Genomic DNA, 144179 nt, shown 5'->3' with positions numbered 1-144179 from the left:
CATTTGTTTTCACGTCCGTTGCTCGCAACGCATTGTTAATGCCGTGCGTGTTCGAAGAGTATTGTGAAATGGACGACCCAAGTGTGTCTACAGAAGAGAAGCCAGAAGAAGATACATCAGAGGTAGAGTTGAATGAACAACCGAGAGGCGAAATCACTAACGCCATCAAATACGCCAAAAAGTTGCCTCGCGATTTACATCTTCTAACAAATACACCGCCCAGCACGGTCTCTGCTAATTCAGATGCAATTGGCAATGAGATATGTGTCGCAATACGAGACCCGTTGGCCCAGAGACGAATCATTGACAGCGATGAACTGATAAACATCAACGAAGAAGACGAGGTCCACGAACATGAAGCGGTGAGCTTCACTTTTGCGTGGAAGTCTCCTTCTTGCGGATGAATTGACATAATACAAAGCTATCTACTTTGCAGTATACGGGAGTAGAGGGAGATGGCGATTTCGTCGCAGATTATGTGCCTCTATCTTACAAAAAACGAGCAGTCGCTCTTGCAGTAGCTCATCCAAAATGGAGCCTAAAGAGTTTGCAGTCCCACGGCGTCTCTCGATTAAAACATAAATCAATGCCATAGCGATGGAAAGAGGATGTGAAACGAGGTAGAACTCGTCGTGATAAAAAGAACACTATCGATCGTGAAGCGTATGAACGGTTCCTCGAAGCGAGACAGAATTTGGAACAGGTAAATCATATCTAAATATATGTCAAATACACTATAAGAAAGAGACTGGCTTGTGAAAATAACATAATTTCTTCCGCGAGCAGGTGACGAGCAGAACTTCACAGCAGTGGGCGATGGACGCTGCTGTTCCACTTTTATTGGATATCTTTAATTTCGTGGCCAGCTCGGCTTGGGTCGAACGATTTAAACAAAAGCATAAAATCAGGCAAAGGAAGAATACGAAGTTCATCAGTTCCAAAGAATGTGTAACGATGGAAGAAGCATTAGTAGCTGCGGAAGAATTACGCACACAAACGAAAATATTTATTAGTAATTTTAACCTCGACTACTTAATCAGCGCCGATCAAACGGGCTGTCAATATCAATCAACGTACAATAGGTCCCTATCGAAGAGAGGGGCGAGAACCGTTCCCGTGCAGAGAAATGATTTAAACAATATAAGACATTCGTACACAGCACAGTACACTCTAACTGCGTCAGGAAAGGTGATCTTGTACTTTTTTTATGTATGCAGGACCCGCAGGAAAATTCGGTCTAATGTTCAGAAAAAAATGGATGAAGTAACCCTCAGATTTAAAAACATAATTGCATCCTGCACGAAATCAGGGAAGTTCACAAAACTGGTGTACGAAGACTTTAAAATCTGAGATTCTTCCGTACATGGGACAAGAAAAATTTCTGTATATCATTGATACGTGGGGAGGGCAGACTGATCTGACCGTATACGATCACATCTTCGTTGATGAGAGGAAAGCGTGCACCTTCACCGTAAAGGATATCCCACCAAAGTGTCCTCCACTTTGCCAGCCTTTTGACGTATATTTTTACCGACAGGTTAAAATTTTCACGAAGAAAATTCAGAATGCTTGAAGACCAACAGAACAATAGCGTCCAGGGATGATTCCATAAAACTACACTCATTAATTTTGCCTCAATTCAGGGCACCTGCTGTTTCGAATATGATGAAATACGCATGGTTCGCATCAAAGTTAATGAATGAAAGACAAACCTTTTTGAATGTAAATGAACAAAGTTTTCTGGTATCGCTCTTAAAAACTCCGTGCACTTGCAAGACTGTAGCTTTTATGAAATGTGCTATATGCTGTAAAACATTGTGTTTCAGTTGCTTTTACGACAAATATCATCCGGATTTCTGCCGTGGCATAGCAAGCGATAGTGAGTAAGATTTTGTAATACTGACGTGAAAATTAAATTACTATAGCAAAATTGAATACTTCTTAATAATTTCACACAGTGTACACTGTTTGTTGATATTCTGTAAAATAAAATGAAAAATGTCAGGCTATTCTGATTTTAAAAAAAGCAAAAACACAAAAAGAACCTGAACACGGTACCTACAGCGTGGTAGATGTAGACCTTAACTACAGCGTGATGCTCAGTTGGTTGGAAGATGGCTGACGTTGCGCGTATTACAGCACGCAGTGAACTTCAAAATCAATTTTCTCGAAAACCAAGGTCAGTTGCTAAAAAAAAGCGAATAGCCTCATACTCAGGACACGTCCCTCTGCAGCATATCCGAGACCCATCAAATTCCGTTATTCAGACTTCTAATGATCCCCTTGTTAGACAAAATTTCCAGTTAGTGTGATGAATGGTAGCTAGCCCTAAATGTGGAAAAACGTACACTACTGGCCATTAAAATTGCTACACCACGAAAATGACATGCTACATACGCGAAATTTAACCGACATGAAGACGATGCTGTGATAAGCAAATGATTAGCTTTTCAGAGCATTCACACAAGGTTGGCGCCGGTGGCAACACCTACAATGCGCTGACATGAGGAACGTTTCCAACCGACTTCTCATACACAAACAGCAGTTGACCGGCGTTGCCTGGTGAAATGTTGTTGTGATGCCTCGTGTAAGGAGGAGAAATGCGTACCATCACGTTTCCGACTTTGATAAAGGTCGGATTGTAGCCTATCGCGATTGTGGTTTATCGTATTGCGACATTGCTGCTCACGTTGGTCGAGATCCAATGACTGTTAGCAGAATATGGAATCGGTGGGTTCAGGAGGGTAATACGGAACGCCGTGCTGGATCCCAACGGCCTCGTATCACTAGCAGTCAAGATGACAGACATCGCATCCGCATGGCTGTAACGGATCATGCTGAGTCAACAGATGGGGACGTTTGCAAGACAACAACCATCTGCACAAACAGCTCGACGACGTTTGCAGCAGCATGGACTATCTGCTCGGAGACCATGGCTGCATCACAGACAGGAGTGCCTGCGATGGTGTACTCAACGATGAACCTAGGCGCACAAATGGCAAAAGGTGAACGCACATTAGAAGCGTGTATTCATCATCGCCATACTGGCGTATCACCCGGCGTGATGGTATGGGGTGCCATTGGTTACACGTCTTGGTCACCTCTTGTTTTACGGCACTTTGAACAGTGGATGTTACATTTCAGATGTGTTACGAGCCGTGGCTCTACCCTTCATTCGATGCTTGCAAAACCCTACATTTCAGCAGGATAATGCACGATCGCATGTTGCAGGTCCTGTACAGGCCTTTCTTGATACAGAAAATGTTCGACTGTTGCCCTGGCCAGCACATTCTCCAGATCTCTCACCAATTGAAAACGTCTGGTCAATGGTGGCCGAGCAACTGGCTCATCACAATATGACAGTCAGTACTCTTTATGAACTGTGGTATCGTGTTGAAGCTGCACGGGCAGCTGTACCTGTACACGCCATCTGAACTCTGTTTGATTCAATGCCAAATGAATACCCATTTATCATCTGCATTTCATCTTGGTGTAGCAATTTTAATGGCCAGTAGTGTAAGTTAATGCGAATCAGGAGGAAGATCAAACCTGTAATGTTTGAATACAGTATTACTAGTGTCCTGCTTGACACAGTCAAGTCGTTGAAATATTTTGGCGTAAAATTGCCAAGCAATATGAGACGGAATGTGCATGTGAAAACTGTGGTAGGGAAGGCGAATTGTCGACTTCGGTTTATTTGGAGAATTTTAGGAAAGAGTGGTTCACCTGTAAAGGAGGCAGCATATAGGGCACTGGTACAACATGTTCTTGAGTATTGCTTGAGTGTTTGGCATCCAAACCAGGTCAGACTGAAGGGAGATATCAAAGCAATTCAGAGGTTGTCTGCTAGATTTGTTACCGGTAGGTTCGAACAACACGTAAGCATTACAGATGTAGCGACACCACAGTTTAAGATAAGGAAGTTAGATTTGGTGCAGTATTTCGGAGCACACAAGTTACAGCCATGTGCGGGCCGGATTGCAGTAAGTTACGCTGACCAGTGGTTGCGAAGTGTAATGGAGGCCACAGGGGCCATCGAACTGCTGAAAAGCGTAAACGGAGTGGTTTGCATGGCGTAAGCTATAGGCAGAAGGGGCCCGCTGGCACAACCAGGGTCTGGTGCGTATGTGATGCGAAGCGATATGTTAGCAAAACAGAGGTGCGCAGCCAAGTATAAATAGGTGCCATTTTCTAACGAGATCGATTGAAAGGTGGCAGCTCTCCTGGATGGCGGGGCGTGTCACTCCGCCGAGCTACACGCAACAACAGATGGGGCGACAGTGACCCAGTCCATGGCAGGTCATTGGTTCGATTCTCTGAGGCTGACGCGAGGTCTGCAGCCATTCAGGCAAGCCACTCTTCGGCTCGCTACCGCGGACAGTTTTCTCCACTCCCGACACACGCTGGAGGCTCCCGAGATGAGGGTGGCAAGTTCGGATGCAGGATCGCGGACAGTCGCTGCCGCTGCATTCTCAGCTACGCCAGTGAGAGAGGAAGCAGCAGCAGGGCTGGCCTACGGCTCCTGTCGGAGCAGTATGGAGTCAATGGGGATGGTGGCCGCTGAGTCGGCTGCTGGCGCAGCCATCCTGATGTAATTGGAATTCTACAGCTGGCAAACAAGGCCGACATGACACAGCATTGTGTTGCACAGGTGGCTGGGGGAGTGGCCTCAGCATTGCGGGGCCTGTGACACGGACGGAGGTCAACGAAGCCCTGTAGTGGAAACTAATAAATCATTTGAAAAGCTCGGCCGAGTTTTAATACGGCACCTCCTGGCACCCATCCACTACATTTGGTGTCAGAATAGCGGACTTCATCTGTCCAGTACGACGTTCGAGCCCACCACCTACATTACAGTCGCAAGATGTGATGAGTGCTGTCAAAATTGTTCTTTTGAGTATTGGACGTTTTCTTTCTTGTTGGCGTTTTGAGTATAGCTTGCCAGAAACCACCTTTTAGATATTTTGCGTATGCATATTATTTATTTTGTCAGAATTAATGTTAGTGTATTTGGGACAGTAAGATGCTGTTTTTCATAGCATTTGATTACTTTTTATTGGCTTATGATGTTACTGAGCATGATGATACGGATTTGTGGGAAGTCAGATTATTCTTGTACTTAGTCCTGAAACAAAACAACTAACTGAGAGCCAGCCGGTGTGGCCATGTGGTTCTAGGCGCTTCAGTTTGGAACTGGGTGACAGCTAGGGTCGCAGGTTCGAATCCTGCCTCGGGCATGGATGTGTGTGATGTCCTTAGGTTAGTTAGGTTTAAGTAGTTCTAAGTTATAGGGGACTGATGACCACAGATGTTAAGTCCCATAGTGCTCAGAGGCATTTGAACCATTTTGAAGTAACTGAGAATGAAAGCAACACAATGGCAAATTCAAGGACGCAAGGTGTGTCGGAACCAGAAGCAGTGCGGATTTTGATCGAAAAGGTAGCACAATTGACAGCAGACAATACTCAGGAGAGAAATGAATTAACATCTAGAAGTGAGTGGGAAACCGCATCTGATCAGTCGTTGTTGCCCAGGGAGCAGCAGATTGATCCAGCCGCCATGAGTTTGATTATTCAGTTTTCTGGTAAGGCATCTGAGGATGTGTGTTCGTTTGTGGAGGACTTGGAAATTTCAGCTGTGATGAATGGTTGGTCTGATAAGCAGTTGTTACATGTAGCCAAGATTAGACTGATGGGCGAAGCGAAAACATATGTGAGGTGTTCTGAGACCTTGAGGAAAGCAGAACAGTTTAAGCGGTTAAAGGAAGGGCTTTTACAAAGGTACAAGAAACAGAATAGCGCCCGGTACTTTAGAGAGAGGTTAAGTACAGTGAAAAAGAAACAGGGGGAGACGATGGAGAAATTTGCAGACAGGATAAGGCAAATTAATGAATACACTTACGAGTTGGATCAGAGCGATGAAGTGAATAGTGTTCTGTTGCAGGAGGCCGAGCAAAGGGCACTTGATGTATTTTTGAGAGGGTTACCGGCGCATATGTCACGGAAAGTGCGTGAAGGGATTTGTATTCGGCCATTCAGCTGGCAATTCAGTGTGGCAAAAGGAATATGCGAGAGGCTAACAGCATTTGCAGCGGGTAAAAAATGTTATAAGTGTGGTCGTACGGGACATGTGCAGAGGCAATGTACCCAGTCACTAAGGAATAGAGGAAGGGGTGGAAATCAGCAGCGCGGAGGATGGAGAAATGGAGACAGGAGAGATGGACAAGTGTTAAACGACAGAGGGGGTGCAAGATCCACCTAAAGGAGTTCCCATTTAATTTCAGTGCTACGAATACGTATGCAGAGGTGGAATGTTCAGTGGTTGGATCCGTAGGAACTAAAAAGTTTAAGATTTTGTTAGACACAGGGGCGCAAGTGTCAGTGGCTACTAAGAATATAATGGGATGAAGGAAGTTAGATCCACCACGTTATAGGTTGCGTGGAGTGGGGGATAAGGAGGTCACGCCTTTGGGTTCAGTGACAGTTGACTTTCACATAGAGAAAGTCCGATTTAATGCATGCATGGAGGTAGTACCATGGGTGAGCGAGGGCTACGACATGATCCTAGGAGTAGATTTCTTGCATCAACATCATGCCAAAATTGACCTTGGACAACGAACTGTGGAACTTGATGGAATGTTATTTCCGCTAGGGGAAACTGTTGTCAATGCAGAGCTGTCGCGAGGGGCTTTCAACGTAATGAACAAACCAATTGAACTGCGTACATTAGCATTAAGGATTAATTCGCATGAGTGTGTGTCTAGTGGCACCGGGAAGTCGCTTTGGATAAGTGTGGAGTCGAATCTACCTGTGCGTACAGTATGTGTTATTAAACCGTTGGAGGATAATGAAGTTTTAAGGCAATTGGGTTGTTTTGTGAAACCTAGTGTTGTACCGCACAGGAGGGGAATGACGGGCGAGTAGTTCCCGTGAACGTGGATAATTTTAGCGCTGTAGACGCGAATTTGAGGAAAGGAGTTTTAGTACCAAATTTGGATGTGCCAGATGACGAAGACTGGTGTTCGAGAGGCAGGCGAAGCGATCAGCCACTAACTGCCGATAGAACTGCATTGCGTGACAAAATTAAGCATTTGAAAGGAAAATAAAGGGAGCAGATGGAGGAATTATTTTGGGAGTTAAAGGATTTGTTTTTTCCGCAAGGGCCGTTACAAGCAACTCCATTAGTTCAACATAGGATACCAACAGGGAATGAAGCACCTGTTTACCGTAAACCATATAGAATACCGAGGTAGTTGCAGCCGATTTTGGAGGATTTCATTGATCAGCAGCTTGCGGACGGTATTATAAAGCATAGTAATAGTTGCTGGGGAGCGGGCATTGTCGTTGTGCCTAAAAAATCTGCGGATGTAACTAAGAAATCCAGGTTCTGTTGTGACTACCGATACCTCAATAATAAGACATTAACGGACGCATACCCCATTCCAAACATATCGGAGGCTTTGGATCACTTAGGACAGTGCCAGTACTTTTCTACAATGGGTTTGACAAGTGGTTATCATCAGTCAGCGGTGGCTCCAGAGGATCGTCCAAAAACTGCTTTCTCTACACCTGGAGGCCATTACCAGTACATTAGAATACCATTCGGTTTGAAAAACGCTCTGGCAACGTTTCAGAGGTTGCTAGACAGTGTATTGAGGGGTTTGAAACCACGTCAGTGTCTTGTCTATTTGGATGACATTATAGTGTTTTCAAGTAGTATGGAGCAACATAGACAGCGGTTAAGGGAAGTCTTTAAGAGGTTAAGAGCAGCTCGTTTGATGTTGAACCTGGAGAAATGTCATTTCGCGTTAGAAGAAGTAAAATATTTGGGTCATATTATCAGTAAAGACGGAGTGCGAACAGATCCGAGGTTGGTACAGGCTGTAAGGGATTTTCGGGAACCTGAAACAGTTAAGAAAGCGCAGTCATTCATCGGAATTTGCAATTTCTATAGAAAGTTCGTGAAGGGTTTTGCAGATTTAGCACAGCCATTCACACGATTGTTATGGAAGGGTGTGAAATTTGAGTGTACAGAAGAGTGTCAGAAAGCGTTTGACAAACTGAAAGAAGTGTTGAAGGAAGCACATGATCATGTGTTATCCAGTCATGGAGGGTGTAGAAAGGGAGAGTGGCGGAGAAGTATTGGTGGAGAGGTAGGAAAGAAGATGTGGATCAGTAAGTCAAGAATTGCATACCATGTGCGCAGAGAGCAGATTTGAGACGGAAACAGATACAGCTACAAGGATTACCAGAAGCAACATGTCCATTCTCTTTCCTGGGGATTGATGTCTTAGGACCTTTTAGGTGAACACCATCGGGGAACATATTCGTTCTGACAGTAAAAGACCATTTTTCAAGGTATGTGGAGATGGTGGCTATGCCAAATCAACAGGCAGCAATGGTCACGCAAGCATTAGTAAACAACTGTATTTTGAAGTTTGGTGTACCAGGGACAATAATTACTGACCAAGGGACCAACTTCATGTCGGATTTAATGAAGGAACTGTGTAGATTGTTGAACGTAAGGAAGTTGAGGATGAGTGCGTTGCATCCACAGGCCAACAGAAGGACAGAACGGGTACACATAACAGTTGGGAAGATGCTGAGTTTTTATGTGGATTCTCATCACCATAAGTGGGACGAGTATTTGAAGCATATTGTATGCACGTACAGTGCAAAAGTCCATACAAACACCGATTTGTCTCCATATGAGGTAGTGTATGGGCGAAAAATGCCATCACCATTTGATTTAGTGAAGCTACAGAAAGAAAGGACTGGTTAATCTATACGTCAATTCGCAAGGACAATTCGGGATGTTTGGAAACGAGTACGAAAGGCGAATACAAAGGCTTTGGAAAGGCAGGAAGACGCAGTAAAGCGGAAAGGACGCAGTATAGGGTGGGGCAATGGGTAATGCTATCCAGCCCCTATACGCAAAAAGGGAAAACGAAGAAGTTCCACACGAGGTATCAAGGGCCATACCAAGTTTTTGAAACCACATCTCCCGTTAATGTTAAGCTTCAGCTGCGAACTAGAACGACGATATTACACATTGAGCGGTTATGGCCATTGAAGGGTTGTGCGGATGTGATTCCAGGCATGTCACAGGAAGGAAAGAGGAAGAAAGAAAGAGTGAAGAGAGATGCTAAGCGCAGAGAAAACCAGGAAGATAAGGTAGAGCATGAAGTACCATATGCTTTGCGTTCTAGAAAGTAGTAGAGTATTTGTAGTTCATTTTTTGTTTTCGTGCCATGTATCATTGGGTTTGTGTATAATAATTAGGCATTGTATTTTGTATGTGTTGTCGAGTATTGTAAGGCTGCCAGGGGCAGCTGTCTTTTTGAAGAGGGAGGAAGGGTAGTGGTGATCCCTCTCCTCAGGTCACTGAAAAGAGAAGTGTAGCGTGTGACGTATGTGGAGTGTTGTTGGAGGAGAAATCAAACGCAGTTCTGGAGAAATAAATGCGCCAGAGAAAATTTTGCGGCAAAACCGTAATAAATATGTGTTGAACGAAGTCAAAGTCGTACGATTGCCTGTTTAAATTTTTAGTTATTGACAGTGCTGGGCCAGGAAAGTCGTGTTTATTGCACCAGTTCATATTATGTAAATTTAGGGATGAAAGTAGTCACACAATCAGTGCTGAGTTTGGATAAAAAATAGTGATTGTTGGAGGAAAATCTGTAAAGCTACAAATATGGGACACGTGCACCATGCAGTTATTTTTAGCCAGGGGGACAGGAATAGACTGTTCAAGGACATCGTGGAGCCAAAATTGATCTTGCAACAGGTCGGGATGCATTGGATCTTCTCCACCTCTGAGAATTTGATAGTAGTAGCAAGTTGTTTTGAGCGGGTAGCATCTACAGATGGGGCGACAGCGTCCCAGTCCACAGCAGGTCGTTTGGTTCGACTCTCTGAGGCTGACGCGGGATCTGCAGCCAGCCAGGGTGGGTCACTCTTCGGCTCGCTACCGCAGGCAGTCGTCTCGGCTCCCGACACGTGCTGGAGACTACCAAGATGAGGACCGCAAGTTCGGATGCAGGATTGCGGACAGTCACTGCTGCTGTGTTCTCAGCTACGCCAGCGAGCGAGGAAGCAGCAGAGGGGCTGGCCTACAGCTCCAGGTGGAGCAGCACTTAGTCAGTGGGGATGGGGGCCACTGAGTCGGCTGCTGGCGCAACCATCCTGATGTAACCGGAACTCTACAGCTGGCGAACAAGGCCGGCACGACACAGCGTCGCATCGCACAGGTCGCTGGGGCAGTGGCCTCAGCATTGCAGGGCCTGCGACGCAGACGGAGGTCAACGAAGCACAGTAGTGGATACGAATAAATCATTTGAAAAGTACGGCCGAGTTTTAATATGGCACCTCCTGGCACCCATCCACCACACAGAGATGCTTCAGGAACTCAAATGGGAATCCCTAAAGGGAACTTCGACGTTCTTTTCGAGAAACAGTATTGTGAAAAGTTAGAGAACCGGCGTTTGAAGCTAACTGCCGAACGATTTTGCTGCCATGTGGAATAATCGGGTCTACTGCCGGGTATTTGCGTCCCTCTGGCACAATATTTCGGCCATGTAACTCGTTGCTTTCTTCAGGTGCTACCGTATTGGAGGACAAACAACGGACCTCAGAGAGCTGCCATAGATGGAGACCAAGTCGGGCGCGGATGTCCGAGGGAGCACCAGGGAAGAGAAAAACAGCTTACAAGCAGCGCCAGGCGGGCGCGGACCACTAACTGAGCGCCCGACGCGAGACGGGCTTCAGACAGCTGCCGCAACTGCAGATGATGGACGAGACGGGCGCGGACGTCCGTGGGAGCACCAGGGAAGTGCCAACACCTCAGGAGCAGCACCAGGCGGGCGCGGACTGCGAACGGAACGCCCGACACAGGACGGGCCTGGCATTGACAAAGTTTCACCCTCCATTGCTGATGGTGGACTGCAGCTGAGCTCACAGCCACAGACTATACACTATGTGATCATAAGTGACCAGACACCTGGCTGAAAACGACTTACATGTTTGTGGTGTCTTCCATTGGTAATGCTGGAATTCAGTGTGGTGTTGGGTCACACTCAGCCTTGATGCTTGGAGCTGTGTGTGCATTCATACCAGTGCAGCAAGGTCGGCAGGCAAGCCCAATCTCCTCTGGGCAAGTTTGACATCCCTAAGGGGCATTTCTGACATGTCCATATCGCCATCGGTGGTCCCCTCCCTCCATCCGAGGACTACAGATATATCTTGTCGGTCATCGACCTTGTGACCCACTGGGTCAAGATGGTCCCCCTTACTGACATCACAGCCGAGACTGTTGCCCATTCCTTCATCTCAGCTTGGGTTGCTTGCTTCAGCTCTCTCATCCCTGACTAGGGATGCCAATTTGAGTCCACACTCTTTGCACCACTCTGCAAACTATGCAGCGTTGCCAGGTTTCATACAACAGCTTACCACCCGCAGGTGAACGGCCTCATCGAGTAGTAGCACTGCACACTCAAGGCTGCCATAATGTGCCATGGAGGCCTACGGTCAGAGGTCCTCCCATGAGTCTTGCTGGGTATTCACTTGGCTCATAAGGAAGATCTTAATGCTTCGCTCGCTGACAATCTGTATGGTGAGCCACTCCTTCTGCCCACCGAGTTCATCAAGGATTCACCTCCCGTCACATCCGAGGATCTCCCGGCCCTAGTTGAGCATGTCTGCACACATGTCATACACCTCCGCACCCCTGTGCTCCGTCCTCCGCCCCCCCATTATTATCCACAAGAACCTAGGTATGTGCGACTTTGTTATGCTGCGGGACGATACTGTGCAGGCAGCCCTTCAGCCACCCTGTTCGGGCCCTCACTGTGTGCTATGCCACGGTACCAAAATGTTTGTCACTCACCATGATGGACAGCCCCAGACAGTCTCAGTTAATATACTTAAAATGGCATGGTCCCTCAAAGACGACCTTGCTCACAACACAGCTACCCTGCCTTCAGCCGATTCATCTCTGCCCACCATCACCTCCCACGTGCAGCTGTTGGAACCACCAGGCTGCAGCACTGCCGACATCGCCACACCCACTTCCCACATCGGCCACTGCCTACACCCGCCACACTGGCACTGAGATTATGACTTCATCCCATGAGCCTTCCCTCTGGCGTGCTCTGCACTATTGGGGGGGGGGGGGGGGACTTCGTGGCATCTCTGGCTCAGAGCGCGCCCTATTTTGAGGAAACTTTTTCTTTTGACTAGCCAGTCTGGCGTCAACTTTCTGCTCGTGATGTGTGTAGCAGCCATAACTGTCGTATATTTCAAATGAAAGTGACTTATCTCTGGACTAATCTCCAGTGATAATCACAGATGCATTTGGTTTGCTGGTCACTTTTAAACTGGAACTATTAAGGCCAATTCACACTGTTCATCATCATGGAACTGTCACATTATGGCACAGTCACCTCAGGATGCACTCACACTGTTTGTCACGTCACAGTACACCAATACAATTCAAGCTGTGTGATATCAACTCACATGGCTGTCCTCAGCTGCTTTTTTACGCGGGAATCTCCATCTTCACAAGGTGATTTTCAACTGCTTTTACATGTGAAGTGCACATAGCCACTTTCGGAACGTCATAGCTTATATATGTCGATGCTGGAGCCCACAATTGTACGAAAATGACATTTATTGGACTTAAATGGTTTGCAGGGGTAGCTTACGTTTTAGAGAAAGAAGACAGAGGCGCGAAACAACGCAAAAAATATCAATATGTGGTACAGAAGGGGAATTTCACGCACTACACAAGAAGCTCAAGGAAGAGGAATCTGTATTTTATATGACTTTTGGAAAGTTGAGGCACCATTCTTTTAATTTGTTATGTCAAATAGCACCCAGAATTACTAAAAGGAACGCAGTGCTATGAGTCGCCATCACATCCACAAAAAAATGATTTTTTAAAGGTTAAGTTTAGTTGCTAGCGCAGTGTGAATTTATGTGCAGTAGTCATATCTCCCTCCATACCTTTCTCTTCAAGACTTATAGGTTTTTTTTTATACATCTTGTATTAGTCCTTGAATTGTTGAAGTGTCTTATTTGTTATGGGGTTAGCTAGTGAAACAACATAGATACTGAACACTGATGCTTACAAAACTGTTTCACATACAACCAAAAGAGCTACTTAATAAATAAGAGTGCCACAAATACATATCCACACAAACAACTCTATAAATTATTTGATGTATACTAAAAAAAAAAGTATTTTGCCACTGTTACAGTGTCTGAAGGTTTCAGTACCTTTCCTTATGAAACACTAAAAATGCCTGGCAGCACACAAATAAATTCCGCTTACTATTCAATCTGATTCTACACACAATACTTTATTCACTTCAAGTTGGAGCTGTATTGCAATCCATTTCGTTGTAAAATATTAAGTATGGTATTTTTATGTATAAAACTCCACTTTGTAAATATAGGAGTTGGCAAGTAATTTAGTTTGCTCATTTCATACAATTCAGGCTGCTGCGTCACTACTTCAGTTAATCTTTCGTCATTTATTATAAAATTTTTAATTTGAACAAAAGAAATAAAGAAATGAAACAATTTATAACGAAAATAAAGAACAACAAACAACTCGTATCATCCACGAAAAGCACGACCAAACGAAATATAGAGGTGGCCGGGTATCAGGAGGAAGTGAGCTTGGGGGTCACATGACGTTGTCAGCCATCAAAACTTTTTTCCTGAGGAACACTGTTGGCGCCTTGATGTGACGTGAGGGCCAGTGTGAATGTCGCCATTTTGAAATTAGTTGCAGAAAGTTATGAATGATAGCCAGTGTGAATTGGCCTTTATTGGTAGCTGTTCCTCCCTTTCTTTTGTGGCCATGTGTTTTCGGCTGTTTGGAATAATATGACCAACTTTTTGGCGACAGACATAGGGCTAATCGAGTTTCTATTGCAAACTTTTGTTTTCGCACTTGCTCATCCATTTTGATTTCGTGTAAAGAGTACCACACAGTTTTTCCATAAGAAGCTTTGTTGTCTGCTCATATTCGGGAACATGACGCCAAGTCGACCTCTAAAACTAATATTCAGGACTTAATGTGTTGAAAATATAATGATGAAGCTGCACAAAAGGGGAAGGTTGCGTTTGGATAACATTTACTCAGTTGATTGGATAAGTTATCAAAAATGTTTACAAGTAGGGACGCGTGTTTTGTTACATATAAGATGTCACATTTTGTTGTTTCAAAGAAACACTTGAATAGTGTATATAGCTGTTGGAAACTTACAAGGAAAATTATTCAAATTCTGATAGAAGGATGTCCCAATATTTTTCTATACGGTTTCTTTCTTATATGAATAGCATGTTCCTCTTTAAGAGCCTTTCTGATGATTGTCTCACTGCCAGTTTCTAAATGCATTGGACAGTTCTCCTTCCACTAATGATGGGCATTGACGTGTACCATCTACTATTGAATAAAGACAATGTTCCTTTAAAGAAAGTTTAATCTGCAATTTCCACGTTTTCCACTGATCTTCACTTGACAATTTTTGTACGATTAATATTTCCATAGTGCTGAAGTATCATGTCAGCCATATTCTTTTAATATTACATCTCAATCATTCTTAGTAAACGAAAAATAGTCCAGCGAATTAGTATTCTTAATTCCCACATCCTGAAGCGATCAAACCTGTTTTGGTTAACTGAGGATGTATTTTGTGCCAAAAATAGAATACGACACTTTTAAGAGAATAGTGTACTTTATATACTGCAACAAGCATACACATACGTAACACAGAGCCAAAGCATAAATGGAAAAAATATTATAAGACACTCCTACAGCAGAAGGGTTTCATAGACCTAGGTGCCACAGTAGGGACTACAAACACAACACAATTAGATTTATTTTCTTCAATAGTATTAACATTCAATCTCAATTTTATTTAGTTCAAGGAAACATATTGAATGGTGGCATTAAAGAATTAAAGAGACTATTATTACACAGAGTGAAACAATATGATTTAAAATATCAGTGCAATAAAAAAAAAAGCAGGGCATACACAGGCAATATTTAACTTGTACCCACGGCATTGTGCAGTTGCCAGAATGTTAACCTGCACAATTTCTACGCATTTAACAGTTTAATGAAGAGTATCTGAATACCAGTTAACAAACAACAGATCAGTATCAAAATTGTTTAATAGCTCACAATGAGTACACATTATCAGGTTTCTTGTGTTCAACTTAATTTGGGGTGGCTGACTTCCAAATAACATGTTCACTCTTAGACTAGAGATTGTATTGGATTGGACTTTTTCATTTGCAAATAACTGTGTTTAATTACCTAGGATGAACAAGCAAATCATTAAAGCCCTCATATAGCTGGTCAGGAATGCTTAACACAATAGTAAAATCGTTCCTGAACATGAGAATATTCATGACATGTAGGTAGCTAATTAGTACTGCTGTAATTAGGAGTGACAATAAACAAGAACAGAACAAAGCACACGGAATATATTGAGGGAGATGTTTGGATTAGTTACACCAAACAATGCCCATTTAGCAGTAGTTCATTTATCCACTCAAACACAAGCAAGGCTCACAAAGAACTGAACATGGCAGAACAGCCCAAAGACAATGCTCAGCATCCAAAGATGATGCTCAGAGTCCAAAGACGAACGCATATCAATGCTGGTGTTGACCTCAACGGCGAGACATAGCCTCCCGCCGCAATATGGAGTACTCTTGAGAGGCTGGGGGGGAGGGGGGGGGGAGTGACTAAGGCGTCGGCAGGGGTGGTCCGCGGGAGCTGGACCACGTTCAGCTTGACAGCGTCGTCGGAGAGCTGTGTGGGTAGATGTCGTGAAGGAAATTTCAGCCACTGAACCTGGAAGTCATTGAAGCGAGCCGGGTGTCATACTAGGCATGCTGATCGTGCGGCGACAGGTAGGCCGGCGGTTTGCGGGTGGAATGGAGCGACGACGATGTCTCTGGTGGGCGTGGCAAACACACGAAGCACGTCCAGGTCGACGTCGGGCGGGAGGCGAACACATTTCACCAGGTGGCAGGGAACGGCGGAGGTTGTGTCATGGGTACTGGATGAAGAGAAACAAATGACGAACAGTGTATAATTGTGCAGTATTATTGAGATGTTGTGGATTATGTCCAGGGGGACAGGCACAAACACCTTGAGCAAGAGCACATTCAAGATGGGGGGGGGGCGTGAGAAACTTCGACAGGGCGAGGCAGGCGACAGTGGAGAGGTCGAAGGACCCAGCGGCGAAAGTGTGATCGTAAGTAAGCTTGACGTGGTGAGCATGTGGTCACTTGACGGAGTGCGTGAGACTGGAGTAGAGGTCGAGGTCAGAGGAGAGCTTGACGATTGGAGATGGAAGTCACTCAATCAAGAGTGTAAGTCTGACATGGAGGGAGTGCTTGGAGCGTCGTGAGCCATGACAGTGAGTGGTGTGGTCGTGGCCTGAAGGGGGGTAGACACGAGCAGCTGAAGTCTGTTGAGAGAGACTCTGACAGCAGAATCTTTCATCTGGATGTCATAGGTGTTGGCTGAGCGCCGGAGAACTCGGTATGGACCAGTATATGGAGGTTGGAGGGGAGCACACAGTGTCATCTCGAAGCATGACGTATTCGCAATTGTCCGGAGATTTCGGGACGTGAACCTTGGGGTGGGAATGGCTGGCAGGCAGAAGGATATGGAGGTTGATGAAGTGGCATCTGTCACGGTCCACAAAGGAAGATAAGTTGGACTGAGGGAGAGAAGCGGGAGGGCTCACAAGTTCGCCAGGGAGAACAATGTTCTGGCCGTATACGAACTCGGCTATTGTGCCTTTGAGGTCTTCCTTATAGATCGCACAAATGCCGAGTAGCACAAGAGGAAGGGCCTCCGTCCATAGAGAGTCGTGGCATCGAAGAGCCGCCTTGAAAGTGCGGTGCCAGCGCAGTACTAGCCCGTTACTTTGCGGGTGATATGCTATGGTATGAATGCGCCTGATGCCGCAAATGTTGCAAATCTTGTTGAATAGGGCCAACTCAAATTGTCTGCCCTGTCAGTTGTGATGATAGCAGGACATCTGAAACACGATACCCATGACTCGATGAAAGCTCGAGCAACAGTTTCTGCCATAATATTGAGGAGGGGGACAGCCTCAACCCAGCGAGTTGTTCGGTCGATAGATGAGAGAACGTAACGAAAGCCGTTAGAAGGGGAGAGAGGGCTGACAATGTCAGTATGAATATACTGGAAATTCCCAGGAGGTGCCGAGGGGGGGGGGGTGAAGTGTGCTTGTGTACTTTGCAGCGTTGGCATGTGATTCAGGAGCGTGCCCATTGTGGCAGTTCTTGTTGACATTTCTCCACACAACGCATTCTGCTACGAGGCGGGCGGATTCACAAACACCAGGGTGGGCTAAATTATGCAATGCGTTGAAAACAGCTCGACGGAGTGTGGTTGGGATGATGGGACATAACGTGCCTGTACTGTCGTCGCACCATATCTCACCAAAAATGCCAGGGAAGGTGGTGCAGACAAAGTGTAGTGAAGAAGTAGAGTCTGAAATCAGGTTTTGTGATTCCTCATCGGTGGTTTGGAGGTTAGGCAGTTCAGAGAGGTCTAACAGTGAACGGATGGTGTCAACTCGTGAAAGGAAATCAGGAACTATATTGTCAGCACCCTTTATGTGTCTGACATCGGTGGTGAACTAAGATATGAAGTCCATGTATCTGAGGAGACGGATCAGCTGGTGGGTTTGTAATGGCCGCAATCAGGGGTTTGTGGTCTAATAAAACATAGAAAGGGCGTCCCTCAACATCAGTCTTAAAATGCTTGATCGCTTCGTAGACTATGAGCAACTCTCTGTCAAACACGGAATATTTCCATTGTGCATTGGTGAGCTTGCACGAGACGAACTGCAGAGGCGAAGTTTGGCCGTCGATTGTCTGGCTAAGGACGGCGCCGATGGCAGTATCACTCGCGTCTGTGGTGATAGAAAGCTGCGCATTGGGATGAGGATGCACGATGGTGCAGGCCTCGGCAAGAAGATTTTTGAGGGCAGTGAAAGAGTCAGTCATAGCAGGGGTCCATGGAACGGACCGAGATCCAGAAATGTAGGTGCCTGCCAAGGTGTCCGTCAGTGGAGCCTGAATCTCTGCAGCCCGAGGTAGATGTCGACAATAATAATTAACCGTCCCCAGAAAGAGCCAGAGCTCTTTGAATTACGAAGGTCTGGGTAAGTTTAGTATAGTTTCTACTTTCTCTGGGGGCGGTGAAATGCCGTCGGCAGAGACCTGAAAACCAAGAAAAGTGACAGCGGGTTGATGTAGCTGCAATTTGTCCTGATTGGTCTTGATGCCTGCTGCTGCAAGAGTGTTCATAATAGTTTGCACATGTTGAATGTTGTCCTCGACGGAGGAGCTGAACACGAGAATGTCATCAAGATATGCAAAGCAGAATTTTAGGTTGAATAGCACTTCAATGATGAAGCGTTACCAGGTCTGGGTTGCGTTTTTCAGATCGAAGGGCATGAATCGAAACTGAGATAACCCAATCGGAGTCGTGATTGCTGTTATCTCGATGTCTTCAAGTGTCATGGGGATCTGGTGGTAGGCCCGTTTGCAATCAATGACAGAGAACGTGGTCGGCACTTGCGAGGAAACTGGTAAAGTTGACAATGTTGGGTATGGGGTAGGTGTCCATAATTGTTCGTGCATTTAGTCGACGGTAGTCTCCGCACATGCGCCAGGACCCGTCTTTCTTGGGAGTCATATGTATTGACGTAGACCAGCTACTGGCAGAGGGTTCAATGTTTCCGGAGCTTAGTAGTTCATAAATCTGATTTTTAAGTTCGGAGAGGCACTCGGGACAAAGTCGACACGGTTTACTGGAGATCGGGGGACCTGGCGTCAGGTAAAGCTTGTGAACTGTGCCATTGGTGACAACAGAAATGTTGCCGGCGGCACGGGAGGCGGTTTGTTCACAATGTGTGGCAGGTGGGGCAGGGGAGGCGTGGTCGTGGTGTTCGGAGCCACTCAGCGGATCCAACGGGAGCCAAGGCTGCAACGTGTCCCAGAAGTCAATGCGACAAGATGGCCACCGGCCCAAAGCAGTGGCACCATGGTCGGATGAGCTCGGTAGAGTTTGTGAGCTGTTAGTGAGTCCATTGTCCGAGAGTGCGGCCTGTGGCAGTACGGTTGCGGGCGAAACGCTTGGCACAAGTGCACTGTTTGTGTTGTCAGTGGTGGTCGGACAGTGGTGCACAGGAGCCAAAGTTGCATGGTTTGAGGTGTTGCCCGCGAGGGGCGGGGTAGGAGCCATCAGTTCGGGAACATGTGACGCCCGTTACACATGTGCACTTGTGTCCGGCTGAGTGTCAAGTGCTGGCTTGTTAGGATGGTGTGCCCTGCGGAACTGTCAGTACATGTTAGGGCAGTGTTGATAGCACAGTTGCGAGGGATAGCGGGAGGTAAACACATGGAGGCTCGATTGCTGGAATTGCAAGCAGATTTGGCGCACTTACTGACCTTGCTTTGTCCTTGTTGTAGTGTCTGTAATTCCTTTGCTGCATCGAAGAGCTGGAGCTGTGTTTTGTGGAGCCGGAGGGAGAGCTCGAAGTTTTCCTTGTGTAGGCGAGCGATGTGTTCGAGCTCGACAAGGCACTTGTGCATGGTTTCTTGTAATGTCGTCGAGAGACGAGCATGTACGGATGAGATGAGCCTGGACCAATGTGTCACAGGGGTGGGGGGGGGGGGGGGGGGGGAGGGGTTGCTCAATGGAGCACAGGGGAAGTGTCTTGGACGGATGATGAAACACGGTGTTTCGCACTAGGTCTGGTGAAAGTTTGTGGTGTCGCAAGAAGTCAATGCCTAGTATAGATTTGTCAATTTTGCACACTAAAAAAGTCCACTCGAGTTTGCAGTTTGCGGAGAGTGAGACGATGTGGGAAGTAGAACCCAAGCATTATAGTTTAGTTGAATTCACGGCTTGCAGTGAAGTAAGATGAAGGTGGATGTTCGACGATGCTAAGGACATAGGCAGCAGCGAAACATCGGCTACTGTGTCCTCTAGCAAAAGATATCCCGACGAAATGTCTTTAATGTACAGTCGTCCGCAATTATCTGGTCATTCCCAGACAAAATGGAGCACTGTGGGGTGCCTGTCATGTTGTGCGCAGGAAGCAGCACCCGGACCTACCTGCGATTGGCGTTTTGGAAGCAGCAGAGTGGTCTGCAGTTGCTTGCCACCTCACCAAACCATGTGGGGAAGTAACAGTAGGGGTAGTGCAGTTGTATTTTCTGCAGAAAGTTCGTTGCCAGTGGCAGTGGCCGAGGTTCGGTAGCCACAGCAGGTTTGGCTGAAGGAGGGGCATGACCATGGGCGGAGCCGGTGACATCCCAGTTGCTTGTTTACTGCTTCCCGGAGCAAGCAGAAAGGTCGGCACAGTACGGCCCCGCCCGCGTCCAGCCACAGAGCAATGAGCCTGAACCTGAGACTTGTCAGGTAGGCAGTGGCTGGCGAAATAGAGCAGTGATGCATCGTGTAGCTTGTCAGCAATTGTCATTCTTTGCACGACAGGTTCAGGAGACCTTTGAGCCAGAGCAAATCGGATGTGAGTTTATCTGACCAGATGGCAAGGAGAGATGTGTCAGAGAATAGATTGGCGCTGACCAGGGCATTTAGTTGTCTCCAGAGCTGGGAAGGTTTGTTGTTGCCTAGTTGCTGGACGTGGAGGACTTGCTGTATTGCTGCCTCAGTTGTGCGTGCAAGCCGACACAGAACTGTCGTTTTTGCTAGAGTGTACCGGGTAGATGAGTCCGGGGCGTCAACCAGGTCAGAATCAACTCCTCCTGGTCGTGCAGGTTGGTGATGAGGCACAGAAACCTGGTTGACTCGTCGAGTTTGTAATGGTCGAACACTTCATCCACAATTTTGAACCAGGTTGTTGCTCTGTCGGGATTAATCGGTGGCAGCATAGGTAAGCGTTGTAGAACATTTGGAAGAACAGGTTGAGTTGAGTTCGTCGGGGCACTGCCTGAATCGAGCTGTTGTTGCTGTGGTATTCCTGGAGTGTGTGCCTCCAGGGGATGTGGCAATGACAGCTGTTCGGGTGGCAGCTTGAAGGTGACATGTTGTGGTTGAGTGCGATCCGTCGCGATGCAGAAGACCGATGCTGGTGAGACACAGTAATGCATTGATTGTGGTTGCAGAAGCTCAACACGTTGTGGGTGTGTTATGATTGACGTGTCGCGGAAGACTGGTGTGGATGAGGCACCGGGATGTGCCGAGAACAGTAGCACAAGCTCGACTGGATCCGGCGCGGGGGCAACAGGTGAGAAAAAGTTCAAAGTTTGAGAACGCGTGTTAGTCCGCAGAAAGCTTGTCATACACTCCTGGAAATGGAAAAAAGAACACATTGACACCGGTGTGTCAGACCCACCATACTTGCTCCGGACACTGCGAGAGGGCTGTATAAGCAATGATCACACGCACGGCACAGCGGACACACCAGGAACCACGGTGTTGGCCGTTGAATGGCGCTAGCTGCGCAGCATTTGTGCACCGCCGCCGTCAGTGTCAGCCAGTTTACCGTGGCATACGGAGCTCCATCGCAGTCTTTAACACTGGTAGCATGATGCGACAGCGTGAACGTGAACCGTATGTGCAGTTGACGGACTTTGAGCGAGGGCGTATAGTGGGCATGCGGGAGGCCGGGTGGACGTACCGCCGAATTGCTCAACACGTGGGGCGTGAGGTCTCCACAGTACATCGATGTTGTCGCCAGTGGTCGGCGGAAGGTGCACGTGCCCGTCGACTTGGGACCGGACCGCAGCGACGCACGGATGCACGCCAAGACCGTAGGATCCTACGCAGTGCCGTAGGGGACCGCACCGCCACTTCCCAGCAAATTAGGGACACTGTTGCTCCTGGGGTATCGGCGAGGACCATTCGCAACCGTCTCCATGAAGCTGGGCTATGGTCCCGCACACCGTTAGGCCGTCTTCCGCTCACGCCCCAACATCGTGCAGCCCGCCTCCAGTGGTGTCGCGACAGGCGTGAATGGAGGGACGAATGGAGACGTGTCGTCTTCAGCGATGAGAGTCGCTTCTGCCATGGTGCCAATGATGGTCGTATGCGTGTTTGGCGCCGTGCAGGTGAGCGCCACAATCAGGACTGCATACGACCGAGGCACACAGGGCCAACACCCGGCATCATGGCGTGGGGAGCGATCTCCTACACTGGCCGTACACCACTGGTGATCGTCGAGGAGACACTGAATAGTGCACGGTACATCCAAACCGTCATCGAACCCATCGTTCTACCATTCCTAGACCGGCAAGGGAACTTGCTGTTCCAACAGGACAATGCACGTCAGCATGTATCCCGTGCCACCCAACGTGCTCTAGAAGGTGTACGTCAACTACCCTGGCCAGCAAGATCTCCGGATCTGTCCCCCATTGAGCATGTTTGGGACTGGATGAAGCGTCGTCTCACGCGGTCTGCACGTCCAGCACGAACGCTGGTCCAACTGAGGCGCCAGGTGGAAATGGCATGGCAAGCCGTTCCACAGGACTACATCCAGCATCTCTACGATCGTCTCCATGGGAGAATAGCAGCCTGCATTGCTGCGAAAGGTGGATATACACTGTACTAGTGCCGACATTGTGCATGCTCTGTTGCCTGTGTCTATGTGCCTGTGGTTCTGTCAGTGTGATCATGTGATGTATCTGACCCCAGGAATGTGTCAATAAAGTTTCCCCTTCCTGGGACAATGAATTCACGGTGTTCTCATTTCAATTTCCAGGAGTGTATAATCAGAGCCGGAGCCACCTGTGTTGCAGGGAGGCTGCAGGGGCGCGGGCTGTCCAGAAGCACAGTGTGAGAAATGAAGTCGAATGTGGGACGGAATGTGTGAATGTTCACTGTTCATAGTCACTACACTCAAAACGGTGTGCAGATAAGGTGAATGTCGTGGCACAAAACACTGAGGCATAGCAGTGGGACGGAGGTGGAGGTCAGGCACAGGTAACAAGTTATTGTTCCTGTTGCAGGCCAAGGTATCGAAGTAGGAAGGCCTGTGCTGATGCTGAACTGAGGCAGGCACGGGCGTGGTCAGATGCTGAGGAGGTAGACCTGTGAACAAAGCAGTTCCAGCCACGTGGCAGGTATCCGCGTGGTACTGCATGGATTGTGGCGTGGCAAATCGTTGTCCTGGTGGTAGTAGGTTGTCCGACAAAGCATTTGCAGAAATCGGCGTTGGTCCTGCACTGCACAGTCGATGAGGGAGGGCACATGTGGCGGGAACAAAGGCGTTTGATAGTCGGAGTCATGCACACTCCTAACCTCACTTATTGTTACAGGCCCGAAAACGTCTGGCGACATCGGTGGAATCATCGAGTGAGAGGCATCGTGTTGCAGTCCTGATGGGTGTACATCACCCACAACATGATGCATGTCGATCACAAAATCCGGCGTTAGGCGCTGAGCCGAAGTCTTTGTTCGAATGCTGTGTCGATTTAATACCCACGAAAATAACCGACACAGAGGTCGCGGACACAGTAAAATGGCGAAAACGGAAGAAGTTACAACTCGGGCTCACCAGTGAGGGAGATGTTCGGGTTACACCAAACAACCCCCATTTAGCAGTTCATTTATTCACCCAAACACAAGCAAGGCTCACAAAGAACTGAACATGGCAGAACAGCCCAAAGACAATGCTCAGTGTCCAAAGACGAACGCATATCGATGCTAGTGTCGACCTCATGGGCACCACAATATAAAAGCACATACAATTCACACAACAAAGGGTAAATAACACATAGAAAATCCATAAGAACATACAAAAACACAGCGCCCTTGGCAGATGGTGTAAAAATTGCTTGACATCCACAATTCACTTATCGCCACACACACACGATAGACCACCACAGAATACAAATAATGTCTCTGCTTGGCAACATGTATAGCAGATGCTGCATCGGGTCCGTTGATGGAAGTGGAGTGTCATCTCGGAAATGGGGACGAAAATGCTCATGGCAGCCAGAATGGGTTGTGCACGCTTCTCATTGTGCTGCATCAGCCAGCTGTTGCACCTGCAGTGGAGATTGTAGCCATGTTACTGGAAGATGCTGAGGTTTTGATGTTGCCATGGATGGTGGCACTCTGTGGAAAATGTATGCAGGCTTGACTTGGTTGAGTGAAATGGTTGTGGACTTGCTGTTTAACACAGTGTTCAATGTTTGCATACCTCTTCTTAAGATACGATATGGGCCAGTGTAAGGTGGTTGTAGTGGTGGCTTGACACTGTCTGTTCAGAGCATTACATGTGAGTAGGTGTCTAATTCGTGATGCACGTAACTGGTCAGTGTTCCATGTTTGGAGGCTTTGGGAGGTTGGATCTGAGAGATATGGTCTCTTCGCATATGTAGGAAATCCAGTTGGTCTTGTGTTGATTTTTGTAGAGGACTGGCATTGGCAAATTCTCCAGGAAGATGCAGTGTTTTGCCATATACTAGTTCCACAGCCGAGAAGTCCATGTCTGACTTGTACATGGTTCATGGGCTAAGAAAAACTATCAGAAGGGCAGACATCCAGAAAGTTCTGTGGCACAAGAGCACTGCCTTCAGGGGAAAAATCCCATCACTCAATCTTTCCATTGCTGGCAGGATGATACTGGGTGGTCTTGAGGTGCATGTACCCACAGAACTTTGCCAACTGAGAGTACAAATTTCATTCATATTGCCAGCTGTAGTCAGTAGTTATACACATCAGGCAGCCAAACCTAGCTATTCACATTGATGTCAATGTGGAGGCTACTAGTTCTGCGGAGCTACTGTCCACTGGCAATGCATCCAGTCATCACGTAAAGCAATCTGTCATTGTGAGCAAATTTTGCTTGCTGTTCCACCGGGGGAATCGGTCTACAGTGTCGAGGTGCTCATGCACAAAACATAAGCTTGCGTCTGGAATATCGCTGAGTGATGCATGTACATTATGGGGCCTTTACAACACTGACATCAGGGGCATGTCTCAGTCCACTGGAAACTTAAAAACTTGCTGCCAAAATGTGGCCAGTAGGAATGGGTACACTCTTCCTTGCAAAACATAGTTGGACATGTTGACAGGATATAACTTTAACAATGAAGTGGCATCACTGAAGAAAGCCCAGAGTTCTTGGTCATCCTGCTGAGCCTTGGCAGTTCCAGAAAATCTATGGGTCTCAACACACCACTGACACATGAGAAACAGTAGTCACTACCCTGTTAATGTCAGCAATGTGTTTAACATCAGTACTAAATTGGCTTATAAACTCAAATTGATTGTATTGTCCAGGAGAGCAGTTGTTGCTGTTCCACTTGAAGGCATAGATTAATGGCTTGTGATCCATGTAGACTGTCAATTTTCACATGTCTATCTGTGCCTGGAAGTACTTAACCACCTCGTACACAGCCAGGAGCTTGTGTTTGTAGGCACTCTAGTTCTGCCAGGCACTTGTGGTCATAGGTAATTTACTCGAGAAGTATGCAAGTGGTTGTCATGAACTACCTGACAATTGCTGCAATACTGCACCAATAGCAGTATCGCTTGGGTTCATTTCTAACACCAAGGGTGTGTCATGCTTAGGGTGCACAAGGAGTGCTGCAATCATCATACTTTGCTTTGCAACCTTGAAAGAGGACCATATCGCCTCAGTCCATTGTATTGAAATACTGCCTCTAAACTTTGGGCCACTAAGTGCCACGTTTAATGGTTCCTGCACTTCTGCTGCACATGATAGGTGGTGGCAGTAAAAGCAGTCATTTGTTTCTGCAAACGCTTCAACACTTCACAAAAACACAACATGGCATTATCGTCAAATAAATTTGTAGCACACTTAGCCATTACTTTATTGGGGTGATGCTTTTCAATGTATGACGCAGCCGATTCCCATACTTTCAACATTTCTCTTATTGCGCCAGAAGATTACCGCTTCTGTTACCACCACCACCACCTCCTCCTCCTCCTCCTCCTCCTCCTCCTCCTCCTCTGAAGAACTCCTCTCCACAACCTCCTGCTGTGAAACACACTGCAACTCCATAAGCTTTTCAGTGGTCATTTCTTAGCTGTGATCTTCCACTGGCTCATTGATATCATTGCTACCCACTTCTAGTCCCATGCTCTGGGCCAAAGAGACAATATCATTGAGTATGGGTTCCACGGGTACTGTCTCAAATGCCTCAGAGTCACATTCGACAATGCACTCCGGCTAAAGCTTCTTCCAAGCACAAGTGAGAGTTCTCTTGGTAACCTCTTCCCATGCCTTTTCGACTGTCATGGTACAGTCAACGATGAAGAAGTGGTATTTCCAAAACTCTCAGAGAATGAGATTGGTAGCTTCAGTCAACTCAAAGCAATTATCGGAGTATGCTTTAGTGTAGAGATTCATACAGTTAGAAGTAATCTGCTGGTCCGTAGGCTGGAGTAACGGAGTGGTGTTGGGAGGCAGAAATTGGCTCTTGATGAATTGAAATTCTTCAAAGAGGTGGTCTTGTAGGACTGGAAAGCTGCTAGGAGTGTTGTTCATAGCAAGCACGACATGGAGTGGCAGATTCATTTCAAGCAAATATTTTTTTACCAAACACTTCATTGATTCAATCTAAAAACAAATCACTTTACCCAAGTTTTGTTTTTGGGCCTCCACATCACACTTAACATGCTCTTCTGGACTGTATGCATCTTGAAGACTTATGGAGTTTAACTTTCAAACTGCCGCTTGCATAGGCACAGAATAGCAGTGTGAGGTGTTCTCATTGTCTTGTGACTGGGCAATGCATTCTCCTCTGATATTATGAAGGTATGCTTCAGCATCTTTTACCAGAATAGACCCATCTCCTCACAATTAAAAACCTGTTGCGACAGCTAACACTCAGAATGTACAAGCATTTTCAAGTTGCTGATGAAGTTCTCTGCTGCATTTGTGTAAGAGCTGGCTGCTTCGCCATGCCTCACAACACTGTGGATGATGGGTCTTCTCTTAAACTTTTCGAAACACCCGTGGCTTCCCTTAAACACTTCTTTGGCCACAGATGATCCTGGTGCCTTCTTAACGAGATCAGCGAAAATTATTGTCACCTTCTCTCAAATGATGTTCTTGTTAATAGTGTTGCCTTGCAATTGCTTTTCATTTATCCACATAAGGAGCAGCCTATCAACATCGCTCAGAATGCAAAAACATTGTTTAGATATTCTTGTCACTCCCTTTGAAGCATCTGTCTCCTTAATCTTGTTCTTGTTCTTGAGTGTACCGCAAATAGTTGATGTAGACTGGTTGTATGTGTGTGCTAAATCAGCAATGTTCACATCATGTTTGTGTTTCTCAATGATTTTACATTTAATTTCTAAGGTCATTTTCTTTCTCTTATAGTCATTTTCTTGCAGCTTTATCTTCGGGGACATTTCTACATAGGTTATTAAAATTCACACACAAAAACCACTATGTGATCACAAGCTGCTCTAAGATGGTAGCAGGAAGAATGCTAAACCCAGGCTACAGTACGTACTAAAAGACATTGTTCAAATGCTGTTGCTGACATTTAAACATGTTCATATTGTTGAATGTTTCCCCACCGCACACTAATGGCTGGTGTCGTCACACTAAATTGTTGTCACTTGTTATGCAAAAATTGCTTGTTAAGCAAGTCATTTTTTGAAAATTTGTTTTGCTCGTTATGCGAATTGTGTGTTATTGGAGGCCTCCTGTAATGTGTTCACCCTGAGACTAGAGATTGCACTGGACTGGATTTCTTTATTTGTGAACAATGGTGCTTAACTATCTAGGGAAAACAAGCAACTCGATACAGTCCAATGAACAGCTGGTCAGAAACACTTAACATAATAGCAAAATCATTCCTGAGCATGAGAATATTCATGATGCAAAGGTAGCTAATTACTACTGTAATCAGAGGTGACAGTAAGCAAGAAGTGAACAAAAAGCTTGGAACATACAAAAGCATATAAAATTCACACACCGAAGACTAAACAAAACACAGAAAACTAACACAGTGTCCATGGCGGCTGGCATGGAAACAGTCCAACAAACCGCAATTTACTTGTCACCATGCACATGCGACACACCACAAAATACAAATAACATCCCTGGCTGGTGCAATTCTTGACTGATGGCTGCAACGACAACACACAACACACATAGCAGACTGCTGGTTCCAACTCATACACTGAAATGACTACGTCCAATATAGCTGCACTCCACACAAGCACTTTAACACACATATGCTGAAGAAGCCCTATCAGTTTACTACTCCAACAGCAGTGACCAAAATATCTTGATACATGCTCTGCCTACTGCCTCTTCAACTATCTCATGTGACTGCCATCATTAGTCAAAAGTTACTCAATGCCTAACCCCCATTTCAAAATACAATTTTATACAGGTCTTCATATGAGAATGAGTCAAATGAAAATCTTAAATATTTTTCAAATGTTATTTATTGTGCAGAAGTGGTACAAAGTTGTATCACTTTTCAACATAATCTCCCCCACACTCAATGCAAGTCCTCCAGCACTTACAAAGTGCATAAATTCCTTTAGAAAAAAATTCTTTTGGTAGTCTGCGCAACCACTCAAAAACCATGTGGCATACCTCTTCATCAGAACAGAACTTCTTTCCTCCCATTGCATCTTTGAGTGGTCGAAACATAAGGAAATAACTTGGTACAAGTGTGTATGATGGATGAGGAAGACACTCAAAATGCAGGTCTGTGATTGTTGCAACTGTTGTACAGGAAGTGTGGGGCCTTGCATTGTCATGTTGCAAAAGGACACCTGCTGACAGCAATCCACGTCACTTTGATTTGATTGCAGGCCGCAGATGATTTTGTAGGAGATCTGTGTGTGATTCATTGATGACAGTGGTCCCTCTAGGCATGTAATGCTCCAAAATGAGTCAGCAAAACCTTCCCTGCTGATGGTTCTGTTCGAAACGTCTTTGGTTTTGGTGATGAGGAATGCCGCCATTCCTTGCTCACTCTCTTCATTTTCGGTTGGTGGAAGTGAACCCAGGTTTCATTCCCAGTAACGAATCTTGCAAGGAAGCCATCACCTTTGTCGTGGCACCAATCTTGCAGACACTTTGGGAAACTGGAGCCCATCATGCACAGTGTGGTGTGCTGACCCATGACTAATCTGTAAACACGCTGCAATGTCCTTCAGCGTCACTCGGCGGTTTTCCTTCACTACGGCTTCAACTGCTGCAATGTTCTGTGGAGTCACAACTCGTTGTGCCTGACTGGGACGAGGAGCATCTTCCACTAAAGTCACTCCATTTGCGAACTTCCTATTCCATTTGTAGACCTGCTGCTGTGACAAACTAGCATCACTGTACTGAACCTTCATTCGTTGATGAATTTCAATAGGTTTCACACCTTCACTATGCAAAAACCGAATAACAGAACGCTGTTCTCCCCTGGTGCAAGTCGGAAGTGGGGCGGCCATCTCTATACTGATACTGCGACGGTATGTGTGGATCTGCACTATGCTGCCACCTACAGGCCATTGTGCACGCTGTTTGTAGCACGCTTACCAACTTACAGAATAACGGCATGAAATTTTGATTTGTTATTACAAATTTAAGGTTTTCATTTGACTCACCTTCGTACATTCCAAATATGTACAATATATATATGTTTGAATATTATTAAGTAAATATGTTCTTTATAGTTACAAATTGTTGAATTAATGACATGAAATTATGACAATATTATGAAAAAGACAGTCCAGTACTCACCATATATAGGAAATACTGAGTTGCAAGTAGGCATAACAAAGGACAGTTACACTTTAAGCTTTCAGCCAAAGGGCCTTCTTCTGAAATAGAGAATATATGCACACATTCACAAGCACAACTCACATGCACATGAACACTGTCTCTGGCTGCTGTGGCCGAACTGCGGACTACAACCGTGCCTTAAAGCAGCAGCAATCTGGTGTGATTGGTGGGTTTGACGAGGAGGCGTGGGGTGGGGAGGGGAAAGATAGCTGGGTAGGGGTTGGGGAATGTATAGTACTACTTATGGGAGCATGCAGGGGCGTGGTGGGGACAGGTAGAGCTGTTAAGTACAGTCAGGAGGTTTGGGCAAAGGGGGGAGGGGTAGGGGGGAGGGGGGCAGTGATGGGGAGTATAAAATGAGAGAAGGGGAAAAGACTAGTGGATACTTTGGCAGAACAGAAGGCTGTGTGGTGATGGAGTGGGAGCACGGAAAGGGGTAAGTACGTGGAACATAGGGACTAGAAAAGTTGAAGCCAGGGTAGTTACAGGAACATTGTGTATATTGTGGGGAGAGTTCTCACCAGAGCAATTCAGAAAATCTGGTGTTAGAAGGAAGGATCCAGATGGTGCCGGCCGTGAAGCAGTCACTGAAGTGAAGCACATAGTGTTGGCAGCATGTTCAGCAACTGGGTGGTCCTACCGTCTCTTGGCCACGTACTACGGATAGCATAATGTCGTTGGAGTTCCATCCTGGATTTTTTGTGTGATATTAATGTAAAATTACATTTTATATTCAGCATGAAACAAAACAGCGATTGATTTTATTCTCTCTTGCTAGTTTTGAACTATGTTGTTCAAGTAACTTCATTATAAATGTTAATCAACAACGGTTTTACTACATGAACCCAAACAATAAAAAAAATTAGGATAAATACCACACACAGTAAACAATATAATGGAAGGAAACATTCCACGTGGGAAAAATTATATATAAAAACAAAGATGAGGTGACTTACCGAACAAAAGCGCTGGCAGGTCGATAGACACACAAACAAACACAAACATACACACAAAATTCAAGCTTTCGCAACAAACTGTTGCCTCATCAGGAAAGAGGGAAGGAGAGGGGAAGACGAAAGGAAGTGGGTTTTAAGGGAGAGGGTAAGGAGTCATTCCAATCCCGGGAGCGGAAAGACCTACCTTAGGGGGAAAAAAGGACAGGTATACACTCGCGAAAGCTTTCGCATCCCGCAACTACCCTCCCAACCTGGTACAGAAGCAAATAACCAGAGCCACTTCCTCGTCACCTCAAACCCAGAATCCCCCACAGAAGAACCACAAAAGTGCCCCACTTGTGACAGGATACTTTCCGGGACTGGACCAGACTCTGAATGTGGCTCTCCAGCAGGAATACGACTTCCTCAAATCCTGCCCTGAAATGAGATCCATCCTTCATGAAATCCTCCCCACTCCACCAAGAGTGTCTTTCCGCCGTCCACCTAACCTTCGTAACCTGTTAGTTCATCCCTATGAAATCCCCAAACCACCTTCCCTACCCTCTGGCTCCTATCCTTGTAACCGCCCCCGATGCAAAACCTGCCCCATGCACCCTCCCACCACCACCTACTCCAGTCCTGTAACCCGGAAGGTGTACACGATCAAAGGCAGAGCCACGTGTGAAAGCACCCACGTGATTTACCAACTGACCTGCCTACACTGTGATGCATTCTATGTGGGAATGACCAGCAACAAACTGTCCATTCGCATGAATGGACACAGGCAGACAGTGTTTGTTGGTAATGAGGATCACCCTGTGGCTAAACATGCCTTGGTGCACAGCCAGCACATCTTGGCACAGTGTTACACCGTCCGGGTTATCTGGATACTTCCCACCAACACCAACCTATCCGAACTCCGGAGATGGGAACTTGCCCTTCAGTATATCCTCTCTTCTCGTCATCCGCCAGGCCTCAATCTCCGCTAATTTCAAGTTGCCACCACTCATACCTCACCTGTCTTTCAACAACTTCTTTGCCTCTACACTTCTGCCTCGACTGACATCTCTGCCCAAACTCTTTGTCGTTAAATATGTCTGCTTGTGTCTGTATGTGTGGATGGATATGTGCGTGTGTGCGAGTGTATACCTGTCCTTTTTTCCCCCTAAGGTAAGTCTTTCCGCTCCCGGGATTGGAATGACTCCTTACCCTCTCCCTTAAAACCCACTTCCTTTCGTCTTCCCCTCTCCTTCCCTCTTTCCTGATGAGGCAACAGTTTGTTGTGAAAGCTTGAATTTTGTGTGTATGTTTGTGTTTGTTTGTGTGTCTATCGACCTGCCAGCGCTTCTGTTCGGTAAGTCACCTCATCTTTGTTTTTATACACACAGTAAACACTAACATATGATGGATGTGTGTCTGCAGCTTTTATTACTCTTGTTATAATCAATTTCACATACAAATGTTAATGATGTTGTTAACAACTACAATACACAAACAGTAATAGTTTTATACAAACCATCTGTTTTTTGTGATTTCGATGCTGTCTTTAGATTTTCTGTAGCTTTTTTTGGAAGTGATTTTATTGTTTTTGCTGATATTTGTCTATTGCTAGTGTCTACAGACACGCAGTGGCTTCGTTTCAGGCCTCTCACTGTGGGCTATTCCACCACTGGCAAACCAGGCAGGCCTACCTACACTGTTGCCTCACTCATTATGGACCCTCCAACTGTGCAGTGGCCCTTGCTTACTAGTTTGGCCCACCCACTATACTGCAACTTTTCAGCCACATATTGCTCAATCAAACCTTCCACACCATAATGAAGGTGTGTGTATGACCTATTGCTTGTAACATCACAATTAGCTTGCTTTGCCATTAGAACATACATTCCTCATGTACATGTGTGACATATAACTCTTTCTGAAACTTAAAAATGCTGACATAGAACATCAAAGAGCCTCCAAATGCATGGTACAGAATGAGATTCAATTATACAAGGTGTACATATAGTCCAGGAACACTTTCAATTATTTATTGCACGAGAACTAAACACTGTACAGATGTCATACATATTGCATTTTGGAGAGAAACTCTGAGTTTTTTTTTTTCTTTCAAACATTCAATATGCAAATCATGAGTGACCCAGCAGATGTCAATACGGTAATCGAACTATTGCCACACCTGTCCCAGCATAGCATCGTCGATTGTGGCAGTTGCTTCCCGTATTCTCTCCCGGAGCTCTGCTACATCACACAGTAGAGGTGGTACATACACCAGATCTTTAATGTGTCCCCCTAGGAAAAAGTCACACGGAGTGAGATTTGGTGACTGGGGAGGCCATTTCAAGAAACAGCTGTCCCCTTCTGTAGCACAGCCGATCTATCAATGCGGCAGCTCCATGTTCGTGTACCCACAAACTTCACGATGAAAATGGGGTGGAGCCCCATCCTGCTGAAAGATGAATGGAGAGTCTGATTGCATTTGAGGAATCAGCCATTGCTGCAACATGTCCAAGTAGGAATATTCAGTGACAGTGCTCTCAGTGAATAAGAATGGCCCTTACAGTTTTCGACGTGACAAGGCACAAAAAAATTTACCTTTGGGGAATCATGCTCAAATTCAATGCATTCGTGTGGATGCTTCGTACCCCAGATTCGACAAGTGTGCCTGTTCACTTTCCCATTAGCATGAAAAGATGCTTCGTCGACAAAAAATTTAGCAATCAACAATGCCATCCCCATACTCATTCAATTCTTGCAGCTGCGAACAAAACTCAAAACGCTTGTCTTTGTCGTTGTCACTGAGCTTCTGCACTAGCTCCAATTTGAATGGTTTCATAGAAAGCTTCTGTCGCTGGACTTTCCACACTGTCATGGGAGCCATTTCGAGTTCACGGGATGCACAACACACCGATTTCTTTGGACTCCTTATGAATGTCTCTTGTACGCACTCCACATTCACTTCACTTCACTCACACTGGGACGTCCGCTTCTCTTTGCTGGGCACAAGCAACCTGTCATAACGAATGCGTTGTGCCAGTGGTAAATGGCCTTCCTTGTTGGTGGCTTCTTATTGTACTTGGTTCTAAACATTCATTCAACAGCTGTAGCACACTTGTTTTTGTCGAACTCCAACACATAGAAAGCTCGCTCTGCACCTGAACTCGCCATGTTTGCAACAACAAATTACCAAACTACGCTGTGGCGATATACAGGAAAAAAAACTTTCAGGGTTTCTCTTCAAAATGACATACGTATGATATCCGTACAATGTTTGGTTCTTGTGCAATAAATAATTGAAAGTGTTCCCAGACTTTATATACATTCTGTATGTCGTTCTGTACAACAATATGCCTACTTATCACATTGTTCAATGCTTTACTTGTATTTAAAGAAAGGAAGGAAGATTCTGGTTTAACATCCTGTCGACAAAGAGGTGGTTAGAGATGGAGCACAAGCTCGAATTGTGTCACTGATGAAGAAGGAAATTGATTGTGTATTTTCAAAGGAACTGTCCTGACATCTGCCTGGGGCAATTAAGGGAAGTCATAAAAAACCTGAATTGAGATGGTCGGATGCAGATTTGAACCATCATCCTCTCGAATATGAGTCCAGTGTACTAAACTTGGCATTTAAGATGTTCCCTATACAAAATAAGCTTTGGGTATCAGAGCACCATTTTATAATGCTCTGACCATTCTACATGACGAATATGTAGCTATGTGCAAATAACTGTTATCGACATTCACCAAACCATCCATTATTATGAAAGAAAGTAGTCATTATGATGGTCCAATGAGGTGAATTTTATTCATTAGGGGTCCACAGAGTCAACTGGCAGTTATAATAATTGAGAAAAAAGAAACAACTTTTTTTGGTATGAGAATTTTATTATCAAGGTACAGACTGTTAAAAACTACTTACATATAACACAAGTGACAGTAACATTACCTGTCTATCACAAGAATTAAAATAATAATAAAAATACTAGATTGTATACAACAAACTGAATTTAACATTATAACTAATCAAAGAATACTCACTATAAAAAAAAAAAAATGCAAAGATAAGCATGTGGGATTAGCTTTGACAAGTATTTTTTCGTGTGAAGATAGAGTGTGGAAGAACTGATAGTTGGTAGACAGGCACACTAAAGAATGTAGAAGCTGCTAATTATAGTCTCTACCACACATTGAAGGTTCTGAACTTACACTGCCAAATCTCTGTTTCTTGAGAGTCTCTCTTGAGATGATACAGTAAAGCATGTGTATGTCTTGGTATTCATACATTTATCAGTATCAAAATTAATGCTCTATTTTCTGCTTATTTACCTAATGCTCAAACATTTTATTTCTTTTGCTGTAGGAATATTTGGAGAACTATTTCCACCACGAAACAAACTTATTCTGAATGAAACTTTTTGAAAAATATGCTTATTATTCTATGGAGAATATTGCCAAATCTGTTACCTTATGAATATAGTTATACATATCTACATACTTGTAACATATGCTGCAGCAAGTTCACTGCCCATTACAGTAAAATATCTTGTCTGCGAATATTGGTACAAATGCTTTGTTTTAATGCTTTCTTACAATTATGACTACACTACAAAGCCCAACACTATATAAGTAATGTACATGGTGATACAGGGTGTCGAGGGTAACAGATTTATGCATGCAGGATAAAAATAGTTTCATGTAACTGATGTACTTGTTTTCCTTTTTTTGCTTCGCTGTTATACATCAATAAATTACATCTATTTCTTGGTCTATCAACCAATTTTTTTTTCCACCACAATCTTCGGATCAAAGAAAAACTTCAAAGCAATATAATTTTTGCAAAGCCGATAATAATAAGAGCAAATAAGTTTATTCAAGTATCATATGAATTCCTATGTTAAGGTGTATGTTTACTGGGCTGTGCTCTACAAATCGCACTGTGGTATTCTCTGCAGGGTTCACGAGCTGACTATCACAAAGTGCACCAGTATTGTCAAGGACAATGTAATCAGCATGTGTGGCTGGTATGGGTGACATCACAGATAAGTTCAGCGAAGTGAATGACACAACACCAATCTAAACAATGGCAGTTACAATGGGCACAGGCATTTAGTAGCAAGTGTAGTGGATGATGGAACACACTTGTCTAAAATTATGTAGAAAATTTTTAACCTTAAATAGCTAGACTACTTCAACAATCAACAAAAAGGTAATAACATGGAAGAAACAAACATGTAAGTTTTTTATAATTATTTTAGATAGCAACAAAGCTTTCAGCTTCAAAATTTGAAAAAGAACTATTATTTTTGTGTGCAATATAGAAAAAGATAGATTGATACTTACCGTAAAGATGACGCGTTAAGTTGCAGACAGGCACAATTAAAAGGCACTTACACAAAGCTTTCACACACAGCCTTCATCAGCAAAAGAGAAACACACACCATTCATTCACACAAGTGAGCATGTCACATGCACACATGACTGCCAACTCCACATTCTGGCCTGAGCTACTGATGCTGGTGGTCATGTGTGCGTGAGGTGAATGAATGATGTGTGTTTTGCTTTTGCTGATGAAGGATGTGTCCAAAAGGTTTGTGTAAATGTATTTTAATTGTGTCTGTCTTTAGTTTTCTGTGTCATTTTTATAGTAGGTAGCAATCTATCTTTTCCTACATTGTTGACATTGCTACCTGGAGTCCCATTGTTTTATTATTTCTGGCTCATTACTTGCATGATGAATATGCACATCATTCAAATATATGGTTTGCTGCAACCACTGCACAAGATAATTTTGAATTGCAAGATCAAATTAATAGTCTTTTGAATGATGAAGCTAGTAATACTGCCTCACATCACACATCAGGAAAATCACTTTTCTTGTTGCTCAGCAAACTCTGGTAGCAGTAATCCTGTTTTCCACAGATTTAACAATACCACATTTTGTATTTGTCCGGAAGTCAGAAATCCACATGATCTGATGTGCTGAAACGAGCCAAAATATAACGCCTGTAAATATTTTAGCACATAAGTAAAAACAGTTAAATGGTCTAATGCAACTAATAAATGAAAGCAAACTAATGTAAACTTGGCTTAAGGAATCATGAACTGAATGTAAGATGAAATTGTAAAACTTTCCATAATATTTAAGTTGTTCATGAAGCCTGTAGTTATGTGCTTCAAGCTTCTTACGTTATAGTATGTTACAATAGCAAGACATCTTTCTGATACATTACACATCACCAATCCATAAATAAGAAAGCTGACAGTACACGAGCTGGTCAGAAAAAGTGTGAAAAGCTTGTAAGAGCATTGCAGGATAGGTTGTGTTGAGAAATAATTTTTCAGAAAAAAAATAAGTACTTTGCACTGTTTCTAAGTTAACTACCACTGAAGTTAAATAATCAGGCCAGTATACTCCACACGGAATGACATCCACCCAGAAAAACATCATGGCTTCTTTGGTTTCCGATCTTTGCTTAGCTTGACCCTGTGACTTTTTCTCCTCAGATTGTCAAAGTTTTGTCTGGAAAACATTTGCAAAAGTGTCCAAGATTATCTGCATTAAAAACATCATCCAGTTTGTAATTTTGAAGGATCCTCTGCAATTCTAACTTCAACTCATTACAAATTTTGTTACCTAAACTGTCACTTTCCCCACACACTTTTCAGAAAACAATACCATGACTTTTCCTGAAATTTTCAAATTGTCCATTGCTCAGACGTAACGTATTGTATCCCAAAACTACCACAAAATAATCTCCTTAAAAATAAGTCCACCCAATGTTCGCATTATTGTTCCTTTGTTGTAGGAACCACTGCACTAAGCACTCTCCTAAACTTGAAAACTCAGCCTTTCATTGTTGTTTCTGATCTGCCCCTACATCCATGGTTATCATGCCATCTTCATTCTTGATTACCGTTGACAGTGTGCTTGCTGAATCCCAAGTTCTGCAGCTATGTTTTTCTTTTTCTTCACTCCTGCTTTCACTTCGTCAATTTTTTTGTTTTTCACTGATTGTCAGACATTTCTGCTTACAGTCCATGGCTGACACTTACAGCTCATACTCAATCAAAACATGTTGTTGTTGTTGTTGTTGTGGTCTTCAGTCCTGAGACTGGTTTGATGCAGCTCTCCATGCTACTCTATCCTGTGCAAGCTTCTTCACCTCCCAGTACCTACTGCAACCTACATCCTTCTGAATCTGTTTAGTGCATTATCTCTTGGTCTCCCTCTACGATTTTTACCCTCCACGCTGCCCTCCAATAATAAACTGGTGATTCCTTGATGCCTCAGAACATGTCCTACCAACCGATCCCTTCTTCTAGTCAAGTTGTGCCACAAACTTCTCTTCTCTCCAATCCTATTCAATACCTCCTCATTTGTTATGTGATCTACCCATCTAACCTTCAGCATTCTTCTGCAGCACCACATTTTGAAAGCTTCTATTCTCTTCTTGTCCAAATTATTTATCATCCACGTTTCACTTCCATACATGGCTACACTCCATACAAATACTTTCAGAAACGACTTCCTGACACTTAAATCTATACTCGATGTTAACAAATTTCTCTTCTTCAGAAACGCTTTCCTTGCCATTGCTAGTCTACATTTTATATCCTCTCTACTTCGACCATCGTCAGTTATATTGCTCCCTAAATATCAAAATTCCTTTACTACTTTAAGTGTCTCATTTCCTAATCTAATTCCCTCAGCATCACCCGACTTAATTCGAAACATACATTGCCTAAAATCACACCTGCTAGGCCGATGTGGGAGCTGCAACGCGATGCAAATCTCACAGATGCACTGATGTAGGGAGGGGAGGGACTAGGATTTCCCTATTTATGTGCACTTCAATATTCAGAGGTACCATATAAAAGATTTTGATATAAAGAGTTTTTGTCCACTGGTAAAATCTGTACCTCTCAAGCCTTCCAAAAACGCTTATATATTGGCAGGTTTTATTCGAAATATCACAGTTTTGGGCTTCCAAAGGATGGGGGGGGGGGGGGGGGGGCGGAGGGGGGGGGGGAGAGAAAAGTCAATACAGACAGGTCTCCGATGTATTGAGGTTTGACTGTACTAGAAGGAGCCGTGGAGGGCAAAAAATTTAGGGAAAGATAGAGATTAGAATGTAAACAACAAAAAATTGACAGTGTTGGGAATACATGCTGCTGTGAGATGAAGGGCCTACCACATGAGAACATATTTTGGGAGGGCATACCAAATAAAGTTGTTTAGATCCACACAATGTTGGCATCTCAATTTGCAAACGAAATCTACCGAAACACCTATGGATCATTTATTCTACGTAACCAACAGGAAATAGTAGCATCTCATGGCGTTATTATACACTACGTGTTACCCTCAGTTGTGCTCACATATATGTAGTTTTGTTCTGATGAGTGATGGTGAGTAAATAAGCTAATGTATTTGCTGTCACATCACCAGCCCTGATGTGTCTGCTTAAGCTCTCCCCCCTCCCAAGCTGTCCCAATGCACAATGTGTTGGGATGCACAGCTTAAGTGCCGAGTAGCATGTATGGAAGGGCACGGGCAGGTACACGCATCTACGCATCACGCTACTGCAGTAGCTATACATTATACAATTACAACTAATTAGTAATTACAATTACAACTATCAGCATGGAAGTATGCATTAGAGACTCTGAAGATTGTATAAGCATTGTATTTGTTACTTTGAATCATATCACATAGCACATATCAACCAATAAAAGCATTTTCACAAATGTGACACAGATCAAAAGTCATAGAGTAAACAGGTTTTTCGAAGAGTAAATATTTTCCCCAATTCATGTAATATTCTTCAAATATCATGTACTACAAATATTCAAGTATCATGTACTACATACTTTCTAAAGTAGCCTAAGTTCTTTCTCATGGTTAGCCTATGTTCTTCCTCATGGTTCAGGCTATCTCTGTAGCAAACTTCAGTAAAATCGGTTCTGCAGGTTGGTCTTAAAAACATAACAGTATCAGTATGGATAAAACTTTCAATTGTGATATCTTCTCTTTCTGTGATCTGATTTTGATTAAATAAAGCCTATATGTTGCCTCACATTATGCTAAACTTACCTGTGGAAACAGTATGAAAGAGATTAGTGTGATAAAACAGACAGACATACAGATAAGGCAGTTTTCAATAGAACTTTCAATCACAATTTTTTTCAAAGATTCGATTTTGATGAAACGAAGCCTATATGGTGCCCCAAGCTATCCGCAAGTTACCTGCAAAAACTCCATGAAAATTCATCTGGTAGTTTTGAAGGATTTTCAAACAGACAGACATGACAGCTCTACAGATTTATTATTAATACAGAACAGATAAGCTAAACAGTGACGACGGTATCATATTTTAGTCTAAAAATAGTACTCCAACTTCTTTTACTAAATTGGACTTATTATTGAAATGGAGCCTAATAATATGACCAGCAGCTATCTAAAAATAGCCTCCTTCAATTCACATCTTTTAGACTATGTAATCAATTATATGGTCAGAAAGAAACAACATACTTACCTCTGTGAAAATCCTGAATATGGTGGAGGATTGGGTCTGTAGCAGGAATTTTCACCCACAGTCCTGTAATCAAACACATTAATATCTATGGAATGATTTAGAATGAAACTGATGTCACTTTATTCTGAGAGTTATACATAATATAGTTTCATCCCATGCAGAACAATGAATATACAACATACAATGATAATATACAATAATAAACACATAATATACAACATACAATGAAGCAATGAATATACAACAAAGACCAGGTTTCCCATTTCTGTATGGTAAAGAATAGTATTAGGCAAAATATGTACAGAAAAGTATGTACCCACAAGGTAGCGCCAGGTCAAAAATAAAGAGAGATAAAGTACAAACACGAAACTTTAAAATGGAGAAAGAGCAGATGTTACTATATTGAGTGGATGACTGGATGAGAATACAAAAAACAAAACCAAGAAACTGTCAAAGAAATGAAAGCAAGTTAGTTAGTGACATGTTCCATAGCTCACTTGCACAACATATTGCAATGACTGGAACTGGGCAATATGTCAATAAACAAGGCTCTTTTTTTTCTTTTTTTTTTTTTTTTTTTTTTGTGCTTATATATGACAACATGTTGACATTACATGTGAGTTTACATGATGGAAACAGAAATAAAGTTTAACAATAGAGTAAGTATGTGATACTTTAGCACTAAATAAGCTACAAGTTTCTAAATAAAAATTATTCTATGGTAGGAGTAGCTGACCAATATACAAATACTTAGCTTATTTTAAAATTATGCTTTGTTATCTGTCAGTCATTTTTACCACTAAGTGACCCAAGATACTGATAGCATTTATCTTTTGTGTCTGAGCTAAAATCCATTTTAATGCAGAGTAATGAAAGCATTTTTTCATTTAGTATTGTAATTATTCATATCTTTATTCCTTTTGAAGTCTAATGGACTGTTAACAACATATTTCACAAGAGAAAATATGTGTTATGATACTGTAGCTAAAATACCTAACTCTATCAACAGTCGTCTTCATGATGAAAGTGGGTGAGCGACATATGCTATTCTTACAGCACACTTTTGTACAAACGAAAATTTTCTTTATTCCACATGGCATTTTTTGAATAAAAACAAGCAATGTATGTTAACTTATTGATTTATGTTGCCTCAATGCTTGCAATGGCAATCAATTAAAAAGACAAAAATGTAGCAAATTACAAGGATGGTCATAAGACCACACAGCTCAGAAGCACAGGAGAATGAGTTAAGGAATGAGATTAAACAAATACAATATGCATAGCAAGTTCATCACATTTTGTTTGAAATGTTTCCTGTTTAGAGCAAGAAGAGCTACAAACTTACGGGCTTTCATCTCAGTGCCATCAGTGCGTCAGCATCGCAGAGTGATTCAACACTGTACTAAACTATACCAACTTTGGAGGAAGGTACACTTGCAATGAGTGGGCTCTGTGTGCCACGATACAAAGTACCACTCGATGTTGAGCCTGATGGAGACATAACTGTCAGGATGTCGCAGCTGTGTGATTTGACTTTCTGTTTACCACATACCCCAGTTCTTTCATTCAATCACCTTCTTCCCGACAAATAAATCTAGGTAAGGCAGCCCCCATTTCAATATCCATTGGTGTTAGGAAGTTACACAAGACGTAAAAGTTATATCTGCTATAAAAGGGTATCATCTACATGAACAAAGAAGCAAGAAGGTTTCAATGGTACAGGCACAAGGGTTTGTTTTTCAAAACTCATAATAAAAGGATTAAGTTTGAATAATGCTCTATTTTAATATCTGTTCAGCTTCCAGTTCACAGTCTCTATTATGACCACCAACATATATCTTTAAAAAGGGCTGAAGTGATTTAATTGTCAACTTAACAGCAAAATATTTTATTACTTCATGTCATAAAGAAAATTACTCTTTTCATTTGATTAGCAATGTAATTAACCATTCTGTTTCACCTTCTGTCAACAAAGGCTCCTTCAAGCAGCGGTGGAGGACAAAGGATTCCTCATAGCTACACTATCGGGCCATTCAAACAACTTGTCATTCAATAAAAAGTTTGTGGAGATTAAATTAGGCTGAAGTAAACTGATCAGTCAAGCAGAAATTCAATTAGCTGCAATGACTGTCAGCAAAACACGAATAAAAAAGTATCACACCCAATGAGAGATAAAGTGTGAAAAAGTCACAACTACTGAACAAGTTTTAAATGCCATGGCCCTCTATAAAGCCAGGTTGGATACTGAGAGAGCAAAAGATGGAGGAAATCACAGATTTCAATGTGAAACTTGAATCAAGTTAATGTCTAGGAATCTGTACACTTTTCAAAGAGAATATGACTGCTTAGAAGAAATTATTCTCTGCTGGCAGAATAATGATGAACAAAGAGATCTCCATTGGAAATTATATAATAGAAAATTATTTAGGAAGTCTAGGCACTGTCAGAGACAGCAAAGGACTTGGAAGAGCAGTTGAACGGAATGGACAGTGTCTTGAAAGGAGGATATAAGATGAACATCAACAAAAGCAAAACGAGGATAATGGAATGTAGTCAAATTAAATCGGGTGATGCTGAGGGGATTAGATTAGGAAATGAGACACTTAAAGTAGTAAAGGAGTTTTGCTATTTAGGGAGTAAAATAACTGATGATGGTCGAAGTAGAGAGGATATAAAATGTAGACTGGCAATGGCAAGGAAATCGTTTCTGAAGAAGAGAAATTTGTTAACATCGAGTATAGATTTAAGTGTCAGGAAGTTGTTTCTGAAAGTATTTGTATGGAGTGTAGCCATGTATGGAAGTGAAACATGGACGATAAATAGTTTGGACAAGAAGAGAATAGAAGCTATCGAAATGTGGTGCTACAGAAGAATGCTGAAGATTAGATGGGTAGATCACGTAACTAATGAGGAGGTATTGAATAGGATTGGGGAGAAGAGAAGTTTGTGGCACAACTTGACTAGAAGAAGGGACCGGATGGTAGGACATGTCCTGAGGCATCAAGGGATCACAAATTTAGCATTGGAGGGCAGCGTGGAGGGTAAAAATCGTAGAGGGAGACCAAAAGATCAATACACTAAGCAGATTGAGAAGGATGTAGGTTGCAGTAGGTACTGGGAGATGAAGAAGCTTGCACAGGATAGAGTAGCATGGAGAGCTGCATCAAACCAGTCTCAGGACTGAGGACCACAACAACAACAACAACAACAACAACAAGGCACTGTGAATGACAATGGCTGCTACTACGAAAGCACAGGGTACCATATTCATGTAGGTTATGACCATTTTGGAGCACAGAAGTGCACAATCCATCTAAGAAAAATATTGTTATCACTGAAGTCATTCCCAATTGATGGAATAAATACGTATCATAAATTCAGTTACGTTGGCACATCCAACTACTGGGAAGAGAAAGGAAATACAAAGGAACATTTATAATGGGCAAAGGACTTAGCAGAAAGGGTAACAACTGGGACTGCATCATTTTCACATGATTTTCTGACACACTGACAGTCAACTCTGACTGCTGAGGACTGATGGATAGAAGAAGAGGAATTTCGATGAATTGCTATACCAAATATGCCAATAAGCCGAAGATCTCATGGGGCTTTTGTGGATCAAAATTACCCTCCCCACATTGCACAGAAACAGAGATATCATGCCTTGTGTCCCAGTCCTCTTCCATCCTGTACATACTCCCCTCATGACTTAGCACCACCACGAACTGGAGCAAATGTGAATCATGTTCTCTGTCAGGGTTTTGACAACCTCTTGTCACGCTCTGAAATAAAAATGTCCTCCCCACCCTTCCCATAGTGGTATTATACTGCATACTCGATGTATGGAATATTGTTCTCCAGCCCCATTCCACCCCTGCTCTTAACCCCTGCCCCATGGCTCATATCCCAGTAAAGGACTTAGATGCAAGATCTGTCTCATACATTCTCCTGCTACCACCTACTCCAGTACTGTCACATACATTTCCTATGGTTGTCACATACATTTCCTATGGTTCTTACCACATCAGAAACAGGGCCAACTGTGAAAGCAGTCATGCTGTCAACCAATGTAGCTGCATCCACTGGGTAGTACTCTACGTGGGCACAACCACTAAAAAGCTGTTTGTCTCACATTCATACAACCCCCCCCCCCCCTCCCACATACACATACTCACAAACATATACATACACACAAACACACACACATGCACACGCGCGCGCGCGCGCGCGCACACACACACACACACACACACACACACACACACACACACACACACACACACACGCGCGCCCACACACACACAGAGCTACTGTTTCAGGGCACCAAGGCCCAACTGCTTTTGTTCTTTACACAGACATTAGGGTTTACTATATTTGTGTAACTGCAGATATCTAAAAATATCTCTGACAATGTAATGTAATTGGATATATAAAAAATCTACTCACCAAGCGGCAGTAGAACATGCACACAAAAATGGTATAATTATGCAAGCTTTTGGAGCCAGTGGTTTCTTCTTCCGCCAGAAGCGTTGAAGGCGAAGGAAAAGGGGAGAGGGAAAAGGACTGGAGGGTCTATGAAAAAAGGGTATATTTCAGAAAAGTCACCCAGAATTGTGGATAGAATGGGAGAATGGGATGAGAAGAAAAGACTGATTGTTGGGGACTGCACTGGACAAGAATTGAGAACCTGAGAGCTTAAAGGTGGTAGACATTCCTGACAAAATATTGTGCACAAGTTAATAAGGGTGAAACTGGGGTAGGAGGGGGATGTTGAAAAATAGACAGGTAAGAAAATGAAAGATATAGACAACTAAAACAGAGTGAAGAAAGAAGTAATTACTGTGAAGACGCACTGAGGTGGAAGAAATTAATGTAAATTAGGGACAAGTGGATGGCGAGAACCAAGGACATGTTGTAGTCCTATTTCCCACCTGTGGAGTTCTGTAACACCGGTGTCTGGGGGAAGAATCCAGTTGGCACGTGTGGTAAAACAGGCACCGAGGTCATGACTGTCATGTTGTAGAGCATACTCCGCAACAGGATAGTGAGTGCTAGTATACACCCTATGCCCAATCATCCTAATTGATAATTTGGTCATGCCGATGTAAAAGGCCAAACAGTGTTTACATAATAGCTGGTATGTAACGGGTTGTTTCATAGGTGGCTTCCCCTTTGATAGTATATGTTTTGCCAGTGCAGGGCTGTTGTAGGCGGTGCTAGGAGGGTACATAGGGCAAGTCTTGCAATGGGGATGGGGTCACAGGGGTAGCAGCCATAAAGTAGGGAGATGCGTGCAGAAGGAGCATAGGGTCTGACAAGGGTTTTGTGGACATTGGGAGGGTGACAGAAAGTTATTCTAGGTGCAGCAGGCAAAATCTAAGACACAATGGATATCATTCCAGGGCACAATTTTAGGAAGTCACAGCCTTGTCAAAGCAACTGATTAATACAGTCCAGACCAGAATAATACTGAGTGACAAGTGGTGTACTCCTGAGTTGCTTTTTGGAGGGATCAATTGTGCCAGGATTGGATGTGTTGGCCCGGAAAATCTGCTTTTGAACTAAAAATATCTCGTATTATATACATCTGTAGGCCTAAATTACCACTGCCCAAAAATTAACAAGTTTCCATCTAACTGCATGTTATTTGTCTTGTCCCTTGAAAATTGTACACTCAGTGCATTTTATAACTTAATTGTGTATTTTGACCGTAATGTATAAAAATGTTTCCTGTTAATTAGTACAAACTTCATACTGTTTGTCAACAATTATGAGGATGAAGAGTTTGAACTGCCACAGGAGAGTGGTTCTGGGGTGCTGTGCAGCTATTGTGATAAATGGCTTCATGAGGGAAAAGGGGGAGGGGACGCAGTGGTTTGGCAAAGGGTGAGCTAAATGAAACTTTTCTATAGTATTGTCCCCCCCCCCCCCCTCCCGCCCAGGGATGTGTCCTCTGCCCTTTTCCAATCTTTTGGAATGCTACGCTCTTCTAGAGACCTATGGTACACCGCTGCAAGAAGGGGGGCAAGTTCTTTCATGTACTCTGTGTAAAATGGAACTGGTACCCCATCAGGTCCAGCGACCTTTCCTCTTTTGAGCGATTTTAATTGTTTTTCTATCCCTCTGTAATCTATTTCGATATCTACCATTTTGTCATCTGTGTGACAATCTAGAGAAGGAACTACAGTGCAGTCTTCCTCTGTGAAACAGTTTTGGAAAAAGACATTTAGTATTTCGGCCTTTAGTCTGTCATCCTCTGTTCCAGTACCATTTTGGTCACAGAGTATCTGGACATTTTGTTTTGATCCACCTACCGCTTTGAAATAAGACCAAAATATCTTAGGATTTTCTGCCAAGTCAGTACATAGAACTTTACTTTCGAATTCGTTGAACGCCACTCGCTTAGCCCTCTTCACACTACATTTCCCTTCGTGTAATTTTTGTTTGTCTGCAAGGCTTTGGCTATGTTTGCTGTGAAGTTCCCTTTGCTTCTGTAGCAGTTTTCTAACCTGGTTGTTGTACCATGGTGGCTCTTTTCCATCTCTTATGATCTTGCTTGGCACATACTCATCTATTGCATACTGTACGATGGTTTTGAACTTAGTCCACTGATTGAACTTTGTCCACTGTTCCTGACAATCTTTGGCACAACTGACACCCCACAGACACTTCAACCCTTCCCTAAGGAGATTGTGGGCCAGCAACCCCACTGAAAATGGTTGCATCCCTTTGGAGCGCAGTGTGACCACAATTTTTGCTCCAGTGTACAATGTGGCACTGCAAGAGACGATTCAAAACCATTTGACAAAATCTGAATGCAATCAGAATTAGTTACACTTTTTTAGTCCTCCTATTTTGCACTTTCCTATGAGTGATCATGGAAGGGCATGAATAAAATGGAAAGAGTCTCTCTAAGACTCCCCATTTCAGCAACAACACCCCCGGTGCCATTTGCTCATGTTTGTTGACCACTTTAAAAATGTACCTGTACAGAGAAAAAAAATGAGAGAGTCCTGGCTGCCTGCTAGAGTCCTGGCTGCCTGCAAGTAGGCATACCAGCATGGAGAGGTACAAAGTAATTGCTTACCCACAGGCTCCTAGGACTCTCGTCACAGATTTACTCTGTATCAGTACATTTTTAAAATGCTCAATAAATGTGGGTGGGAGGCACTGAGGGTGTTGCCAAACTGGAGTGTTACAGGGGCCCTTTGCCATTTTATTTACACATCTTCCAATGTCACACCCCTCCATGATAATGCAACATGAGGGCACAAAACAGGAGGGTTGCAAAGCATAAACACCCTTTGCTGATTCAGATGGGGTTCAAATTTTGTCTAATGGTTTTTAATGGTCTCCTGTGGTTTCACGCTGTGCACCAAAGAAAAAATTGTGGTCATACTGCACTCCTAAGGGTTTGGTGGGGTTGCTGGCCCATGACGTCTTTAGAGAAGGTTTGAAGTGTCTGCTGGGTGTCAAAGATTCTCAAGAACATCTTTCAGTTGCTCATCGCACTGTGAACTGTCATTTTTGACCACAAAATGTTTGCGAATCAATGCCTCAACGGAAAACATGGTTTCATTGATGCCCTTTATGTCACCTGAGGCCTTTTCATTTTGATTCTGAGTGGCAGCGTGTTTGGATTGTTTTCCTTGGCCACATATAAGAAAACAATGTGCTTTCAATGCTGGGTGTTGTGAAGGAATCAAAAGAAGAGATAAAATGTGGGTAAGAGGGGGTGTGACAACCTTTCCATTGTGTGACATGTCCATAGTGCTCTTGGGAAGAAATGTGGTGAAATTCAGTGCAAACGTGACATCATTGGCCCACCTTACACCTCACATGAAATCCAGCACTCTGGTCTTTTTCTGCATTTGTTGACATCTTGATGTCTGAAGCGTTGAAGGTTGCAGGCACCTTTGAGCCAAATTTCAAATTTATACATAACAATGGGAAATAATTCAGGGATTCCAAAAAAAGTCATCCTTTAAATCTGTTGTCAAGTGTAGATCTGAACACTTCCTTAATGACAGTCTTACTGTTTCCAAGGAAAGCAGTTCATAAAAAGTTTGGTCAATTTGAACTACATACAGTTTTCAAAAGAAATTATCAATGCCTAAAAATAAAATTTAAGTGATTATGATCAAGCAAATAGTAATATAATTAAATGTTGTTCAGCTGAGTTCTGTAATATACTAAGTTACTTGTATAATGAATCTTTTTATAGCAGTGAATATAAATAATAATAGCTGTGACCCAGTCACTTGTGTAACATTTCTTTATTTGCATGAACTAATTTTTAAGTGTTTTCAGCTCATTTTCAAATGTGGCAGCAAAAGTTTACATATTCATGCCTGCAGCATGTTGCTGTGAGATGGAGGTTGCTTCATGTTTCAGTATGGCAAGTATTTGTCTTCGCATCCAACCGGCAGCTTCCATTGCCTTTGCCTATCAGGCACTGAATCGACTACTATACACTATTATAATTATTATTATTTGTTACTACACACAGTGATTGTTGCTGGTAACCATCCAGCATTCATGCTAAACTGCTGCATGAAGCAATCTCCAGTGTCAAGCACCACATTGCAAGTACAAATATGTAAGCTTCTCCATGTGTCATCTGAAGATGAGCCTGAAAAGGCTTAGGATTTCTTTAAAATTAGGTATAGGGTCCCTAATTCTCAGTTTAGGAAAGTTGGAAACAGAACATGAATTGTTAAGAAGGGAAATACAGACATCTCTGTTGAGAAACCAAAACTTTTCTCCTCCACTCATCTCTCCAGCCTTCTAAGGATCAGTTTCACATTAGTCTTATAAATATTTCCTGGACCACTTTTATTTTACCCATCCTGTAGTTTTTGAAGGCACATATTTTAATCGAAATATACCAGGTGATCAAAAAGTCAGTATAAATTTGAAAACTAAATAAATCACGGAATAATGTAGATAGAGAGGTACAAATTGACACACATGCTTGGAATGACATGTGGTTTTATTGGAACCAAAAAAATACAAAAGTTCAAAAATTGTCCAACAGATGGTGCTTCATCTGATCAGAATAGCAATAATTAGCATAACAAAGTAAGACAAAGCAAAGATGATGTTCTTTACAGGAAATGCTCAATATGTCCACCATCATTCCCCAACAATAGCTGTAGTCAAGGAATAATGTTGTGAACAGCACTGTAAAGCATGTCCGGAGTTATGGTGAGGCATTGGCGTTGCATGTTGTCTTTCAGCATCCATAGAGATGTCAGTCGATCATGATACACTTGCGACTTCAGGTAACCCCAGAGCCAATAATCGCACGGACTGAGGTCTGGAGACCTGGGAGGCCAAGCATGATGAAAGTGGCGGCTGAGCACACAATCATCACCAAACGACGCGCACAAGAGATCTTTCACGCGTCTAGCAATATGGGGTGGAGAGCCATCCTCCATAAACATCGTACGTTCCAGCAGATGTTTATCAGCCAGGCTGAAGATGATGCAATTCTGTAACATATCGGCGTACCTCTCACCTGTCACGGTAGCAGTTACAAAACCAGAATCACACATTTCCTCAAAGAAAAAAGGCCCGATAACGGTAGATGTGGTAAATCCAACCCATACCGTGACTTTCTCATCATGCAATGGAGTTTCCACGACAATTCTAGGATTTTTGGTAGCCCAAATTCTGCAGTTGTGGGCGTTGACGGATCCTTGGAGCGTGAAATGAGCCTCGTCGATCCACAACATGTTACTCAACCAATCGTCATCTTCCGCCAACTTTTGAAACGCCCATACCGCAAATGCCGTCTGCTTCACTAAACTGCCAGGTAACAGTTCATGATGCCGATGGATTTTGTACGGATAGCACTGGAGGGTACGCCTCAGTGCCAACCAAACACTAGTGTATGGAATGCCGGTGCGACGTGTGACTGCACGAGCGCTGACTTCCCCGTGCATAGACGAACACGCTACAGTCTCCATTTCTTCCTGAACTGTCTCAGCAGCATTAAGCCTTGTGCTCGGTCGGCCACTTCGGGATCTATCGTCTAAACAACCCGTGGCTTTGAACTTCGAAATCATTCTCGCCACACCTGCATTTGCATTTGTCAACGGACATTTACCCATTCAAATCCTCTTCCTATGGCGATAGGATCCACTAAAAGCGCCTTTTCAGGTAACGTCAACACGCTGCGACTGCTGGCGCATCTGATTCTCTCTCTCATTACAGCTCCTTTTATACACGATTGTCATGCATAGTCACTGACGTTTTGCTGTCCAGCGCCATCTGTCGGACATTATGTGAACTTTGCTTTTTTTTCCTACTAAGACCCCATGTCATTCCAAGCACGTGTGTCAATTTTTACCTCTCTATCTACATTATTCTGTGGTTTATTAAGTTTTCAAATGTATACTGAGTTTTTGATCACCCGGTATATTAAAATATTTCACTAATTAACCAGACTTCTATGAAATACTTCCAAAATATTCATGACCACAGGAATGAACAGTAAACATACTCACATTATTATTATGAAACTTATGATGTTTTGTAAGTCTAACTCATTTTAAAAAAATATTTTATTGTGGGTGTACAGTACTTGAAAATCACTATTCGTCAAACAATGGAAAGTCCAGTATGGAAGAACAACAGTATAAAAAGAACAGATTGCTACTCACCTCACGATGGAGGTGTTGACATGCCGACAGGCACAATGGAAAATAACACTTGACATGTTCAGCTTTCAAACTATGTCCTCCGTCAGAAGCAGAAAAAACATCCACATTCACACAAGCACAAGTCACACACATGGCCACTGTTGTCTCCAAGTGCTACAGTTTAATGGCAGCTGTATCTGGGATGAGCAGCAATCTGGCTGGGTTAGGTTGTGAGGGCATGGAAGAGGTGCTGGGAAGGGAGGGGGAGGGACAGCAGGGTAGGGGTGGGGGAAGATGTCAGTGCTACTTGTGGAAGTGTGCTGTGGAGGGGTCAGGGTGGAGGGGGGGGGGGGGGGGGTGAGGGGAGGAAAGTGAAGCAGAGAAAGGGAAAGACTGTGTGTGTGTGTATGTTGGTGGGATAGAAGACTTGTGTAGTACTGGAATGGCACCAGGGAAAGGGATAGGCAAGTGGAGGGCAGGGACTAGTGAAGGCTGAAGCCAAGGGGGTTACGGGAATTAATGATGCATTCTAGGAAGAGTCCCCATTTCCACAATTCAGAAAAGCTAGTGTAGGTGGGAAGAACCTAGATGGCACAGGCTCCACATCTGCCCCCAGTTCATTGTCCCATGGCTCAAATCCCTGCAAGCCCTATTCCATACATCCTCCCACAACCACCTAATCCAGTCTGTCACAGGCATCTCCTACAACATCAAAGGCAGTGCCAGCTGTGAAAGCAGCCATGTGATCTATCAACTAAACAGCAAACACCGCGTTGCTTCCTATCTGTGTACAACTACTAACTAAATGATTAATGGAAAATCTCATATAAGATGTGAAACAAATACTAACAAAGAGATAGAGGGGCTGGCCAGTACTTACCTCAGCTCAGTACAGCCGATAGATATACACAAAACAGAACTGAAAATTTACATTCCTAGCTTTCGGAACTTTGTTCCTTCATCAGGGAGGAGAGAGGGGAAAAAAGGGAAGAAGGGAAAGTGGATTCAGTTACTCACAACCCAGGTTATGAAGCAACAGGGAAAGGTAAACAGGGAGGGTAGCAAGGATGGAGGCATGGTTGTCAGAGGGAAGCCAAAGATATTCTACTGTAAGTACTGTGCCAGCTTCAAACCAAAGAGGATGCATACAGAAGTAAAGAGGTATATAGTATAAAGATAAACACAACTATGTAGGATAAAAAGATGCGTGAATGGCTAAAGAGGAAAGGGAAAGAGGAGAAGACTGAAGAGTGAATGGGAGTGAGGTTGTTTAACGTAGGTTCAGTCCAGGGGGATGGCGGGATGAAAGGATGTGTTGGAGTGCAAGTTCCCATCTCCGCAGTTCAGAGGGACTGGTGTTGGGTGGGAGAAGCCAAATGGCACATACGGTGTAGCAGGTTCCTAGGTCCCTAGAGTTATGCTGGAGGGCATGCTCCGCTACTGGGTATTGGGCATCTCCTAGGCGGACAGTTCGTCTGTGTCCGTTCATGCGCTCAGCCAGTTTGGTTGTTGTCATGCCGATGTAAAAGGCTGTGCAGTGCAGGCATGTCAGTTGATAAATGACATGTGTAGTTTCACACGTAGCCCTGCCTTGAATTGTGTATGTTTTACCAGTAGTGGGGCTGGAGTAGGTGGTTGTGGGGGGATGCATGGGGCAGGTTTTGCAGCGGGGTCGGTTACAGGGGTAGGAACCGCTGGGTAGAGAAGGTAGTCTGGGAATATTGTAGGGTTTAACAAGGATGTTACGGAGGTTAGGGGGGCGACGAAAGGCAACTCTGGGTGGTGTGGGGAGAATTTTGTCAAGGGATGATCTCATTTCAGGGGTTGACTTGAGAAAGTCATATCCCTGGCGGAGTAATTTGTTGATGTTTTCGAGGCCAGTAGCCAAACTGCAATCCCACATACTTTTCCTCCAGTCCTGCTTAACCTTTGGAATTACCCCTAAAGGGCTTACCTTAAAAGTTCCCATCTCCGGGTGCAATTCCTCCTTCCACCAGTCTCTCCTGGACTTCCAGAACCTTCAATCCTTAGCCCTTACCCAACTTGTCCTGAATCTCTACACTACTTCATGTAACCACCACTCCCAACAGCTCCTATCTCTCTTCAAAGTCCTCCTCCTCTCAAACCCTTGCTTGGAGAACACACTGAGGAACATCATCCTAGAAGCCAGCTGCAAACTTGAGTTCCATGCCACACACCACCTGAAAAAACTATCCACAGTGCTAGTGCAACACCTAAGAAGTGGGCTCCCTCTCCCTATCCCTCACAAACACCAACCACAACAGAACCTTCAAAAAACCCCCCTCATAGCCAACAAACCTAGCCTAGCCACCCTACTCAATCTCCCCATCCCAGCACATACCCCACACAGACCAAATCTCAACTATAACCACAGTCAAATGCCACATATCACCAGTCCCAATTCAGTCCTAAACCTCTCATCCAGATCCCTCTCTCCTCCAGAGACATCTGTTCTATCAAAAGGCTTAACCTTTAGCCCCACACCTAAATTCAACCACACTGCCCTGGTTAAAGATCTCCTCTCATTCACCCGGAACCTCAACTGGAAATATCACTTCACTACCCAAACACAGCCCCCAAGTACTAGACCCAGTGTTGAACCCTGTTTAGAACAGTTCCGACTGCCTTCTCAAAGGGATCCTCCTCCCCTCCCCCAAAACCATCCCTTGCAGACATTTCAGGAATTCCTCACATCCAGTGTTGCCTCCCAGTCTTTCTTGAAGAACATCCCGACAACCCCCAACATCACCCCAGCTGAATCCCGTGCCATTAAGGAGCTGAAAATAGACCGCTCTATTGTCATCCTCCCGGCGGATAAAGGCTCCACAACTGTCGTACTTGACCGTGTGGAGTATGTGGCAGAAGGACTGCGTCAACTCTCTGACACCTCAACCTACAAAGCTGTTACCCAGGATCCCATTCCCTCCATCCAGACTGAGCTGCAAAAAATGCTAAAAATCCAAGGTCCCTCACAAGGCCTCACAACGGCTTCCATAGACTTACTCACTCCACCTGAGCCACGTACCCCTACCTTCTACCTATTACCCAAAATCCACAAAGAGAACCATCCTGGCCGTCCCATTGTAGCAGGCTTCAAATCCCCAACCGAATGTATCTCAGCTCTGGTAGACCAGCACCTACAACCTGTCACCCGCAGACTCCCATCCTACATCAAAGACACAAACCACTTCCTAGAACGCCTCAAATCCATTCCCACTCCTCTCCCACCTGAAACCTTTCTTGTCACCATAGATGCTACATCCCTTTACACAAACATCCCACATACCCATGGTCTCTCTGCCCTTGAGCACTACCTCTCCCAACGCCCACCCGAAGATCTTCCAAAAACCTCGTTCCTTATCACACTTACCAACTTCATCCTCACCCATAATTACTTCACTTTTGAAGGCCAGACGTACAAACAAATCAGGGGAACGGCCATGGGAACCAGGATGGCTCCCTCCTATGCCAACCTCTTCATGGGCCGCATGGAGGAGGCTTTCCTGAAGACCCAACAGCTGCTTCCCCTGGCCTGGTATAGGTTTATAGATGACATCTTTGTGGTCTGGACTTATGGTGAAGAAACACTCCTTAATTTCCTCCATAATCTCAACTCCTTTTCGAATCTGAATTTCACCTGGTCCTTCTCCAAAACCCAAGCCACCTTCCTGGATGTTGACCTTCGTCTTGTTGAAGCTCACATCCACACCTCTGTCCATATCAAACCCACAAACAAACAACAGTACCTTCACTTTGATAGCTGCCATCCTTTTCACATCAAATGCTCCCTTCCCTACAGCCTAGGTATTCGTGGCAAACGTATCTGCTCCAGTGACGAATCCCTCAACAACTACACCAATAACCTGACCAGTGCTTTCCTCTCCCGCAACTATCCTGCAGACCTTGTCCACAAACAGATTTCCCGAGCAATACATTCCTCCCCGTCCAACAACAATGTTCCTACCCCCAGACCACACAGAAGCATCCCTCTTGTCACCCAATATTATCCTGGCCTCGAAAACATCAACAAATTACTCCGCCAGGGATATGACTTTCTCAAGTCAACCCCTGAAATGAGATCATCCCTTGACAAAATTCTCCCCACACCACCCAGAGTTGCCTTTCGTCGCCCCCCTAACCTCCGTAACATCCTTGTTAAACCCTACAATATTCCCAGACTACCTTCTCTACCCAGCGGTTCCTACCCCTGTAACCGACCCCGCTGCAAAACCTGCCCCATGCATCCCCCCACAACCACCTACTCCAGCCCCGCTACTGGTAAAACATACACAATTCAAGGCAGGGCTACGTGTGAAACTACACATGTCATTTATCAACTGACATGCCTGCACTGCACAGCCTTTTACATCGGCATGACAACAACCAAACTGGCTGAGCGCATGAACGGACACAGACGAACTGTCCGCCTAGGAGATGCCCAATACCCAGTAGCGGAGCATGCCCTCCAGCATAACTCTAGGGACCTAGGAACCTGCTACACCGTATGTGCCATTTGGCTTCTCCCACCCAACACCAGTCCCTCTGAACTGCGGAGATGGGAACTTGCACTCCAACACATCCTTTCATCCCGCCATCCCCCTGGACTGAACCTACGTTAAACAACCTCACTCCCATTCACTCTTCAGTCTTCTCCTCTTTCCCTTTCCTCTTTAGCCATTCACGCATCTTTTTATCCTACATAGTTGTGTTTATCTTTATACTATATACCTCTTTACTTCTGTATGCATCCTCTTTGGTTTGAAGCTGGCACAGTACTTACAGTAGAATATCTTTGGCTTCCCTCTGACAACCATGCCTCCATCCTTGCTACCCTCCCTGTTTACCTTTCCCTGTTGCTTCATAACCTGGGTTGTGAGTAACTGAATCCACTTTCCCTTCTTCCCTTTTTTCCCCTCTCTCCTCCCTGATGAAGGAACAAAGTTCCGAAAGCTAGGAATATAAATTTTCAGTTCTGTTTTGTGTATATCTATCGGCTGTACTGAGCTGAGGTAAGTACTGGCCAGCCCCTCTATCTCTTTGTTAGTACAACTACTAACTGTTTGTCTACATGAATGGCAACTACCAAACTGTGGTCAACAGACAGCTGGACCACCCAGTTGCTGAGCATGCGACCCCCACATGATGTGCTTCACTTAAATAACTGCTTCTTCCCACCAACACCGATTTTTTCTGAACTGCACAAGTGGTACACTCCTTGCAAGATATTCTTTGCCCTCAAACTTCACCAGTCCCTGTTCTCCACCCACATATCGCCTTCCCTGCTCACAGTCCAGTACTACACATGCCTTCTATCCTGTCAACACACCTATATAGGCCTTTCTGCTTCTCTATTTTTCTCTTCTCCCCCTCCCCCTTTGCTGCTCCCTTCCTGCTTGCCATGAGAAGGCAACAATATTTCACACTGACACTATTGTTTCTGTCTTAGGTGTACATACTGGTTTAGTCTGTGGCACAGCTTTGCTGCTACATTTACAGTGTAGGTTGTTGTGATTTCATCAGCGGTCACTCTTTGTGTGTCAGAACTGGTTTTTGCTTCATTGTTAGGTAAATGGCTTTACAAAAGTAGAGATGAATGACTTTACAAAAGTAGGAGGCTGGATGGGTCTTTTGGGTGGCCTCGATTTCTTGCACATTTTTCCTGGTGTATGAAGACTAGTTGTTTCCTGTTCCCAGCTGGACAGTACTGCAACCAATTCACACACATGGGTGTAGCCGTACAGGGATAATTTCCTTTGTGAGCAGCCACTCCACATCTCCCATCTGTCGCCTGCTCTTTGCATTCTACAATTGTGCAATCAAAATGTTGTCATTTACAGCTCTGCATAGGGTTAAGTATAAAACGCCCACTCTTCAGGTTGATGAATTCTGCTGCAATTTACTCATGTAACTTGTCATACATAAAATGGCAGAATTAATGAGGGCTGTTTCCTTTTCAGGCTCATAGTTTATTCTTTTCATAACATTTCTGACCTCAGTAACACTTCACATTCGTTGGTGTCCAGATGCACTACAGTCTTGCAGCTGACTCCCACTGCTATAATTTAGAGTGGTATGTAGCCCTGTAATCACACCATATTCTCCTGGTGACTTGCTGTTTAGCAGCTTGCTGCCCCACCAGGAGTGTACCATTTTGCAGTTTCTTAATTGATTCAGTGATCCTTCGAATCTCTTCAGCGTTTTATGTATGTAGAAGGAAGACAATTTACTGAACTTGCTTTCTATATTTTAATTACAGTAAACACATTGTTTACTAATGAACACGGCTTGTTACTGACATTTCTCAACTGTTGACAGACTTCACAGGTGGATTATCTACACAATGTCTCTTTGTTGAATGGGTGTTTATTTTGATATCATTTTATTTAACCAGGGAGACAAAACATCAACAGTCTTAGCACTCCCATTGCCCACATCAAAACTAAGTTTATTGTGTGGTATCTCTCCCTATTATTCTAGTAAAGCCAGCTAGAGCCTTTGAAGAGTAGTATGGACCCTTTATTAGTTCTTCCCTTAGACACATTCTCCAGGATGACATGGTTTGTCTGGAAAGTAATGTGCCTTTTTTTAAATTCATTGATTGGATAGGTTCAATAACTTAAAATTCTTCAAATTATGACCCTTCTGCATCAACACATTTTTGCCAGCATGGTTTCCATGCATCATAAGCTCTTTGGAACCCCTCAACCATGATGCTCTTCAGCAAAGGCTTCGATGTAGCTCACAACATGTTGCCCACCAACTCCAGATGCTTTCCTTTGAGATTCCTTTTCAGCTCATGACAGAAGAATAAGTCCACTAGGGTCAGGTCAGGATGGTAGGTTGGTTGCAGCACCATTGTCACACCAATCCAGGACAGATAGTCCTTGATAACAAAGGCAGCACGAGCTGGCACTTTGTCTTGGTGCAGTTTTCACGAAGGGCAGAACTCCTTTTGGATGTGGGTGATCCTGTGATTCAGTGTCTGGAGCATTTCCTTGTAAAACAGAAACCTGCTGGTCTTGCCAGAGATACGAACTCATGGTGCACTGGCCCCTTTGCTTTATTTTCTTTTCTTTTCCTTTCTTCTTTTTTTTTAAAAACACACACACACACACACACACACACACACACACACACACAAATGAGCACGGAATTCATCCAAGACTTACTCTTGCAAGTCTTCTTCTGGTACAGTCCTGAAGTCAGGTGCCATTTTGCCCTCAACCTCTTTGACCATGGATTATACTGAAACACCTGTGACTTACCCCAAGTGATCATGTTATCCAGGAAATTGGGATCAGCTTCACAGAGTTGCCTGAGTTCTTCAAACAATTCCACATGGTGTTGTTTTTGTGCATCAATAAAAACTCTGGGCACAGGTTCTGCACAAATCTTCTGCATGGCCAAGTCCTCCAATACAATCTGACAAACAAGTGTTTTTGGAAATTCCAACAATTTCAACATCAAGCAAATACTTATTCAAAGATCTGAATTCAGGAACTTGTGCACACGAGTTACATTGTTGTAGGTTTGTGTTGTTGATGGGTGTCCTGCATGGGCCTCACCAACCTGTTCAGCAGCAGTCTGGAAAGGAAATTGTCTCTGAAGGCTTCCTTAACCATTCCAAAGACTTCCAGAGGGGTCTTGTTGAACTTCACACAAAAATTTAGCACATAGCATTGCTCTAACATTTTCTCCATCTTAAGTTTTAAGTGACCATTAGGTAGAGGTTCGTGGAAGAAGCTGTCCCATCCACCCACGAGCACAGACACAATTTAGTGACCTACTGCTGGAAAGCTAAGAGTAGCCTCTATTCTTCCCAGTCAGTCAGACTGCTCTGCAGCATATAGCAGAGTCAGAAAAAAGTCTAATGCATCATTTGAGGAACACACCTTGCACTGATTCAAATATTTGCTATTTTTTCACCTTCACTGTTACGCATTGGAAGATTAAATATGTTGCAGTTTCATCTCCCACATCATATAGTCTGTACTTAGGAGCTTCTTTCTCTATACTTGTGGGTATTAACCCTTTCCACTACAATGTCGAGTGCCACTCGACATCGCGAAATTTGTTTTCCGCTCCGATGTCGAGCCTCATTCAACATGACTTTTCGAAGCTCTCAGACTTATTTCGAGTCTACTAGGCATTATTGCTGCAGTGTGCTGCCATCTAGGAGAACTAGTGTTAACTCGGTATCGAACAGTAGCAGCTGTGTTAAGTCAAAGATTGTAATTATTACGTTCAAGTCCACGCGCTAGAAATGGCTAGTTCTTCATGTACAGTCCTTTCTGAAGAAGAGATTTTAGATCTTTTAGAGCAATCTCTAAGTGAAAACGAGAGTGAAAATGATTTTGGTTATGATAGTGATTCATTTCAAAACAACTCGAGTGACAATGACGAAGAAAACAGTGACAATGTGCATGTTTCTAGTGATTCAGCAGAGGATTCGTGGCGAATGTGGAGCGACATTGACACTGAGTTCACAGATTTTTCTTTTGACGAATCAAAGTGTGGTTTTATAACAGAAAGTAGTGCTGTTCCATCATCACCCGTCAGATTCTTTCAATTAATTTTTACAGATAACCTATTTCAACAAATAGCAGATGAAACAGATAGGTATGCTACATCAAAAATACGTAAAGTGACACCACTTCCACAACATTCTGCATGGTGGGACTGGAGAAATGTTACCATGGAAGAAATGAAATGCTTCCACGGTGTGCTACTGAATATGGCATTACAAAAGTGTAAGAGCTTTCAGGACTTTTTTTGAAGAGAATGGTTACAATCATCCAACTTCTTTCCAGACTATTTTAGTCACCGACGATTTATGCAAATTTTCTGGGCACTTCATGTTTCTAATCCGACGAGTGCTACACATGTCAACAAGTCAGGTTCAATCACGTCTCAGTAAAGTGACAAATGTACTGAATTACTTGTCTGGCACGTTTCTCGAAATTTATCGACCATATCAGTATTTAGCTGCTGATGAATCTACAGTATTGTTCAAGGGTTGTGTATTATTCAAAATGTACAATCCTCAAAAACCAACAAAATGGGGACTCAGAGTTTATGTAATTTCGGATTCATCAAATGGTTATATCTGCAGTTTGAGACCCTATTTTGGCACTGTAACAACTGAGTCATTGATTTGTCCACACTTAAATTTTTCTGAGAGAATAGTTCTTCAGCTGCTAGCTAATATCAGAAATGCTACAGGGCAATCAGGGTATCATTTGCACACTGACCGTTTTTATACAAGTGTTGCATTAGCTGATGAACTGTTGAAACAGAACATGCATCTCACAGGAATGATTCAGGCCAATCACAAAAACCTTCCAGGTACAATCAAGAAAGGAGCTCTGCGTCTAAGGAAGCACGAAATAAAATGCCTCCGCAACAACAAAATGATGGTTCTGGCATGGCAAGATAAACGAATAGTTCTCATGCTTTCTACAAAAGCCAATAACTCAGTGTCACTTATAGAAAGGAGAAACAGAAAGGAAAGGAAAGAAATAAAGAAACCAAATGTGATTATTGATTATACTTCAAAGATGGTTGGAGTTGATCGATCTGACCATTTTATTTCCAGTTACGGTTTTCTAATGAAAAGTCTCAAGTGGTGGCGAAAACTATACTTCTGGCTGTTGGAGGTAGGACTTGTAAACAGCTATTTACTATACAAGAACCACTGTGAGAAAAACAGCTTGACAATACCATCTCACAAAGCATTCCGTAAAAGTGTTACAAGAGGATTAGTTGCCGAAGAAAGAACTCCAGGACAGAAATGAGGACGTCGTTCAACTTCTGATGACGAGGAACGCTTGAATGGAAAGTTGCACATTATCAACAAGCTTACTGGGAACAAGCATAAGGATTGTGCAGTGTGCTCAGACAGAAAAAACAAAAGGTGGCAGGCGTGAAACTGTGTATTACTGCGAAACATGCTCTCCACCCTGAAGAGTGTTTCAAAAAATACCACACATTGGAAAGTTTTGTACTGTAAAAGCTTACGTAAATATATGAATGAAAGCACACATTTTGTTTTAATGTATACCCCAATTGTTGGCCAGCGGCCACATTGTTTCCACAAAGAGATCCACGAAAATCTCTGCGGTGCACTGCCGCCCAGGCGGCGGCGATTTAAATAAGAGCACGCGGAGCCACCACGTGTCTGCCTTATGGAGTGCAAAGGGTTAATACTGCCCAATAGACCACCTAAACTGCTGGGAGGGTTATTAATTGATGTAGGCTCCATTTACAGCCTACAAGCAGTTAGGCAAATAAGTGTTCACCTACAAATAGCCCAACTTGCCTTGATAACCCTTATATGACCAACATTCTGCAGGTTCCGCTGAGGTTGCCATCTACAAAGCACAATCTAAGCAGTTAAGCAAAGATCGCTGTTCTCTGACAACAACATTCCACCTCGGTGCCACACAGTGGTTGCTGAGGTGTGCCCAGAGTTTAATTAAAGAAGACTGGCAGGACTTGCAAGTCACCAGCTGAGGAACCTTGGATTCATCATACCCATACTCAACCAATGAAGGAGAGGTGTTTGTCATTTGGTACAGCCCAGGAGGTGAATGACGACAGCACCATATTTTACTTTATTACTCCAGTGATCTGCAATGATCTTCCTATCACATACTGATACTCACTCTTGGCCATCAAGGGAAAGAGGGAAGTGGAATTTGCTGAATTACATACCTGCTGGTACCATGAAGACTGTTTTATTGTGAAACTGCTATTTTCATCTCTAAAACAGGATGCATACATTTTTCACAACTAACAAATAAGGCATTACTTACATCCTTTTGATAGCAGCTTATTAACTGGTATTTTGCACTATATGTTTTCAACAACACAGACACATTCATAAATGATTATTAATTTTTTCTTACCTGAAAAACTGAAGTCAATGTTCTGCTTCAACATAGAAACACAGCAGTGGAGCAAATAAGAACTTAACTGCCATACATTGCTTGCCAAAAGCTACATAAATTTAGCTTCATCTAAATACAAACACTATGGCTACCTGGTGGTTTTTACACTCTGTAAGAGAATTATTGATTTCAATACATAAATACGGACATACTGACCTAGGAATGGTTGTTTTTAATAATGTATTGCTTGGGCTGGAATTCTGAACTTTATAAGAAGCAACTTCTGATGGAACGGTGCAGGCATCACGTTGGTTTGACAAAGAGCGCAATGTATTTGTTGCTCGATGGACAGCAGTGTACTGAACCATTTGCACTGCAGGCATCTGCTTGTTCCGTTTGCTTCTGTAAAGAACAATCATGTGTTAAATTCTTCTTTTTACATTGATTTCATTATCTGAAGAAAATTTATCCTTGACCTGGGACAAAAATTTAATGTGGATGTACTCTATGTTTTAGATGTGAAAGAGTGTCTCAAAAATTGGAATAATGTACACAGCACTCCACTGCACTACAATCAAAGTAGTGGTTGAGTGAGGCAATAGTTACCAATTGCACACTTCACCTTGGTCTCACTCTGATTGGTAAAAGTCAGCTGACTTCATGCTGTTCTGGAATGTTCATGCTCGGTACCAACCTTAGCTATGTAATATTGTGTGCCCAAGCAATAAGTGGCCATTATGAATATAGTGTTGATTTGTGTATGGTGTTGTGCACAGTGATTTGTCAATACTATTTACAAAATGGAGCAAAGAAACTGTACCTGGTCCTTCTAGTAACCTGCCAACAATTCTCAGCTCACTTCTGTGATGCATTAATTTATTACATGTTCATTTCTTTTTTAAGCTATAAGCTGGCTGCTTTGAGAGAAGAGGTGTGGCTTAGCCCAGCAGCCAAGGTGTTATGAGCCGATCCCAAGCTTTTGTTCCCACCATCCTCCATGTAGGTGCCAATTAAAATGTGCAATTAGCATTCCAGTCCTCAAATTCCTTCGTCTATAGCTGTCAATGAGAAACTGTTACCTTCGTCTGTGAGACTATTTCTACAGTAATTTTCACTGTGGTCTCCAAGTAGCACTATAGCACAATGACAGTTCTTGAAAATATGCCTCTCACTGGCATATCTTACGTGACAACAGCGTATTTGACTTGCACAGCTCCAGCCAGCTCCTGATCAACAATGGAGCACTGCCTGTTACTTAGCTATAGAACTGTGGTAAAGCAAAGGTTGGGGGTGGGTGCTGATGCAAATATACTATTTGTCCAAAGATTTCAGATTTCTGCAGAATGGAATCCTTCCTTTATTGACCCTCAACTGCCACTTATACTCCTCTCATGTGTAGCACCATTATAACAATGGAGTAAAAATCCTTCACAATTATACCAATCTGATTGAATACCTATTGCAACATGTTCAAAAATGTTTAGTGCATGTCAACTCAATTTTTCTGTCACCATCTGGTAAAATAACTTGATATTCATGAAAGGAAAAAAAGAACTTAGGATTGTTCTATAATATTAACTTTTACTGATGGTGCCTGATTATGGTCTTATAGGCCAAAAAATGATAACCAAGACAAATAAATGTTAATCAATGTGTCAACAGCCTCTAACAAGAAATAAAATTAAATTTATTAGGTATCACTTCATTTGCAATAAGAGCACAAATTTTAAAAAGAAATTGTAGAAAAAAGATAGCCGTTGTCTATTTCCTCTTAAGCTGCAAATTTAAAGATATGAGGTTTCAGATCACCAAACTGACTATAGTACTATAGTACTTGAGTGACAATACAACAAAATCTAACGGGAACATACCAGAATGGGACGAAGCAAAAAGGTGTGATATACCATTTAAAGTGAACTGATCATTCTTACCACAGCTAAAAATGTTACTATACATCATAAAAAAACTATGTTAATCTCACAAGCAACTATTCCACAATGAAATCCCATACCAGTAAACTGGCTACTGAACAAAGAAATTTTGTATGAAAGTAAAAATTAACACTGATTGTGCATCTGTTACAATATGACTTATTTACGTTTGTGGTACAACTGAAGAAAACTCTTCAGGGTGGTGAGAATACAGAACAATAGTGGTAAATTGTACACAACACTGCCTATCAGTTATAGACAATGATAATATCAGTCCACATACTAATCCTTCCATTTTAGGTACTTGACACATTGATATTCAGTATATGCATTTGGCTGCATAACAACTTGCACTTCACAGCGATCATGGGTACCTGTGGCTTCACCCACTTTTATTTAGTAGGATGAAGGTGCACAAATGAACATACATGTGACTTTTGTTTCATTAGATTTGACGCAATACCAAAAATTATAAAACGAAACTATGTTAAGGACAAAGAAACTGGCTTGCACCTGCCTTGCTGGTAAGTGGTGACATATTGTGTGAAGAGAGAATGGAACTTGAGATGGCACATCCAGGATTTGCATACAATAAACTTGAACAACATACACACCCATGTGTGTATGTCTTGTTGTAATGCTAGCAGTTCGAGCAGTGAATGTTATGACAGTCAAGAGAGTGTGTTTTGATGGCTGAGGGGCCATGCCAAGCCAGACAAGCTTTGGGGGCTCTGTCAGTAGGTGGCAGCATCTTAGACAAGCAATGATTGGCAGAACTTAAAGCATGAGAAATCCTGACTGCAGACACAGGCTGTGCAGTGGGAAAACCTGACTGTTTGAATGAACTGGGGAGGGTAGCTACCATGACCAAACCAACTGAATAAAGAAAATATGAGAGAAGAGAAACTCTAAATAAAAACTAAACCAAACCAATGACAGAGAAGCCACTCACATGGTTTTAAAGACAAAAATTAGATGAGGGCATGAGTGGAGATTCCCACTTGCTATGAGATATAGTTTACAAGTATTAAATGTTTTGGATATGAAATGATCTTTAAAAATTAACAACTCACTAATGCCTTAAGCAATTCATACAAAGGATAGGTCTCAGTGAATACTATTAAGCTGTTGTAATAGGTTTTCTGTGAGTACTATATATTTCACATTACACGCTGAACGTATCTAAAACATGAAATAGTGAAAGTAGTGGTTGCATTAGTAAATGGAGGTATTTACAGATGTATGACTGTAAATAGTTTAACATTTACTAGTGATGCAACGATGCAAAATAGTGCACATATGAACAAAAACTCTATTTGTGAGAAAACCATTAAATGAGAAGAATGGACAGCGTTAAAAAGCTAATGAAATTTGCATCCAAATCCATGTGTAATATGTATATATATCATTAAATTTACAATTTCTGTATGCTTTTGGGAGTCAGATATAAGGGAACTGGACTCACATCAGCGTGAGGGTATAATTAATGACTGACATTTTTGTGTGGGGACTTAGATTTTGACAGTCATTTGGAGTGGAATTCACAAACAGATAGGATGTATGTGCAGCTGGATGTTGCTGCATGTGTGCATTTAGTCATGGCCTTGTAAAAATTTTGCATGTGATGATCGTGAGGAACTCTGAAATGTTTTTAGCTTGTGTGGACTTAGAAAAATTCACATTGAGTAAATTGATTGGTTGGACACGTAAATATTTCTCACGTGTTGATTGCAAAGACTTTGAGACATTTTTTCGGCATGAGGACGCTGAATAATTTCAGGTTAGGGAACTTAGTCTAAACTTCTGAGCCCTGTTCTCATTAGTTTGCAATCACAAAACTTCAACTTACAAGTGTGCTGAAGCACTTTAAATCATTTTCATGGATTTCTGAAAGGTTAAGTGAACAAGTGACACTGGTCAACTTACTTAGATTCTCACACTGACAAATATTATGTTAATAATAATCTATTGTGAAAAATGTGAAAGGATATTTTGTTCATTCTTTTTTGCAATAAACTCAGTCTGCGAAAACGTTAAATCACTGTGAGAAGTAACAATTATTACATACAAATTCCTGCCCTTACAGATTTATTAAACTTGTGACTGATTTCATTTTGGGTTAATGAGGTGGATGCATTGGTTGACCCCTGGATAGTGATGTAGCTAATATTTTGAAATCCAACTGCACTTAATGAACAGTGTTTTTCTTGCTTTATTTAACTTTTATTCATGATGATGCATGTGCGGACTCATTAGTTGATCTCTGGTGTTGCAACAGTGGTTAACTTCACTATTAGTCACTTATCTTTCTGACAGCAAGCAGCAAGAAGAGCAGTGTGAACATTCACTATCATTTTTATACAAACAAATATTACCCCACTACAGTGCAAACTGCTACTCCACATATAATGTCAATAATTATTATACAGTTACAAGAAAAAGAAAATGCTACAGAGATGCTAAAGAGAAAAAATTGAGAATAAGACATATATTTACAAGTGTTATGTGCAGAACAGATGCTTTTGTGTTCCTTACAAAGTTTCATTTAATAGGTTTAGATGACAAGTATAATGTATGCATTCTTTATTTGCTTATCTATTATAATGCATTAAGCAAAAATTTAACACTACTTTTCACACAACTGTTGAAATTCAAGATGTGAATAATATAAATAATGTGTTATTTTACCCTTTTATCTCCTACAGAACCATTTAATTTGTTCCAGGTTGTTTTTTCTCTCAATGGAGCTGACGCGTAAAGCACGACTTCATGGATAAGGCACTCATCACCATTCCTCTTATCCACATGGAGTCAGTCTACTAAGAGAGTGGCCACTAACACAATTAAACATGCCTAGAAATGATATGCAACAAAACAGCTACGTCAAAACAACACACTGATTATCATGCAAAAATGTTAAAACAGAAGATTGACTATCATGCAAAAACTGTATATTCTATCTTCACATACTTTGTTAAATAGCAGTTTAAGTCAATACAAAACTACAGTAAGCAAATAAAACATAAAGAATCATAACACTATGCCAACCAGAGGCATTAAATATGCGGTCTTGAATCAGTTACAACTCCTTAACACAAATAGCTATGTAATTCGTTGTATCTTTATTCTTTTACTTTTTCAGTTAGATTTTGGCATCATATGTATTATCAACACTGCACTACATAAACAACTTGGCTACAAATTCTGCCTGTTACATGTTTCTTAGCTGGTCATGAAAATGGGAAGAGCTGAAAAGGATGTACAAAAAAAGTAGTAGTTAATGTGAGCTTTCCCTGCAACTTCTCCTTTCTCTTTCCTTTGTGCATTTCTCTACAATATTCAGTATTATTTGATCAATCAGACACAACTGTTTCAGAAATTTATCCAGCATTTGAATTTTCACTTTCACTCTATCTTCATACTACACTTACCCCACCTTCACAGGTAAGGCAACATAGACACTTCACAGAAGATACTTCTTAGTGACTGAGCTATCCGGGCGTGAATCGTGACCTGCCCTCAATGCCTTAATTCCGCCACTATCTATATCCTACATTTTTCTGTAGGGATTAAATTATAAAACAGCAGTAGCTTGTATTTTCTGTGATTTATACAAGATATTTGACTGTGTGAACCACAACACTTTGTTAAAACAGTTGACGTATTGTTATGTTAACAACCAACTAACAAATGGCTTACATCATCCTTAAGAAAAAGAATGTTACACAATTCATTAACTGTAGATGAGGCTTTAGCTGACTGGGCATAAATCATTAATGGAATGCCATAAATTTCAAATTTCTCATACACATGAGTGATGTACCATTACATTCATATCAGGCAGAATTAATTCTTAGTGCAGATGCCTAATGATATAAAATGTCTAACAGAGAATGATGCTAAACTTCAAAGTAAGCTAAGAGTGTTCCTTCTGGATAACTTCATCTATTCCATATATAAGCTTATGCACTAAAATCTTGTAATTAGTATTCCTTAATTTTGAAATAAGTGTTTAACAAGACGATGATGGGTGAGCACTGCCCATTATTCCTACTGTACACATTTGTGCAATGAACACTGTAGCCCCACAACATGATCTCACAGCCCATTAAGAAATGTAAGGAAGCAAAATACTGTAAATTACTTGTCTCTATTCAGTAGTTCAAGCAAACTGAAAATTTGGTCGAATTGAGATGTTTAAATGGCTACAGAACATGTTTCTTCCAGTTTGAATTCTGATGAATAAGAACACCAATAAAATTTTAAGGTTATGCTTTAGTCATTAGCTCTTGTCAATGTACTACATTTATCTTTAATGTCATACCTTTGGATGCACAAACTGCCTTTTATCCTACAGAAAACTAGTCAATAATTCTTATACAAAAACATTATGTGCAGCTTATTTCTTTTGCTTTATGTCCCTCTGGATTTAATATAACAGTTGCATTATTACACAAAAAGTCATTCCACTTGTTATGTATTAAATATAAAGATTTATATAAAAGGGAAACAGTAGTGGGTTTACAACTGAACCTTGTGGTGCTCCGTGCTCCATTATTGACTGTTGCCCAATCATAAACATTCACCAGTGCACATCCAATGAATTACACAACATTGGTTTCTGCACTGTCTTGTCTATTACAGTTTCAGACATTCATTGGTTACGTCAATCCGGCCGTAAAATATCAGTTTCACTAATAAAAATGCTGAGATTTACACAGTCAAATGACTTTCATCGGTGGCAGCAACTCATTCTGTTTTATTATTTCATTTTTTTTTTGTAAAATTATGTGAATGAACATGAAAATGGTATTCATAGTTGACAAACCATTCTGGAATACAAATGGTGATTCAATTAATACCGTATTACTGCCAATTGCAACTTGTGACACACATGATAAGTAATTTATATTATAATCAATCTGTAGTCCAATCAAAATGCCAAACTGCAGTTGATTTTTCACCTTTACTTAGTTCTTATCTTAAATAGAGGAGGATATTTACCATAAGAACATGCACAAAAAATTTTGTATAAACTCTGACGAAGTTAACATGACATAACGAAAGCTTTGGATCAAGGCAACCAGGTAGATTCAGTGTTTCTTGAATTCTACACCTACACTTATCGCCAAAAGTGTGATCATATGGGGTATCAAATGAAATTTGTGACTGAATTGAGGACTTTTTGGTAGAGGGGACACAACATGTTATCATGGATAGTGTGTCATTGTCAGATGTAGAAGTAACTTCAGGTGTGCTCCAGGGAAATGTGTTGGGACCCTTGCTGTTCATGCCATATATTAATGACCTTGCAGGCAATATTAATAGTAAAATCAAGCTTTTTGCAGATGATGCAGTTGTCTATAATGAAGTGCTGTCGGAGAGAAGCTGCATAAATATTCAGTCAGTACATGATAAGATTTCAATGTGGTGCAGGGGTTGGCAACTTGCTCTAAATGTTCAGACATGTAAAATTTTGCATTTCACAAAACAAAAAAATGTAGGATCCTATAACTATAATATCAGTGAGTCACTGTTGGAATCCGCCAACTCATACAAATACCTGGGTGTAACAATTTGTAGGGATATGAGATAGAATGATCACAAAGGTTCAGTCATGGGCAAAGTAGGTGGTAGACTTTGATTCATTGGTAGAATACTGGGGAAGTGTAATTAGTCTACAAAAGAGATTGCTTACAGATCACTCATGTGATAAGTTCTAGAATATTGCTCAAGTATGTTGGACCTGTAGTAGATAGAACTAACAGGGGATATTTAATATATACAGGGAAGGGCAATTTGAATGGTCACAGGATTGTTTAATCTGTGAGAGAATGTCACAGAGATACTGAAGGAACTGAACTGCCAGACTCTTTGAAGACAGATGTAAGCTATCCCGAGAAAGTCTATTAACAAAGTTTCAAGAACAAGCTTTAAGTGATTATCTAGGGGTATACTACAACCCTCTACATACTGTTCACATAGGGATCATGAGGATAAGAGTAGAATAATTACTTCATGCACAGAAGCATTCAAACAATCATTGTTCTCACACTCTATATGCGAATGACACCCTAATAACTGGTACAATGGGACGTACCCTCTGCCATGCACCTCATGGTGGTTTGCAGAGTACAGATGTAGATGTAGAACATGAAATTCTAATTTGAAAACTATTCCACTGTTATATTCCCCTACACTTTTATATCAAAAGTGTAGACCGACAGTAATACAGTTTAATCATGTTGGGAAGACGCGGGCCACCGGCAGTACACCCAATTCTACGAGATGACAGTAATTCACTTCATTGAATTATAAACCTAATGCCGATATTACAAAGCAGCTATTACATACTATCACATGATTTATGTACCCTTGCATCAGGTAGATGAGTCAGAAATATGAATACTAACCTTCACAAGCAGGTTCAATCATACCAGGTTTTTGCAGTTATGCATCTGTAAATATTGTATTTCTAGTTTTTCAGATAGTTAATAGGGAAAATTACTGGATATAACACATATTGAAAAGCAAACTGATATATGCAGTAAAACAACTTAGTAGTATTAAGGAGTGAATTCTATGTTATATGGCATTCCATCTCTTCACTCTATTTCTCTCTCTCACCTCAATAATTGTTCAAATATATCAAACAGTGACTCAAAGTATTCATCTGATTCATCAAACCTGTCAAGAAGGAATATCAAAACAATATGAAAACATATGAAATATGATCAAACTCTGTAACTAATATCAGGACTAAAATGATAATAAATGTTGTCTATGAATGACATAAAATCAAATAATGGAAATTTGAGGCAGGAATATCAACAATGCAGGAAAAGATAGAATCTACTTATCACAAAGAAGGCACATTAAGTTGCAGACAGATACAATTAAAGTTCACATACAGAAAGCTTCCAGCCACAGCCTGGATCAGTAAGGAGAAATACACACTATTCATACGCACAAGCAAGTGTATCTGACACTGGAATTGGTGGTCATGAGTGCATCAGGTGTGCTTACTTGTGTGTATGACTGGCATGTGTCTCTCTTTTGCTGTTGAAGGCTGAGGGCAAAAGCTTTACGCAAGTGTCCTTTAATTGTGACAGTCTGCAACTTACTGTATCTTCTTTACGGTAAGCAGCAATCTATCTTTTCCTACATTTTTAATGACATAAAATCATTATACAAGCCCACAAACATTGTTACTAGTCAATACAATAGTCCATCTTGGATGGAACACTACTTAAAATAATGGAAAGGCAACAACTCACCTTTAGCAGACATATGCAGTGTATAGATATGTTACAGAACAAAGCTTTTGAGCCTTGGCTTTACTTATGGCATAAAGTATACACATTCACAATACACACACAACCAGTTGGACACCCAAATGCACAATAGTGCAGCCACAACAACACTGCCAACATTGATTACTATTTTTATTTTTTAAAAATATATACACCTTCTCACGTTTCAGCCACAGCCATTCTCAGGACCACATAAAAAATCTTGATACATTGTATCTTGACAGTTGTCATGTACCCTTCTATCATAGACTAGTTGATGGCACAAGTGCACATAGGCTACTCTACAGAACAAGTATACGTCAGAACTGACAAGATACAGTGTATCAAGATTTTAAATGATGTGATTCTAAATATGGCTGCGACTGAAACACATTATGGTGAATAACATTAAATAAGAATAGTGATCAAGATGGAGAATTACAGTGACTCAAAATAAATTCATGACAAAAGATACACAAAACATGCTAAAAGAACAACAATTACCATCATATTTACAAAAAATCATACAGCTGCGTCAAAATAATTCTCTCCGATTCAAGTAACATTTTGCAAGAGAATTTAAGTTGGTTGTATTACTAAATAAGAACTCAGTGACGCGAATGTGCAGATGCAAAATGTGCAGATGGGAACTCTCCCTGCAATTTATCCCAGGTTCCCGTAATCCTCCTAGTCTCAGCCTTCAGTAGTCATTGTCCTTCACTCACCTATCCCTTCCCTGTTCCCACTCCAAAGCCTTTTATTGCTCCTACAAACAGAACTTTGCTGTCCCCTACCTCTAACTTGCCCTCCCTCCCCCTCTCAACCTCAGCCTCCTCCTTATCCCCATCATCCAGACTGCACCTCCCATTATGCGCAGTTGCTTGCAGGTTGGCCTCGGCAGCCAGAGACAGTGGTTATTTGCAAGTGATCTGCATTTACATGAGTGTGTTTGTATGTTGTCTATTTCAGAAGAAGACCTTCTGGCCAAAAGCTTATGTGTTCAGTAGTCTTATCATTATTTCATTCCAGATTTTCCATTGTCTGATTTATAGAAATTTTGGATTTAAAGATAGGCATGTGAAATAGGTCTTCTTCTTGGAGAACAAGGCAACAGTTGGCAACACTGTATAGAGGGCCACTGGCATCACCATGGATGAGAAACTCTCACACTGGACATCAGCGCACAAAGAGAGCAATCTGGTGTATACTTCAGAAGTCATATGGGTGTTTCTCATTGCCTGTATGATTAGCCGCTCAAAAGCGGCCTAATTTAGACTTAAGAACTGTAACAGGTGTTTGTACAAGTTGGTGTCCAATCTCATGTTCCTTAAGTGTTAAAAGAGCAAAAACTATTTAAGTTCATCTTTAACTGCAGTTGAGATACAAATGAAAACAAAAAAAAGACGTGAAAAAAATAAATGGTTACTGGTATTCCAAACTTACAACATGAAATAATACTTTTTCTAAATGAATTTCAGAAGCAACATCATTGGCAAGATCATGTATTGCCTCGATCTTCATTCTTCATTAAAAATAAACGGTTCTTTAGGGTGTTGTCAATCCTCCTTCCCTCCACTATATATATAAATGAAAGAACAGGCAATTTGAAAAGTAAAATAATTACAGTACTACAAACAAAAACTGAACTATCTGCAAATTCAGGGGTACAAATACTTACATCCCTTCGTGGTGAAAGCAAAGTATTAAGGACAATATGATAACAAGGCATATCATAATCAGCATTGGCACTAAAATTGTTGCAACAAACTCATTAACATAACTTCTTTGTGGAACTTCTGCCTTTGAGGGTGCGGACCATATTGTATCTGACTCTATAAGATTATTGTAATGGTCCACTACACCTACTTCATGATGTGCCAGATGTCTCAAAGATGACAACTCTTCAGTAATTACCTGAAAATAGAATCGGGTGTTCAAATCAGTCAGTACAGAATTAAATCACTATGAATAAAAGTAACTTGGAGGACTGTATACATATCTACTCAAGATGTGAGATGATATCATTACATGTTAACTCAAACTATAACTTTCAAAATTACAAAATAATTAAACTATCTATTTTACATTGGATCTATTTTTTGACTTAAATGGGATTGTTAGCTATGTTGTGATAATTTTTACTGAATCAAAAAAGATGTGAATAATTTTTCATGCATTACCAGTGCACCACTTACCAATCTGAATGCACACCAATCTAATGCAAAGCCTGCATCTCTGAAGAATCTGTCAACTGTTGTACGTTTAAAATCTCTTGGACAGGACAATAATTTCCACAGTGGTTTCACTTCTTCTTGCAGTTCAATTAGTGCAGCAGAAAATTCAACTTGGCTTCCCAGCTTCAAAACTACTCTACAGCAAAGTCATATAATACAAAAATTAGAGCTCTCAAATTCATTTCAGGGCTTCAGTACATTGCAAAGCTATTTTTTGTGAATGATGAATTGATATTTCATGATACAGTACAATGCTGTGCTATACTGTCATATATACAAAACTCAAAACAAATAAACCACAGATCACAATGCTGTTATATGAGCTTAATTTAGCATGCTCTTATAAAATGATATATTACAATATTAGCTATGACTTTTATGAACTACCATTGCGATACAACAGAGACCAAGTTGTGTCCTAGATAATAAGATTGGTCAACAGCTTTAAACTCGCAATTATGGATGTGAGGTCTGCAGGGTACATATAAAAAATATGATTACTTATGGTCATAGTATGAGAGACTCAATATAAAGAGATATCTACATTAACAAGATTCTTCAATCAGGCTTAGTGATTCAACCTATGTTAATATATTGGAGAATCTACTGAGCTGTATTACACCTTTCACTAGAGTCTATTAGGATTGTGAAAAATCCAAAACTGAAAAAGCTGTAACGCAGGACGATTTCATATCATAAAAGTTATTCTGAGCAGTCCTAGAAGTAGTTTTCAGATTGTAAGTTGGTGGAAACAGGGGTACTGTTTATTAATCAAACATACCTAACCTACCTTCAGTTTGCTGACGACATTATAGCGTTGGCTCTACAGCATATAAACGTCAATAATGAATGGTTGAATGTAATAGAGAAAGAATGAAAGGGCTATAGTAGACATCAATTAGATTTATTTATTATGATTTTCAGTGCCGCTGAAACAAGTTAGTTCCAAAAACTTTTGGCTGATGTGGTTTTGTCATTAACTGTAAACAGATCAGATCTGCTGTAAAGGAGGCCCAGTTCTCCGCTACACAGCAGGTGGCCTAGGTCTTGCATTTCACCAAAGATAGTATCGATTTAGCCTAGATTTGAGTATAGGTCTTGCAGTGTGTTGCTCCCAAACTCATCCTGTTCAGCACCCTTCACCCAGAGTAGTTGTTGTCACAGCCAATAGCAGGTTCCTCTTTTGGAAGTACAGGGGATAGGCAAAATAATGTGAACACCTGTATTACTTGGGAATGGTTTATTAACATGGAGTTGGACCCACATTTGCCTGTAATACACCTGCGATTGTTTTTGGAATACTGGCATATAATAACTGTATAATCTCCAGTGGAATGTTATGTCACTCTTCGATCAGAATCTCTTCTAACTCCTGTAGTGACGAGGGAGGCAGAAATCTGCTCCTGAATCTGCGCTCTAATATCACCCACAAGAGTTCGATAATGTTCAAGTGCGGGAAATGTGCTGGCCAGGGAAGATACTGCAGTCCAGTTGTATGCTCCTCATTCCACGATTGAACTGTCCTGGCTTTGTGAATGGGTGTATTATCATCCTGAAATATGACATCATTGTTGGGGAACAACATTTGAATCATAGGGTGCACCTGACCACTTAAAATGTTCACATAATTGTTGGCTATAACATGGCCTTTGACAATAATGATGGGACTAGCAGAATATCACGATATGGCTACCACACCATCACACTTCCACCTCCATGATTAAGTGTTGGAAGCAAGCAATCTGGAATGTAGTCTTCTTTTGGCATTCTCCAGACATAAACCCGGCCCGATGTTGGAAATAACGAAAACGTTGACTCGTCGGACCATACGATGGGTTTCTACTGATCAGATGTTCAGGATTTATGCTCCTGACACCATGTTTTGCTCCTGACCCCATGTTTTACACTTCTTTGCATTTGTTGTCATCACTAATGGTTTCAGTATAGCAGCTTGTCCATGAATATTCTCTTTATGGTGTTCTCAGCAGACAGTGTTGAAAGATACGGGGTCTCGAAGATGGCTATTGAGCACTGCAGTCACTTTAGCTGCCATAGTTTTGTGTTGTTTTGACACAATTTGTGTTAGCATGCAACGATCTCTGTCATTTAGTTTTGATTTGTGCCCACTATTACATTTACATGATGATGTCTTTCCATATTTTAAGAATGCTGTCTTGGCTTTTGAAGCAGTTGCTCTTGAAACATTCAATAAGTTGGCTGTCTGGGTTACTTGTGCTCCAGCTAATTGGGCCCCCACAATCTGCCCTCTCTGGAACTCTGTTAGGTCTTTCATTGCACGTCGACCTCAGCATCTGAATGCAGATACAAAGTGTGCACTTCTCATAAACAACCTGCACTGATGCCTAGTCCATACTGAACACTCACAGTCCAGCACAACACATGATTTACCTGGATTGTTGACCGTCAAACGCAAACATCCCATTACTACTTTAGTTTACAATATTTTGCCTATCCCCTGTGTACCAAGGGTTTTTTAGATCTGTCCTCCACTTCAGCAGCTGGTGGTGCTTGTGGACATGCATTAGCACCCGAGTTCTTTGTAGGAAATTTTTCCTGCACTATAAGCATCTCCTAGGTGGCTGCAGAGTATGCATTGGTTGACAGGGGTGGACTTCCATCTTTGCCCACTCCAATCTTTGTACATCCATCTTCTGATACGTAACAGGTCAGCAGGTGTTACTATACCTTTATGTAGTAAGTATGACACATTCAGCTGTAATTACAGGTGTTATTTTATGTGTAATTGATTTTTACATCTACATATCTATACTCTGCAAACCACCATCAGGTGCATGGCAGAGGGTATGTCCCATTGTACCAGTTATTAGGTTTCCTACCTGCTCCAGTCACGTACGGAGTGTGGGAACAATGATTGATTGAATGTCTCTGGGGGTGCAGCAATTATTCCAATCTTATTCTCAGAATCTATATGTGAGTGATGCACAGGGGATTGTAGTATGCTGCTGCAGCCACCATTTAAAGCTGGTTCTTGAAACTTTGTTAATAGATTTTGTCACGATAGTTTACGTCTATCTTCAAGAGCCTTCCAGTTCAGTTCCTTCAGTATCTCTATGACACTCTCCCATGGATTAAACAAACATGTGGCCATTCATGTTACCCTTCCATTTATATGTTCAATATCCCCTGTTAGTCCTATCTAATATGTGTCCCACACAATTGAGCAATATTCTAGAACTGGACGCACGAGGGATTTGTAAGCAATATTTTTTTGTAGACTGATTGCATTTCCCCAGTATTCTGTGAATAAACCAAAGTCTACCACCTGCTATACCCATGATTGAGCCTATGTGATCGTTCTATTTCATATCCCTACAAACTATTACACCCAGGTATCTGAATGAGTTGGTGGATTCCAGCAGCAACTCATTGCTCTTATAGTCATACAAAATTTTAGATTTCTGAACATTTAGAGCAGGTTACCAATCTTTTCACCACGTTGAAATCTTATCAAGATCTGGCTGAATATTTATGCACCTTCTTTCAGATGTCCTCTTTGAGGGTATCTACATCAAAACTGGTGACCATGGCGTGGTTGTGGCAGCAATCATTACCAAAATACAAAGGACAACTACAACAAGCAGAAAGATATATATGTTCCTCTCCCGGGATTGGAATGACGCCTTACCCTCTCCCTTAAAACCCACATCCTTTCGTCTTTCCCTCTCCTTCCCTCTTTCCTGATGAAGCAACCGTTGGTTGCGAAAGCTAGAATTTTGTGTGTATGATTGTGTTTGTTTGTCTGTCTATCGACCTGCCAGCGCTTTCGTATGGTAAGTCACATCATCTTTGTTTTTAGATATATATGTTCAGTAAACTAGATAAAAAATCATTATTGTCATATCTCAATGAGGGACTTGAAACTTTCAGAATGTAGATGGACTATGGCTCAAGTTTAAAAGAATAGTTGACGAGGCACTGGATAGATATGTACCTAGTAGAATGGTTCATAATGGGAGGGAACCTCCATGGTATACAGCCACTGCAAAGAAACTTTTAAAGAAACAGAGATTACTGTATAATAGGTGTAAAGCAAATCATACAGCTATAGGTAGAGAGGTGCTGAATGAAACGCATTTGGCTGTGAAGAGAGCAATGCATGATGCCCTGTAGCAGAATATTGCCAAATGACCTTTCACAGAACAAAAAAATAATTCTGGTCGTATGTAAAGACCGTCAGTGGCATCAAAGTTAGTGTCCAGTCCCTAGCGAATCAAACAGGAACTGAAGTTGAGGGTAGAAAATCAAAGGCTGAAACACTTAACTCCAATTTCAAATGTTCCTTTACAACAAAAAACCCAGGAGAATTGCCTCAATTTAATCCTCATACCACTCAAAAGATGCATGAAATAAGTATTAGTGTCAGTGGTGTTGAGAAGAACAAAGGTCCAAGGCCTGATGGAATCCCTGTCAGATTCTATACTGAATTTGTGGCTGAGTTAGCCCCTATTCTAACTATAATCTATTGTAGATGTCTTGAACAAATAACTGTGCCCAGTTCTTGGGAAAAGGTACAGGTCACACCCGTCCACAAGAAGAGTAGTAGAAGCTATCCACAAAACTACTGTCCAGTATCCATGACATCAATTTGTTGTAGAATCTTATAACATATTCTGAGCTCAAGCATTATGATGTATGTCAAACAAAATGACCTCCTCAATGCTAACCAGCATGGATTTCAAAAATATCAATCATGTGAAACCCACCTTGCACTTTTCTCACATGACACACTGAAAGCTTCGGATCAAGGCAACCAGGTAGATGCAGTATTTCTTGTTTTGTGAAAAGTATTTGACTCCATACTGCACCTACACTTATCGTCAAAAGTTTGATCATATGGGGTACCAAGTGAAATTTGTGTCTCGATTGAGGACTTTTTGCAGGGAGGACACAGCATGTTATCTTGCATGGAGAGTCATGTCAGATGTAGAAGTAATTTTGGGTGTGCCCCAGGGAAGCATATTGGGGGTTTGTTGTTTTTATTGTATATTAATGACCTTGCAGACACTGTTCATAGTAAAATCAAGCTTGTTGCAGATGATGAAGTCTATTTGTTCTCGTTATATACAATATATTTCCATCATGAGTGGAGTTCCTATTTATCTGTCCTAGGTAATTTCCAGAGAAGGCATTTAGTGAAGTTTTACAGGATGTCTTATCAAGTCCACCACAACCGTTCATTGTTGGCGCACAGGAGGGAGGGATGGCGACAGAGAGAGAGAGAGAATCTTCTGAAGCTCGAAACTGTATACTGGAAACTTAGGAGGAAGTAACATTTTGGATATATGACAAACGGGGACTGAGAGAAACATTAAGATTTGCTTAATCAAACTGGAGAAAATATGGAAGTAATTAACTGATACAATAGGATACTGTTGATAGGACAATTTTTTTCTTATGTGACCAAGCTGAGGACTAGCATTAGAAATGGTGTTAAGCAATGTTAATTAATGTTAAGATTCACAGGTAGTCTTAACATAAAATGCTATGATTGTTAATGAACCAATTTTATTTTAAATTGCCTTAAAAGGAGTTCTGCATCAATGGTGTTTATCATTTTGTATGTTAAAGATTTGGAGAGATGGTAGTTCTGAGGGGAACTGTTCACATTTCTGAGTTCAGTGTACCTTACATACCTGTGTAAGGTAACAAGGCGTTTCCCTTACAGCAGTGTACAACTATTTTGAATGTACTCAGATAGTACGGCTACTAGAGTAGGTACCAATGTTGTTACCTTTATAGTTTAAAAGAACATAAAACCTTCCTAGATATCTCCACTATGAAAGCCATGTTCAGGGTAGCAATGTCCATACCAAAACAGTGTTCACATATCAATACTATGCCTAACATGAAATTGATTATATAAAGAAAATATCTAATGGCCCAGTTAACATTAATGCAAATTTTATATACAACTAGAAGTTAAGTTTTGTGCGCTGGTATGGTAAATCTTATAATGGGAGTTTCAGCAGATAACCACACCTGGGAGGGGTTTAAAATTTTTCTGCGGGGTGGTAGCTATGGTTTGGTTAACTTTTGTAAGGGAAAATATTTTTATATTTTGTTGAAATATTGATTAATATGGTTATGTCTTAAGAGGTGATTTCATACCTATGCTTAACTTAAAAGGACTTAGACTTAAGTAATAGGCACTAATACCTAAGCAAATTTTATCATATTTAGTATATGTGTAAGATGGGAGCTGCTAAGTCTGTTACTACTATCACTCCATAGCCTTTTCATAGTTGTGTGTTATAACCAATTTTTGAGCCTACGGTGCGTGAAGCTGGTGGTGTCTATTCTACAGGATTGCCGAACAACTTTATTTTATGGCCCACCAGCGAAGTTGTTCCCTCCCATCCCATGGTATATTTCTTTGGTTCTAACACTATTAATCTTACATTTCCTTTCTTACTTCCCCACCTGAGACACACTTCTATTCTCCCTCTGCTCATATTCAATAGCTCCATTGTGTGAGCCCCTCTTTCATCTGTGCCCTGATGGCTGTTTTGACAGGACAGCCCAAGTAGTAGTAACACTCAAGTAACTTCCATTCAGAAGTGTGGGGACTCTGAACAATAATATCACTGGCAAATAACAAGCCATAGTTGATATGCTCTGCACTTTCATATTGAATGGACACTGTATATTGCACTAAGTGGAAACAAAACGGCATGTACAGAATGCAGCACACTTGGTAATAAAGCACTATCATATCGCCTAGACTATGAAAACCTACCACATTGTTGACCCCTAGTTGTGAATATGTGATTCGTGTTTGCAATCGTGATCGCCTGCAACCATGCTGCACTTACGACAATGTCATCTTGCCGGGCATTCGACGTACACCGGTGCAAGCGTCACGGATGTGTGAGATGAGAGTGGCTACTGACATAGTGCACAGAGTGAAAATTTTGATCAACCTCAAATTACTAGCATATTTTGTGTGTTTACAACAATGACATGCACCAATAGTTACTCTACATGTACAACAATAGGAACACTACATCAGTGTTCCACATATTCATCATCGCAGTGCCCTCACTGTATAGAAAATTTCATTTGACAAGCTGCACTTCCACCGACCACAACATCACCAATGCAGGCAACACAACAACAACAATAATGGGCTTCTGCCCCCATATTATCAACTGGTCTCCTTCTGACGGTGACTACCTCTAGCACCAATTACACAGCATAATTTCACCAGTCAACTGTGGCGATTATTCTGCATTTCAAGCTTCCATGGACTCACCTCAGGCAGCATTCTGTATCAGGACAGAACAACAGCAACTGGCTAACAATTACGGTGCCATTTTGCCATCGCCACCACAGTCGCCAACCGGCGGAAAGCACAGCAACTATATACCACAACATGCACTCTGCACGCAAGCTGTCAGCGCACCACACCCCCTTGCTGGGCCGAACATTAAGCTCTTGCTGTTCTGTGCAGATGACACTATGTTATAGTTCACTACAACTGAATGCTTTTTTGCACACTGAGATATTACAGACAATTCAGAGAAACTCATCACTCTACTATGTCACTAGGCGAGCATGTCGAACTAGCGAGTGACACCATCCTGTCATCGCCGCCCTCCAATGAATACGAGATGGTGAAACGAGCGATTCTGAGAAGACTCGCTCACCCACCAGAACAATAACTACATCAAGCACTGTACGAAGCACGCCTTGACAATAGCACTCTGTCACAGCTGTGGTGCCACCTCCAGAACTCAAGTGACACAGGGTCATCAACGAGCACAAGCTCTGCTCTATCTGGCTTGCCAAGTTGCCAGCTGTGGTCCAGACAGCACTGATAGCCCACGAGCAGCAGCAACCGATGGACGACGACTCACTCTGGCCAATGGAATATATGCCCTCGTCTGTCAGGATAACCACTGCCCAGATGGACCACCCCACAACAACGTGCCATACCGCAACATAGGTTCACCACAACCCACTGCAGCAGGACATCTGAACCACCCCAGCATTAGCAATGTTCAGCCATCATGACGAACAACCATGGCTGAAATGGAAAACAGTGATGCTGTGTGCTGGTACCACCAAACATTCGGTGATAAGACACAAAAATGCAAATATCTGTGGCGGCACCCAAACGCCGCCATTGGGCAGGAATAGATGCACTCACCCACCACGCTTTCGGACATGTTCACCCCAAAAGGAAGTGGACGCATTTTTGTAACAGACGTAAACAACACCCACTTCCTGACTGACACCGGGTCCGATGTCAGTATACTCCTACAGTATCTTGCCTTGGCATGATCCCCCTCAGAACCTCTGCACCTCCTGGCTGTCAATGATGTTGCTGTATGAGTATGTGGCAGCACAACCAGAACAGGACTTTTGCTGACAGAATACAATGCATGTGGACTTTCTACATAGCTGATGTCACAAATCAGTTCTCAGTGTGATAGTTCAAGCTTTCTCCTAACTTGAAATGGTCTGCATGGTACCTGCACGACACACACACGCTCCCAATGGGGCCCCAACCACTGAGACTACAACATCAGGATGTGCTACTGGCGGTCCACTGGTTAATCCCCGCACCAATACAACAAACCTTCACTGCACAGGACAAGCTGACTACAAACCAAATACAGCTTCTGGATGCATGTGTAGAAAACCATTCATTGCACCTATGACTTCAGTCTCTTACACAGGAGCTCAACATGGACCATGCTACAATCAATGTATTAAAACAGCAACACCTACACTGATATATGGGACCCACAACCTCCTGGTTGGCTGCACCAGAACCACACCCACAGTCAACCTGGGCAGACACAGCACAGGTATATACTTTGCACTCTGTCTTGCCTGTCTCCCTGGCCCACACCAGTGTCCCCTCAACGGTGTATTTGTGTGCTATACGGGACAGAATGGTCCATAGGATTATCACTCACTGGGGCCCATGATATGACACAAGGCGCGTAGACTAGATCCTCAAAAACTCAATGCTGCATAAGAAGCAGTCGATCAAATGATGTCATCACACCTTTCGGTTTGTTCAAGTTCTTGGTAATGTCACACAGACTAAAAATTCTGCACATATGTGGCAGCATTTCATTGACGGTGTGGTTTTTAGTGTCCCTAATTGCTACGCCACATAGAAAATTTATTAGTGATCTCTAAAAGCAATGAAGCACATGACAGGCACCTCAAACAAGTCCTTGGTGCCTTAGATCAAAATCAACAAGGACAAACTACAGCTTTTCCAGAAACAAAGTCACATTTCTACGACAAACTGTCTCCGCTTCAGGAATATGACTGACAGATGACTGGTTGATGCTCATATGAAATCTTCCGTGACCACAAACATTCCATGACCTCTGGTGGTATCTAAGAATCTTAATTTTTTACCAGAGAAATATCCCACATGCAGCAGACATCCAGGTTCCCCTCACTGATGCATTAATAGGATAAAACACCCACAGACATTGCTTGCTCACATGGTTTGAAGACATGCAAGTGGTCTTTGCACGTTCGGGCAACAGTTTGGTTTCAGCAGTGGCTTTAGCGCACCAGGTGTTGGGTGCGCCTCTTACAATCACTACCGACATCAGCGAGATAGCAATAGGGGCAGTACTCCAACAAATCACCAACAAGTAAGTGCAACCACTTCAGTCTTTCTCCAACAAGCTATCAAAAGCCCAAAAGTACTCTGTATTTGACAAGAACTTTTAGCAATAAATGAAGCCATCCGCTATTTCAATGAAGATACTGATGGGTGAGGGGTTGTGATTTATACAGACCATATGCTACGCATGGATGTGATTCGACATCTGTCAACACAAGTTACTCTGAGACAATTTAGATACATGGACTATAATTCTCAGTCTACTATGGACGACTGTAATTATGGGGTTTACGGGGAGCAGATAACACAGAGCAGACTACCTCTCATGGATCAATACCATATCGCTTCAACAGGACTATCTCAAGCTTGTCACTAACTGCTTCATATGGCCAAACATTAGAGACACAAAGCTATGGACACACGTGTGCACTGCTCGTCTACAAAGCAAAGTCGGCTGTCAGGCGTAACTGCCAATAGGTCATTTCACAGTTCTGTGGGGACGATTTTGTCACATTCAATTGGACCTTATCGGCCCTTTAGTGGAATCATCAGGACAAAAATACATCCTCTCCTAGGCTGATCATATAACACGACAGGTTGAAGCGACTCTGCTGACCGACATTACAGCAGAAGCCACAGCTATGGCACATGTGCATACATGGCTTGTCCAGTTCAACTGACCACTCACAATAATGGTGGACTAAGGACAACAGTTAGAGGCCTCACTAAAGCATTATGCAACATGTGTGGCACTGACCACTGGCGTATGACAGCAGACCACTCGCAGGGTAATGGTCTTGTCGAGAGGTAGCATAGCACAATGAAAGCAGCACTCACGTATCACAGCGGTGAATGGGCAGAAGCAATCCCTTGGGTCTTTCTAGGGGTGTGCACTGCTGCTAAAGAGAATCTATAGGTGTCAATTGTTGAATTGCTATACAGAGGGACACACTAATGGCAGACCTTTTCACACCACCCATGGACAACAAAAATGGTTCAAATAGCTCTGAGCACTATGGGACTTAACATCTGAGGAGGCATGGACAACAGCCCACAACCATTACCAGTACTACTACAAGCAGTACACAGAAGAATTCAGTGCATCACCATTCCACCACCAAGGCCCCACACAGCACCACCTAAAACTTCGTACACAAGGCACTGGCCACGACGCAAATCATCATGCTGCATGACGACATGCTCCGACCTACACTCCTCCTACAAGGCCCCATACTGAGTCATCAGCCACAGCGACAACAGTTTTCGAATCAAGATCAACGGCAAACAGACAACGCTGGCCATCAACCGTATGAAGCTGAGGTGGGCCCTGGAAGATCTTTCCACCAGCTCCACATCACATTTGTCGTCACCATCTACGTCAACAGAACATGAACGACCGGCATCCCCCATGCAATGGCCAACAACAGTGGACGACGAAGTGCCACTTCCCACCTTGGTGTCTGGCTGACCACAATGGCTCCAGCGACACATCAGGGATTAAAAACTCACATAAGTAGCGGCAGTGATTCATGATGAAACAAGAGTAGATTTAAATGAATGAATAAGTACATATGTACTGTATTACAGTAAACGATTTCAGTGCATGGAAATACTACTACAGTAAACACACTGGATCAATTAACAACACTCTTTATTTACACCTATCTGGTTATGTGGTGAAAAAATAACAATAATGTCCACGAATAATAATAAATAATGATAAAAGGAAAAAAGTAATGTATAATATAAAGTTTGTGACAAAACAAGCTGAGATAATTTTGCTTCCCCTCTTGTTTTGCCATCTGCATCCTTAAAATTCATTTTGTTCTTAACTAATTACCATTAACATATGTGAGTATAATCTGCATTTTCATAAAACAGGAAGTTTGGCCATTAGTTTTAAAGAATATGGCACCAAATCTAATTTTGTGCTTAGTTTTAGTTGTTGTTGTTGTGGTTTTCAGTCCAGAGACTGGTTTGATGCAGCTCTCCATGCTACTCTCTCCTGTGCAAGCTTCTTCACCTCCCAGTACCTACTGCAACCTACATCCTTCTGAATCTGCTTAGTGTATTCATATCTTGGTCTCCCTCTATGATTTTTACCCTACACGCTGCCCTCCAATACTAAATTGGCGATCCCTTGATGCCTCAGAATATGCCCTACCAACCGATCCCTTCTTCTAGTCACGTTGTACCACAAATTTCCCTTCTCTCCAATTCTATTCAATACCTCCTCATTAGTTATGTGATCTACCCATCTAATCTTCAGCATTCTTCTGTAGCACCACATTTCAAAAGCTTCTATTCTCTTCTTGTCTAAACTATTTATCGTCTACGTTTCACTTCTATACATGGCTACACTCCATACAAATACTTTCAGAAACGACTTCCTGACACTTAAATCTATATTCGATGTTAACAAATTTCTCTTCTTCAGAAAAACTTTCCTTGCCATTGCCAATCTACATTTTATACCCTCTCCACTTTGACCATCACCAGTTATTTTGCTCCCCAAATAGCAAAACTCATCTATTACTTTAAGTGTCTTATTTCCTAATTTAATTCCCTCAGCATCACCAGATTTAATTCAACTACATTCCATTATCCTCGTTTTGCTTTTGTTGATGTTCATCTTATATCCTCCCTTCAAGACACTGTCCATTCCATTCAGCTGCTCTTCCAGGTCTATTGCTGTCTCTGACAGTATTACAATGTCATCGGCGAACCTCAAAGTTTTTATTTCTTCTCCATGGATTTTAATTCCTATTCTGAATTTATCTTTTGTTTCCTTCACTGCTTGCTCAATATACAGATTGAATAACATCGAGGATAGGCTACAACCCTGTCTCACTCCCTTTCCAACCACTGCTTCTCTTTCATGTCCCTCGACTCTTATAACTGCCATCTGGTTTCTGTACAAATTGTAAATAGCCTTTCGCTCCCTGTATTTTACCCCTGCCACTTTCAAAATTTGAAAGAGAGTATTCCTGTCAACATTGTCAAAAGATTTCTCTAAGTCTCCAAATGCTAGAAACGTAGGTTTGCCTTTACTTAACCACCTTCTAAGATAAGTTGTAGGGTCAGTATTGTCTCACGTGTTCTAAAATTTCTACAGAATCCAAACTGATCTGCCCTGAGGTCAGTTTCTACCAGTTTTTCCATTCGCCTTTACAGAACTCATGTTAGTTTTTTTGCAGCCATGATTTAGTAAACTGATAGTGCAGTAATTTTCACATCTGTCAAACCTGCTTTCTTTGGGACTGGAATTATTATATTCTTCTTGAAGTATGAGAGTATTTCACCTGTCTCATACATCTTGCTCACCAGATGGTAGAGTTTTGTCAGGGCTGGCTCTCCCAAGGCTATCAGTAGTTTTAATGGAATGCTGTCTACTCACGGGGCCTTGTTTTGACGTAGGTCTTTCAGTGCTCTGTCAAACTCTTCACGTAGTATCATATCTCCCATTTCATCTTCATCTACATCCTCTTCCATTTCCATAATATTGGCCTCAAGAACATCGCCCTTGTATAGAACCTCTTATACTCCTTCCATCTTTCTGTTTTCCCTTCTTTGCTTAGAACTGGGTTTCCATCTGAGCTCTTGATATTCATGCAAGTGGTTCTCTTTTCTCCAAAGGTGTCTTTAATTTTCCTGTAGGCAGTATCTATCTTACCTCTACATCCTTACATTTGTCCTCTAGCCATTGCTGCTTAGCCATTTTGCACTTCCTGTCGATCTCATTTTTGAGACATTTGTATTCCTTTTTGCCTGCTTCATTTACTGCACTTTTGCATTTTCTCCTTTCATTAATTAAATTCAATATGCTGGCTGACTAGCCTGAAGGACCCGATGGGTCAATTGGTGAGATAGACACTGAGGCTTCAGGAGTATAATGTCACAGTGGTATGCAAAACTGGATGCAAACAGAAAGACACTGATTGCATTAGAAGGACTCCTTTGGTAGAACACAGTACCATGAGGGAAATCTAAGTTAAGTCACTGCAGCACCAAACAACACTGCTGCTCAACAGAAGGAAGATACATCATAGATGAAAACAACAGAAGCTTTGAAGAATGAGGAAATGACCAAATGAGGATTACAGTTTATGAACAGATTATTGAATATGAGGAACTATGATCTGATGAGACCCAACCACCAGCAATTATTTGTTATTTCTTATTTATCATTTCTATAATATTTACAAATTTTATAAATAACTGCACTCTCCATCCACAAGATCAGTTGTGTTCTGGCCCTGTGTTGTTGTTATTCATAAATGTGCTTGTAGTGTTATATTACACTGATGATCCAACTTTTGGATTTGGACTTGAGTGTGGTTATGCTGTGACATTCCTAGGTTTTGAGGCCTGGTAGCAATGCTAACCACTACGCCACACTAATGACGCCCGAGCCCACAGAAATATTTATAATTATTGCACTAAAATCAGACAGCCTATGATATACTTATACCCACACAGATATGCAAACATCTACACAGATGTATTAACAAGTACACAGATGTTGTAAATGTGTTAACAATGTGCGAGAAGATAGATTGCTACTTACTGTAAAGATGACACATTAAGTCGCAGACAGCCACAGTTAAAAGACACTTACACGAAAGCTTACAGCCACAGTGTTTGTCAGAAAACACAGGTCCCTCTTTCCCACTGGGCATTCTGGGCACTGGTCCAGTCACAGTCGTGCCAACAGAGGTTTGCCAGATTACATTGGTGGTGGTGGTGGTTGTTGGGATGTTTAAGGGGGACTAAACAGGATTACATTGGACAATAGCTTGGTCACAGTGTCTCTGATCTCAATCATTGCATTTTTGGTGGGATCAAGGATGTTAGGATAGGTTGGGTCAGAATCTGTTCTGTCAAGGAGGTTAGTGACTATTTTAACCTCCTTGGGTAGGATGGATGCCAGGATGTCCCTGTGCTTGGAGACAAGTGCTGAATCGCCACTTTCACTATGGAAGAGGGCACAATATGCAGTTAACAGATACTGGTCAGCAATTACGCTTCTTAATTTCCTTGGGAGGAACACTACATAAGACAGTTTCTTGCATACTTGCTCAGTGTGTCTATTCCATGTGAGTCTGTGGTATATTACAAAACCCAGCAGTTTCACAGCTTCTACATTGTTCAGATACGTTTGTTTTCTGAGGCTGCATGACATACTGGTATGCTGAGTTTTGCCTGTAAATATTTTCATCATAAATGCAGACAACACCCAGTGTACTCATTTGGTAAGCAGACTCTGCCAACATTCATACCTGGAAAATGTAGAACCTGTGAAACTGCTGCGTTTGTAATAGACCATGAACTCACATGGAATGGACACACTGTGCATGTGTGCAAGAAACTGTCATGCAGAGTATAACTCCTGAGTGTAGAAACAGAAATTGCAATAATTCTTTTTGCTTGTTAGGGGAAGATTTTCAGTGGGTCAAAATACACTGACAGATTTTGTTTTCTGGTTGCTACAGAGCAGAGTGCAAACACTATAAACTGACAATCAGTGGCGAGTGTAAACAAACTAGAATTATGAATGCCAGAGGGGAGGGAACCATGTGGGGAAACAAGCCACCCCGCTCCCTCTTGCAGGGCAGCCCCAGCCTAAACCTGCTTTCTCTTTTTAAGCAAAAGCAGAAATGATATGTAGTCAGAGAGATAGCCGATCCCTTCTGGTGTTGTGAGCATTGTAACTGAACTCCATAATGGACCAGGATTAGTCTCTTCACTCATTTCAAAATAAGAAAACAAAACAAAGGGCAATGCACAACATAAAGCTTTTGGTAGAGGCTACCATGCATTTGCTTACTGGGGTTGACAATGTTATGAGCAAGGTAGTTCAGGTCTGACCTCTATCTGTGCCTATACAACCATAGTTTGAAACAACCACCATCTAAACCACCAAGTTACACTGCGCACAATGTACCAACTTTTAAACTTCACCTAGCAGTCAAATGCACATGTTTCATTGGTTTAAGATGCTAGATCCCCCCACTGAGTCATATGTTGCATTATGCAGTCTGTACCTTATACAAACATTCAACCACCCACAACTGGCCTGGCAACAGAGCTTCAAGTGAGCTCACTGATAAGCTGTTACAATTATGCACTTTTTAGTTTGCAGACATATTGTCACACACATTATTTCTCCAAATTGGGCTTTGGCAGATGATGTGCAATACGGTAACTGAAAATTGGTTACATATTCGATACTTTTAAGTAGGAGATAAGCTATTCCACACTATCTCTGATACAATAGATCTTCTAGATACATCATCATCATCATCATCATCATCATCATCATCATCATCACCATCATTATCATAATTTCTACTTTGTTCCATCTTATTTGATAGATTGGCATATGAAGCTTTCCCACTAATCTACAATTCACTATGCAATATCATTTATTAGGTGATCTTGCCTTTTACGGCAGAATTCACTTTTATCAAAAATATGAGTTTTTTAGGTCCCCAGTGATCACTTATCTCAAGATCTGTCATTCCGTCAATCAGTTAGCCACCGAGAGGACAAATCATGAACCTATCAAAATGAATGCCAACACAGGTACCTTACACAGACTCTACTTCTGAGAAAGGGTTTTTTTTTTTTCATGTTGGACATGAAGTCTGCTATTGGCTTTGTGTGATCATGGGAAACCATGGCATTTGCTGAGCATTTTTATATGGTGACTATGAAAATCCAAACTCCAAGTGTCCACTTGCCTCCAGCTCCACTCAATAGTTATTTGTGCTTGCTCATACCTTACTTGACACACCACATGGACTGCGATGGCCAAACTTTTAACATATCTCAGCTGCTGTCTGCCAAGAAGTGAGTGTTACTTTATAGATAGCATGGGAAGAGAAGGTTCTGCCATTGACACTATGTGCTACAATAAATTCTTAATGAAGATAACTCTTAGCTAAAGTTCAAAATATTCAACTTACCCCTCCCTCTCATTTGGGCTCAAAGGTAATCTGGCTCCCAGCTGCACAGCTGATTCAAGGAATGTTACATATAAATCAGCATGGCTCTGTGGCCACAGATTATTTCGAAATACATCTAAGAGTCTGTTCATTCTAAGTTCATCAAACATATCCTCAACATTCAAGTTATCAATCTTCAGCTGGACTTCATATTTTGCTGGATCTGGAAACAAAATTATTGGTATGTGATCAACTGCAAGAGTTTCATCTTTGTAATATTTCATGAAGCAATTATATTTTAACTAAAGTTCAGTCTTGATCCCAACACTTATGTCTCAATAACATAGGTGACTGGTTTCCGTTATATTTATATAACCATCTTCAGACCCATGGCTTCCTTGGAGGATGATAGGCGGAGCTCTCCTCAGCTGCTACGAAGTCACAGTTTCCAAAAATGTTTACCAAAATTGTATTTCATGAAGCAAGTTGAAAGCACATTGTTGTACCCTTTTCAGGTGGTTGAAGCAGTTTAGGAGACTCCTGGCAGGAAAGTTGAGGGGAAATAGGTACTACACAGGAGAGATGTGGAGGGCCAGAGTATGAAAAACTGGTAATGGGATATGGAAAAGATACAATTGGTGAGGTAAGGTTGTGATATAATTCTATTAAACTCACTGATCTTATTATAAATCCAAGACTGACTGCAACCACTCGATATATGGGGTGTCTAAGGAGGAATGCTTAATATTCGGTGATATGACGGGAACAATCATTCGAAGCAAAAATGTCTAGTCAACATGGGCTGTAAAATGCGTATCTTAAGAACTATGAGCACTTCTTCATCTTTGATACTGTGAAACAAATCTCTCTTAATGCAACCTCTTTGATTTCCATAATTTGAGTGGACATACTATGGACCGAAACAAAAAAAAATTGTCTGGTAAACATGAGCTCTAAAATGCATACCATAAGAGCAAGAACACTTGTTCATCATCCTTGCTGCTGTGAAACACATCTCTACTACTGAACAAGTGATCATAGCTCTTTACAGTATGCATTTTAGAGCTCATATTTACTTGACTTTTTGTATTGAATGATAATCCCTGTCATATCACTGAATATTGACCATTCCTCCTGGGACACCCTATATACTTAATTGGTTACTTTGAAGGGAAGACCATTTTTAACAAAACCTAAAATTCTCATGTAGTAAAAATTATTTCTGTTGTAACATAGCAGACACTTTTGCCCACTACATAAAACTGCTTGAAATTATCCATCCCTTCTATATGGATCTTTTTACTTGTACTTAGTTAATCAGATTCTTTCACGTTGTTTCTGTTTTCATACTTTGTTTCTCTTTGAAAAGCATAAGCAACTGATGTATCACAGTTGACACGCAAGGTCAAGCTACTATGGATTCGCTCGCCTGGTTTAAATCCGGGCCTACCGTGCCGGCCTCTGACTTAACCTCAGTTCAGCCACTAACCCAGGAGACACCGATGACGCCATCATCACCCCCTCCTGGCCGCCTGCCCAAGCTACCGCCCTTATACAAGGACAACCCAGCATCTTGGTTCACCCTCGTCGAGCATCTATTCGAGTTACATCATGTGTCTGACGACAACTCAAAGTTTCTCTGCCTTGTCACACACCTCCACGACCACTCGGATTTGATTTGTGACCTGCTCCTTTCGCTGCCGCCTGCACCAAAATACGAGTTTGCAAAGAAGGCTATAATGGAACGACATGCCTGCTTGCCACAAGAGTTAATAATCAAGATTCTCTACAAGGAGCACCTGAGGGAACACACCCCCTCACAACTGTGGCACCACCTTTGATTGCTCGTGAACGAGCATACCATGCCTGAAGCCATGCTACGGGCTGTGTGGTCTGCCAAACTACCTACCGACCTACAGATCCATCTGTTACCACACTCGTTCAAGTCCATCGGCTCCCGCCTACGCATCGCTGACCAGTTGTATTCGATACTGTAGCAATATCAGCCAGTTCATTCCACACCGTTCATCGGCACAACCGCCCCTGCATACTGACCTTCAGCCGGCAGAGGCAGGGCTCACTCCGCCGTCACCTTATCTACTTCTCCTGGCAGCATCGGCTCACTCTCTCTGCTGTCCGAGCACTCCAGGATCGCCCATGCACCTTACATACCGGTCTATTTATCAGAAAAAATCAACGAGGGCAAGCCGCCACCACTGTCACAGTCTCCACCTCCTCCTCACCCTTTCTGCTGGTACAACAAAGTGTTCGGCGACGATGCCAAGAAGTGCAGGTTGCCATGCCAACACCCAAATGCCGACTGCAGGAACTAAGAGACGCCGAGTCCTGTGGGGAACCTAACGGGCGTCCTCTTACATTACACTCTGTTCACTCGTACGCCCAGCCGAGTGGTCATCTCTGTGTGACTGACATTGCATCAGGTCTAACTTTTCTGGTTGACACTGGTGCTGACATGTCGATCATACCTACTTCGATGGCTCCACCCACTTCTTCACAGACAAAGTCACTTCTACGAGCTGTCAATGCGTCGACATTACCTACCTCAGGCTCAGTAAAGGCTACAGTGACTCCACCTCTTTCTCTACGTTTTCCATGGACATTCTAAATTGCCGACATCGATGAACCAATCCTCGGTATGGATTTTTTGTCTCATTACGAACTATCCCCGAAAGTTGTACAGGGTTCAGTGTTCCACCATCCTAAGAACATTCACACACCATGTACCCGCACCTATGTTCAACGCTCTGTTTCCACTGCAACATACAATATCATACGCGGGTGCTCCACCCCCGTGGGCAACATTGTGGCCTGCGTTACCGACCTACTGTCAGAATACGACTCGGTGACGCAACTCCACAAGGACAACAAGAAGCTGAAACAGCACATTGCATTCACTTACAGCGAGCTCTTTGTGGCTCGTACCTCGCTTCTGCAACTGCAGTCCACAGCACCGCCACCTAAACAAGATTGCTCGGCTGAGCCTAGCTCGAACTCTCACCAGGTTAGTCCACAAACTTTACTTGCGAGTGACGTTCCAACCCCCTCGTCGCGCTTGCCTCATCCAGTGCTGTGTGTTTCAAACAGTGCTGCTAATGACAGTTGCACGCACGTCACGACCATGCCCACCTCTCGGACAGCTACCACGCGTGTTGATAAACATTCCCCCTCTCTCACTCACCGGCCACATGACCCAGCGGCCATTGTGACCCCATGTGCGACGCCAGTGCTGTTCTCGCCCACGCCGGTTGTCCAGTGCAAGGTTAACAGCGGACAGTCACCGTCCGTTCCCCTTCGCTTGGCACTGCGCGCGCACCCACCCCCTCCGCATATGACTTGGCGACGCAACTCCACCAGGACAATGAGAAGCTGAAACAACGCATCGCAATCACTTGCAGCGAGCTATTCACGGCTCGTACCTCGCTTCTGCAACTGCAGTCCATGGTGCCGCCACCTAAACGAGATTGCTTGGCCGAGCTCCCGTAAGAGACATGTGACTTTCGTGTTACCTTTTCCCCACTCGCGCTAATGGCTACGCTCGTCGCACCCTACTCGTCTGAAGACTCGGCGCCAGGACGTTAACCAATCTCATGTGCAGTTCTCAGTTTCTTCCATCACTGATGAAACGACACACAAAATAGTTACCACTGCCAGCTCTCCTATTAGGCATAAGGTCCAATGCCTCAACCCTATCAAGTTGCACGTGCCCAGAAGCAGATTAATGAACTTTCGGCGGCAGGTGTTCTGCAACCTTCAGATAGCAACTGGTCTTCACCAATCCACCTCGTCCCCAAACATGACGGATCTTTTTGAATGTGTGGTGATTACAGATGCTTAAACACTCATACCGTCATGGACAATTACTCAGTGACGAACATCAATGATTTCATTCATGTTATCAGGCGCCACAGTTTTCAGGGTTACTGACTGTAAACACGCTTACCACCAGATTCCTGTGGCGCCGGAAGACATTCCTAAGATGGCTATTATCATGCTGCTCGGTTTATTCCAATACCACTTCATGCCGTTTGGCCTAAAGAACACAGCGCAAATGTAGCAACGTTTAATTGACTCTATCTTGTGACAGTTCGAGTTTTGCTTTGCTTATCTGGATGACATTCTTGTCTTCAGCAGCTCAGTGGAGGAACACGAAAATCATCTGTCTACGGTCCTCCAGACCTTGAACTCCAACAGTGTCAAGGTCAACAAAGACAAGTTTCAGTTGCGCCAGGCATCAGTCTCCTTGCTAGGTTACACCGTCTCCGCTGACGGAATACAGCCTCCCAAATCTCTTGTGCAGGCCATCATGTCTCTGCCGCCCCCGGCTACTTACAAAGAGGTACGCCATTTCCTCGGCACCATCAATTACTATCATCGCCATCTGCCTTCTGCCGCCGCTGTTCAGGCACACCTGACTGATGTGCTATCAGGCAAACAAACTTCCTGTATCAAACCCGTCTCTTGGGCTGCTCCGATGCTAGAGGCCTTCAAGGCTCTGAAGACTTCTTTAGCTCAAGCTGTGACACTCACCCACACTGACCCCTCGGCCGAGTTATTCATCACTAAGGATGCCAGTGACATCGCAGTGGGGGCAGCGTTGCAACAACGCAAGGGTGATGTGGTTTCTCCCTTTCATTTCTTCTCCAAGAAACTATCTACAGCTCAGAGAAAATATTCTGCATCTGGTAGTGTGCTCCTTGCTGTTTACGAGGCAATCAAACATTTCTGCCCTGATGTCGAGGGACGTTCGTTTTTCGTCCTCACAAACCACTGGCAGAAGCATTCTGCAACCCACCTGAGGACCCACACCATTGACGTTACTGCCACTTTGACCTGGTTTCTTGATCCACAATGGACGTCAGTTACATCAAGGGTGCGGATAAATTTGCTGCAGATTTCTTGATTTCTTCTCATGGATCAGTACTGTTTCCTGCATCATTGATCTTTCCAATCTGGCCTCCCTCCAGGCTTCTGACGAAGATTCTCAAGCTCTCCTACGAGACCCACAAACATCACTTGTTTTCACAAAGGCTAAATTTACTGGCATTTCTGACAAGTTGTGGTGTAATTCTTCGACCAGCACCCTAAGCCCTTTGCTCCCACCCAGGCTGCGCCAACAGGTTTTCGACGCCCTGCGTAACCTAGCCCACCCTGGCGTTCGAGCCACCACACGTCCCGTGTCAGAACGTTTTGTTTGGAAGAATATCAAACAGGACTGTCAAACCTGGGCATGCAGCTGCGTTGCTTGCCAGCACAACGAGATCAGCCGCCACACCTCCCCGCCTTTGGGCAAGTTCGACATTCCCGCAGATCGATTCCGTCACATACATATTGATCTGATTGGGCCTCTTCCTTCTTCAGAGTGTCATAGATATATCTTATCAACTATCGACCATTTGTCTCACTGGGTCAAGGCTGCCCCTCTCCCTAACATTACTGCCGAGATTAGCCAAGACTTTCACTGGCTTGTGGATCGCTCGTTTCGGGTACCCGACCACTATCACCACTGATCAGGGTCGACAGTTAGAATCCTTCATTTCCGCCATCTTCTACAATATATGCGGTATTAAAAAAATACACACTACCACCTATCACCCACAAAGCAATGGGTTGGTGGAGAGATGGCACTGCACCCTCAAGATGCCACGATTGTCTCTGGTCGGAAGCTCTCCTGTGGGTGCTATTGGTCTACGCTCGACCTATAAACCTGACCTACAGGGGACTATATCTGAATTTGTTTTTGCCGAGAACTTATTCTTCCCCAGGTTAGTGAGGATCTTACCCCCTCGCCAGATTTCACTAGCCGGGTTCGCATACATTTTCAACAAACACGTTTGTACCGGCCCCCCAGTCACCCACCGCCTGAGACTTAGATTCCCATCGCACTCTCTGACTGCTCCCATGTCATGCTGTGCGATGATGCGGTTAGGCAGCCTCTTCAACCTCCCTATCTTGGCCCCTACCAGGTCCTGCGGCAGAGGGACACGACTTCTGATATCACGATTAAAGACCGCACACAGACAGTTTCTCTGCATCGACTGAAACCAGTTTTCGCCGACTCTGATGGTCTCACACCACCTCAGTCGGACTCTGCAGACAATCCATCCTTAATCGAGAACAAAGACATGCTCCCATCAACCTCACGGCACACCTCTTCCGCCGGAGACTGTTTGCCACCGTTCGCTGGTTTCCCGACCTCGTACCCTGTTTCACCCTGCGCCGGTTTCACACTCTTACCTCCAACGTCGGGGACACACAGCCCTACTATCAATTTGTCCTCCAGTGTGCTGCCACACTGAGTGAATGATGTTTCTATAGCGACATTCGACGGCCGAATGCTCATTCTTTTGACAGATACCGAAGTCCCGCAATTGGATGGTCCCTTACACATCAACATTGCACATCACCTCACACTCCCGCATGAGTGTGACCGAACACCTTTATGTGCTTTCATTTCTACGGACGGCTTGATCCACTTAAGGGCTACATATGCCTCCACCATGCTGTTGACTTCCCTGCCCACTTACTCCCGGGCCAGCCACCATCTCATCTGGCCACGTTGGCTGACTGACTACAAAGTGGACCTGCGTCTCGCTGCTCCGCCTGCACAACCCACCTCATTCGAGATGGAAGTACCTGTGGTGCGCCTGCCCACGCGCACGATTTTCACCGACACTGATGCCCACACGCCCTCACCCTTGGACATCTGTAGTACTCTGTACTGCGGTGCGGGGGCGGAGCGGGGTGGGGTGGGGGGGTGGGGGGGTGGGGTGGGTGGGGGGGGTGGGGGGGGAGCTGTGTGGCGTCGATAGTTCGTATCAACCACAAAACTTAACATCTGTGAACTCTAAGTGCTCTGTCAAGCCTCCATATTAACTTTTGCATTAACCAGTTTCTTTGGTATACTTCATTCTGTGCGGATGCAGTGTCAAGTGTAGATGTATACGAGCTACAACATATATGGCAATTAAGTTTTCTATATCCCGATCACACTGATCCCATTTCCATACTTGATAAACAATAAAAGCAATGAACAATGTATTTCATGGGCTATTTTTGGGAGAAAATAGTTTCCCATTCATAAACTTTGTTGTCACTATCATATCTACAGTCAATTCGGTTATTTACATCAAAGACTTATGGTTCTTCTCAGACTGCAACATTTCCTATGTAGTTTGGTCAAATGTATATCTTAACTCCCATAATAAGCATAATTTAAGATGACAGAAATTTACTTTTGGTTTCTGTTTCACTTATCCTAGCAGTATTTCAATAAAAAAGTATGATTATGGCTAACATTTAACAAATCTTCATCTGTGATTGTGTTCTATAGTGTCACTCCGGAGTTCTTGTAAGGGTTCTGCACATTCTTGAAAGTTTGTCACATTGTTAGCAATATCTTTACTGCATTTGTAATGAACATCACCTTAAAAATATTAAAAATTTGTTAACTGTTCTGAGATAACACAAACCATGCATATTTTTTCATCATGAAACTGACCTGGTTTTTCTTCAACTTTCAACAAGACTGTCTCACACTGTGTTTCATATGTTCCTTTGTTTAGTCCAACAATTTCCAACTGTAAAGAACAAAAATCACTGTATTTTATACTTACTTTAATAAAATATCTTACTTAACACATAGTACTCCATTGCTTGGATACTGAAACCATCTGCAACAATTATTATTCATTATTCATCTAATTACAACTCACCAATCCAACTGCCACAATGCTGTTATATGGCAACAAAATTAACCAATCCCATCCCAACGATTTTCAATAATTACAATATGCTAAGTACTTTTTAGGATAAATTTTTTGGAAAGATAAAGCTACAGGATAGGTGTAGTTACAGTGGTAACTCCTACTAGCCTCCTATGCTTTACAGAATCTAACTCTGATTTAGTAAGTGAAAAGTTGTTTTTCTTTCATTATTTTCTGGGGCTGTAGGTGAGTAAGTGTCTCGAAAAGGATTGAAATTATGTTTAATGCTTGTTGGAAATCACTAAGAGATTTTATTCTCTAATAATGGATGGATATAGTGTGGGTAATCTGTGTGTTGTGATTTATTCTGCCTCAAGACATCTTCACATTTTCTAACTTTAATATTTGACTTATTTTGTTAAATCTGTAACGTATGATCATACATCTAAATGAGTAGCTTATGACAGCATTTTAAATTTTTAAATTCAATCAATAATTACATGAAATACTGAAAATCAAATTTTTGTTGCCACTGGAATCTGTTAGATAGACAAGCTGCAAATGGGACCACGTAACTGTTTTAAGACGGTGTGCATTAGTGCAGCCACAACCATTGCCAGACTTGCTGTTGGTCGGAAGCAACCAAACTTACATGTAAATATAATGGAAGGAAACATTCCACGTGGGAAAAATTATATATAAAAACAAAGATGAGGTGACTTACCGAACAAAAGCGCTGGCAGGTCGATAGACACACAAAAAAACACAAACATACACACAAAATTCAAGCTTTCGCAACAACCTGTTGCCTCATCAGGAAAGAGGGAAGGAGAGGGGAAGACGAAAGGAAGTGGGTTTTAAAGGAGAGGGTAAGGAGTCATTCCAATCCCGGGAGCGGAAAGCTTTCCGCTCCCGGGATTGGAATGACTCCTTACCCTCTCCTTTAAAACCCACTTCCTTTCGTCTTCCCCTCTCCTTCCCTCTTTCCTGATGAGGCAACAGGTTGTTGCGAAAGCTTGAATTTTGTGTGTATGTTTGTGTTTTTTTCTGTGTGTCTATCGACCTGCCAGCGCTTTTGTTCGGTAAGTCACCTCATCTTTGTTTTTATATAAAACTTACATGTAAGATGAATGTGTAACATGCATGTAGCTGACTGTGGCCAGCTGGCCTGTTGTCAGACCAGTACTCATCATGCGACTAGCCTCTGGCCAGTGAGCCGCTGTGGCCAAAATTGTATGTGATTCCAGTTGTGTGCATTTGATTCTTTGTTTGTCGTTCCATTAATGCAAAAGGATCTTTCCGTCATAATGGACTTCAGTATGAAAAAAATAATAAAATTTAGGAAGAGGCCTGCTTAGCAGGACTTCTCATCTGAAGAGCATGCAGGCAAAAACCTGAAAAACAAAATGTGGAACAAAATGAATGTGACTCTTGGTGGCAACGAATGTACAGCAACAGAAGAACATAACACATTGTATATGTTCTTTTACATTTATTTATATTTTATTAACACAACATGTACATATAATTCAGAGACTGTAGTTCAATTGATTTGACAATGCACCTTCATCTACAAAGTAATGGGCAAGTATGTTTTTGCGGTGTGAACTGAATCTACGATTGCATATTTGTTGGGGAATATCCTCAGAAACTGGATAATATCTGTTAACTAAATCTATAAACTGTACACAATCTCTGTTTCATACAGAGATGGGTAGAATACAACACTCCTTCACAGTGTTCACAGTGAAATCAGTGTCTACGTTCAGGACCTTGTGAAAGATTCTCCAATTATTTACTATTATCCTTAACTTGGACTCTGTGAAACTTCTAGCTAAAGAATGATGAATGTTGAGTACTTTTTGCTTCACAAAAAAAATTGCAAACATTCTGTTTGTAGAGTGGGATTGCAATATAGGATGCACCCACTATTTTTTCTTCTTTTATTTTGCCTCACGGTCCATAGGTACACAGCCAAATCTACCTCCGTAACCTCCATCAAGTTCCCGACTTGCAGCCATCTGTGCTGGCCAGCTCCAGCCCTGGCCATGCCCACGGCTGCACTAGTGTGCCGCCAAGGCTGTTAGCTGTTTAGTAATACAGAACAAGAGGAGCATTCACTTGAGAAACCTAGAAGTACCGGCCAGTCTGCCTACTGCCTATAGCTGGATAGCATCTTCTGATACTGTCAACAGATGAGATGGCTCCTTATGTTGCCTCATTACATGAATATGATGAACCTATTATACTACACAATGAAACAGTGCTTATTGTGTGTGTGTGTGTGTGTGTGTGTGTGTGTGAACTATTGGAATTGTAAACATGACCATGACAAAGTTTATCGCTGATGTAGACACTGCTTTCTATTATGTGACCTAAAGATGGCCATTTAACTAGTCAAAACTATTAATTAAATGTCAGGTAATTAAGATACATTACCTTTATTATGACATAACTCAGAAATCTCTGAAACTCAATAGAAAGCTCTATGTGGATACAAGCTAATGTCATGCTTTTATCAGGTTCCATTCTACATGGAATGGGTGTGCTTAGTGACTGTGTTTATTAAAACTAAAAATGTACAGCAATCAGTTGCTGATAATCTGTTTATTGCAGATCTAGCCAGATTTCAACTATTGGATGGCTATCACCAGAGCTAAAAAATGTAAGAATACATTACAATAAGACACATGAATGAAACAAAACATATTATAGTTGTATGGGTTCTGTACATGAAAAGACGATAAAGTGACACAACAGTATGATGCAGTTCAGGTCATCATTATCATTTACCTGTACAAATAGCCCCTCCTGGCTATCCAGGTCACTATTTCAGTTCGCACTGAAGCCACTGTTTGCAGTTATTACACAGCTAACCTCGGTGCATGACATAATGATATGCAGAGCCCCCATACATGTGTAGTTTAGACTACAGAATTTACAGGCTTTGTTCATACACTGTTGGCTAATATTTGGTACACACGAAACACAGTAGATAAAAACATTGCTAAAAATTGTTAAGGTATGTTTTATTTGTAAAGCAGTGACTATCCATTTACCAGTCGACCTGTGCCGTGAACTAACAGTAGTTTGTACATATTGCTGCCTAAAAACACAAACAAATAATAAAAAAAATATACACAATTATTCTTGCTTACACGAATAAAAATTTACTGGCTTCAGCTGCCAGAGACCGTGGTGTGTGTGTGTGTGTGTGTGTGTGTGTGTGTGTGTGTGTGTGTGTGTGTGTGTGTGTGTGAGTGACAGTCTTTCCATTGAGCCTATCTACGACTCAGCATCTCCACTATGTGGTGAGTAGCAACTATTCTTTTCATTATATTGTTATATTCCATCCTTGATTTTCCATTGTTTGACTTTACTAAAAACTACTTACTGAAAAACAACTGCATGTGTTTTAACACCAGCTCAAATTAAAAATATACACCAGAAGCTTTGGGACCTTATGTACCAGCAGGTAGGTAGATTATAAGAGTCAAGAAACATAACACTTTACATTGCAATCATACCCATGTTTCCCATAGGACCATATCATTATTGGCTAAGTCTGGTGCTAAATTTATTAAGCTTTACAGTACACTGACTACTGATGTAGAAAAAGCTTTATGTTACTTAATATCAAACATATTCACATATGTGACCCTGGAGGAATACTATTATAATAGGCCAGTATTGGCAGGCCAATGCACTTGCTGGCTTCTGCTGTCACAGGCCATGCCCAAAGAAGTTTTTAAAAACTTCCCAAAAATGAGAGTTCTCATTGACACCGGTTCGGTGAACAGCACACCACCAGATGACTGCTGGTGGCAGAAAATTTCCAGTTCCTTCAGCAGGCTCATAAATTTCCCCTTTTCACATGAATTGAGCATCATCATATGCGAGGACATAACTGGAATGACATGTTCACTTTCAACTATGTAGACAGCAAAGTTAGATTTTTCAGCCACACTAATTCTATCTAACATGACATGTCTGCCAAATCTAACCTCAAGTCGCCTTCCAGTTTGTTCCATATAATAGACATCACAATCAGGATACACTGTCTTACAAACACCCAACCTATGATAAATACTGTCTTTGTCAACAGTATTATTCAAAACCCTCCCCAAGTTACTCTTGCTGGTAAAAGACACCTTTACTTTCTGTTTTCTAAAAACAGAAGGCATCCTATCACTGATTTTTCCATAGTATGGTGCCCAAGTATAATTCCTATTGCTATCATGAATTTGCTTGAAACCATTTTCCTTCTGCCTTTTGTTTTGTATGTTATTGTACATATTGTGGGTAGTTACTCCTTTTAGCATTATATTTAATTGTGTTCAATTCAGATTAATGTTCTGCTTTTAACATTGGAATCTATATATATAAAACAAAGTCGGGTTTGTTACAACACTTATAACTCGAGATCTGCTGGACCAATTTTCATGGTTTTTGATTTGTTGGAATTGTCTCCGCCCCGAATAGCAGAATACATCTTAAAAATAATGAAAAATTGACGAATAAAAATTTTCATGGTTTTTGATTTGTTGGATTTGTCTCCGCCCCTAATAGCAGAATACATCTTAAAAATAATGAAAAATTGACGAATACTTGAAAAATGCGTTATTTTCCCTAAAAGTTCTTTAGTTTCGGAGCTGTCAAATTTTTTTGTCAAAATCTGTAAGTAATGACTGACATTTATGCATGCGTTCATAAACTATTTAAATCTACATATATAAAAGAAAGTCGTGTTAGTTACACTATTTATAACTCAAGGACATCTGGACCGATTTGGCTGAAAATTGGTAGAGAGGTAGCTTAGAACCAGGAGACGGACGTAGGATACTTTTTATCCCGTTCGACCACTATAAAACGTGGTATAACAAAAACGCATCTGACATGGAATAACAAAACGCAAATGAAACTAAACGTCTATGGTTAAGTATCAGTATATATCATTAATTAAAAATTTAAAGAAATAATTTGTATATTCTTTGAATCGTCATTAACAATGCCGTGACCAAGACGATCGTATATTTCTCGACAAAGCCGTAATGCAAGAAGGATACAAAATGTTGCAAATGAAAGGACTGAAGAAGAACAACAAATTGCCCGCGAGGAGCGCAGCGTTAGTATGGCTCGACTTGGTGCTTCTCAATCACAAGAGCAAAGTGAGGCAGCCCGTGAAACGGCTCGGTTGGCAATGCGAAATCATCGAGCGAACAACAGAGATCAACATGTAGATAATTTTCGACGCACAAGAAGAGATTTATCACGTGATGATTGGAATCGAGCAGCGTTTAGATACGATTGCAGCACTGATTACTGCTTGCATCCTTGCGTTTGCATTGGGCCGATGGAAGTTGTTTGCGAGTATTGTGGCGCACTGAAGTTTTCCGGAGAAACGCGCGGATTGTGCTGCCTTAGAGGGAAAGTGAAACTGCCATTATTGATTCCGCCACCTGAGCCATTGCATTCATTGCTTTGTGGCAAAACTCCCGAATCACGTCATTTTCTTGAAAACACCCAAAAATACAATAGTTGTTTCCAACTGACCTCATTTGGGCCCGACAGTATCGAAGAACGAGGATTTAATCCGACATTCACGGTATTTATTTATTTTTGTACTTACACACAGTATAGGGGCATGTTCACGCGTCGGAAGACCATCTGCGTTGTTTGTTCTTGCGCCCGATAATAAAACAAAAAATGTTGTGTATCACAAGATACTTAATTGAAGAGTGGAAGCTATGCACCAAAAAATATAGACTAAAGAATCATTAAAATACTTAATTTTTTTATTTGTATTTCCTAATAAAAAATTGAACTTAACATCCAAAATCTGATTATTTATTGGCTTTAAGGAGGAACAGAGTTTGCCGGGTCAGCTAGTTTCTAATTAATGGTCGGAAGCAAAATTAAAATATTTATTTTTTCTGTTGACAGGGGTGGTTTGAATTGTAATCAATAATACTGTCTCTGCATGCGTGTTTGTTGTAGATCTCAAAGGAATGTTTGTCATTTTGAAATTTAATGCTCAAATCTAAGAAATTAATGGACCTGAATGAGATTTTCACTCTGCAGCAGAGTGTGCGCTGGTATGAAACTTCCTGGCATATTAATACTGTGTGCCAGACTGAGACTTGAACTTGGGACCTTCGCCTTTTGCTGGCAAGCGCTCTGCCATCTGAGCTACTCAAGCATGACTCACAAACCATCCTCACAGCTTCAGTTCTGCCAGTACCTTGTCTCCTATCTTCCAAACTTCATAGAAGCTCTTTCGCGGACCTTGCAGAACTAGCACTCCTGGAAAAACGGATATTGTGGAGACATAGCTTAGCCACAGCCTGGGGGAGGTTTCCAGAATAAGTTTCAAAGCAGCACACACTCTGCTGCAGAGTGAAAATCTTATTCTGGAAACATCCCCCACGCTATGGCTAAACCATGTCTCCACAATATCCTTTCTTCCAGGAGTGCTAGTTCTGCAAGGTTCACAGAAGAGCTTCTGTGAAGTTTATGAGGTAGGAGACGAGGTACTGGCAGAATTGAAGCTGTGAAGATGGCCGTGAGTCGTGCTTGGGTAGCTCAGATGGTAGAGCACTTGCCCGCAAAGGCAGAGGTCCCGAGTTCGAGTCTCAGTCCAGCACACAGTTTTAATCTGCCAGGAAGTTTCAATTAATGGAGCTGTCTGACTCCACTTTATATGTGAACTTTATTTTACCACATAGGTTGTTGAAATACCTAATAACTGTTTCAATGTGAACATTATTCCCTCAAATTAACAATGAAGTATTGTCAACATATCTAAAATAGTACATTATTTTAGTAATGACGCAGGATTGTCCTGAAAAAATTGTTCTCCAAGTAGTTAATAAAATGTCAGACAAAACCCATCTTTCTGTACATATACACTTCTATTGCTTGAAAGTAATTATATTCCAAGATTAATGCAAGGAATCCTATGTAATCACTAATTCCTTCTTTAGGCAACTTATTCAGTTCTATAAGGGTTTTCTTAATGATTTTAATGGTTTCAACAACTGGAACATTTTTACATAAGTTATTTATATACAATGTAACTAATTTCACTTTGGCCTTTAGAGGTATTTCTTTAAATTCATCAACTAATTCATGAATGTTATTTATTCAGTGCTGATGATTAAAAATGAAATGTTTTTCCTAAAAATCTAAGCTTTTCTTAGCTACTTTACTGAAAGGGCTACCTCTACTGTTAACTGTCAGTCTAATAGGTATTTCTTTTCTGTGGACCTTAATTTGTGCCCTAAGAGTAGGTGTATGTGGGTTTATTGCTCTTAATTGCAGAGTGTCCCTCGGTACAAAAATTTCATTACATTCTTTTAATTTTTTGTTAATTTTCATATGTGCTTTGGGAGTTAAATCCTTTCCAACATTAATAGTGCCATTCCCATGGGGAGGCTTTCTGTTTCAGCACTGTGCTCAGCTGCACTAACTACCACCATGCTATTTCCTTTATCCACCTTTGTGATGATTGAACATTCATTATTAAGCTTCTTAGTTATCTGTTTCCTGTTGCTGTTGTAATTAATTTCATTACTACTAATCCTACTTTGTCTAATCTTTGTGGTTCTCTATCAAAATTAATATTAGTAAAATTCAGCATTCTGAAATAGAATCCAAAATTCAAAAACTATTGGTCCAAGCATTCCTATCCTGGCCAAATTCTCAAGTTTCTGGTTATGTATGAATCTGGTTTGATTAGCAATTTTCTCACCTGTTTCTAAAACAAAGACAGACACATGGTCAAAAATTAAAGGATTGCTTAGTCTAGATAAGGCAAAATTTAGCTTATACAACTTGTTACTAAATAAAACAACGATAAGTTCACATTGGAATACCAACAATATTATGAAGAAGATACACTGCTAATTACCATAAAGATGACACATTGTGTTGCAGATAGGCAAAATGAAAATACTGTTACACATTGAGCTTTTCGTCAAAGCCTTCCTTGGAATGGAAAAAACACACATTCACACAAACAAGCACAGACATGCACACTTTACGTACACATGTCTAATACCTCGGGCCAGAATGCAACTGTACGGTGTCGAACGGAAGCAGCAATGTGGAGGTGAGTCAGGAAAGTAGAGGGACAGCTGGGTCCAAACGGGGCGGGGGTGGGGGGGGGGTGGGGGTGGGGGGTGGGGGGAGATCAGCACTGCCTGATGGAGTGTGCAGAGAGTAGACAATGTTAGGACAAGGCTGTCAGGCTGTGTCGGGAGACTATGGGGGAGAGAGGGGAGAGGGGGCTGGGATGGCTGGCAGGAAGCAGAAATGCAGAAGAGCAGAGAAGGGGAAAAGACTGATGGATGCATAGGCAGGGAGCAGTGCACAATGAGAGTGAGGCGACATGAATTGGGAGGAAGTGATAGGACAGAGGGGTGTGGAAACAGTTGTGGGGAGGGTATGGAGGTAGCAGGTTACCATAGGTTGAGGCTGGAATGATTCTGGGAGTGGAGAATGTGTTGTAAGACTAGCTCGCAGCTGCACAGTTCAGCATAGCTGGTGGTGGAGGGAAGGATCCAGATGGCCTGGGCAGCAAAGGACCAATTGAAATCAACGATGTTATGTTCAGCCACATGTTGTGCCTCAGGGTGGTCTACTTTGCTCTCGGCCACGGTATTGCGGGTCCATTTATGCTGTCGGGCAGTGGGCTGGTAGCCATACCAATATAAAAAGCTGTGAAATGATTGCAGCAGAGCTGGTATATGACATGGCTACTCTCACATGTGGCCAAGTCTCTGATGGGGTAGGAGAAGTCTGTGACAGGACTGTAATAGAAAGTGCTGGATGAGTGGACTGGGTAGGTTTTGCATCTGGGTCTTCCACAGGTATATGATCCCTGTGGCATGGAGTTGGGATTGAGAGTGGCATTGGGATGAACTAGAATGTGTAGGCTGGGTGGGCAATGGAACATCACGTTACAAAGTGTGGGAAGGATCTTAGGTAGGATGTTCCATGTTTCAGGGCATGATGATAGATAATCAAAGCCCTGATGAAGGATGCAGTTTAGTTGTTCCAGTCCATGGTGGTATTGGGTGATGAGAGAGAGCTGGTAACTGGTTCTTGGAGGAGGTGGGAGGATCGGGTGTGTGTGGGGATATGACATGGGAAATCTGTTTGCTGAATAGGTCTGGGGGATAGAGCCTATCTGTGACAGCCTTTGTCAGACCTTTAGCATACAGGCCAAGGGAGTTCTTGTCACAGCAGATAGAACATCCCCATGTGGCCAAGCTGTATGACAGGGACTTTTTGGTGGGGAAGGGCTGGCAGCTGTTGAATTGCTGGTACTGTTGGTGGTTGCTGGGTTTAATGTGGACAGACCTGTAGATGGAGTGCTCAGAGGAGGTACTCAACATCCTGGAAGGTGGCATACTAGGTTGAGGAAGACTGAACAGGTGAAGTGGATGGGAGACAAGGTGCTGAGGTTGTGAATACATGATAGGGTGACTTGGCCCTGAGTCCAGATCATGAAGATATTGTCAATGAACCTGAACCAGACCACCAGTTTGGGATTTTGGAATGTTAGGAAGGCCTCCTGATGGCCCATTAACAGGTTGGCATAGGAGGGCACCTTCTACATCTACATCATACTCCACAAGCCACCTAATGGTGTGTGGCAGAGGGTACTTTCCATACCACTATCTGATCCCTCCAACCCTGTTCCACTTGCGAATAGTGCGTGGGAAGAATGATTGCCAGTAAGCCTCTGTATTGGCTCTAATTTCTCAAATTTTGTCCTCATGGTCAATACGTGAGATTATGTGGGGGGAAGTAATATGTTGTCTGACTCCTCCTGGAAAGTGCTGTCCCGAAATTTCAGTAGTAAATCTCTCTGTGATGCACAACATCTCTCTTGTAATGTCCGCCAGTGGAGTTTGTTTAGCATCTTCGTAATGCTCTCGCCAGCTACATGATCCCGTGACGAAACACGCCTCTCTTTGTTGGATCTTCTCTATCTCTTCTCAGTCCTACCTGATAGGGATCACAGATAGATGAACAATACTCACGATGGGGCAAACAAATGCCTTATATGCTACTCCTTCATGGGTGAGTTACATTTCCTTAAGATTCTTCTGATGAATCTGTCTTGTGTCTGCTTTTCCCACTATCTGTTTTATGCCGTCATTCCATTTAAGGTTGCTCTGGATAGTTGCTCTGGATAGTTACACCTAGATATTCTACAGCAGACACTGTCTCCAGCTGTTTGTCATCAATAGTGTAGCTGTAAAGTGTTGTTGTTGTCTTCAGTCCTGAGACTGGTTTGATGCAGCTCTCCATGCTACTCTATCCTGTGTAAGCTTCTTCATCTCCCAGTACCTACTGCAACCTACATCCTTCTGAATCTGCTTAGTGTATTCATCTCTTGGTCTCCCTCTACGATTTTTACCCTCCACGCTGCCCTCCAATGCTAAATTTGTGATCCCTTGATGCCTCAGAACATGTCCTACCAACCGGTCCCTTCTTCTTGTCAAGTTGTGCCACAAACTTCTCTTCTCCTCAATTCTATTCAATACCTCCTCATTAGTTATGTGATCTACCCATCTCATCTTCAGCATTCTTCTGTAGCACCACATTCCGAAAGCTTCTATTCTCTTCTTGTCCAAACTATTTATCGTCCAGGTTTCACTTCCAAACATGGCTACACTTCATACAAATACTTTCAGAAACGACTTCCTTACACTTAAATCTATACTTGACGTTAACAAATTTCTCTTCTTCAGAAACTGTTTCCTTGCCATTGCCAGTCTACATTTTATATCCTCTCTACTTCGACCATCATCAGTTAGTTTGCTCCCCAAATAGCAAAACTCCTTCACTACTTTAAGTGTCTCATTTCCTAATCTAATTCCCTCAGCATTACCCAACTTAATTCGACTACATTCCATTATCTTAATTTTGCTTTTGTTGATGTTCATCTTATACCCTCCCTTCAAGACACTGTCCATTCCATTCAACTGCTCTTCCAAGTCCTTTGCTGTCTCTGACAGAATTACAATGTCATCGGCGAAAATTAACGTTTTTATTTCTTCTCCATGGATTTTAATACCTACTCCGAATTTTTCTTTTGTTTCCTTTACTGCTTGCTCAATATACAGATTGAATAACATCAGGGACAGGCTACAGCCCTGTCTAACTCCCTTCCCAACCGCTGCTTCCCTTTCATGCCCCTCGACTCTTATAACTGCCATTGGTTTCTGTACAAATTGTAAATAGCCTTTCGCTCCCTGTATTTTACCCCTACCACCTTTAGAATTTGAAAGAGAGTATTCCAGCCAACATTGTCAAAATCTTTCTCTAAGTCTACAAATGCTAGAAATGTAGGTTTGCCTTTTCTTAATCTATTTTCTAAGATAAGTCGTAGGGTCAGTATTGCCTCACGTGTTTCAACATTTCTGCAGAACCCAAACTGATCTTTGCCGAGGTCGGCTTCTACCAGTGTTTCCATTCGTCTGTAAAAAATTCGCGTTAGTATTTTGAAGCTGTGACTTATTAAACTGATAGTTCGGTAATTTTCACATCAGCCAGCACCTGCTTTCTTTGGGATTGGAATTATTATATTCTTCTTGAAGTCTGAGGGTATTTCGCCTGTCTCGTACATCTTGCTCACCAGATGGTAGAGTTTTGTCAGGACTGGCTCTCCCAAGGGCGTCAGTAGTTCTAATGGAATGTTGTCTACTCCCGGGGCCTTGTTCCGACTCAGGTCTTTCAGTGCTCTGTCAAACTCTTCACGCAGTATCTTATCTCCCATTTCACCTTCATCTACAGCCTCTTCCATTTCCATAATATTGTCCTCAAATACATTGCCCTTGTATATACCCTCTATATACTCTTTCCACCTTTTTGCCTGCTTCATTTACTGCGTTTTTATATTTTCTACTTTCATCAATTAAATTCAATAGTTCTTCTGTTACCCAAGGATTTCTACTAGCCCTCATTTTTTTACCTACTTGATCCTCTGCTGCCTTCACTACTTCATCCCTGAGAGCTACCCATTCTTCTTCTACTGTATTCCTTTCCCTCATTCCTGTCAATTGTTTCCTTATGCTCTCCCTGAAACTCTGTACAACCTCTGGTTCTTTCAGTTTATCCAGGTCCCATCTCCTTAAATTCCCACCTTTTTGCAGCTTCTTCAGTTTTAATCTACAGTTCCTAACCAATAGATTGTGGTCAGAGTCCACATCTGCCCCTGGAGATGTCTTACAATTTAAAACCTGGGTCCTAAATCTCTGTCTTACCATTATATAATCTATCTGATACCTTCTAGTATCTCCAGGATTCTTCCACGTATACAACCTTCTTTTATGATTCTTGAACCAAGTGTTAGCTATGATTAAGTTATGCTCTGTGCAAAATCTACCAGACGGCTTCTTCTTTCATTTCTCTTCCCCAATCCATATTCACCCACTATGTTTCCTTCTCTCCCTTTTCCTACTCTCGAATTCCAGTCACCCATGACTATTAAATTTTCATCTCCCTTCACTACCTGAATAATTTCTTTTATCTCATCATACATTTCATCAATTTCTTGATCATCTGCAGAGCTAGCTGGCATATAAACTTGTACTACTGTAGTAGGCATGGGTTTCGTGTCTATCTTGGCCACAATAATGCGTTCACTATGCTGTTGGTAGTAGCTTACCCGCACTCCTATTTTTTTATTCATTACTAAACCTACTCCTGCATTACCCCTATTTGATTTTGTATTTATAACCCTGTATTTACCTGACCAAAAGTCTTGTTCCTCCTGCCACTGAACTTCACTAATTCCCGCTATATCTAACTTCAACCTATCCATTTCCCTTTTTAAATTTTCTAACCTACCTGCCCGATTAAGGGATCTGACATTCACACTCTGATCTGTAGAACGCCAGTTTTCTTTCTCCTGATAACGACGTCCTCTTGAGAAGTCCTCGCCCGGAGATCCGAATGGGGGACTATTTTACCTCCGGAATATTTTACCCAAGAGGACACCATCATCATTTAACCATACAGTAAAGCTGCATGCCCTCGGGAAAAATTACAGCTGTCGTTTCCCCTTGCTTTCAGCCGCTCACAGTATCAGCACAGCAAGGCCGTTTTGGTTAGTGTTGCAAGGCCAGATCAGTCAATCATCCAGACTGTTGCCCCTGCAACTACTGAAAAGGCTGCTGCCCCTCTTCAGGAACCACACGTTTGTCTGGCCTCTCAACAGATACACCTCCATTGTGGTTGCACCTACGGTACGGCCATCTGTATCGCTGAGGCACGCAAGCCTCCTCACCAACAGCAAGGTCCATGGTTCATGGGGTGGGGGAGCTGTAAAGTAGTGGATTTCTTTTCCTACGTAAGCGCAATATGTTACATTTATTTACGTTCAGGGTCAACTGACAGCGTCTACACCATTCATCAGTTCTCTGCAGGTCATTCTGCAAATTCTTACTATCTTCTGGAGTTGCCTGCGAATGGCCTTAAAGAGCATCTGACACTTTGTACTAGATCATTTATATATACTGTGAACAGCAACGGTTCTATCACTCTTCACCGGCCGGTGTGGCTGAGCGGTTCTGGGCGCTTCAGTCTGGAACCACACAACCACTAAGTTCTAGGGGACTGATGACCTCAGATGTTAAGTCCCATAGTGCTCAGAGACTATCACACTTCCCTGTGGTACTCCGGATGGTCAGCTCCGATACTCCATAATCTAGTATCTTTTCCATTAATCCTCAAAGTGGGATAGTGTCAAATGCCTTACTGAAATCAGGGAACATGCCATCAGCCTGAGGACCTTTGTCCAAAGCGATGTGGATCTCATGGAGGGACAGAGCGAGCTGAGTTTTGCAGGATCTCTGTTTGCAGAATCCATGTCGATTTTTATAGAGGAGTTGTTTATTTTCCAAGAACATCAAAATTCTTGAGCATAAAACATGTTCCATAATTCTACAACAGAGTGATGCCAATGATATAAGTCTATAATTGTGTGGATCTGTTTTACGGCCTTTCTTACAAATGGGAATGACCTGCGCTTTTTTCCACCTTGCGGCTGCCAATGGATTTGCCATGGATTTGTTTGTATACTTTCCCTTCAAAGGAGAGGTGGTTGTGTGTCAGGATAAAATTAATAAGGTGTATGAGGAATGAGGTCATGGGTTTGGAGCCTGAAGGACATTGGGAGTGGTACTGTTCAATAGTGACAAGACCATGGGCATGAGGGATGTTGATGTACGAGAGCTATCCACAAAGTACATTACGTTTTGGAATTAAAAATAAATAAAGCATTGGAATTTTTTTAAATTATATACAGATGAAAGCCACACTTAAATACTACTTTTCTACATAGTTGCCATTTAAATTAAGCCAGTTATCGTAGCGACGGACGAGCTTGGAAATTCCTTCGTCGTGAAATTCAGCCGCCTGCGCCTTCAACCACGTGGTTATCTATTCTTGATGCTGGGCGTCGTCATCAAAACGCTGCATAGCCAACCACTTCTTCATTGCTGGGAATAAGTGGAAGTCGCTCGGGGCCATGTCAGGACTGTATGGCGGATGAGGAAACAACTCCCACTTAAAAGATTCGAGAACTTCACGAGTGGCATTTGCCATGTGGGCCCGGGCGTTGTTGTGAATCAGCACGATCTTTGAGCCCAACTTTCCCCTGTGCTTGCTCTTCTGAGGTTGTGCAGAGTTTGGCAATACCTTTGAGAGTTTATTGTAGTGCTTCTTTCCAGGAAATCCACAAAAATCACACCTTTTCTGTCCCGAAAGACAGTCGCCACGTGGTTGAAGGCGCAGGCGGCCGAATTTTACGATGAAGGAATTTCCAAGCTCGTCTATCCTTACGATAAGTGCCTTAATTTCAATGGCAACTATGTAGAAAAGTAGTATTTAAGTGTGGTTTTCATCTGTATATAATTAAAAAAATTTCCAATACTTTATTTATTTTTAATTCCAAAACGTAATGTACTTTGTGGATAGCCCTCATATATGGAAATGATGAGGAGGAATCCTGGAGATGAAGGGGTGGGGATGGTGGAGAGTTGGTCTTACGCAGGAGGCTAGATTTTAGGCAGTTGGTTGCACGCGTTGGTTCGTGAAGACTGAAATACTTTCAGTGGGAGCACAATAACTAGCTGCAATGGGGTGTCCAGGATTGCTCGGGTTTGTAGCTTTTGGGGAGCATGCAGAAGGAGGGTGTGTGGAGTGTCATAGGGGTGAGGATGGATAAGGGTTCAGGGCAGAGGTTCTGGGAAGGGCCTAAGAATTTATTCTGGGATGGAGGTTATGTTGAACTCTAGGATGGAATTACTCTGGCAGAATTTATAGATAGAGCAGACAGACAATTGGCAGACGCCTTTTGCCGGGTAGTCACCATGATTCAGAGACAGTTGTGGTACCTTTGTCTGCATGTAGGGTGATTAGTTCAGGATCCGTTTTGAGGCTGTGTATGGGTGTCCTTTCTTCTGCTGAAAAGTAGGTGTTCTTAATAGGGGACCTGTGCAAGGATAGTGAGGTCCAGTTGGAGGTAAGGAATTCTTGGAAGGTGACCAGGGGGTGTTTAGGTGAGAGGGATTTGCAGGGGAGGATCACTGTTTGATGGTGCTTTAAAATGGGAGAGGCCGAGTTCAGTGTTGGGATTATGTTGGTTCTGGTTGGAGATATTGGCAGAAAACAAGTGTTTCCATTGCAAACAAGTGTCCATTGCAGGGATCGGGAGAAGGAGAGTGGATCTTTGACAAATCCAACATAGATAATTTGGGTGAAGGGCTAACGGTAAGGCCTTTTGATAGCACTGAAACTTATGTAGGGCTGTGCCCCAAGGAGGCAGTAGGAGGTCAGAAGGCTAGATAACATATGGACGTGATGTCTGGGATGCTGTTCCACATGCTGGAGTGCAAGGGTTTCAATTTCAGAGATACTGGCCCCGTATAACAAAAGTCTGACAAAGGCCTTCACAGACAGGCAATATTCCCCAGACCTGGTCCACAAACAGATTTCTCATGACATATCCTCACATGCACCCAATCCTCCACCACAGTCACAAACCAGTTCCAAAGGAGGGCCCCTTTCATTATCCAACTCCAGCCCAGACTGTAACAGCTGAACCACGTCTTTTGTCAGGGGTTTCATTACCTACTATTATGCCCTGAAATGAAGGATATTCTACCTAATATCCTTCTCACCCCTCCTAAAGTGGTGTTTTGTCACCTACCCAACCTCCACAATAATGTAGTCCTTACCTGTGCCACTCCCAATCTCAACCCTTGCCACAGGGATCATAACCCTATGAAGACTCAGGTGCACTAGCCACCCAGTCCATCCACAAGCACTTCCTATTCCAGTCCTGTCATGGTCTTATCCTACCTCATTAGAGGCTGGGCTACCTGTGAAAGCAAGCACGTCATACACCAGCTCTGCTGCAATCATTGCACAGCTTTTTATATTGGTATGAGCACCTCTCAGCTGCCAACCAGGATGATTGGCTATCGCCAAACTGAACTGTGTCCAAGAACAAAGTGGACAATCCTGTGGCACAACATGCAGCTTAGCACTGCATGCTTGATTTCATTGGCTGCTTTACAACCTGGGCCATCTGGATTCTCCCCTCCACTACCAGCTTTTCTGATCTGTGCAGATAGGAATTAACCTTACAACACATTCTCCCTTCCCAAAATCATTTTGGCCTCAACCTAGAGTAGGTTGCTGTCCCCACAACCTCCACTCAAGAGTTTCCACCCCGTTTGTCCTACCACCTCCTACAATTCATGTTCCCTCACCCTCATTGTGGACAAATCTCTGCCAATGCACCCACCAGTCTTTCCCCATCTCTGCTCCTCTCTTTTCCACTCCCTTTCCCTCCCCCTCCCTCCTGCACTGCTCTGGGTATGGCTGGTGACAGTAGACACCAGTGAGCACATCAGCCCTCCAGCATTGGCCTATTGTAACACTATTCCTCCAGGTTCACATACAAGAGCATGTTTGGTATTAAGTAACATAAAGTTTTTTCTACATAAACAGCCAGCATACTCTAAAGCTTAATGAATTTAGTACCAAACAGAACCAATGATGCTACGAGCCTATGGGAAACTAGAGTGTAAATGCAGTGTGAAGTGTAATGTGTCTTGTTTCCTGTAATCTACCTCTGCTGATACATACATTCCCAAGGCTTCTGGTGTATATTTCTAATTGGAGCTCATGTTAAAATGGGGCCACATGTTTTTAAATGGTTTTTAGTAAAGTTTTATTCCTGTAAGAATAGTAATTGTATATTTTTATTACTTATTTATGTTTTTAAACAGTTATATAATATGTATTGTCAATTGGCAAATGCATACTAACTTATGAATAATACATAACTTAGCTATTTTTAGCAATGTTTTTATCTACTGTGTTTCATGTTTACCAAATATTACCTAACAGTGTATGAACAAAACCTGTAAATCCTGTAGTCTAAACTAAACATGTATATCTTTTTGACATACACTGAGGTTAGCTATGTAATAACTGTAAACGGTGGCTTCAGTATGAACTGAAGTACTGAATGGATAGTCTAGGAGGGGCTATTTGTATAGGTAAATGATAAAGATGATTTGACTTGCATCTTACAGTGATGTCACTTTATCTTCTACTCTTGTACAAATCTTATACAAATATAATATGTTTTTTCCATCCAATGTGTCTTATTGTAATGTATTCTTATCTGTTTTCAGCACTGATGATAGTCACTCAGTGGCTGAAATCTAGCTAGATCTGCAATAAACAGATTATTAGAGACTGAATGTACTACATTTTTCAGTTTTAATATTACACTATCACAGAATCTATAAAAGGAAGTAGAAGTGGCTGTGTATATAAAAATTTGAGTTAGGTCACATGCCACAGAGGTTAGTGAATACTGCCATGAAAAGTTCTCTGAATGCTGTGCCACAACAGTGTATCATAAAACAGGCATATCAATGGTATTGACAGTTTCCAGAACCACAGGAAAATTTTTAAGTTTCTTTAAGCATTTGGAGAGTTAATGTTGTTATACAGACTTAATTGGTGACCCACTATTTGTATAGACTAAAATATTATTTCGTTATTAGATAGTACTGATTGAAGATGGGTAGGTATTGAGTATTGAAGGTAATAGTGCCAGAGATATTGACAAATTGGCTTTATATACAACTAACTTCAGTAATTTATCTGACAGTGATGGCTAAATATATATAAGACTTGTTTACTTTAAAATGAAAGAGTATAGATTAAACAGCAGCAAAGACAAGGAATGGATAGTAAGTTCAATTAAAGTATTTTGTGCCCAGGAGAGAAATCTCTACGTAGTTCAGAGAAAAAGCTAATATGCACAGTTAAAACTCCATTATCACAAATATTCCAAAGGAAAAAAATCCTATGACTTTTTCAGTGTGTCAGCAAACACTGCATCTAAATACAGATGCATTAGATTACTTTTGCAGACACTGTATGCACATGCCGTGTCAAAAATGGAACAATTAAGATCACAAAAACCTTTAGGCTGCTAAGAGATGGTAAGTCATATAGTTAAGACAAGAGTCCTTAACAGTGTATTACAAACCTTGTATTAGCATGATAGGACTACTATGAGCTAACTGTATAACTGGTAACTGTTTTTTAACAGAGTAAAACATGCAGTAGTAATTTAATCTATAACAACTTAGATCAGCAAATCATCTTTAAATTTTTGAATGAAGTCATTCCACTTTATGCTATTAAAACATATCAGCAGCCTAAAGAAGAATGACTTTGTTCAAAGATTTCAATATGGCTGTGGACCCAGTCCTCATCAAAATTTATCTTAACTACTGATTCATTTTTCAAAACAGAACTACCATACAGCCTGACATTTTGGCTTCCATGTAGAATTTTCTACAAAGATTGCCATAATGGTCTCATAAACAAGTCCTAGGAGGGATGAATAACAAGAATTATCTTCCTAGTATACTCTGACCTTCCCAAGAGCCTCGATTTCAACCGCAAAATTATACTTTGAATATTATGATATATGACATTAATGTTGTTGATCTTGCATGGAGTGAATCTTATCTTCATACCACAAAGCAGGTCACTATGTTACATAAATAAAGCTAAACTCACAATGGAGGAACAAAAAATGTGGACCATCACAAGGTGATACATGTTCTGCATCCTATTTTCAGTCTGTACCTTCATCCCTGAACAACCACATATAGTTTACGAGGATGTAGATATTTTCCCCAGTGGGATGTACAGATAGCATTATCAATCTATATGACATTAATTAATATTTTATTAATAGCACACAATACAAGACACATCCGAATGGCAGTGAGGTCTAAACCTGACTGAAGTCAGAGGTGTTATTTCACTAGGTGTCTCCACAGAGCCCCCTGCCCCAGTACAGAGCACAGGGGAAAGTAGCGGTCGGTGAGCATCATCATGCGCTGATGCGTACGGCCAATCCAATGGGGCAGTGGCAGGCGTGTGTGCAAGGCACAACATGGCAGTTTCTTGGAGAAGTGTGGCACAGGTGTGTGTGTGTGTGTGTGTGTGTGTGTGTGTGTGTGTGTGTGTGTGTGTGAGAGAGAGAGAGATTCTACCATGAGAGGCACGTGTGAGAGACACGATCGGACCATCTGTCTGGATGAGGGGCATTGTGCAGATGTATCAGGTTGGTTGTTGTGGCTGGCATGAGACACAACTCGACTGTTTCTCAGAGTTTGCCATGAATTTGCACTGAAAGTAGCTTGAACAAGGTTGCGCACAGGCAGTGTAGTCTCCACAGTAAACATTGTCATATTTGTTGTTTCTACATCTACATCTACATTTATACTCCGCAAGCCACCCAACAGTGTGTGGTGGAGGGCACTTTACGTGCCACTGTCATTACCTCCCTTTCCTGTTCCAGTCGCGTATGGTTCGCGGGAAGAACGACTGTCTGAAAGCCTCCGTGCGCGCTCTAATCTCTCTAATTTTACATTCGTGATCTCCTCGGGAGTTATAAGTAGGGGGAAGCAATATATTCGATACCTCATCCACAAACGCACCCTCTCGAAACCTGGCGAGCAATCTACACCGCGATGCAGAGCGCCTCTTTTGCAGAGTCTGCCACTTGAGTTTATTAAACATCTCCATAACGCTATCACGGTTACCAAATAACCCTGTGACGAAACGCGTCGCTCTTCTTTGGATCTTCTCTATCTCCTCCGTCAAACCGATCTGGTACGGATCCCACACTGATCAGCAATACTCAAGTATACATCGAACGAGTGTTTTGTAAGCCACCTCCTTTATTGATGGACTACATTTTCTAAGCACTCTCCCAATGAATCTCAACCTGGTACCCGCCTTACCAACAATTAATTTTATATGATCATTCCACTTCAAATTGTTCCGCACGCATACTCCCAGATATTTTACAGAAGTAACTGCTACCAGTGTTTGTTCCGCTATCATATAATCATACAATAAAGGATCCTTCTTTCTATGTATTCGTAATACATTACATTTGTCTATGTTAAGGGACAGTTGCCACTCCCTGCACCAAGTGCCTATCCGCTGCAGATCTTCCTGCATTTCGCTACAATTTTCTAATGCTGCAACTTCTCTGTATACTACAGCATCATCCGCGAAAAGCCGCATGGAACTTCCGACACTATCTACTAGGTCATTTATATATATTGTGAAAAGCAATGGCCCCATAACACTCCCCTGTGGCACGACAGAGGTTACTTTAACGTCTGAAGACGTCTCTCCATTCAGAAAAACATGCTGTGTTCTGTTTGCTAAAAACTCTTCAATCCAGCCACACAGCTGGTCTGATATTCCGTAGGCTCTTACTTTGTTTATCAGGCGACAGTGCGGAACTGTATCGAATGCCTTCCGGAAGTCAAGAAAAATAGCATCTACCTGGGAGCCTGTATCTAATATTTTCTGGGTCTCATGAACAAATAAAGCGAGTTGGGTCTCACACGATCGCTGTTTCCGGAATCCATGTTGATTCCTACATAGTAGATTCTGGGTTTCCAAAAACGACATGATACTCGAGCAAAAAACATGTTCTACAATTCTACAACAGATCGACGTCAGAGATATAGGTCTATAGTTTTGCGCATCTGCTCGACGACCCTTCTTGAAGACTGGGACTACCTGTGTGCAAGTGGTTTTGCTGTCCTATCCACAGGAGAGCATCTTGGGAAGTGCTTGTTGTTTGGTGCAGGTCGCACAACTCATAGTGTTCATGGCAGCCTTGAGTTCCATCTGTAAGGGCTAAATTATATGTGGAACCTGCACAATTGTGTTTGACATAGTGTCTTGGAGCAGTAGAATTTTACGGTTGTGTGTCATTTTACGGTTTGAAATCGAAGCTCTTGGGAAGGTAGAGTATACTAGGAAGATAATTCTCGTTAATCATCCCACGGGACGGGGAGCTAACTCAATAGGTGACAGTCAAGTTGAGCCAGCCATCTTGGCTGGCTGTTGTGGCAGGGAAGGGGCACTGTCTCCCTCACCAGCAGTTGAGCAAACTCATGTCATCGCGTTGGGCTGCTGAAGACGGAAGGGGACACTATCTCCTTTGATGGACTTCAGGCAAAATTTTGTCATCTCCATTTCTTGCTGAGTTTAGTGTGTGATGAATGCGGTGAGGCAAGATAGATGCCATTCTTAATGATAAACATTGTCAATGGTAAAATACTAACACAAGCAAAATTGTCTGAGAGCCATTCAATCAGTTGAATTGTATGCTCAGAATGAATTGCGTAGCACAGATGCAGTGTGGTCAAAGCACTGGTGTGAAACTGTCCAACTACTTGGGTAGCGAGGAACTGTTCAATGCTGCATTCACAGTACCTGCATGGCTATTCTGTGGAGAGTGCCAGATGCATTGTTGCGGGGCACTGAACATGTCAATTAGGTATTCTCTGTCAAGACAAGTCATATCCTGAACAATGATGTAGGGTACAATATCAAATTTGTACTGCACTGTTGGTTAACTGTTGTCGGCATTGGAGCGATGTTCAGTATCGTTCATGGCATAGTTCATGCATGTTGGGCTTTTGGCAGGTTCACCACTACAGATACTTTCTCTAGTGGGATGTATGGATAGCACTATCAATTTATATGGTATGGCTTCAGTGTAATAATACTTTTATTAATGTCACACACTACAAGACACATCCAACTGGCAGCAAGGTATAAACCTGACTGAAGTCCACAGGTATTGCATTACTTGGTGTGCAGCTCCTGGTCACAGATGTTATTTCACCAGTTGTCAAAAAATGGTTCAAATGGCTCTGAGCACTATGGGACTCAACTGCTGTGGTCATAAGTCCCCTAGAACTTAGAACTACTTAAACCTAACTAACCTAAGGACATCACACACATCCATGCCCGAGGCAGGATTCGAACCTGCGACCGTAGCGGTCGTGCGGTTCCAGACTGTAGCGCCTTTAACCGCTCGGCCACTCCGGCCGGCACCAGTTGTCCCCACATGGGTGAGAATACACAGCTTAACAAATTTACAAATTTGACACATTTGAATAAACTTCTTTTGTTGGTGATCAGAAAGTAATGCATTAGTATTTATGTATGTATCTAGTTCCCTGGAGTGGGCCATAGGATACTCTCATTACCACTGTGGAGATGCTCCCCCATGTTAGTAAGCTGTTTACTATCTTCATCATTTACTGACATAGTGCAGATGAAGATGCAATCATTACCTTCAAGTAACACAAATCTCTAACACTCTGCCACCACCTGTATTTCACATGATCTGATCCTTTGATGTCTCACTAGGAGAAAACAGCTGCCCAGCACCTTTTGACTCCAGCACTGTTTTTATGATAATGCCTTTGATATGAACTATTTGCTTGTACCAATATTACATTGGCTGTGGACTCAGAGATTGATTTGCTTCTGAGTTGGTTTCATGTAAGCTTATTGATTGACTTGGGAAATGGACACGGACACAATTAGCTTTTGGTTGATATGGACAGTAAACCACCTATATACCACATTAATTAATAAGTGATGGTATTGATCCCCCATGGTACACAATAAGGGTCAGATCACTGTTGTGGAAGCAATAAAAAAAGCACGCAAAATTTAAAAGAACGCAAAATTCCCAAGATTGGCAAAGTTTTGCAGAAGTTCAAAATATGGCGCATACTTCAATGTGACAATGAAACTCTGTCTCGGAATCTGACAGAAAACCCAAAGAGATTCTGATCATACATAAAGCACACCAGTGGCAAGATGCAATCCATACCTTCACTGTGCGATAACAACAGTGAAGTCACTGATGACAGTGTCATTAAAGCAGAGTTATTAAACACGGTTTTCTGAAACTACTTCACCAAAGAAGATGAAGTAAATATTCCTGAATTCCAGTCAAGAACAACTGCCAAGGTGAGAAACACAGATTAGGTATCCTTGGTGTAGTAAAGCAGCTTAATAAAGGCAATGCTTCCAGTCCAAATTGTATACCAGTCAGGTTCGTTTCAGAGTGTGCTGATATTTAGCAAATATGTACAACTGCTCACTCATTGAAAGATTCATACCTAAAGACTGGAAAATTGCTCAAGTCACACCAATGCCCAAAAAGGGTAATAGGAGTAATATGCTGACTTACAGGCCCATATCACTACTGTCGATTTGCAGTAGGGTTTTGGAACATATACCGTGTTTCAACATCATGAATTACCTCGAAGAAAACAATTTATTGACACGTAGTCAGCACGGGTTGAGAAAATATCATTCTTACTCATGAAGTAATGAGTACTATCGACAAACTGATTCCATATTTTTAGATTTCCAGAAGGCTTTCAACACCGTTCCTCACAAGTGTCTTCTAACCAAACTGCATGTCTATGGAATATCACCTCAGTTGTGCGATTGGATTTGTGAATTCCTGTCAGAAAGGTCACAGTTCTTAATAATAGATGGAAGGTCATTGAGTAAAACAGAACTAATATCTGGCATTCCCCAAGTAAGTGTTATAGGTCCTCTGTTGTTCCTGATCTACATTAATGACATAGGAGACAATCTGAGTATCCCTCTTAGATTGTTTGCAGATGATGCTGTCATTTACAGTCTTGTAAAGTCATCAGATGACCAAAACAAATTACAAAATGATTTAGATAATATATCTGTATGGTGCAAAAAGTGGCAATTGACCATGAATAAAGAAAAGTGTGAAGTTATTCACGAATACTAAAAGAAATCTGCTAAATTTCTAATACGCGATAAGTCACACAAATCTGAAGGCTATAAATTCAACTAAATACTTAGGGATCAAAATTACAAATAACCTAAACTGAAATGATCACTTAGATAATACTGTGGATAGAGCAAACCAAAGACTGTGATTCACTGGCACACACTTAGAAGGTGCAACAGATCTACTAAAAGGACTGCTTACACCACACTTGTCCGCCTTTTCCTGGAGTATTGCTGTGTGGTGTGCAATCTGCATCAGATGGGACTGACAGATGACATCGAAAAAGTTCAAGGAAGGGCAGCTCGTTCTGTATTACCGTGAAATAGGGGAGATAGTGCCACAGACATGATATGTGAACTGGAGTGGCAATCATTAAAGCAAAGGCATTTTTTGTTGCAACAGAATCTTCTCATGACATTTCAATCACCAGTTTTCTGCTCTGATTGCAAAAACATTCCGTTGGCACCCACCTACGTAGGGAGAAATGATCATCAATACAAGAAATCAGGGCTCACACAGAAAAATTTAAGTGCTAGATTTTCTTGAGACAGATTGAAGGTGGTTCACTGAACCCAGTGCCAGGCACTTTGCAGTGAATAGCTGAATAATCACACAGATGTAGATGCAAAGAAAGTTGCAACGGCAATGACTGTAGATATAGCTTTCTTTCACAAGTGGATTGCTGCTGTACTGTAACAGCCTTAGATTTAATATTATACTTGAACAAGGAAGTTTAAGATACCAGTTTTACATAGGACTGGGCAATACATAATTTCAATGTATTACTTGATACAATTTAACTTCTATTCCATTGTTGTATATTTATAATTACATTTATTTAAACTTACTGTCGCACACAAGTTTTTCATTATGTCTTTACAAAAGTATTAATACAAGTAATGTATCAGATTTCACCAACTGTTTTATATTTTTATAAGGATTGGCACAAGGCTAAGCAAGATAGTAAGATGGAGGTTGTAAAAGATAGTTAGTGTTGGTTATATTGTCAAAGTTTCAAACAAAAATGTACCGTTCTTTAACCAGTTTATGCAAAATTTAAATGCTGTATTTGAAGTTGAGACAATGCAAAATAACACGAGCTTAAAATCAATGTTTTATCCCATAGTTTTAAATATGACCTGGACCTATCGTCAACTACAGACATGCAGCCAATTTCATTAGTTAAGTATTTGTCAAATTCAATATATTGTCATAAAATAAAGTACAAAATATGATTATTTTTGTTAATCGGCTGGACTGTTGCAGTTATATAAGTGACTGGAGATTGGAATACCTGTCTCCAAATCACTGTAGGTAAATGCAAACAGTTTGAGTCATACCTCTTTGCACTTTCAACACTACTTGGTGGAATTAATTCAAACTTATAACTATAGCTCCACTGCCAACAGTCTCACAGAATAACTCCATCAACAATTAAAGCCTTTGATCAGATGCCACATCACATAGCCTCCCTATTACATGGTTCACACTTTTATTTTGGTATTGATTTTCTTGACATTCCATGATCAAATAAATAAAATTTTTCTGCCCCTTGATTCTTAAGACATACATATTTTCTCAGTTACTACAGAAAACAATAATTTTTATTTTTATAGGTTTGGCCATTTCCACACTCTCATTTTTATTTATTATTTTTTTTCATAATTACATTTTTAACATTGTATATTTTTAAATGCTGCTCTCACAAACTCCTAACAAAGACTAAATAACAAGTAGCACATAATTTTTACATCCTACAAATAACTAAATTACTCCTCCTAGTAACATAACAAATTACATTCTCTATGACAATGAATGTTTTAAAGTAGATTGAAATTTGCAAACATAACTGCACCCATAATAATTCATTATTGTTAATTTTTACTCTACAACATTTTAATTATTCATATGGTGTCTTTTCTTCTATCAATGTGTCAGGTTTCTTCACTTTCCTCCTCCTTTCAAGGTTCACCTTTGAAACCAGTCGTGTGATCTCCAAGCTAAGCTGCAACCACTGTGCTGCATTCTACATGGGCATGACAGCCAACAAGCTGTCTGTCCGCACAAATGGCCACCGACAAACTGTCGCCAAGAAAGAAATGGACCAGCCTGTTGGTGAGCATGCTGCCCAACACAACAGCCTTCATTTCAATGACTACTTCACAGCCTGTGCCATATGTATCCTGCCCACCAACACCAGCTTTTCTGAATTTGCGTAGGTGGGAAAATTCCCTGCAATATATCCTGCATTCCTGTAACCCTCCTGGTCTCAACCTTTGTTAGTCATTGTCCTCACCCATCCAGCCCCTTCCCTGTTCCCATTCCAGCCCTACACAGCCCTTATCCCAACATTACACTCAGTCCTTTTACTTCTTTCTTTTTCTGCAACCCCCACCCCCCAATCTCATATCTGCCATCCACCTAACCTCCCGATTGCATATAGCTGCCCTACCCTCTCTCCACCTCATCCCTGCTTGCTCCCTAGTAGCACTTCACTGTCCCCCACCCCTACCCTACTATCCCTCCCCCACCCAGCCCCAGCCTCCTCCTTACCCCTTCCCAGTTGCCATTCCATCATGCACTGGTGCTGCTGCTCACAGTGTGACTTCAGCTGCCAGAGACTGCAGTTATGTGTGTGTGTGTTGCGTTTGCTTGGTGTGTGTTTGGTCTATTTTTGACAAAGGCCTTGCTGGCCAAAAGCTTATTTGTGTCAGTCTTTTTGTTGTGCCTATCTGCGACTCAGCATCTACGCTATACGGTGAGTGGCAACTTTCCTTTTCATAATATTCCTATTTTCTGCCCTTTTCTTTTTCAGATTTTCTTTACTCTTATATCTCCTGTGGGCAGCTATAACATTGCTCGGCAATACTTGGGTAATTGGGATATTCTGAATGCTCTCATAGAATGTTATTGCATCTTCCACTGTTCACTGAGCAACTGAACTTTATTCATGTCAATTTTTGAGGAGCAAATTTTTATTTAATGAAAAATCACACTCAACTGTTGCATTCCTGTTTGAAAAGGCTGAACTCTATTTAATAATTTGTGAATGTTCCTGGTATTATTGATTACACAGCACGAAACATGAATAAAAGTCATCTACGAGGACTGTTTTTTTCTCAACCTCCAATCGTCTATCTAAGCAAGTAAGAGGTAGGGAGGGGCCGGACCTGCACGTCATGCGATTGCGCAGCTCCCCCACCACAACCTCTGCCGTTTTCAGCTGCAGTTTGTCAGTTGTAGCCGAGCTACGTCCTTGTAAACACGGCCACTACGCTCGATGCTCCCGCCAAATGTGAGTTACGAAGTGTACTCCATTTTCTGCAAGCAGAAGGATGTAGTGCTGTGGAAATCCATCACAGAATGAGCAACGTGTATGGTAACAACGTTATGAGTGATGGTAGTGTTTGGGAATGGTGTTGAAAATTTAAAGAAGGACGAACAGACGTCCATGATGAAGGTGGACAAGGTCGCAAGTCTGTCGCCACTGTAGGCCTCATTGAGCGTGTTGATCAGGTGGTGAGATGCAAACGAAGGTTTACAATTAGCGAACTGTCAGATGAATCTCCAGACATTTCAAGATCTGCTTTGTACACAATTGTGACTCAAGACCTAGGCTATCGGAAATTGTGTGCACGTTGGATCCCAAAAATGCTGAGTACCGACCACAAAACGCAAAGGCTGGCGTCAGCATTATCGTTTCTCACACGTTACGCCAATGAGGGAAACGTTTTTTTGAAGTCGATTGTTACTGGCGATGAAACGTGGGTCCTCTATGACAATCCTGAAACAAAGGAACAATCAAAGCAGTGGATGCACACAGCTTCCCCAAGCAAGCCAAAAAAGTTTAAACATTCACTGACGAAAAGAAAAACAATGGCCACTGTGTTTTGGGACCATAAAGGAGTGCTGATGATGGACTTTATGGAGCAAGCTACGACGATAACCAAGGAAGTTTATTGCGAAACTTTACGTCATCTTCGCAGAGCCATTCAAAACAAACGCAGAGGAATGCTTTTGTCTGGCGTTGTTTTGATCCATGACAGCGCCCAACCACACAGTGCCAACATGACAAGAGACCTCCTCAAAAAGTTTAAATGGGAAGTTTTTGAACATCCACCATATAGCCCGGACCTAGCACCAAGTGATTATCACCTGTTCCGAGAACTGAAGTCATGGTTAGGTGGGCAGCGCTTCGCTACTAACGAAGAACTTCAGGATGCCGTCAAGACTTACCTGTCCTCACTGGCGGCAACATTCTTCGAGGAAGGCATTGAAAAGCTGGTGTCAATGTATGACAATTGCCTCAATCATTTTAAATAAGTTAAGACTTTACTGTACTTTTGGTAATAAATTTATTATTTTCTGTACATTTTTCTTTTATTTACAGCCAATCGGAGGTGGAAAAAAAAAACCCAGGCCCCGTATTACTGAAGAAAACTTGTGTTTTCCAAGTTAGTTTTAAAATTTAGTCCAAAAGTGGTAGGCGCTTTCCTGCAAATACTATACTGGGATTTGGTTTACTCAGCGACAACGTCAGAGATTCTATTAGCAGTATAAAATGATACTAGTAATATTTTAATCCTAAGCTTCCCTTCCTCTGCTTGGTTAAACGTTATATTAGGCTTTAATGGCATCAAATAGACATTCTACTGAGAAAACTAACAAATTATGAGACAGAAATGGTTGCCATTATTTACCTTCAGGAGGTGAAATGTGTAGTACTGCCGACAGGCATATACAGGGTGGGGTAAATAAAAAGTATCCCTGACAGGTGGATACAAATGGACGTGAATGTATGCATATAACTACACCCCGTGATATGTAAACCATACGTACACCCACCACATGATCCACATTGGTTCTAAGCATAGTGCGGGCTGGGTCTGTGTGGGTGGAGTGCTGCAAAGGAGACATTGGTACTACAGTGGTGCAGCAGGTGTTCGCTGTGGAAGGTTACGTATGCTGTACAGCATACTCAGCAACTCTGTGCTGGGCACCCTCAAGGCGGACAGTTCTTTTATGACCATTCATGCATTCAGCCAGTTTATTGGTCATCATACCTACACAAAACGCTGTGTAGTTGGCAGAAGTAAGTTGATAAACAACTTGTGTTGCTTTGCTGGTAGCTCTGCCTCTGATATTCTAGGATTTCCCAGTAGTCTGGAGTAGATGATAAAGGGTGGATGCTTGGGACAAGTTTTACAATTAAGATAATGGTTTGGGTATGTCATAAGGATGTTAGGCCGAGCGATAGGTGACTAGTGGGTGGTGTAGGGAGGATATCAGGGAGACAGTATCTCATTTCAGGGCTTGACTTCAGAAAATCACAGCCTTGTTGGAGTTAAATATTGAAGCATTCAAGGCTTGGATGTAACTAGGTCCCATTGGGGCTGAATTTTTTGGAAATGGCAACTGTATTAGTAAGAAGGTGAGAGGAGGATACCGCCAGTGAGATTTGTTTGCGAATAAGATTTTTGAGGTAGTTGCAGGAAAGGAAAACCTGGGAGATGTAGTTGATGTATGTGTTGATGGATTTTGTGATGGAGCAGATACATTTGCCTAGGCTGTAGGGAAGGGAGTGTTTTATATGGAAGAGGTGGTAGTTATGAAAGCATAAGAGTTGATACTTGTTAGTAAGTTTTATGTGGATTGAGGTTTGGACATGGGCTTCAGTGATGTAGAGGTCAATTTCACGGAAAGTTACTCTGCATATGGAAAAGGATCATATGAATTTGAGTTCAGAAATGGAATTGCATGAAGTGGAGTAGTTCTTCTTCACCATGAGTCCAGACCACAAATATGTCATCAATAAATGGGTACCAAGCCAGGGCTCAGCTTCTGAGTCTTGAGGAAGGCCTCTTCCATTAGGGTGAATCTGGTTGCCATAGTAGCCTCTCTGACTTAGCTGTAGGTGTCTGGCCCTCGAAAGTGGAGTAGTTGTGGGTAAGGACGAAGTTGGGGAAAATTTGATTAATTTTTATTTTGTTCATCTCAGTTTCATGAATATATAATTTATCTCTGCAGTGGTTACCAGTTTCTGGCCGACTCACCCCTTCTCAAATTATTATCTGTAACTAGTTACACGACACAGTACCAAAAGGCACAAACTGTTTCGTACAGGAAAGTCAAACTGTCAACAACAAATACACTCCTTGATATGACAGTCTAAGCAGTTTGTGTCTTTTGGCATGACGTTGAGTAACTAGTTGCGGCTAATAACATGGTGTGTGGTTTGAGAGTGGGAGTGTCAGCCCGAAACTGGTAACCTGTGCAGCAGTAAACTGTATACTCATGAAACTGAGATGGACAAAATAAAAATTTATGAAAGTATACAGTTGTGGAGCTGCTGCTCCAAAGCTGCAGTCTCATATCAGCAAGGATGAAGTTGACTAGTGTGTCAATGAACAAGGTCTTAAGGAGACTTACATGTGGCTTCTGAGGGTAGTAGTATTCTGAGAGATTGTATGTGCACGGTATGAGTGTGTAAAGAAATCACATCACATCAATGGTGAAATGGAGGGTTCCAGGTAGGAATGGATCTGAGGCATTCTAGGAAGTGATTTGTCTTTTACGTAGGACAGAGCCTCTATATGATGGATTGGAAATGCAGGCAGAACAGGACTGAGATGCATTTGATGGGGGCTTTAAGGCCAGTCATGGTGGGACAGCCAGGATGGTTGTAATAAAATGAAATGAAATGTATTTTGAGAAGTAAGTATAAAGTGGGGAGTGTGGATCTGGTTTTCTATGGATAGTTGTGAGCCCTTGTGAGGGACCTAGGGTTTTCAGGATTATCTGCAGCTGTCTAGAGGAAAGGAATGGGGTTATTAGGAACAATTTTCTACACTGAAGTGTCTGAGAGCTCAATACCCCTCAGTCACATATTCCTCACAGTCAAATACTATAGTAAGTGATCCTTTGTCCTCAGGGATAACACACAAAAAATCTTTTTAAGGGAAGTTAAATCTTCTTTTATTTTAAGAAAACTCAAATCAGCTTTTCTTTTAGAATGAGATCCCATGTTTGTAAATCAAAACTTTTCTGTAAACACTGCAGCAAGCTTGTACATGAATAGGTACTTTTCTTCACCAGCCAAGAAATTGAGGGTTGATTTCAGAGTGTAATCACTGTTCATTGAAAACATTGTCATTGGAAGTGACAATAGCTGAATTAATGTACAGTGTAATGTAACATATCAAGACTCACATATTTTAGTATGATACATTGGACTACTATACAAGTCGATATACTTCAATTCATTTACATGTACCTGTATAGGATCATATCTTTATTTCTAACTTACACCAATGGAGTAACTCGTATGAAACAATATGAATTGTTAATAAGGAACTGCCACAATTGTGGGAAAGTGCAAGATGAATTTATTTCTGTCCAAAATTATCATTTTGTAATATTTATTGTTAAAAATACTCAGGATGTAATTTTTGGGACAGAAAGCATGTGTAATTAATAAATTGAATCATAAGAACTATGTTATGTTTTGTGATTGTGCAATGTTATACTAAATAATTTCATAAATGTTTTTGATAATCGTAAGTTAATTAAAATATGTCTAACAACATCCAAGGCAGTCAACATTGTTCTGATGTTATATATACTGTATTACGGTGGCTGTAATCACATGGCAGTAGTTTTTGCAATGTGTGTTAGTATGGGTAGAAGCAGCTGTATTTTTGGAAGTAATATCTTTTTTTTCTTTTTTAAGATGTAGTTCAGAAACTGTTTTTATGAATAAACAGCACAAGTGATCTATAAACAGATTTCAACTACTTATTGTAAGAAAAAGTTACTAACCCATAATTGCAAGTTTAAATATCAACAAACTCAGCAAGAACTTTGCAATGATCAGAATGGAGAACAATAATTTCCATCAAACAATTACAACAGCTAAGCACAAATAATGCAAGTAGCATTACCTGTTCTAATAATAAGTAATATACATTGCAAATATGTGTCGTTCACAATCTGAAACACTTGGAATCAATAAACTGGAAATGTTTGGATTTTATTAATTTATTCTCATGACACACTTAAGAAAAGAGAATGTTACATTGGACAAACACTATGATTGACTGGAGAATTCATCACTAGCTCATCAAGCAACAACATTGATGCCTCAGACCACACACAAAATCTACACTTGCAAATCTGCAAACTTTGCCCGGCAGTTTAAATAAACTATCAAAAAATTTTAAATTCATTTTATTTTCCAGTTTCAGCCACATATATTAAAAGTATGACTAGTTTCAATCCACCTGGATGATATTCCGATCTATGTAATGGTGTCAACAACCCATCATGTCTGTATTGGAAATACACATTAGAATACCGATAACAACTGTCATTCCATAAAAACATGATATGTTATTGATGCAACTACACAGATCTGAAGATGAACTAGAGAGATCAAAACTAGTCACTCTGCCCCTGAAACTAGAAAATAATATATATTCTTAAATACCAATTTAGCTGCAAGGTCTCTCACAATAAATATGTCAGCTACAGTGAACACGCAATCCAGAGCAACCATTCATTTTTTGGAACTTTCATTTCTATAAAAAAAGTCATTGTCCAACACAACACCACTGTATTATCACTACATATGTACAGTTTCATTTAAGAGGTGATCACCACTGTGTGACTCTTAGTGCTGGTTTGAGTCCACTCACTATGAATTTCTGTAAAATCAATAGCTTTGACATTTATTCAGCTGTTAACTTAGCTGTGTTTGGTATGTTTGAGTATAAACTCTTGACCAATATGCACACAACAGAAGCAAAGACTACATTTGTTTAACAGTTTGGGTGAGTGCACTTCCTTCACTTTTGGTGGAACCGCAACATTGTCAAACTGGCTTCAAGTTGTTGAGACATCATTCCATTAAATATTACTTTTTTTAGTTTATGAAGGTTATGTCAGCTTACTACATTTAGCACCAAGTTCTCTGATGGTTTTATTTACTTATTTTCTATCCGATTACTCATGTGCTCACCTGTATTCATTAATACATTAACTGCCACATGCATAGTGATGGATGTTTCACTGCCAGACCAGGCCACACCATGGTGTCTTTGCTGTGGTCACTGGCGAGCAGACGATGTTAGGTGAAAGGCTCTGCTGTGGCTGTGGGCAGCATTGTGGCAGTCAACATGTCAAATAATATTGCTACTGTTTTTCATGGATTTGAATTGTTTTCTTGTCTCCAGTTATATTGACAGGTGATCATTTAGAAGGTCTTTCAATATTTCTGGAAATTCCAGTTTACATAATGCAAGAAATATTCTAATACTCCAAAACCATCAATATTTAATTCCAATATAAACACTGACAAATTGAGAGAATATACATATTGTTAATTTAGTCAAATTAGGTGCTAAAACACACTCAGTCTGAAAAGTTCTCAGGACAGGCGAATAAAAATGCACACTGGGCGCACAAGAAATTTCATTCATTCAACTATCAACACTAGCTTTGTCAATGCACTCCTTGCTTAGTACAGAAAGTCTTCTCTTTGGATGTCTTTCAGGTGGCAATAAGTAATGGATCCATGTTGAATTGCTTTTGGAATATACTTCACTTTATGGAAAAGAAGGGAGTCTCCTACTTCCAAATTTTGTGAATATTGGAGAATGAGATGTTGCTGTTGTATGATTTTTGGTCAGTCACATTCTCATACATTCTCATGCAGCAGAAACCAGTTCTCAAATTGCAAATGTATGACTTATTTAAGACAGTAATAAATCAGACATTTGAAGAAAAGTGTAACCTGTATGACTATGCTGTGGGATGAATCAGGAATACTTTTTAGGTCTAAATAACACATTTTAAATCTCTAACAATTGTTGGCATTTGTTTCATTGGACTTGTCCCCTTGCAGGTTTGGAGTTTTGTGGATGGACTGTATTTAAAATGCCATATATCATCACCAGTTGCTGGGTCATAGGGGTGAAATGCCTAACTTAATTATCTTTCCTGCCAATCTTCGTGGTTTCAAAGGTTGTTAATATTGCTTTCTTGGTTCACAGATGCATGAAAAATACTTACATATTTACAACTTCTGAACCCACTACTTAGCTACTGAATTGGTCACAAAGTAAAGTTGCTGCTGTAGATACCAAACTTATCATGTTTTCAATATATACACAATCTGTTTCCTAGACAAACTCATTTTCCATGAAAATCATTTTGAAAGAAATAACCAGTTTGAAGAAATTGCACATAGCCAGATCTCAGGTGTGAGAAGAATGTGGGAGAGCCAATGTCTGCAATGTGCTTGTTTTGTGCATTGTGTGATGATTCTCAAAGTGAAACAGATGTACATGTTAGACTATCTTTGGCAACTTGACCAAGGGAATTTTGAAAAATGGTGGACAGCCTGCTTAAGCATATCAATTTGATTGTACCATCCTACAGTTTCAAGTGTGACTGTAGCAATGATTCCATTTGTAGCAAAGAAACCACACACAATTTTTTACCTTTGTTACACCTAAAGAATTGAGGATGACCCATATACATTACAGTTTGTTATCTATGGATAAAAATGGTAGGTAGTCATGCATTGTTACTAGTTCTGGTGCTGAATAATGACTTCTATCAGCAAGAATTAGCCCTATCATGCATATTGAACTGCCATCTTGTAAGTAAAACTGTCTCATACTGAACCACTGAAAACCTTTCTAAAATGCAGGTTTACATATTTGTTAAGGCACTGAACTCGTACTGAAGGGGAGGAGGGGTTCAAATCACCATCCTACTATTCTTATTTAGGTTTTCCTAAATAGATTCAGGTGAATGCTACTGATTAAAAGAGGCCACTGATGATTTTATTTTTTATCCCAGTCCAATACAGTACAAGTTAATGTTTCATCTCTGATGACATCAAAGTCAATTAGATGTTACTGACCTCACTTTTTTTTATTAAGAATGTTGAATAAGATCTTTGAGATAATCTCTGATTCAATCCCATGTATTAGTTTATGCTCAAATTCACTCAAACTGAAAAAAACCATCTCATCTCATGGACTTAGTTTGGTTTCAATTCTATGTCTTACAAAGACTGAGCTGGCCTGTGTGGCCGTGCGGTTCTAGGCGCTACAGTTTGGAACCACGTGGCCACTACGGTCGCAGGTTCGAATCCTGCCTGGGGCATGGATGTGTGTGATGTCCTTAGGTTAGTTAGGTTTAAGTAGTTCTAAGTTCTAGGGGACTGATGACCTCAGCTGTTGAGTCCCATAGTGCTCAGAGCCACCACCACTGCCACAGCCACAAAGACTGAATACTGTGCAGTAAACCAAAGGAGGTTCTTCTTCCACACTCAATACAGCGTTGTAATCTGTCAATATAGCCTAAGACTGGATGCAATTACTAGATGTTTGTCTGAGAAATGATAATGGAGCAGAATATGATTTGTCTGAAAACCTTTATATTTATCATCGCACTTTGCCACTTTACCTTCCTTTTTTAAACCTGTATGTCCTTCAAGAACACAATATTTACTGGAAAACTCTGGGTTTACCACACAATGTAACCATTCACCTCAATTGGTCTGCAACACAGGAAAAATGTCACTGTATATATGTGCATAACATAGGCAAACTCAAGTTCATAAACTGATCTACTGTTTTCTCCCTCTTCTTTATATGACTATTTGCTATTGAACACCTCCACTATACAGTGGCTGACTGTATTTAGCATTCCACTATTTTGTATTCTACAAAAACATTACTTAATTAGATGCTTCAACAGTTTGTTTAAAGCAGTAGGTGTTCTGCTGAGCATGAAGGGCATTAATGTGCAGTCTTTTTAAGTGTGATGTAGAGAATAGCATTTTTCTTTGACAAGCATACGCTACTTATCTTTAATGAGAGTTACTAATGCAACTCAAGAAGTGGTTCATTTATCTGTAACTCTATGATGTAGTATTCTACCACTGCCTTTGAGAGCTCTTCCTCACAATACGATCTACAGAAGCAACAGGTGGGTGAATGAGTAAATCACCGTTTTGTCAGTTCTTGATCTGTTACAAGACTTTTAGTCATATAGACTACCATTTCAAAAAACCATCTTAAATTTATCACAAAATGTGTTGTGTTTGACACTGGTTCTCACAAAAACATTACCAATTACAACTCAAATTCTTTGCTAACTGGGGCTTCTCAAGATTTTCATGACTGTGTATGCTGTTTACTGTGATCATCTGGCCACCAAGCTCAGTTTATCTTCTTCTTGTTCATTTTTAGCAAACCCCTGGAACTTTCTTGTATCACACAATTTGATGAAATCAGTGACTACAGCTTCATCAACTTCATTAAAATTATATCCTATTATAACATTTTACGTCCTGGAACTTTGATCCTCCAATAACAGCACTAAGCACCTTGTGTTACAAGTATGCTGTCGCCAAAACCCCACAACATACAGTCAGTTCATTTGCAGTGTTCAAGTAGTGTGACGTACACACCTAATCATGACAGTTCAAGCAGCCAACAACATTCCCTACCTTTTATCCGAGCCTTAAATGATGTGCAGATGACAGAGAATTTGTCAAATTTTAAGAGGGTAGTAACAAACTATAGGATCATAATAATATTACTTGATCATTCCCTGTCAGATTCTCCTGACAATCTGCAATATAAGTGTCACAAAATATCAGTTATCTCCTTTCATTTGACAATTAATTTAATGTACAAGTTTTTATTTCCCTTTCAAATAGCGATAAAAAGTCCTTTGTGAGTTTGTGGATGCAGAATAAGAAAACTAAAACACTTTTACACATTATTATACAAAGGAAGGATTGTTACTCACTGTAACAATGACACACCAAGTGGCATACAGGCACAATGAAAAGACTGTTACACACTGAGCTTTCGGCCAAAACTCTTCTTCAGAAAGGAACAACAACATCAACAACAACACACTCTCTCTCTCTCTCTCTTTTCGCACAACCAGGCACATTACTGCTATCTCCTGTCATTCGAATCAAAATGCAACTGTCAAGCTGAGTGGAAGCAGGAAGCTTTGGGGAAGACAGGAGCGGGAGTGAGTGGAATGGGGAGCGGAAAAGCAATGGAAAAGAGACGGGAAAAAGCCCAGTGGGCGTGTAAGCACAGAGTGGCGCATGATGAGGATGGTGATGTGATAGATTGTTGTTGTTGTGGTCTTCAGTCCTGAGACTGGTTTGATGCAGCTCTCCATGCTACTCTATCCTGTGCAAGCTTCTTCATCTCCCAGTACCTACTGCAGCGCGCATCCTTCTGAATCTGCTTAGTGTATTCATCTCTTGGTCTCCCTCTACGATTTTGACCCTCCACGCTGCCCTCCAGTACTAAATTGGTGATCCCTTGATGTCTCAGAACATGTCCTTCCAACCGATCCCTTCTTCTAGTCAAGTTGTGCCACAAACTCTTCTTCTCTCCAATTCTATTCAATACCTCCTCATTAGTTATGTCATCTACCCATCTAATCTTCAGCATTCTTCTGTAGCACCACATTTCGAAAGCTTATATTCTCTTCTTGTCTAAACTATTTATCGTCCATGTTTCACTTCCATACATGGCTACATTCCATACATCTCTTCATCAGAAACGCTTTCCTTGCCATTGCCAGTCTACATTTTATGACCTCTCTACTTCGACAATCATCAGTTATTTTGCTCCCCAAATAGCAAAACTCCTTTACTACTTTAAGTGTCTCATTTCCTAATCTAATTCCCTCAGCATCACCAGACTTAATTCGACTACATTCCATTATCTTCATTTTGCTTTTGTTGGTGTTCATCTTATACCCTCCCTTCAAGACACTATCCATTCCGTTCAACTGCTCTTCCAAGTCCTTTGCTGCCTCTGACAGAATTACAATGTCATCGGCGAACCTCAAAGTTTTTATTTCTTCTCAATGGATTTTAATACCTACTTTCCTTTACTGCTTGCTCAATATACAGATTGAATAGCATCGGGGAGAGGCTACAATCCTGTCTCACTCCCTTCCCAACCACTGCTTCCCTTTCATGCCCCTTGACTCTTATAACTGCCATCTGCTTTCTGTACAAATTGTAAATAGCCTTTCGCTCCCTATATTTTACCCCTGCCACCATCAGAATTTGAAAGAGAGTATTCCAGTCAACATTGTCAAAAGCTTTCTCTAAGTCTATAAATGCTAGAAACGTAGGTTTGCCTTTCCTTAATCTTTCTTCTAAGATAAGTCGTAGGGTCAGTATTGCCTCACGTGTTCTAATATTTCTACGGAATCCAAACTGATCTTCCCCGAGGTCGGCTTCTACCAGTTTTTCCATTTGTCTGTAAAGAATTTGTGTTAGTATTTTGCAGCTGTGACTTATTAAACTGATAGTTCGGTAATTTTCACATCAGTCAGCACCTGCTTTCTTTGGGATTGGAATTATTATATTCTTCTTGAAGTCTGAGGGAATTTCGCCTCTCTCATACGTCTTGCTCACCAGATGGTAAAGTTTTTTCAGGACTGGCTTTCCCAAGGCTATCAGTAGTTCTAATGGAATGTTGTCTACTCCTGGTGCCTTGTTTCGACTCAGGTCTTTCAGTGCTCTGTCAAACTCTTCACGCAGTATCTTATCTCCCATTTCATCTTCATCTACAGCCTCTTCCATTTCCATAATATTGTCGTCAAGTACATCACCCTTGTATAGACCCTCTATATACTCCTTCCACCTTTCTGCTTGCCCTTCTTTGCTTAGAACTGGGTTTCCATCTGAGCTCTTGATATTCATACAAGTGGTTCTCTTTTCTCCAAAGGTCTCTTTAATTTTCCTGTAGGCAGTATCTATCTTACCCCTCGTGAGATAAGCCTCTACATCCTTACATTTGTCCTCTAGCCATCCCTGCTTAGCCATTTTGCACTTCCTGACAGATTAGAGGGACATAAACTATTGGGTAGATGATATGGAGACAGTAGGTACCATAGGTTGAGGCTGAGATGATTCAGGAGGCATGTTATGTTCAGCTTTATGTTGTGCCACAGAGCGAGCCACTTTGTTCTTGGCCACAGTTTGGCGGTGGCCGTTCATCCTGGTGGACATCTGGTTAGTAGCCATACGAATATAAAAAGCTGTGCAAAGATTGCTGCAGAGCTGGTATGACAGCTGTTTTCACAGGTAGGCTGGGCTCTGATGGGGTAGAATAAGGTTGTGGCAAGACTGGAATAGGAAGTGCCGGTTGGGGGGATTGGGCAGGTCTTGAACTTGCATCTTCCACTGAGATATGATCTGTGTGGCAAGGGTTTGGGATTGGGAGTGACACAGGGATGGACTAGGATGTTGTTGGTGTCGAGTGGATGATGGAACACTACTTTAGGAGGGGTGGGAAGGATCTCGGGTAGGATGTCCCTCATTTGAGGGCATGATGAATGATAATCACAGCTCTGACAAAGGATGTGGTATTGCTGTTCCAGTCTGGGGTGACGAAGGGGGCACTTGTTTGTAGCTGGTTCTTAGGGATGATAAGGTGTGTGGGGGGATATGGCATGGGAAATCTGTTTACTAAGTCCTTCTGCATATTGGGCAAGGGAGTTCTTGTCACTGCAGATATGCCATCCCCATGTGGCCAGGCTGTATGGGAGGGATTTTTTGGTGTGGAAGGGATAACAGCTGTTGAAATGCAGATACTGTTGGTGGTTAGTGGGTTTAATGTGGATAGAGGTGTGGATGGAGCCATCAGAGGAGAGGAGGGGCCTAAGACTTTAGGCAGGGATTGGAATTTATGCTGGATTTCTGGTATGGGATCACTTCGGTAGAGTTTATAGGTGGAGGAGTCAGACAACTGGCAGAGAAATCCCACCAGTTACTCAATGTGGTCTATAACGACAGTGACAGAACCTTTGTCAGCAGGTAGGATGTTTAGATCAGGATCTGTTTTGAGGCGTGCTTCTGTTGAAAGGGCTGTGTATTGCCCTTGCAGGTCATATACCAGCTCTACTGCAATCATAGTGCAGCTTTTTATATTGGTATAACTATCACCCAGCTGTCCACCAGGAGGAATGGCCACCTCTAAACTGTGACAAAGAACTAAATGGACCAACTCCTGGCATAACTTGCAACTGAACATAGCATACTTGATTTGAATGGCTGCTTCACAACCCATGCCATCTGGATGCTCCACTTTGCCACCACTTTTTCTGAGCTGCACAGATGAGAGATATCCTTACAACACATTCTCTGCTCCCGAAATCATCCCAGCCTCAACCTAGGGTAAGCTATTGTCCTCAAACCCTCCACCCAACAGGTTCTGCCCCCTCTGTTCTACCACGACCATCCAATTTACATCCCCTCACCATCATTGTGAGTCACTGCTCTGCCATTGCACCCACTGGTCTTTTCCCCTCTGCTCCTTTTCCACTACACACTCCCCCTCCCTCTTCCACATTTCCCTATGTTGCACCATCCAGCCTTGTTCTGCCACCTCCTAGTCCCCACATGCTCTGCCATGCAACACTGACTCCTCCTCCCCCCCCCCCCCCCCCCCCACGTGTATCTGCTGTCCCTCCCACTTTCCTGCCTCACTCCAGATTGCTGCATCAACTCTACATGATGGTTACATTCTGGATGGAATGGTCAGACATAATGGTCATGCGTATGTGTTATGTGCTTGCTCGTGAGAATATATGTATTTTTTCCTTTCTGAAGAAAGTTTTGCTCAAAAGCTCAATGTGTAACAGTCTTCTCGTTATGCTTTTCTGCAACTCGGTGTGTCATCTTTCCGTTAAGTAGCTATCTATCCTTTTCATAATATTGTTGATATTTCAACCTGGACTCTTCACTGTTACACAGAATAGTAGTGCATCACACAATAAATAGTGGCAGGATACTACGAAATAATGATATGAATCAGCCACGCTGGACTGCCATTTCAATGAAATATAGAAACATTAGCAATGCAGATAATAGCATTTTTGACCAAGATGAACTTCATGTTATGGATTTTTTTACCACACAATACACTGTATCATTTGGATTAAAAAACTATATGTGGTCTCTGACTGAGAATTCAGTATGATGTGAAGACACTATGTCTTACTGCCGTGGTCTCTTGAACGCATGACATGAATCAAAGAGGGGTCCAGACATGTTTCTGAGGATCTCCCTGCATGCAGTTTAAAAGACATTCTGCAATGCACAGTGTTTGTTAGAGCACAACAAAGAAGTTTCCTATCAATCATACCTCAGACAGTTTTCACGGGTGACATGACAGCAATTGTGGAGCCACGGGGAACTGTGGTACCGATCGTACCTTAAACAAGGCATGCACATTCTATCTGACACATAGCTGTATTTCGTGCTTGTGAAATGTGGTAAGTGGATCTGCTTGAAGGAGGGCCAATACTTCAAGCTATAAAGACTCTGCCATAGCAGTTGCTGTTCATATTAATGTCAACAAGCAGATGAGATTAGCTGTTGTGTCGAACAGCACCCTGGATATCCCAGGCTGTGGCTAATCCACGTCCCTGTAATATCCTTTCCTCCAGGAGTTTCACATGAGAGCTTGTGTGGAGTTTGGATGGAAGGAGACAAGGTACTGGTGGAAGTAAAGCTGCAAGGACAAGCTGTGAGTCGAGCTTGGGTAGCTCTGTCGGTACAGCTCTTGCTCACAAAGGGCTAAGGCCCTGAGTTCTAGTCGTGATTCGGCACACAGGTTTACTTTAAGAGTCTGCATTTTTGGACTAACTATTTCTTTTCCATCAACCACTTTCTCCATCTTTCAAATCTTTGATCTTTTCGTAGCATCTGCCCTTTCTTCTCTAATAACTACTTGTTTCCCATCTCCCCTTATTATGTTAACAGTTTTACTCAATTTCCCAATTACATTTCATTTTGCAAACGTAGCCTAGTATGGTATTTCACTTCTGTTTATGGGAATGGATGTAGTCCTACCTATGTATGTAAAATAGTTGATACAAAATGTCACCTTACAGGTATCCAAGTCAATGCCAAGTAAGTTATACTGGAAGAACAGCAGTTGTAAAGTGTAATCAGAAATGCAACTGCTTAGGAGTAGTAGATTCTTGTTAATTATCTCTGTACAAAACACTGACCCCTCTTGTATGGACAATTAAGATGCGATATCACAAAATCCAAACAAATACTCTAATTGGACAATATTCGTACATCAATCCACCACTGACTTGCAATTTGCAAACTTTATTTTGCAGAATGGAAAAATGTGACCTGGGTTATTTATATTTTTTCTTAATTAATGCCTCCATATTCAACCTTAGTCACTGCTAGAGTATCAACTGAAGCATATACGTTTTAATATTGTAAAACACTAAAATTATGAGAAGCAAAACTATAATATAGTTCAGAATTATGGGGTATATCATGAAAAATGGAAGCAAAAGTAGAAAATAGTTCAGAATTACAAGGTATATTATATATAAAAAAATATGCATGTTAAAACCAAACCTGAGAGGTGATCAACAAAAGAGGCAGTATTTAACACAATACAGCCTGCTACAAATGTAGAAATTCTATCGAAATATAGCGAAGCAGGTAACTAATAAAGAGGAATGGAACAACACTGTGGATCAAATAGTATTTAATGATACGAATGTTCAATTTTGAATTTTTTGTGAGGGATGGAGGCGGAGAGTGGTGGATGTTTGGTCTGCCAGTATCGGATCTGTATGCATGTGAACTAGTTTTATAGTGTCCGTGTATCTACAAATATTACACGCAATTTAACTCTATGCAATCTGAGTTATGAAACATGCTCTCTGCTACAGCTTATTGGTGCTACAAAAAACTAAATATTACCTCCAAATCATTCTGTTTCATTGGTGGTACACCATACAAATATCCTTTGCCATTTGATCTGCTGTGTGTATAATGGATCCAGTCTGGAAGGTCTGGGGCATTTAATAAGGATGGTCGATACGTATACTGACTGGTATGTCCTGGGAGAAGAAAATACATACTGGCAGCTACAAGAAATTAAGTTAAATTTCTGTTCGCTTAACGTATTGTCTTTCTCATGTACCTTGCAACGTCCAGTTAAACAATGATGGAACTATGGGCATCACAAAAACTTTAGTAGTAAGAAACGTATCTTGTGCTGCACATGTCGATACCAATAAGAAAAGCAAGGGAAAAAACTTCATTTTATTTTGTGTGAAATGGCTACCTCACTGAATCGAGATAAAATACGAGAGACCGGGATTTACTTCTAGACTGTCAGTGTCAGCATTTTACAATCAGCTTCTCGATCTCAAACTGCCTATTGCGCAATTACTGTAATGACCAGAGAGACTAGAATTAAGACCACAGACATTTTACACATATGCTACATCGCCTCTTATCTATGCCGGCATGCGGATAGAACAGACAGCCTGCGCTCCGCGATTGGCTGTTTTTTCATAGGTGATAAACAGGAAGGACGCACAGTCTAAAAAAAATGAGCAGTAGTGTCAGGACAGTAAGTGCGGACGTGTGCCTTTATTTCACTATATACTTTACGAGAGGTATTGTGGCTGCACTCCTTTCAAAGATGTACTTTGGCTTCATAGGGTGTAGACTGTAGAGAAATATCCGCTACCACTCACAATAAAAGATTATATATTCGTCACACGACTGGTTTCGAAATTGTGGCCATCCTCAGATGCTTACATATTCATGTACATGTTCATATTGCAGGAGATAACTGTTTGAATAAAAAGAAAATTATTTGCTGGTGACTAAACAGATACAAGTGGAACAACTGTAAGTGGTAAGGCAGTATTTATCGAAAATATATCTGTACTTACATAAAGATGAAATATCGTTATTGTAATTATGCTGTGGTGACAGTTTTTCCAGTCAGTTGCACATTTGTTGCCATTTTCACATCCATGTTTCATTTTTTTAAATTTAGCTGCATATCACGAGTTCACGACACAGTAGTGAAATATGCTGCTAAATTTTCAAAAACTGAAACATGGACGTGAAAATGGTACAGGACTGTAGGTAGAGTGGTCGAAGAGTGCCCTATGGAAGTGCCAAATCTTAAGGTGCCTGTACACTGGAGTGAACAAGTGTACATGCATCAGTGCAACGGGAGGCAAGATGCGTTCATTCAAGTTCGTTTGGCATACGCAAGTGTTCGCTCATGATCCACGTTTTGTCAGTCTTGGAGCGAATCCTTGAATGAAGTTCATGTGATAAACATGTACTTAAGTGTCAGTGGTTTTTACATCCTCTGTGGGTGCCAGTAACAGCACAATGGATTATGGTAAGTGAAGGCAACTAATCATGAGTCAGATGCAGAAAAATCCAGTGATATTTTGTTTCTTCATTTGTTTCACTTCATAAGCGGATCCCAGCAATTTAAGCTGTGTTGTTAGGTTCCTGAATAACCACTTCTTCGAAAGTCATGATATATTCACAGAAAGAAAGCAAAGCATTCTTGGCAGTGACGATTGTAAATATGATTGCTGCTCGTTTCATTCACAGCGATTTCAGGTTTGCTGTTATATTCCTGCATATTCACAGCTTTGGAAATCTAATAAACCAGCATCTTCCACCCAAAAAAAATTATTTTCAGTGATTATCATTAGTTTCTCTATAATGTCGCAGTATCCGAATAAACGACGCAATATATTAGAATTTAAGAAGTTTTTGCTACCCTCCAAGCTAATGGAAAAGTGCTAATTAAACATAATACAAATTTCAAATTCCTACGAACCAAAGGAAATATCAGCAAACTTTTTTACAGAATGAAAGAAATGAGGAACAACAGTCTTGTTGAATACCAACATATGTGCATTATGATACAAACAAAATATAAACGAACTTTAACTGAAAGAAACACTTTTAATTCCACCTAAACAGATGAATAAGAGGATACCAGTGTAAGTGGTTTATTTTCAAATCCTTGTTTTTTCTGTGAGTCAAATTTGACGTTAGGAAAAGCAAATGGTCCATATTTGAAACTGTAATTTTGTATAATACTACAAACTTGAATCAAAATTTTAATGTGAAATTGATAGGGTGAGAAGAATGTAGTTAAATTAAATGTGACGATATGTAAGCACAAACATTCAGTTGGCCTTAGAAAGTTGAATGTAACTACATCAAAATTTTTATTCAATGATGAATCAAAGTAAACTTTGTAACAATAGCAGAGAACTTACTCATACAGAACTCAAAGACAAACATTGAAAACTTCCAAAATGAATAACGAAAATAAAGGTATTCCTAAAAGTAATTTGTTGTTTGAGGGTCTTAATCAAAGTGCATATTTTACATGAAGGCACTGCCTCATTACCAGCGATGTGTCTGACAGGGACAGGGACTGCTCGCATCAGGGTTGGCATAGCAACTTTCGATCGTATCTTTTCTTATACGTCATCATCGGTTCACATGAAAAAAGTTAGGGACAGCATTAAAGATACAAAAACACTTTTGTTACACAGTATGCAGTCCTCGAAAGAATTTTGATCAGTATAGTTGTCTTGTCAGAAGTTGCATAGAGGTTATGTGTCTTTATTATTTATCTGATCCACAAGAAGTGAGAGCTTACATTTCTCACTAACTTTGCGCTGGTAACACCATTACTGGCATGCTCTAATAAGAGTGGTATCTGTCGAGAATGACATTTCGTTCGAAAATAATTTTTGAATGAATTCAATTAATTTTTAAATCCTATTTGAATCATATTTCTGGCTCTGTACAGAAGTCTAATACAAGTATGTGAGACGCTGTGCCATCTCACATTAAACTACAAGTGATATTGAAATACCTGGCAACTCAAGTCACTGAAATACACGTATTGCATTCTGAAGAGCAGTAGTTTTAAATGTCTATGTTATGTACAGTACACTGAAGTTGTTTTGGAAGGTAAAATGGTTCAAATGGCTCTGAGCACTATGGGACTTAACTTCTGAGGTCATCGGTCCCCTAGAACTTAGAACTACTTAAACCTAACTAACCTAAGGACATCACACACATCCATGTCCGAGGCAGGATTCGAACCTGCGGCCGTAGCGGTCGCGCTGTTCCAGACTGTAGAGCCTAGAACCGCTCAGCCACTCTGGCCAGCTTTGGAAGGTAAGATTTTTGGCTCAACAGTTCAGCTTTTTTTATGTTCAGAGTTTGTCAGTGTTCTGTTAGGTCAGAAGTGCTTTAAATGTACTGGTATGGTAGTTAATTTCGTAACCAAATTTTGTACTACTGTGCAGAGCAGTCATTACTCAGAGACAGTGCCAATATGAGCGCTGTTATATTTGCAAAGGATTTGAATGAGGTTCAAGAATAGTTTTAAATTTCTAAAGCAATAAATAAATTTCAATTTCATGGTAATATTTACATTC

At 41.7% G+C, this 144179-nt stretch overlaps 1 protein-coding gene across 2 annotated transcripts; it reads right to left on the bottom strand.

Moving 5' to 3' along the window:
* Positions 1 to 34633: 34633 nt before the first annotated feature.
* LOC126475075 (epsilon-sarcoglycan) lies at positions 34634 to 141135 on the bottom strand. 2 transcript variants are annotated; one of them, XM_050102635.1, is made up of 10 exons: positions 140873 to 141135; positions 140650 to 140789; positions 97408 to 97486; positions 89910 to 90111; positions 73263 to 73437; positions 72746 to 72981; positions 70403 to 70462; positions 62061 to 62246; positions 40289 to 40351; positions 34634 to 36731 (listed from the first exon to the last, which is right to left on the bottom strand). In XM_050102635.1, the coding sequence occupies exons 1-10, from the start codon at positions 140991 to 140993 to the stop codon at positions 36707 to 36709; spliced, it is 1287 nt and encodes a 428-aa protein (XP_049958592.1). In that variant the 5' UTR covers positions 140994 to 141135; the 3' UTR covers positions 34634 to 36706. The 2 variants fall into 2 exon arrangements, with proteins under 2 accessions (XP_049958592.1, XP_049958593.1); XM_050102636.1 differs by lacking the exon at positions 70403 to 70462 and having other exon boundaries at positions 34635 to 36731.
* Between the last annotated feature and the right edge of the window lie 3044 nt (positions 141136 to 144179).

The sequence above is a fragment of the Schistocerca serialis genome, chromosome 4 (assembly GCF_023864345.2).
Source record: "Schistocerca serialis cubense isolate TAMUIC-IGC-003099 chromosome 4, iqSchSeri2.2, whole genome shotgun sequence".
Lineage (NCBI taxonomy): Eukaryota > Metazoa > Arthropoda > Insecta > Orthoptera > Acrididae > Schistocerca > Schistocerca serialis.
Note: the sequence above shows the minus strand (reverse complement) of the source record. Positions and strands in the feature narration are given on the sequence as shown.

Coding starts and splice junctions, on each gene's coding strand:
- LOC126475075 (XM_050102635.1), bottom strand. CDS start 140,993: ATGAAGTTTTTTCCCTTGCTTTTCTTATTGGTATCGACATGTGCAGCA. Junction 73,438..89,909: donor AGCCCAAATGAGAGGGAGGG/GTAAGTTGAATA, acceptor ACTTTGCTGTAG/AGTAGTTTTGAAGCTGGGAA. Junction 40,352..62,060: donor TTAAAAACAACCATTCCTAG/GTCAGTATGTCC, acceptor GTTTGATTACAG/GACTGTGGGTGAAAATTCCT.